Below are 144179 nucleotides of genomic sequence, written 5' to 3'. Positions count from 1 at the left end.
CAAGTTTTAATTTATGCTTGAGATACAGGTGCAATCATTGCATTTTTGCATATATGGTTAATCTTGAATGTTGAAAATACAGAAATGTTGAATGCATGGATGGGTTGAAAGTGATAGATACGATGAATCTTGACTTAGTTTGCGTAATCGAACAATGAATTAGTGATAGTACTGAGGATGATATCGATGTTGATGACTATACTATGTCCATGAGAGAGGATAAAGATAATGATGACATGAGACAAATAATGGTAGGTGAAAGTGATTCACGAATGACATTTGAGAAGTTGAAGCCTTGGTATGTTGTAGAAGTTATATGAACATCTATGGGACATAAAAATTGTTTTATATTTTTACACTAATGAGACATTGTTGAATAAGATATCATTTAGTGAATTCTCATACAATGAAAAATAATTAAAAATCATTAAAACAAAGACATATCATTTATATGAGCAATTACGTAACGAACCACTAAATGATTGTGAAATATTTTAGTAGCTAACAACAATCTTAAACAATTGAGAAATTGCTATTGGCAAATGCTTAATAATCTTTAGCATTATTATGAGTTTATGAAAGATCATGTCATCAAAAATAACTATAAAACAATTTTTTTGAAGAGTTGCAATGGCACTTATTGTCGTATGCATGAGACCGAACCCCAGACTATAATTGTTTGCTCATGGAAGATACATTACACAAAGGTGCGTGGAGTAAGGTTCTTTCAAGTGAAGAAGTATCAAAGCGAGTATACATGTGATGGATCATTGGGCAACCTTTTGGTGAAAAAATTGTCTTCCAAGTGGATTTCAATTGTTATTTATAAATATATGCATGATAACCTGAAGATAATTTCAAGAGAAATCATAGTCACGAAGAAGGAGTGGTCACTTACAAACAAGCATGACGTAGACTCGAGCGGACTAAGAGGGCACTTGTGGTTCATTCAAAGAGTCCTTCAAGATAATTTCTGTCTATTTGGATCAATTGATGAAGGCTAACCTAGGATCACTAGGGTATATTTAGACCGTTAAGAAAGATCAATCTCAATACATGTTCTTATCCTTCAGTACATGTTCTTATCCTTCAGTCTAAGCATCAATGAGTTTTTAAAAGGATGCCCTCTAGTTTTTATGGTAGATGACACTTTTCTAAAAAGATGATACATTGGTATATTATTGTTGGCCTATGATGTTGATCATTGTGGTGAGATGTTTCTGGTAGCATTTGCAGTTATTGATAATGAGTCAAAAGATTCATAGAAGTGATTTTTGAAGCATTTAAAGGAAGAACTCATATGCTATGATGAATATAAAGAGAGACTAGAGCTTATAGTTATCTCTGTTAGGCATGAAGATCTAAAGCATGTTGTCTCCCACACATGGCCTACATGTCATGTTGGATATTACATGAAGCATTTAACAAAGAATTTTTTATAAAAAATTGGTTCACCACTCAGTGAACTTTGGTGGAGTGCAGCTCGAGCAACAATGAGACAATAGTGCACTTATTTTCTTTAAAAAATTAAAAACCGCATACAAATATGTTGCCACAGACGAGAAACTAAAACATTGGGTTAACAATCACTTTCCAACAAAAAAATATGGGTGTTTAATGTTTAATATAGAAGAGATCTTCAATGCATGTATTCTTTTCATACGTGACAATCCCCTAATTCTTCTTATTGAAAAGCTTTGTCTTATACTGACAATTTTTTTTTGAAAAGAAAGAATGTTGGACAATATATGACAGGCATTGTAGTGTCGAAGGTAAAAGAAAAACTATAGAAACTCTCGAGGAAGGCACAACAAGTTTATGTGCAAGTAGTGCATTGCCAGAAAAATTGGTACGAAGCATGCGTCTGATCTCATAATTACAATGTTGATCTTCAAAAGCACTTGTTCTCTTGTCAAGAGTGGCAGGTTAGAGGATTTCCATGCAAACATACAATCACATGCATTTTGTACGAGGAGAACCTACCAAAAGATTATTGCAGCAAGTTTTTTACAGTTGAATCATATCGAGCTACATATAATACATTTTTATTCTTTTTGATGATGAGAAATGTCCCACACACATCAGTCCATCGGCTCTTATACCTGTGTATCCACCAAAAGTGGTTCATAAAACAAGGCGACCTAAGGTCAAAAGACAAAAAACAAAACACAAGGATATTGTGCCATACAAGTGCAATGTTTGTGGTGAGGTGGGCCATAACAGGAGAAAGCATAAATAACATTATAGGATTTATTAAGAGTTGCTTAATGAATTGCTTAATTGTATTTATCTAGTGTTTTTTAATGAATTGCTCAAATGTCTTATGTCTTCTATTTATGTTAAGCAGAGAAAGAATGTTTCAACATATGAAACATGACAAAAAAAAACAAATCTTCTTCAAACTTATCTCGGAGCAAACAACCAATTATAGTGCCTCAGGTATAATCAATGTTCTGAGTCATGTATGTATATTTGTCCTACTATAGAGATATGTATTTATATACAATTTTAATTGGTGATGAGAATAGGGTAATGACGAAGGAGCAGTTATACTCATGAAAGAATATGATTTTGGTAAAAAAAACTCTATTGGCAAGTGACAGAAGTGTTATGTTTGCTCATTTCTATAATTGTTCATACATTTATATGCAAACTCATTTGAATATGACATAAATGTAACATTTTTTTACTATGTAGTATCTAACAAGATTTGTAGAAAGACTCCAAGTGGCTCACATCGAAGACATAAAAAAAGAATGAAACTATCGAAGACCCTTTTCTTACCTCGTATTTCCTTATGAGTTAAAAAAGTAAAGTTTTTGTTGTTTTTATGTTGACTAATACAAACAAACTGATAAACGATAATTCTTTCACAATAAATGATTGCAACTAAAGGGCAGAAAGATGGGGCAACTTCGTGCTTTGAGAGAAATGACTTGCTGTATCAATTCTTTTGATGCTGACAAGGTATTCATTGAACAACCTTGTATATTTATAAAACTTAATTTTTCATGTGCATGACCTTAAACTTGATTTATGTCGCAAGTCTTAATTCCTGTCATTTGGGGCAACTACCATTAGGTTCTTTAAGAAATGAACATGCAAGAGGTGTTCAAGTTGCAGAATTCTACAGCTCCACAAACTTTGCAGATAAGAACATTAAACAACTTGCACAATAACATTATTTATTTTTGCCTTTTGTTGCATAAGTTTGTTAACTCGCTTGTATGTTATGCATTTTTTTGTAGTTTAAATTTTTTATTACGTGGTTTGTTGTTACAGTGATTGGACAACTGAGGTCATAGAGTGTATTCCTCTACAGAAAAATGGATAATTTCTTTGCATATGTTTGTTAACTTTTATCTTGTGCTTTGTAGATATACATGTTCTGCATGACTTGATATATTACTTTTACATGTTTGGTTATGGTATATTTGTCCTCACATACATAAAGTACTTAGTCTGAAACTGAGAATTGAACTTCATGCATGCATATGTTTATATGTCATATTCTATTCACTTCTTTAGGATATAATCTACAGTTAGTTGTTTGCTAATAACCTTTTTTTTTCATAATACTGTCACAGTCTCGCCGACATATGATAAGAATTCTATGAACACTAAAAGAAGAAGGCTTTGGAGAGTGCTAAAGAGAAGGTTCAACCATAACAAAACGAAGATAGTACAAATAGTGAGGTGTCAGTTGGCGAGGTCGCGATAGCTACACTGTGAACACTTGTGAGTCATTTATTTTGAATTGTCAATGTAAAACTGTAATTTGTATGAATTCATTGTTAAAACACAATATGTAAATTCATAGTTGATTTTGCATGAATTTGAATTATGAACGTAAATTAACAGTTGAACTACAAGTTTGAATTTATAATATATATTCACAATTTCATATGATCTGTAAATTCACAATTGATTTTGTATGAACTAAGCATGTTTTGAACTACAAGTTTGAATTTATTATATATATTCACAGTTTGATATGATTTGTAAATAATATGTTCTATATGAATGTAAATTTGTTAAATATTTTGTAAATTCATAGTTGATTTTATAAATAATTATGTAATTTTCAATCGAGCAGGTTTTGATTCTTTAAATAATATGTTGTGAGTGGGTTTTGATTCTGAAAAAAAGTCCAAAATAAATATATACAAAAAATAAGGTATGAATGAATATATGCAAAAAAATAAAGTTCACAACAAATATATGCAAAAATAGAAATTCTACATCAAATATATGCAAAAACACGAAGTTCATAACATAATTTATGCAAAAATAGGAAGTCTACAACAAAATATATGCAAAAAACCAAAGTCCGCAACAAATATTTGTTGCAAACTTTATTTTTTTCATATATTTTATTGTGTGGACTTCGTTTTATTCACATATATTTGTTTGCAGACTTCTTGTTTTCACATATATTTATTGCAAACTTTCTGTTTTTGCATATATTTGTTGTGGAATTTGTGTTTTCTCAAATATTTGTTATAAACTTTAGTTTTTTGCATTGTGTGCTTTATTTTTTTGCATATATTTGTTGCATACTTTATTCTTTTAGAATAAAAACTTGCTCAAAATATAGCATTTATAGAATCAAAACTTGTTTAATTGAAAATTACAAAATTAACTATCAACGCACAACATGTAACTTTGGGCATAAAAATATTGATGCGACCTGCAAATATGTATACACTAACTGTATTTAATGGATTAAGAAGAAAGTTATACAGGTTATGAATTGCAACATAGAAGGAAGTATGCAAATCGAGAATATGCACAAATACCATATTGTATGGGAGGGTGAAAAGCATCCAAAAAGGCAAGAAGCACATGTTACGTACAATGTCGACAACAAAACAATTGAATGTATATGAAAAATGTATTAATTCAAAGGTATTTTATGTTATCATGCATTAAATGCACTTAATTAAGAAAAGATATAAGAAATACCTGAGTAATATTTAATGCGAAGATGAACGAGATAAGCAAAGATTTAACTGATGGATACAAATAATGTCAGTTCATCTGGTGTTAATGAGAAGTACCACATAGCCTCTCGTTACCAACAACAATATAGGTCACTTATGCATATTGTGGATTTGACATCGAAAAGTGAAGAAATCTATGTATGCATAAGAAAAGTGTCAAGGAAGTTACTTAAAAATGTACAGCTAATTCATCATCAGTCTGTTGCAGCTCATGAAGACCAGTCTAAGAAAATGGGAGCGAACAACAAAGGTGAAAATCATGCTTCTCCTGACCCACATGAAAAGTTGCGCCTAAGTGTAAACATCACCATCAACAAGTCAGAAGTCAACGTTGTAGATTATGATGAAAAAATTTACCTACCGAAGGGTATCAAAAGAAAACTTGTCTTTTATCGTAGTCGTCGGAGAACAAATGGTGCATTAGAATTAGTTGGCAAAAAAAGGTCTAAGAAACAACCAACCCCTAAGCAAAAGCAACCAAGCCCTTCGCATGAATAGGTGTGTAATACATTATATTCCTTTCCATGTAAATTGCATTACGTGCAGCTTATCAATATCTAACTTGTATAATTTTCAACATGCAGCAATACCCTACAGACGTGCACTACAATATTGAAATCTTCAATCCTTCCGACCAGTTTGAGTGGAACAATGACATCAGTTTTCAAGTCTTTTGGTATATAATCAATGTTGGGAGGATGTTTGCATTTCTTGCTAAACTTAATGTAGTGTCTTATATTATCCTGTTTCATGACATGCTCAGTTCAATTCAAAAGTGAGCAATGAAACACAAAAATCGTGTGTGAATTCTTTAGCTACATAATTATATTTGATTATATTAACATGATCGATCGTTGTAATATGTATCCTTCACATGTATAAATTGTTGTCTCATCTAGCCTACAAAGCTATAGTTTTGATACCATTGGTAAATACCATAGGTAAATCGCCGTTGTTCAGTGCTTATACCATTAGTAAAAATCTTTGTCTCATATAGCCTTCACATGTACAAATCGTTGTAGATACAAAACACTTTTTTCTTTTTAGTGCGGTTTTTATTTATGAATGTTAAACGTGTGATCATGATTTCTATAAGGGGTGTTAACTAATACAACATTTACCAACTTTCCTCATTTGGTAAATCACTAGTATTAAATCGCTATCTATAAAGCCCTCAAAATTTTAACCCTAATTATTGTTCAAAATTTGAAATTTTGAGACCAATTTTTTTTGATAAGTATAAGTAAATCAGATCTTATAGTGCGGAAACGATTTTAAAAAATAGTTAAGACTTTGGGCAAGGTTACACTAAAGATAACAATCAAATCAAAATGTATGACATATACACATTTCAAACCACGTAAAATATAAGACAAAAATATGAAGAGTTTTAATTTCATTTCAAATCAGAGTATAAAAACAATGCTTCAATCTCTACATTATCAAGTACATAAAACAAAAAGATCATGAATACCAAAATCGCAAGGAAATAATGGACCCTCAAGGATGCAACTCGACTAGCCCTTTGTTCAAACTACTTATTATACTTTACCTGCATTATCTGTCCTCCATAAAATGGGGTCAGACTCGCTAAAGTCTGGTAAAAAAACCCAAACTTAAACTTAAAGAAAGCATATCAAACATTTAAAGGTAAAGACATGATATATTATTCATCAATCATGAGGTGATAGACAAAAAACATCTTATGAGTCATTCATTTCAAGCATTGGAACATAATACATTTCATCGCTTAATATTCTATTCATCATTAACTCACACAAGAAAGCATAATATGTATGCATTCAAGTCATACAAGTCATCACATAAATATATATCTAAGATATTGAGATCATTGCATCATTTTCAAATGTATTCATAATTCTTGTAAACAATAAGTCAAATCACATTTGACCATTCAAGCATGAAACACACGCACATACATTCTAAGTAATTTAGTTAGATATTCATTATGCACATCAATCATGATACATAGGTGTGATATATTCACTCAGACAATCATAATACAATAATTTGCAATGAAACTATATAGGCATGATGTATCATTTGCGTAATAAGTCAAAACTTGTCATTTATATGCATGTCACCCATACGCTAACATAAGAGTCACAATTATAACCTCATATCAAGATCTAAAATCAATAAAGATATGATTCTGGCATATGAATTCAGCATAAAAAAATGCTATAATAGAAAAGCCAAATCTATTGATTCATAACTGGCTATTTCAATCAAGTTAGAAGATCACCATAATTCATCATAATATTTTGTTTAATCATAATAAAGATTTACACGATCCATGCCAGATCACCTGATCTGGGAAATGTATAATCTCACAAGGAGTTACCGCCCTAGACAGATGGTCTATCTAGTCTTGGACAATGCACTTCCTCACAAGAATATACCGTCTTCGCTGGCTACCCGCTCTTTGACAATGCATTTTCTCACAGAGACTTAGCGCTCTAGCTGGATTACCTGATCTGGTCATGCACACCTTCACAGAGAATCCTTTGGGAATAATTTTTCAACGGGTACCATATCCAATGAAAACTATTGTGATACATGCATCAATACAAATGACCACTCTCAGGGTCGATAGTCACCAACATGATACAAGCATGTATACAATCAATATGCATCACATCATACATCACTTTATATGGCACTTAAATCATAAAATCACATATTTAACTAATATGGTTCTATAAACCATAGTTCACTATTGAACTTAAACATTTATCACATGCCTTCATAATTTTATATCACATAGCATTTAAATCATATCATATACAAGCATATTATCGTACGCACCATATAATCGCCACAAGAAATATTGTATTTCATAAATTGAACCTCGAAGCATGAGTAAACAAAACATAAGTTCTACGCCTGCATATGTGAACATGCACATTTTATAATACGAAGCAACTAAACCTCAACATACATAACTCCTACATAGTTTAAGATTTGTACACACGATAAAAGTCATTTACATTTTTCACCACATGAATTGATATATCACCTTAGATATAATTGTATAAAGGTAGGTCAAAATCTCATTGATCATTCCACCGTACATCATACACATATATTTCTCAAGCAAGCAAGACATATAAGTTTAAAACAATTTATAACATTCGCAGTATGCATCGAATACGACTTTCACATATTCATAGTAGTTATATGTGCACCATGTATCAAATTCATACAAACACACAAAGCAACATAGTATGTGTAAACCAAAGTATGATGGCACACATTGTATACATATTATACATTCATAAGTACATGAGCATTCAAACCCACACACAGGTGTACCTACAGCAAACATACTCCATATTCTGCTAACTACAATCATAATAAGCATGATCTTTGAACTACAATCACAAGAGTCCTAGATATTCACAACTAGTTGAAGTGTGTGAACATAACTTGTATTTGCAATTCATTTAGATATTCAATACAACAACATCATGCTTACACAATTAGTGCCTAAACATGCTCTCTATAAGTTTAGTTAAGGTATCTTACTTTAATAATGTGAAGAATAATCAATCGATACCCAAAAGACCGAGGGGTTTCAAAGTCTGCAAAGATTGTTACCCTAGCAATACAACGAACCCTTCGTGTGCGATTGTAAATGCCAAAAACTCAAAAAACTATCAATTATAACAAGATTAGCTAAAAATAGTAAATTACCCTATAAACCATTACCAAGAGCCATATAACACACAAATACACTCTAATAATTTATAAAGTCTATAAAAAATATATTTAAATATATATATAGTGATTTATAGTCCAAAATAGTTTTTAAATACAAATTATGCCTTGATTGGCTTGAATAAATAAATGAACATGTAATATATCAATAAATAAAATTCAAAATCTAGAAACATATTTCAAATTTAGAGATAAAAAAATGAGTTCTTTATTTATTAATAATTCTTAAAAATTATGAATTTTACATCCTACCTCCCTTAAAAGAAATTTCATCCTCAAAAATTATATAATTATTCAAATAGGTGAGAGTATTCATCAGGTCATTGACCCTTTTTATACAAATCATCTAGCGAAAAAATGATTACAGACTAAATATGAGTCTTAGGTATATTTTTAAGTTAACATCAATAACATTTTAAACATTACACATTATACTAGTCTTTCACATTTAATACTGACACATTTCATATAGATTTAGAAATGGATACCTTACCTGCAACGATCATCTTACTCACATCTCGTGGTCACTGTTATCAAACTGCCTTGATACCATTTTGTAATGCACCAAAATTTTAACCTTAATTATTGTTCAAATTTTGAAATTTTGGGGCCAAATATTTTTTTGATAAGTATAAGTAAATCAGATCTTATAATGCGAAAACAATTTTAAAAAATGGTTAAGACTTTGAGCGAGATTAAACTAAAGATAAAAATCAAATCAAAATGTATGGGATATACTCATTTAAACCACACACAATATAAGATTGAAATATGAAGACTTTTAATTTAATTTCAATTCAGAGTATCAAAACAACTCTTCAGTCTCTACATTATCAAGTACTTAAAATAAAAAGATCATAAATACCAAGATTGCAAGGTAAGAGTAGACCCTCGAGGATGCAGCTCGACCAACCCTTTGCTCCAACTACTCATTATACTTTACCTGCATTACCTGTCCCCCATAAAACGGGGTCAGACTCGCTAAAGTCTGGTAAAGTAACTCAAACTCAAACTTAAAGAAAATATATCAAGCATCTAAGGGTACAGCCATAATATATTATTCATCAAGCATCAGGTGATAAACAAAGGAACAATGTCCTATGAGTCATTCATTTCAAGCATTCGAACATAAAACATTTCATCACTTAATATTCTCTTCATCATTAACTCACGTAATAAAGCATAATCTATATGCATTCAAGTCATACAAGTCATCACATAAATAAATAAATAAATATATATATATATATAAGACATTCATATTATTGCATCATTTTCATATGCATTCATAATTCTTATAAACAATAAGTTAAATCACATTTGACCATTCCAGCAAGAAACACACGTATATACATTCTAAGTAATTTAGTTAGATATTCATTATACACATCAATCATGATACATAGGTGTGATATATTCACTTAAACAATTATAATACAATCATTTGCAATGAAACTATGTGGGTGTGACGTATCAATCACCTAATAAGTCAAAACTAGTAATTTGTAGGTGTGTCACATACACCCTAATATAAACATCACAATCATAACCACATATCAAGATCTAAAATCAATAAAGATCTGATTTTGACATCTGAGTTCAACATATAATTATGCTATAACAGAAAAGCCAAATCCATAGATTCATAACTGGCTATCTCAATTAACTTAGAAAATCACCATAATTCATTATAATATTTTGTTTAATTACAATAAAGATTTATAAGATCCATGCCGAATCACCTGGTATAGAAAATGTACAACCTCATAAGGAGTTACCATCCTAGACGGATGGTTTGCCTAGTCTTAAATAATGCACTTTCTCACAGGAATATACCATCTTCGTGGGCTACCCGCTCTTGGAGAATGCATTTTCTCATAAAGATTTACCGTTTTAGCTGAATTACCTGATCTGGTCATGCACACCCTCATAGAGAATCCTTTGGGAACAATTTCTCAACTGGTACCATATCCAAGAAAAACTATTATGATACAAGCATGTATACAATCAATACAATTAACCACTCTAAGGGTCGATAGCCACCAACACGGCACAAGCATGTATACAATCAATATGCATCATATGATACATCACTTCATATAACACTTAAATCATAAAATCACACATTTAAACAATAAGGTTTCATGAACCATAGTTTACGATTGAACTTAAATATTTATCGCATGCCTTCATAACTTTATAACACATGACATTTAAATCATATCATACATAAGCATATTATTCAACACACCATATAATTGCTACAAGAAACATTGCATTTCGTAAATTGAACCTCGAAGCATGCGTAAATAAAATATGAGTTCTATGCATGCATATGTGAACATGCACATTTTATAATACAAAACAACTAAACCTCAATATACATAACTCCTACATAGTTCAAGATTTGTACACACGATAAAAGTCATTTGCATTTTTCACCACATGAATCAATATATCACCTTAGATATAATTGTATAAGGGTAGGTCAAAATCTCATTGACCATCCCACCGTACATCATATGCATATATTTCTCAAGCAAACAAGACATACAAGTTTAAAACAATTTATAACATTCGTAGTATGCATCGAACAACTCCGCCTGTGTATAACTGTTTAGTTATACACTGCCAGTCCGAAGCCCAGATAAAGGAGGAGGGTTGCGGTAGGCTTGTGACAGCCAGCATAAAAACTTAGTCATACCCTATGAATATGAACCAATATGAGAATTTCGTTGGGGCGTTCCCTACTTAGCGACACGCTGTACTCTATAGGCCCGGAGGCAGTGATAAATGGGCAAGGGTTGCTAGGTTGTCTCCCGGAAGCGACGCGTCACACCGGCGCCCGGGTGTGGTGTCAAATAGTCAAGGGTTCCCTCACTTTGTTGGACGGGTGGGGGTAAAGAAGTTAGTCCAAGCCCATAAAATTAGGTTAGCCACTTGGAACATAGGATCTTTAACGGGTAAGTTGGTAGAGTTAGTAGATGTTATGTGTAGGAAAAATATTGATATTTTATGTCTACAAGAAACCAAATGGGTAGGTGAGAAAGCAAAAGTGATAGAACCTTGGGGATATAAGATTTGGTATACAGGAATAAATAGGAATAGGAATGGAGTAAGGATTGTTATGAGTCGTGAGTTTATAGATAATGTAGTTGAGGTCCGTAGGAAGGGTGATAGGATTTTACTTATTAAATTAGTATTAGGTACGAATATTATTAATATTATTAGTGTTTATGCACCTCAAGTAGGTTTAGATGATTCCATTAAGCGTCAATTTTGGGAAGAGTTAGATAGAGTAGTACAAGGGATATCTTATGGAGAAAGGCTTTTCATCGGCGGTGACCTTAATGGGCATGTAGGCATTAGTAGGGATGGATTTGAGAGTATCCATGGAGGCTATGGTATAGGAGAAAGAAACGAAAGTGGAGAAAGGATTTTAGATTTTGGTTTGTCCTATGATATGATCTTAGCAAACACTTGGTTTAGGAAGAGGGAGTCTCACCTAGTAACATTTAAAAGTGGGGCTAATACGAGTCAGATAGATTTTTTCCTACTTAGAAAGAGAGATCGGGGTTGTTGCATCGATTATAAGGTTATACCGAGAGAAAGTGTAGCTACACAACATAGAGTCTTAATTTTAGATCTTAGAATTAGACAATACCGCAAAAGGGATAGACATATGATAGATCCTAGAATTAAGTGGTGGGCACTGAAAGAAGCTAAACAAGGAATGTTTGTAGAGCGGGTAGTTAAGGAAGTTGATTGGTGTCTCGAGGAGGATTCAAAATCTATGTGGAATAAGATAGCGGGTGGCATGAGAAAGGTGGCTAAGGAGGTATTGGATGAGTCTAAAGGCGGTGCACCGCTAGGTAAGGATACATCGTGGTGGAACGAGGATGTCAAATTAGCTATTAAGGTTAAAAGAGAGTGTTATAGAAATCTAAGTAAAAATCGTGATAATGAGAATTTGGACAAGTATATGATAGCAAAGAAGGAAGCTAAAAAAGTAGTTCAGAACGCGAGGGATAAGGTATATAAGGAGGTTTATGACAAGTTGGATACCAATGAGGGTGAGAAGGATATTTATAGGCTTGCAAAGATGAGAGATAGGAAATCGAGGGATCTGGGTATGGTTAGATATATCAAAGATGAAACACAAAGGGTTTTAGTCAAAGATGAGGAGATTAAGGAGAGATGAAAAGATTATTTTGATAAGCTATTTAATGAAAGTCATGCTCAGGATCTTAGAGACTTTTCAATTCCTTTTCATAAGATGAATCGTGACTTCATGCGCAAGATTCAAAAGAAAGAAATTGCAGAGGCTTTGAAGAAAATGAAATCAAGAAGGGCAGTTGGCCCAGATGGTATACCTATCAAGGCTTGGAAATGCTTGGGAGAGAAAGGTTTAGAATGGTTGACAAATCTTTTTAACAAGATTTGGCGGACAAATAAGATGCCTAATGAGTGGAGGAAGAGTACTTTGGTGCCTCTATATAAGAATAAGGGTAATATACAAGATTGCACAAACTATTGTGGTATAAAACTCATGAGTCATACTATGAAACTTTGGGAGAGGGTGATTGAGTCTAGGTTGAGGAAGATTGTCATGATATCGGAGAATCAATTTGGTTTTATGCCTGGAAGATCAACTATAGAAGCTATACATCTTCTTAGACAACTTATTGAGAGTAATAGAGAGAGGAACAAAGATTTGCATATGGTTTTTATTGATTTGGAGAAGGCTTACGATAGAGTACCTAGGGACGTTCTCTGGTGGACAATGATGAAGAAAGGTGTTTCTCTCAAGTACATTAGTATAATTAAAGATATGTATGAAGGAGTAGTAACCAATGTCCGCACTTGTGGACGGGTGACAACCAATTTTCCTATAACGGTTGGGTTACATCAAGGATCTGCTTTAAGCCCTTTCCTATTTGCTATAGTGATGGATGAGCTTACACGATCAATTCAAGAAAATGTGTTGTGGTGTATGTTGTTTGTTGATGATATTGTTTTGATTGATGAGTCTAGAGCTGGGGTTAATGCTAAGTTAGAATTATGGAGATAGACATTGGAAGCAAGAGGTTTTAAGTTGAGTAAGAGTAAGACATAATACATGGAATGTCGATTTAGTAAGCAACGAAGTAGTGATGGGAGTGTAGTGAAGCTTGGTGAGCACGAAATACCGGTAGATGATTCTTTCAAATATTTGGGATCTATCATTCAAAAGTATGGAGAAATTGATGGAGATGTAAATCATAGGATAAAGGTTGGGTGGATGAAATGGAAGAGTGCAACTAGAGTGTTGTGCGATCGTAGAATGCCATTGCGGTTGAAGGGAAAGTTTTATAGGATGACTATTAGGCCCGCTTTACTATATAGTACGGAATGTTGGGCTGCCAAGAGACATCATATTCAAAAAATGAGTGTAGCTGAGATGCGTATGCTGAGATGGATGTGTGGAAATACAATAAAAGATAAGATTCAGAACGAGGAGATACCTAAGAAGGTAGGTGTTGCACCCATTGAAAATAAGATGAGAGAGAATCATTTACGGTGGTTTGAACATATTCGACGAAGGCCTAATGATGCTCCAGTTAGAAGGATGGAGAAATGGGAAAATATATTAGTTAAAAGAGGTCGGGGTAGGCCTAGAAAGACATGGATGGAGGTGATAAGAAAGGATATGAATGCTTTGAACCTCACCGAGGACATGTCATTGGATAGAAATGAATGGAGGAGAAGGATTCATGTGAAGACCCATAATGATTTTCTTTGTTGGTTCATATCGCCGACCCCAATTGTTTTGGGATGAAGGCGTAGTTGTTGTAGTAGGCATCGAACATGACTTACATACATTCATAATAGCGTACATATTATGCATTCATTGCGTACAAACACATAAAGCAATATAGTATGCACAAACCAAAATATGATGGCAAACATTGCGTACATATTATGCATTCATAAGTGAATGAGCATTCAAACCCACACACAAGTCTACCTACAGCAAACATAATCCATATTTTGCTAACTACAATCATAACAAGCATGATCTCCAAACTACAATCACAAGAGTCCTAGATATCCACAACTAATTGAAGTGTGTGAACATAACTTGTATTTGCAATTCATTTAGATATTGAGTGCAACAACATCATGCTTACACAATTAGTGCCTAAACATGTTCTCTATAAGTTCAATTAAGATATCTTAACTTCATAATGTGAAAATAATTAATCGATACCTAAAAGACCGAGGGGTTTACAAGTCCACAAAGACCGCTACTCTAGCAATACAATGAACCCTTTGTGCGTGATCTCAAATTTCAAAATTTTAAAAAATGCCAATTATAACAAGATTAGTCAAAAATAGCAAATTACCTAATAAACCATTACCAAGAGCCACATAATGCACAAATCCACTCCAATAATTTATAAATTGTATAAAAAATATATTTAAATATAATATATATATAAATAGTGATTTATAGTCCAAAATAGTTTTATAAATGCAAATTATGCCCTGATTGGCTTGAATAAACAAATGAATAAAATTCAAAAGCTAGAAATACATTTCTAATTTAGAGATAAAAAAATAAGTTATTTATTTATTAGCAATTCTTAAAAATTAAAGGTTTTACATCCTACCAACCTTAAAAAAAATTTTGCCCTCAAAATTTATATAATCATTTAAATAGGTGAGAGTATTCATCAGGTCATTGACCCTTCTTACCCAAACCATCTAGAGAAGAAAAGATCATATAATAAATATGAGTCTTAGGCATATTTCTAAATTAACATCAATAGTATTTTAAATATCACATATCATACAAGTCTTTCACATTTAATATTGACACATTTCATATAAATTTAGAAATGGATACCTTACATGCGACGGTCGTCTTACTCGCATCTCGTGACCACTAATACTAAACTGCTTTGATACCATTTTGTAATACCCTCAAAATTTTAACCTTAATTATTGTTCAAATTTTGAAATTTTGAGGCCATTTTTTTCATAAGTAAATCAGATCTTATAATGCGAAAATAATTTTAAAAAATGGCTAAGACTTTGGGCGAGGTTACACTAAAGATAACAATCAAATCAAAATGTACGAGATATACATATTTTAAACCACGTACAATATAAGACTGAAATATGAAGAGTTTTAATTTTATTTCAAATCAGAGTATAAAAAGAACACTTTAGTCTCTACATTATCAAGTACTTAAAATGAAAAGATCATGAATACCAAGATCGCAAGGTAAGAGTGGACCCTCAAGGATGCAACTCGACTAACCCTTTGCTCTAACTACTCATTATACTTTACCTGTATTACCTGTCCTTGGCCTCACTAAAGTTTGGTAAAGTAACCTAAACTCAAACTTAAAGAAAATATATCAGACATTTAAGAGTAAAGACATGATATATTATTCATCAATCGTCATGTGATAGGCAAAAAAATAATGTCCTATGAGTCATTTATTTCAAGCATTCGAACATAAAGCATTTCATCACTTAATATTCTATTCATCATTAACTCACATAATAAAGCATAATCTATATGCATTCAAGTCATACAAGTAATCGCATAAAATATACATATATATACATATATATAAGACATTCAGATCATTGCATCATTTTTATATGCATTCATAATTCTTACAAACAATAAGTCAAATCACATTTGACCATTTCATCATGAAACACACACATACATTCTTAGTAATTTAGTTTGATATTTATTATATGCATCAGTCATGATATATAGTTGTGATATATTCACTCAGACAATCATAATATAATTATTTGCAATGAAACTATGTAGGCGTGATGTATCATTCACCTAATAAGTCAAAAACTAGTGATTTGTAGGTGTGTCACCTATACGCTAACATAAGCATTACAATCATAACCTCATATCAAGATCTAAAATCAATAAAGATCTGATTCTGACATATGAGTTCATCATATAATCATGCTATAACAGAAAAACTAAATCTTTAGATTCATAATTGACTATCTCAATCAACTTATAAGATCATCATAATATTTTTTTTAATCATAATAAAAATTTACAAGATGCACGTCGGATCACCTGGTCTGAGAAATATACAACCTCACAAGGAGTTATTGCCTAGTGTTGGACAATGCACTTCCTTATAAGAATATACCGTCTTCGCGGGCTACCCGCTCTTGAATAATGCATTTCCTCACAGAGACTTACCGTTCTAGCTAGATTACTTGATCTGGTCATGCACACCCTCATAGAGAATCCTTTGAGAACAGTTTTTCAACGAGTACCATATCCAATGAGAAATATTATGATACACGCATCAATACAATTAATCACTCTCAGGGTCAATAGCCACCAACATGGTACAAACATGTATATAATCAATATGCATCACTTCATATGACACTTAAATCATAAAATCACACATTTAACCAATAAGGTTTCATGAACCATAGTTTACTATTGAACTTAAACATTTATCGCATGCCTTCATAATTTTATATCACATGGCATTTAAATCATATCATCCATAAACATATTATCCTACGCACCATATAATCGCCACAAGAAATATTGCATTTCATAAATTGAACCTCGAAGCATGCGTAAACAAAATATGAGTTATATGCATGCATACGTGAATATGCATATTTCATAATACGAATCAACTAAACCTCAACATACATAATTCCTACATAGTTCAAGATTTGCACACACGATAAAAGTCATATGCATTTTTTACCACATGAATCGATATATCACCATAGATATAATTGTATAAGGGTAGGTCAAAATCCCATTGACCATCCCACCGTACATCATACACATATTTCTCAAGCAAATAAGACATACAAGTTTAAAACAATTTATAACTTTTGCACTATGCATCGAACATGACTTACCCACATTCATAGTAATTATATGTGAACCATGTATCAAATTCATAAAACATATAAAACAACATAGTATGCACAAATCAAAGTATGATAGCACACATTGCGTACATATTATACATTCATAAGTGCACGAGCATTCAAATCCACACACAGGTGTACTTGTAGTAAACGTACTCTATATTTCACTAACTACAATCATGACATGCATGATCTCTGAATTACAATCACAAGAGTCCTAGATATCCATAATTAAGTGAAGCGTGTGAGCATAACTTGTATTTGCAATTCATTTAGATATTCAGTGCAACAACATCATGCTTACACAATTAGTGCCCAAAAATGCTCTTTATAAGTTCAGTTAAGGTATCTTATCTTAATAATGTGAAGAATAATTAATCGATACCCAAAAGACTGAGGGGTTTCGAAGTTCGTAAAGACCGCTACCCAAGCAATATAATGAACCCTTCATGTACGATTACAAATATCAAAAACTCAAAAAAATGACAATTATAACAAGATTAGATAAAAATAGCAAATTAATAGTTTTATAAATGCAAATTATGCCCTAATTGGCTTGAATAAACAAATGATCATGTAATATATCAATAAATAAAATTCAAAAGCTAGAAACACATTTCAAATTTAGAGATAAAAAAATGATTTTTTTATTTATTAATAATCCTTAAAAATTATGGGTTTTACACTATCGCTGACATGCTTGTGGTTGTACACATACTGTACTTAAATCATTGTGTAACAAGTTGTTATGTAAATAAATTGTATTAAAAGTAAAAATTGATGTCTAATCTAGCCTTCACATATACAAATCATTATACATATACTGTATTTGAATCATTGCACAAAATGTTGTTCTATAAATAAATTGTATTAAAAGTAAAAAATGTTGTCTCATCTTGCCTTCACATATACAAATCATTGTATATATACTGCAGTTGAATCGTTGCACAAAAAGTTATTCTGTGAATAAACTGTATTAAAAGTAAAAATTGTTGTCTCATCTAGCCTTCATATATACAAATCATTATATATATATATATATATTATATAGTTGAATCGTTGCGCAAAAAGTTATTCTGTGAATAAACTGTATTAAAAGTAAAAATTATTATCTCATCTAGCCTTCACATATATAAATCGTTGTACATATACTATATTTGAATCATTGCGCAAAAAATTATTCTATAAATAAATTGTATTAAAAGTAAAAATTGGTGTCTCATCTAGCCTTCACATATTCAAATTGTTGTACATATATTATAGTTGAATTATTATGCAAAAAGTTATTTTGTGAATAAATTATTTTAAAAGTAAAAATTACTGTCTCATCTAGTCTTCACATATATAAATCATTGTACATATAGTGTATTTGAATCATTATACCATATAGTGTCCAATAGCATTTTACACAATGATGTCTATGTCGAAGATAACGATTTGCCTTTGCTATAAATAATAGTCTAACTTATTGACGTGTTTAGTAAAAGCGATTTATAATGTAGCCCATTGGTGCGATTTACAACCACATCAATTTATATAGTGTCCTATGTTAAAGGATGAAAAACACAGATCTTTTTATTCTGGAAGTATATATCAACATTCCTCTTGATATCAACATTTATCAGTATTTATCAACATTCCTCTTAAAATCAGAGTAATTGTTGAATTTTTATTTCAACCTAGAGAGATTTACATAATTTGTATACACAGTCTTATAAAATTTGCATACAGCCTTAAAAAATTTGTATACATAGTGTATAAAATCTGTTATAAATCTCTGTATATCATATTACTCCTGAGGGATCGCATCGTTCGTTGCCTTCTAGGTATTCTTTTCGTCTAAGTTTTTTTCTCTTCCGTAATTAGAAACTCTATCATTTTTTTGCATAGTTTTGTGCAAAATCTAGGTATATCATCCTGCAACAAAAAGGTAATTTGAGACCAATATAGAAATTGAGTCCCCAATAATATAGGATAATAAAACATGTTTAAGTATAGAGCATACAATGTTGAAATAAGGTTCTTGTCTATTGTATATTGCTTCAATATACTTTATTACAGATATGTCACAATCGATGCCATTATTTTGTAGAGGATCATCGAGTGCGCAATGCAACCTCCACTCGCCAATGTCGACACCCAAGACATCTTTGAGGAATTCCACCTATGGTTATTGCAAAAGCAAGTAAATTTTGGGCCATCGTACAAGATGCGATATACTTAGAGATAAAAACTTACCAAATGCATAATATCACATTCTATACCAGTATGAAAGTCTAATGAGTTGTAACACTATAGTTGTTGTTTTTATAAATTCATCACGTATAAGACCCAATGCTCAGACGATCGCCATAATGTAGGAATTAATATCTGCAAATCGATGATAAAATATCTTATAAATCGATATCAAAATTCTTATTGATAGCTTAGAAATCAATATTAAGAATCACCATACAAATCGATATTAAGAATCAAAACAATATCTTAAATCGACATAATATCTTACAAATCAATAGTAGAAATCATGTTAGGACTGTTATGCCTCACAAACCTTGGACACCAGGTTTCTTCACTTACCTTTTTACATGACCAAAAGTCTCCACAGTGATCATCGTTACTCCAGCATTGTAGTCCATCTTAAAATCCAGTGGCATATGACAGTCGACGGACGAAACTCTGTTGAACTAAACAGTGATAATAGTAAGGTTAAAACATGAAGCCACATGAGTAAATCAAAAAGAAAATAAACATATAAGAGAAATGATATACCATAAAATAAGGGCTAACAACGCATCTTGTATTGCTTGTTGCATTGCTTTGAATATACACAATGAAATCATATATAGTCTATTTGCAACAAATATAAACGTGTTAATATATATACTCATGGAATACAAAAATGTATAACTGATAGTGGTTTCATACATACAAAATTACTGATAGTGTTTCCTTCTGTAAATTCATCTCGCAGCCGATTGGTGTTCTCTTGTAGCTCTTAATTTGCTGAGTTTTCAGGCACTTTTTTTGTGGATGTTCCACTGACATTAGCAAAATATTCAATAAACAATCTGTCATATTATATTGCAATTCCTTTCTACAGTACATAAAACAAATCAAATATACGACAAAAAAGAGACAAATCAAATATACGATCTGTCACGTTTATAAAATATATGTCTGATTCACCGTCGTTGGCCATGTAGCTATCATCGTCTCCTTCCTCACCATTGATACCTCCTTTGCGGCGAAGCAAATTATATGTTCAGCCCCTGAATACGTTATTTATAAAGATAACGTTGATTTGTCTGTTCCTTACTCATAAAGCAAAGCAAAGCAACACCCTCCTAAACTTATGCAACGTGTCACTCATTTATAAAGGAAATGTCATTTCACATCCCGTTTATTTTAAAAAATTATGCATAAAGTATATAATAAATAAATAAATTATATTACACATAAATTAAAAAATGTCATTTTATTTGCAAATCGCTATAGAAAATAAAGTATTGATATAAGATCTTCATAATATAAATTGTTTCATGGCCAAACCATTGGTCATGATGTATTATAACTAAATACAAATATTGTTTGTAAATGAATGTGGTTGTAAATTATATTGATTTGTATTTATGAAGTTACCGCGATAACAATATGTCTTTGTGAAAGATATCGATATATAATATCGTGATTTACTCATATCAATTTACAACTGATACTAAAATATTATTTTAGGATAAAACTTAAATCAGTATCAAATTATAAATCGATGTGTATTTATGAAGTTACCTCAATTTGTATCATTGAAGTTACCTCAATTTGTACTTTACTAAGTCTAAACATTATGTCGATTTGTTTATTGTTTTCTTTTCTGCCTTTTATGAATCAGTCTTTGTGTAAATCGTTTCATGGCCAAACCATTGGTCATAATGTATTGTAACTAAATACTCATATTTTTTGTAAATAAATGTAGTTGTAAATCATATCGATTTGTATTTATGAAGTTACCGCGACAACGATATGTCTTTGTTTATCTTTGTGAACGTTATCAATATGTAATATCATGATTTACACATATCAATTTGCAACTATTACTAAAATATTATTTTAGTATAAAACTTAAATTGGTATCAAGTTATAAATCGATTTATATTTATGAAGTTACCTTGATTTATACTTTACTAAGTCTAAACATCATATCAATTTGTTTATTGTTTTTCTTTTCTGCCTTTTATGAATCAGTCATTATGTAAATCATGATAGGACATATCATTCATATAGACAAAGCTCGTAAAGGTAAATTGCGATAGGACAAATCATTTTTTTTATGTTTGTGGTTGTACAAATACCGTGATTGGTCAAATGGATTTGGTGGGATAGGATATATTCAATTGAGAGGATGGGTTTAGGTGGGGGAGTGATTGGATTGGGTTGGTTGTGAAACTCATTTAGCTCTCATCAAATCTAAACCCAATCTAAACTATTATATATATATATATAGAGAGAGAGAGACATTTATATATATATATATATATATAGAGAGAGAGAGAGAGAGAGATAAATTATATATATATAGAGGGAGAGAGAGATACCCATTTATCTATATATTTTAATTAAATTTATTTGGGTCTCAAATGAACCTAAATTCTATTTATTTAAGTAAGATCCATTTAAAATTTAGATAGATTCAAAACTTATTATATTCTAGTGAAATTCATAGTACACTGAAAAGATTCTTTTAGATCGTAAGTGAATCCAAATCTTGTTTTCTTAAGTAGGATCTATTTGGGTCTCCAATTGAATTCAGATCCAAACAAATTCATTTTACCTTCATGAGATCCATTTAGGTCTCAAATAGATCCAAAAGCTCTATTTACTTATTGGAATTCAATTAGATCTCCAAATGGGTGCAAATGTTAATTTACATAATGGGATCTAATTGAGTCTTTAAGTAGATTCAATATCTTATTTTCTTAGTAGGATCCAATTTGGTATCTAAATGGATCTAAAATACTTTTAACATTTGAGGAGATCTATTTGGGTCTTAAATGGATTCAAATTTCTTATAGGTCTGATCCAAACCCTGATCTGAGTCTAAACTCTTTCTATATCCATTTAGGTTGACCGAAATATTCTCCAAAGATCTCATAATTTTTTAAATTAAACATTAAATAACTTGAATAAATATTGAAATATTATCGATAATGAATTTACTAATTAGTCAACCGATAAGTTTTCAGAAAAAAAATGATATTTAACTATAATAATTCACAAAAAATTCTTTATGTAAAAGCAAATCACAATAGGATAAATTGTTTCTGCTTTATGTTAGTGGCTTAACAAATCATGATAGAACACTTCCTCTATAAAAAATAAATTGTGATCTGTTATAGAAAGAATTATATAATTATAAAATGTTACGTTACAATAAAGAATTATAATTGGTTGTAAGTCAATCAGTATCAAGCAAATTGTGATAGCATGTAGCCTTCATACGTACAAATCGTTTCAGCCTTTTATCAATCATTGTATAAATCATGACATAAAGACAACTCATAAAAGAAAATCATAATTTTCACAGTACACAACACTAAACGTTTTTTCGATTTTTATTTATGAAGGTCGAACATTACAACGATTTGTTCAGTGGCACTTGTATGTTACACTTATTAAAAAAAATATATACAATTATAAAATGTCATGTTACAAAAAAGAATTATAGAATTACAATAAATAATTATCGAGATACAAACATCATATATTGAGTGGCACTTGACGACTCAAATAGACTATGACATACAAATCGTTTATTTCTTTTCCTTGGTGAACTCTCTTTCCTTGGTGGCCTCTTAGTTTCCTCGATCTTATTAAAACTATTGGTAATCATCGCTACTAATGTACCATATTGTGACCGCATTTGTCTTCCCAAATTTTACATCTGCTTTTGTAACTCCTTATTCTCCCTTTCCCATATCTCTAACCTTGTGACGAAGACTACCTTCTTCTTTGTGAGTTGTATTGGCTCCTCATCGTGTACTGTAACTGAGAGAATCGTAGTTGTAGTCGAAGGGACACGATGGACATTATTTCTATGCTGGAAGACGACATACTTGGGGACATGAGGGACCTTACTTCCATGTTGCTTTTTCTCAATCTCCAGATTTTGATGCATGGGTTTTCAATATTTTTTAAAATAGTTGGGGTCATATTATTGTTCTTTATAATCATATGATATGGCACAAACACCTTCATGTTACAGCTATCCAATTATTTCCTAAAGTGTTCATGTCAATTCACATTCCTGGCCCCACCACTATGCATCTTCCTTGTCACTACCACAGGTTGCTTTGGGGTCGACTGTCCCAGGCCAGCTTGTAGGAGAACTCAACTACCATGCTGCAACTCGACTTCAGATTTGCTAAATAGCTAAATATCGTAGCCAAACAGTCTCGCAGTCTCAACAACAACCTCTTGGTCCTCGTCTTCTCCATCTCTATACAATCTCAACACAACTTGTACATTGGATATTGTGGTTTAGGTATAGACATAAATATTCATGCTAATGAATACTAAATATTAAAATAATTTATAATAATGAGTGCTAAATATATTATAATGATTATTACTAATGAATACTTTGTATTAAAATGATTTACACTAATAAATGTTAAATATTACAATGATTTACAACAATAAATGCTAAAGTGATCACGATTTGTACTAAGAAATACAAAATCCGGCAACGATTATTACTTAAGAATGTTAAACATTAGAACGATTTATACTAATAAATGCTAAATGCTAATGTGATAACGATTTGTACTAATGAAAAAATCCTACAGAGATGATTTCTTAAGAATATTAAATATTACAATAATTTATACTAATGAAAGTTAAATGCTAAAGCGATAATGATTTGTACTAAGGAATACAAAATCTTGCAACGATCATTACTTAAGAATATTAAACATTAGAACGATTTATACCAATGAATGCTAAATATTAATGCAATAACGATTTGTACTAATAAAGACAAAATCATACAGCGATGGTTACTTAAGAATGATAAACATTTCAACGATTTATACTAATGAAAGTTAAATGCTAAAGCGATAATAATTTATACTAAGGAATACAAAATCTTGCAATGATCATTACTTAAAAATGTTAAACATTAGAATGATTTGTACTAATGAATCCTAAATGCTAATGCAAGAACGATTTATACTAACGAAGACAAAATCCTGCAGCGATGGTTACTTAAGAATGCTAAACATTTCAACGATTTATACTAATAAATGATAAATACTAAAATTATTTTAAATGATTTTAAACCATTTACCTCATTTAATTGCAGACCATCTAAAATGAACTTAGAATTATCCTCCTTGACATTTCTTATAGCCCACCGATCGATCTTGGGAAAACCATAAATTGTAAGGCCACACTGAAGATGCAAGACGACAATATGCTCCCACGTCTAGGCTTACAAAAATAATATACTAGTACGAGTATAACCTTCAACGATCTTAGTCTACAACTAGTAAATATGTAATAAACAATTACCTGGACAAATGACCAAAATTCTCTGACGGTTTTTGTACCCTTACTTGCACGGTAAAGTTGATTGTACAAGTGTATGAGCATAGCAACACTCCATGCATAGTTGTCAACTTCATCTAAGTCTTCCAAGAACTGCAGCCACATGTAACTTAACATCGAAGCAAATAAATCCGAAAATAAAATAAGTCCAAAAAAATAAAGAAGAAAGCCATGCAATTCTTGGTCAGCTCTTTCAAATGCATATGTAGCAGACTGGCCTTCCCATTTATTATGGAAAGAAAAAACTTTCATCGATGTAGAATTGCTTCCACCAGAAATACATTGACCTCAGTCCTCCATCAACATTCCTAAAAGGGTCGTGCATTTGTCTCTTACGTTATAGTTTGGATCCTGTACTTGGACAACACTTCCATGGCACTTAAGACCCATAATCTGTGCTACAACTTTTGGGGTCATGGTGATCTCAAAACCATTAAACTGGAATGTGTTAGTCTTATGATTCCACTTATTGACCAGGTGGGTCATGGTGCTCTAGCACATTTCAAAATAATGTTGGTCTAGAAGGTCGTCAAAGTGCATATTTCGTAATTGATCCTTTTGATATTCACTCAGCTATCCTACTACGACTGAACTATAGGCCACTGACATCACCCTTTGAGCTTTTCATCTGGTGCTCTACTTCTCTTATGACCTCCCTGTAACACAAAATAGCATATTATCGTATCAAATCATAATTAGTCTCATTTGTACTTCTACATATCACTGCACATAGTAATCGCTATATATAATAATTGGTATATACTCGCTATCACTGTAATCATATACATAATAATTAATATCAAAGTAATCGTTATACATATTAATCGCTATACATAGGTCATAGTAATCGCTATACATAGTAATCGCTATCACAGTAATCACTATACATAATAATACCTATCATAGTAAATTGTTATACATACTAATCGCTATTACGGTAATCACTATACATAGTTCACAGTAATCGCTATACATAGTAATCACTATCAAAGTAATCTTTATACATAGTAATTGTTATACATAATAATACCTATCATAGTAAATTATTATGTAATCGTGATAGTGGTTTACATTATTACAGTAATCGCTATACATAGGTCACAATAATCGTTATAAATAGTAATTGCTATCACAATAATCGCCATATATAGTAATCGTTATTACAGTAATCACTATACATAGTAATCACTATACATAATAATACCTATCACAATAAATCGTGACAGATAGGAGCGATTTATGTACCTTTATCACACTTTTCTCTTCTTTATCCCCTCCCTCCCTCCTCTGTCTTTCTTGTTTCTCCATCATTTGCTCCTCCTCCTCCCTCCTCTGCCTTTTTTGTTCTTCATTCATTCTCTCCTCCTCCTCTGCCTTTCTTGTTGCTCCTTCGCTCTGCCGCTTCCCTCCTCAGCTTTTCTACTTTTTCCTCCCTTCGCTCCTTCGCCTCCCTCTTTTACTTTTCTATTTCTTCCTTCCTTTCCCTTTCCTTCTCTTCTTGCTCCTGCTTTTTCTTTTTCATTTCCTTCTTTTCCTCCTCCTGCTTCTTCCTTTCCCTTTCCTTATCTTCCTCATCCTCATCCTTAATTTGCCTTTCCTTCTCTTCTTCGTCATCTTTCTCCTTCCTTTGCCTTTCATTCTCTTCCCCGTCCTCCTTCTCTTTCCTTTGTTTTTTCTTTTCTTCCTCGTACTCATTCTTCTTTCTTTGTCTTTCCTTCTCTTCCTTATCCTGATGTTTCTTTCTTTGCCTTTTCTCTTCCATCTTTATCATTTGACTTTCCTTCTCTTCTTTCTTCTCCTTCTTTTTCTTTAATTACCTTTCCTTCTCTTTCTCCTTCTCCTTATTCTTCCTTTGCCTTTTTATCTCCTCCTCCTTCTTTTTTTCCTTCTTCTTTAATTGCCTTTCCTTCTCTTCTTCCTCCTCCTTATTCTTCATTTGCCTTTCCATCTCCTCGTTCTCCTCCTTTTTCATTTGCCTTTTCTTCCTTTGCTTTTCATTATCCTCTTCCTTTTTCTTTTGCTTTTTCTTCTTTTCGTCATCCTTCTTCATCATCTTTAGTTCTTTTTCATTCATCTTTCTTTGCTCTTTATCTTCAATATTTGATGGATCAGGCTTCACATTATAAAATTCTAACTCTTTATTCTTGTCTTTATCATTCTCAATCTTCATTATATTTTGGTACATTTCACAACGCTCATATATATCAAACTGGCAGATAATTTCTCCAGTAGTCATTCCCTTGAACGACAGGGGCTTTCTTGTCTTACAAATTTTAGTCATTGCTAACTTGTACAACACATAAATTTAACTGCATCATTATATGTTACAACCACCTCCCAAAGTATATATTATTATAAATTATCACATTCGTTACACAGTCACCAACATTACAAATCATCATAATATTTGGCTTCATAAGTAAACATTGTTGTAAGATTTAACAGATTTAAGTACAAATCAAGGTAACTTTATAAATACACAATGCTACTGCATCAAACGCATAAATCGTTGCTACTTCAAACATACAAATCGCTACTGATTTAAATATATAAATTATTCATGCTTCAAACGTATAAATCGTTATAAAAATTGCACCCTTCATAAGTACATATTGTTGTAATGTTTGGGCTTTATAAGTAAACATCGGTGTATGATTTAGCAAACTTAAGTACAAATCGTGGTAACTTCATAAATCATAAATACACATCGCTATTGCCTCAAACGTATAAATTATTGTTATATCGAACATACATATCGCTACTGCATTAAATGTATAAATCATTACTGTAATCTAACATATAAATTGTTGTAGAAATTTAGCCTTCAAAAGTATATATCATTGTAATGTTTGACCTTCTTAAGAACAAATCATGCTAATTGCTTTTCGACGCCCACAAGGTATATAGGTATAAATTGATTTGTTTCAGTATGAAAATAGGTGTTATTTAGCATGAATAGTATAATTAGTTATAAGATTTAGCATTCAGATTTACAAATCAAAATTTTTCCATAACAAAACCTTATAAGAAACTCACCAGAACGACAGGAGTTTTGGTGATCTGGCAATAGAGGAGAAACACTCAGAAGGTAGATGCAATCGATGGTGGTAACGATGCTCTCACTGCGTAGACAACAACAAAAGGTGCTCTGGTGGTAGCAGACGATGGCAAAGGTTGCTCTGACGATAATAGACGATGGCAAAGGGTGCTCCAGCGACATCAGACGACAACAAAGGGTGCATCGTCAAAGGGAGCTCCTGCTACAGTAGATGGTGCATCATTTACTACTTAGGGCAAAAATGAAATGTTTGGACTTTGAAGAGTTAAGATCATCCTCCCTTTTCTGGATGGAGGACATTTTTGTCCTTTTCTCAAACCATCGTTTCATGACAGGAATGGCGAAAAAGAATACTTAAGTCTTTGCAACCACACTAAACTCTGATGCTAAGTGATGCCGATACACACGGGGATACGAGCCCCACATGCTTATATATATGGCACTCATTCGGACCTCTGAACATGCACCTGTGTGTTCTGGGGAGGAATATATAACCTGCTTTGGTGACAGAACTAAGAGTGTCAACGGGTTGAGTTTGGTTTTGACCTAGATGGAACTAAACCTGATCTCCAATTTTTTGGTATAGTATTGGGTTTGAACCCAAGTCTAATCGAATCCACCATGAAAAAATTCATACCAAAACTCGATAAGAACTACATAAACCATACTCGGGACATACCCTGTAAAATAATATTTTTTATGATCATTTTTACATTGAAAAATTGCAAGTCCTAATCAAAACTCGGGTCAGACCCAAGTCTGGTATAAAATTTCACAAACTATACCCAGATTCATATATTAAATGGACCTTTGGGGTCAGACCTAGGTCATAATCAGGTCTTATTTATCACGACCCTATAGGGTTTGGTATGGGTTGAGTCCAGGTAAACCTGACCTTGACACCTACAAGGAACACACTTTCTGGTTATAAAACTCGTGACATATCTTCAATGTGAAATGTACAAGCTGACCAAGGAACACACTCCTATAGGAGGATGATAGTGGACCGGTGTAGGGGCGAGGAACAAGGTCTCCACCTCCGCCCCGTCTCAAAATTCCACCCTCCATCCCCGCCTCCACCCCACTGGTTTTGATTTTAACCATCATCACTGGTCCAAATGGGGTGAGGTGGGGCGAGGCTCTGTTTCTCCCCAGTCCATTGCCATCCCTAAAGACATTTTAGTTATTTTACTAACAGGGATCAAGGACGGGGTGGGGGAAAGTGTAAGTTCATCCCCCCATCGGGTTTTGATTTTAACCTTCATCCTCACCTGTATCCTCATTTTATGTCTTCCATCCCCGGGCAAGGTGGGCGAGGCCTCATTTTTTCCAGGTTCACTGTCATCCTTACACCCCCTAGGTTATTATTTTTTTTATGACAAGAAACCCTGGCCGAGAACCATGCAATTTACGGAACCACCCTCAGATAGGCATACCCCGGATGGCGCCTCCAACCTGCTTTTACGTGGCCCGCCTTTGAAAGCTACGGTCAACACATACATCTGTAGGTTATCTAGCTCATGACATCTTGAATAATTGATGAGTCTGCTTAACCTCAGCTTGCCTTTGGAGTAAAACGAATGACGTGACCTAAGTTAAAGACAGACACCTGTCTTATTTCTAAGCAGGAGATGTTCAAAGAAAACATGCTTGACTTGCACTAGATTCAAAACAGGAAAGCGTCAAATGAGGAAGGAGAGGGCCATGACAATTGTGGGGTCCCTCAAAGTTTCCTTGTCACCCAAGTGATGGGACCTTCAAGGCAGCATCCCTGGACCAAAGGTTACACAAACGCTTCTCCCCCAAGCAACAGACTTGGTGTCCTTTGTATAAATAACCAGATGTTTGGTTCACGACAAGCTCACAACACAGTTTTCATTGAGCATGGGATTCTTCACCAACATCTTCAGCTGCTTTGGCCACTCACCGCGAGTCATATGTGATGAACAATCATGCACCATAGTCAAGGGTGGCTATGTGAAGAGGCATAAGAGACAGGACAAGAAGGTGAAGCCTAAAGGAGAAGGGGCTCCCATCCCTCTCTCCTACTTCCCTGTAGGAAGCCAACTCTCTCGCTTGTAGGATGTTGGATATTCATATCCTCTATCTAAAAGTAAGGAATTCAATTAGATTCTATTCATTTTTGGCTTTGGAACTTGGCAGCCTCCTTGTCTCAGAGATCAAGAAGTTTTGAAGGACTTGATGTTCATTCATTGTTCTTCACTATTTCCAGTTAAAAGGGTGATTTTATTGGCATGAGTTTTTGCTGGATGCTTAATATCAGCTCAATGCAGCGAATGTACAAAGCTATGCCTTGTTTTATGTAACCAATTAGCTTGGGTATGCTGTATTATATTGGACTTATATTAATGAACCAGTACAGTTTTGGATAATCTTTTCTCGTTATTGTTTTGGTCTTTAAATCTTGATGAATATTTTCTTTTTGTTGACTAGAAAAGTGAACATAGAGCTATATTTTTTTACTAGGCTAACTGAATAAGACGCATGCATCACCGATTGTACATTGGCTGGCCTCTTGTTAGTAAAAGCTTTGAGGTCCACCTTGCTGCTGGGCAGTTCATCTAGCTTCAACCTTACAGCAAGGGATACCCTTACATGATCATCACATGTAAGATGATAAACCGCGATTGCCCCTAGCCAAGAAGGTGGCCCTTATGAAAGTTATGAATGAAAAAGCAACAGGAAAATCATGAAAGTGCAACCACCTTGGATCGGAGTTCTGGCCTGATCTGTCATGGTCATAGTCGTTGTTCATGTCACCAAACTGCTGCTGTTCTTACAGATGGTAACATTGATAAGATTATATCTTGACTAATTACCTATTCAAATGGATTAATTGAAGACTTTCTTTGTTATGATTATATCATTTTATCACCACCACCACCATCATCATCATCATCTTGCTTTCAAAAGAAAAAAAATGAAAGCATTAAGCAATAATTCACACATGCAAAAGAGTTTTTATTTCAGTGAGAGAATCATGTTTATATTAACGACTCATCTTGATGACACCCAAAACTAAGTTGAAAACCAGGCAACAAAAAAATAAGAAAAAGATCACAGAAACTGGAGCACAACTTAAAGATTGATATTCAATCAATATGCATATATAGTATGGACTTTTCATCCAGAATAACCAGACTTGAAGTTTACGGTGCAAAACTGAATTGTTGTGTGCATAGAATTTGAGGAAAATGGCACAGGAGATTAAGATGGAGGCGCTTATTGAGCTCTTGATGTTACTGCTAAGACGTCACGGTTGATGACTTGCTATCATTGTAGAATGCATCCTTGAGAGCCACGGCTAACTTCTTTTTTGTCTTGTCTTGCACCTGAGAGCCACGAGGAAGAGGACCAAGACTTTCCCTTCCTTTTCTTTTTATTTTATTGTGATTGTGATGAAGACATTGTTCCTAAGGGGTGTCAACTGGTCGGGTTTGGTTGGGACCCAGGTGAAACCAGACAGTGTTCAGTTCGACTCATTCAGGGAAGCAGATATCAGGTCATGCTGAACATGAGCATTTTTTCTCATGCCGACATCGTGGCCATCCGATTTGTATTTTAAAAAGCTAAAAAAATCAACAAAACCACGTGGCATTCATCCAAAATGCAAACAGACGGCCACGATGTCAGCATGAGAAAAAACGCATGACCTGATCTCCTTCCATTCAGGGATGAGCCAAGCATGAGCTCGACTCGACTAAACATAAACACGAGCCATCATGAGGGCTTGGTCCATTGGTAAAAGAGACCAGCCAGAACATGTCTTGTTCAGTTCTTTGAGTCCCTCACATCCTGCTAACGTGGTTTCCCCGTCATAAAAAAAAAAAAAAAATTACGACAACAGTCGTTACCCATGTGGTCAGCAGGGTCTTGTTTCAAGCTGAAGACCCAGGATCCAATCCTGCTGCGGTTGAGTCATATGGTCATCATCATTGTTTTTATTTTTTATTTTTTATTTTTGCTCCAAGATGCTCATCAAATGCCCTTTTTATGCATGTGAATTGCCTTGACTATCTCCAATCTTATAGGAAGACTTTATAATTTGAGTCCCTTGCTAATTTATTGTTGTACTTATCCATCAAGACCCACCTAAAACACGCTTTTACCATGACCACTTCTAAAATTCCTCTATTTGTATGGAACCAACAGGAATGTGCAAGGTGACACAATTAGGGGTGTAACCGGGTGGGGTCCAAGTCAGGTCTTATCAGACCCAATACTGATTTGGGTTTAAAAGTTAGACCCAAACTTGACCCGATCAAATTCGGGTATGACTGAAAATTATGGACCCATATAGATTAGCAGATTGGAGTATGTATCAGGACGCCTATAAACAGGTTGGGTTTTCAATAGACTCGTTTTTTAATTGGGTATAAGAATCAGATTCAGGCTCGACCCATTTTGATTGGGGTTTCGGGTTTGAGTTTGGGTATGCCTGAAAAATGTGATATGGTTTAACGGGTTCAGGTTTTAATGGGTTTAGAATTCAGTTCGGGTCTTGATATCATTGGTAATTTGGTCTTAATTATCCACCAAGAAAAGAATATGTAAATTAATGGAGAATCAGCTGTTCATTAAATATATTATATGCTAACAAATGCGAAGTTTATCAACTATTCTAAATAATGTCAAAATCTATATATAAAAAGAATATCTCAATACCAACCAATCATTTCAAGTTGAAATAAAAAGACATCAATGATATATCATATTAAAAAATGTATGGAGTATATATATATTGGGGTGGTTCACGTATGAAACTGGTTTAGGTACATAATCGGTTTGGATTCGGTCGGTATGAGCCACGTTCGGATTTGGGTTGGTTCATGAATAAAAAGGTTTGGGTACATAATTGGGTTGGGTTCAGGTCAGTCGGGTTTTACATTATGAGGATCCATTTAGGTCGGGTATAAAAAATGGGTCATATCCAAAGGGGTTTGGGTCTTCATTTATAATACCCAAGACTTGACCCTTTTTCATTATGGGTCTATATTTTGGACCCGATCTAAACCCATGGGTGCACTATAATTGAGTCGGGTATAATCCGTTCGGGACGCAGGGTAGGGTATATCGGCCCAGTTACATCCCTAGACAATAATATTGCATCATTCTGACCCAGCAATTTATCACTTATAATGTTTTCAATTTAAAATTAAATATGAGACATTTAATTAAATCTAATTCAAAAGTTCAGTTGATGTCGCAGATGCTCCATATAGAATCTATTATACAAATGGATTGCGTTCAATCAAAGATTTGACAAAGCTTCCACTTGAACCTGATGCATTGTTGGTTATACAAATGAATTGCATATGTTATTCAAGGATGTAGATCTTGCAATAAAATCCGAATGTACATTTGGATTGGTTTGCACTTAACCCCCATTGAACTTTTTTGGGCACGGACACAAATTTGGGCCAGCTCCCTTCTGATGCACCTACATCGTGACCCGTCTCTACTTTGGCCCATTTGTTGCTGCACCTTTTACATGTAAGACCCTTGTCTTCAACGTCTCCTTTATTAGATTCATCTTGCATTTCAAAATTTGGATCCAGATTCTGTTCTACAACATTGGATCTAGCTCAAATCTGCATTCAAATTTGGGACACTATTTCCAACTCGCTTGCAGAGAGAGAGAGAGAGAGAGAGAGAGAGAGAGAGAGAGAGAGAGAGAGAGAGAGAGAGATTCTAATGTTGCCAATGGATTTGATAGACCAACGTCAACCTATTCATATTTTAAGAAGGTATTCATTTGCGGTAGGCCAGTGACAGCCAACGTAAAAACTTAGTCACACCCTATGAATATGAACCAATATGTGAATTTTGTTGGGGCGTTCCCTACTAAGCGACGCTCTGTACTCTATAGGACCGGAGGCAGTGATAAGTGGGCAAGGGTAGCTAGGACTTTGCCCAGAAGCGATGCATCAAACCGGTGCCCGGGGGTGGGGTCAAATAGGCAAGGGTTCCCGCACTTTGTTGGACGGGTGAGGGTAAAAAAAGATAATTCAAGACCATACAATTAGGTTAGCCACTTGGAACATAGGGTCTTTAACTAGTAAGTTGGTAGAGTTAGTAGATGTTATGTGTAGGAGAAAGATTGATATTTTATGTTTACAAGAGACTAAATGGGTAGGTGAGAAAGCAAAAGTGATACAACCTTGGGGATATAAGATTTGGTATACAGGAATACATAGGAATAGAAATGGAGTTGAGATTGTTATTAGTCATGAGTTTATAGATAATGTAGTTGAGGTTTATAGGAAGGGGGATAGGATTATACTTATTAGATTAGTAGTAGGTACGAATATTATTAATTTTATTAGTTTTTATGCACCTCAAATCGGTTTAGACGATTTCATTAAACGTCAATTTTGGAAAGATTTAGACAAAGTAGTACAAATGATATCTCATGGAGAAAAGATTTTCATCGGCGGAGACCTTAATGGATATGTAGGCATTAGTAGGGATGGATTTGATAGTATCCATGGAGGCTATGGTATAAGAGAAAGAAACGAAATTGGAGAAAGGATTTTAGATTTTGGTTTATTCTATGATTTGATCTTAGCCAACACGTGGTTTAGGAAGAGAGAGCCTCACCTAGTAACATTTAAAAGTGGGGTTAATAAGAGTCAGATAGATTTTTTCCTACTCAGAAAGAGAGATAGGGGTTGTTGCATCGATTGTAAGGTTATACCGGGAGAAAGTGTAGCTACAAAGCATAGAGTCTTAATTTTAGATTTTAAAATTAGAAAATGCCACAAAAAGGATAGACATAGGATAGATCCTAGAATTAAGTGGTGGGCACTGAAAGGAGCTAAACAAGGAATGTTTGTAGAACAGGTAGCTAAGGAAGCTAGTTGGTGTCTCGAGGAGGATGCAAAATCAATGTGGTATAAGATAGAGGGTTGCATGAGAAAGGTGGCGAAGGAGGTTTTGGGTGAGTCTAAAGGCGGTGCACCGCTAGGTAAGGATACATCATGGTGGAACGAAGATGTCAAATTAGCTATTAAGGTTAAAAAAGAGTGTTATAGAAATCTCAGTAAGAGTCGTGATAATGAGAATTTGGAAAAATATACGGTAGCAAAGAAGGAAGCTAAAAAAGTAGTTCGAAACGCAAGGGATAAGGTATATAAGGAGGTCTATGATAAGTTGGATACCAAGGAGGGCGAAAAAGGATATTTATAAGCTTGCAAAGATGAGAGATATGAAATCGAGGGATCTGGGTATGGTTAGATGTATCAAAGATGAAACACAAAGGGTTTTAGTTAAAGATGAGGAGATTAAGGAGAGATGGAAAGATTATTTTGATAAGTTGTTTAATGGAAGGCATGCCCAGGATCTTGGCGACTTCTTCATTCCTTTACATGAAATAAATCGTGACTTCATGTGCAAGATTCAAAAGAAAGAAATTACAGAGGCTTTGAAGAAAATGCAATCCAGGAAAGCAGTTGGCCCGGATGGTATACCTATTGAGGCTTGAAAATGCTTGGGGGAGAAAGGTTTAGTATGGTTGGCAAATCTTTTTAACAAGATTTGGCAGACAAATAAGATGCCTAATGAGTGGAGGAAGAGTACTTTGGTGCCTCTCTATAAGAATAAAGGTGATATACAAGATTGCGCAAACTATCGTGGTATAAAACTCATGAGTCATACTATGAAACTTTGGGAGAGGGTGATTGAGTATAGGTTGAGGAAGGTTGTCATGATATCGGAGAATCAATTTGGTTTTATGCCTGGAAGATCAACTATGGAGGCTATACATCTTCTTAGACAACTTATTGAGAGATATAGAAAGGGGAACAAAGATTTGCATATGGTTTTTATTGATTTGGAAAAGGCATACGATAGAGTACCTAAGGATGTTCTCTGGTGGACAATGATGAAGAAAGGTATCTCTCTCAAGTACATTAGTATAATTAAAAATATGTACGAAGGAGTAGTAACCAATGTCTGCACTTGTGGAGGGGTGACAACCAACTTTCCTATAACGGTTGGGTTACATCAAGGATCTGCATTAAGCCCTTTTCTTTTTGCTATAGTGATAGATGAACTTACGAGATCAATTCAAGAAAATGTGCCGTGGTGTATGTTGTTTGACGATGATATTGTTTTGATTGATGAGTCTAGACCTGGGGTTAATGCTAAGTTAGAATTATGGAGACAGACTTTGGAAGCAAGAGGTTTTACGTTGAGTAAGAGTAAGACAGAATATATGGAATGCCGATTTAGTAAGCAACGAAGTAGTGATGAGAGTGTAGTGAAGCTTGGTGAGCAACAAATAGCGGTGGATGAATGTTTCAAATATTTGGGATCTATCATTCAAAAGAATGGAGAAATTGATGGTGATGTAAATCATAGGATTAAGGTTGGGTGGATGAAATAGAAAAGTGCAACTGGAGTGTTGCCAAGAGACATCATTTGCAAAAAATGAGTGTAACTGAGATGTGTATGCTTCAATGGATGTGTGGAAATACACTAAAAGATAAGATTCAGAACGAGAAAATATGTAAGAAGGTAGGTGTTGCATTCATTGAAAATAAGATGAGCGAGAATCGTTTACGATGGTTTGGGCATATTCGGCGAAGGCCTAATGATGCTCCGGTTATAAGGATGGAGAAATGGAAAAATCTATTAGCTAAAAGAGGTCGGGGTAGGCCTAAGAAGACTTGGATGGAGATGATAAGAAAGGATATGAATGCTTTGAACCTCACCGAGGACATGACATTGGATAGAAATGATTGGAGGAGAAGGATTCATCTGGAGGACCCAAAATGATTTTCTTTTTGGTTCATATCGCCGACCCCAATTGTTTGGGATGAAGGCGTTGTTGTTGTTGTTGTATTCATTTCCAATAGAACAAGCCATTTTTTTTAAAGAAAGAAAATTCTATAGAAAACAATAATAAAAAAGGTAATAATATGCTTCTGTTTTTTTTCATATTTACATGGAGAAACTACTCTCAGGATCAGACACCTAATCGCACTGGCTTTGTTTTGCTTGCTGTAATTACGGACGCTGTTTTGACAGCATAAAACTCTATGGGTTTACCCCTTGCTTCCAAAGAGTCGCCAGCTTGCTCAAGGAGTGACGTCCATAGGATTTGAACCTGCACCACCTGCCTAGCAGCCTAGGTCCCAATCTCACTACGCCAAACTCCTTTGAGGCTAATAATATGCTTCTTTACCAAATTCAATTAAATAATGACAGGCTTGTTCAGTTTCTGTGAGCTAATTTCTCATGTAACCATAGTTCCTGAAATAAAAAGTATTTAAATCGTTTTTGTTTGTAACGGAGTGATAATATGCATGACAAAGACCACACACGTATGAGAGAGAGAGAGAGAGAGAGAGAGAGAGAGAGAGTCATTATTGGTGAAACAGGAAAAAGTAGTGTGATTGGCAACGAAAGGGATTTGAATCTGTTCTTACCAAAGAAACTCCATAAAACTTTACTGTGCAGGCAAGGAATATTACATACAATTTTGTAGACTTTCCCCATGAAGCTATAATTGAACATGGCATAAGTGAGGATCATCGTTACTTCTCTTTGTCAACATTTTACTGCATGATACCAGCATATATTTTTTTCCTTTGAAGAAAAAAAATACCAATATATATGTGTGTGATTATTATTTGGTGCTATTGAAGGCACATAGCTTTTGAGCTGAAAATCATATATAGGTTCATCCTTTATCAACTCAATCTGGCCAGAGATGTGTTCAGCAGGGTTTGTTTGCTAAGGATCAAAATTTAGATCATGTTATTTTGATCTAAAAGCATAATTTTTTGAGTCATAAAATTTTGTGCATTGTATCCCATTGATTTTTGAAGCCCTTAAAAGCCTAGTTATATGTCACAGTGACATAATTCAAAACCTATTTTCTACTAAACAAACCTTGTGGATCACACCAAAAGGTCCGATTTATAAAAAAAAATCTATAAAATAAGAAAGCAGGTGATTTATACTCTATCGGTTCTGTGCCTTCAATAGCATCTATATATATTTATATATATGATTACTATTTGGTGCTACTGAAGGCAGGGAGCTATTGAGCTGAAAATCATAGGTTCATCCTTTATCACATAGATGTGTTCAGGATGGTTTGTTTGCTAAGGATCAAACTTTGAATCATGTTATTTTAATCTAAAAGCATAATTTTTGAGTTATGAAATTTTGTGCATTGTATCCCATTGATTTTTAAAGCTCTTAAAAATCTACTTATATGTCACAATGACATGATTCAAAACTTATTTTATACTAAACCAACCTTGTAGATCACACCACAAGGTCCGATTTATAAAAAAATCTAAAAAATATGAGTAGGTAATTTATACTTTGCTGTTATATGCCTTCAATAACACACACACAACACACACACACACACACACACACACACATATATATATATATATATATATATATATATATATATATATATATATAAAGCATTAGATTCCGACACATGGGTGAGTTTTTATAAGGTTCAAAAAATGAACGGTCCAAAATCTTAGTACTCAAAATACCATTTTTTTCATCGAAAACACATGATCCAGGTGTGGATTTTTCGTAAATCGTCCATGCTCAACACATTTATGGAGTCTGAACTGAAAAAAAGACACTGGAAGGGCAGAAAAAACTATTTAGCATGTATCATTTTGCACCTAACATGTGATCAGCTACCAATTTCCCTCTCTCTCTCTCTCTCTCTCTCTCTCTCTATATATATATATATATATATATATATATATATATATATATATATATATATATTGTCCATGCAGAATCTAAATGATGTACTAGTTTTACCAGCTATGTGACTGATAAACTTGTAAGTGCCTTTAATTTTGCATTGGCAATGTGAAGATTGAAAAAAAAACTTTTCCCTCCTTCCTCCTTCCCACCCTAAAGAAAAGAAAAACTTCAAGGGCATAAATCACATAAAATTTCAAGAGAATCTCAGAGGTTATATGCATGAAAACAAGCTTCACCAGTTAAGACACGCTAGAAGGCCAACTGTTTATTTTGTGGTTAATAAGCATCATGAACCTTACTCTTCATATATAGGGAACCCATGAAGTACATTAACTAATATTAGCATACTTGTCTACAAAGATCGGGAGCTCTTTTTATTGGACAACTGCGCACTATTTTCATATACTGTAGAAAAATACTTACTAGCAGTAGGGATGGTACCGCCGAAGAACGTTGTATGGAATAGTCTGCCATATTGTATATTGTCACCATGTGGACGTTGATCCTTATCTGTTTCACTGTTCCACATTTGTTAACTTGCTTTAAAGTTTGAGATATTATAGGTGATTTGCACCAGGTTTATGGTAACTCCTTTGTTACCATGTTATTCATTTTTTATCCTTTCAGTTGAGATTGAGTCTATCTCCAGCAAGTTGTTGCTTGTTTGAATTAGCTGGAGTTACCTATTTATAACAGAAAAATGTAACCATCAGTGTGTGAGTGAATAATAATCGTGAGAGCATGTTTTTCCTTCCCTGGATGTAGGCATCCATTGTCGAACCACGTAAATATGTGTAATTATCTTATGTGTGCTTTTGTATGAGTTTCATAACATAGTATGAGAGCATGACTTTTTGAGGTGATTGTCGGTCATTGAACCTTATGGAAGAGGATAGAGAAACGATGGCCGACAACAACAACAACTCCTCGAGAAGTTTGGTCGATAATAAGGTTGGTTGTTCTGATCAAAACAATTTACTTAAAAACACAAACACGTTATTCTCAGGGATTGACTACCTGAGTTGGGCAAAAACCATTAAGTTGTTTCTCAGTGGTAGATCCAAATTAAGATATATCACTGGAGAAAATACAGAGCCAGAAATCTCAGATCCTGCCTACGAGAAATGGGAATATGAGAATGACATAGTCATGAGCTGGTGGTTAAACTCTATGAAACCGGCCATTGACAGAAGTTTTTTGTTTATAAACACCACAAAGGAAATTGGGGATGCTGTTAAAGAAATCTATGATGAACAATTCAATCTTGCAAGGGTATATGAACTTCAACTGGAAATTTTTAAATATACCCGTGATGACAAGCCCTTTAGTGTTTACATAGGTACACTTAGAGGAATGTGGGATGAATTTCTCCAATACCGATCCCCAACTGGCGACATTCTTGAGAACAAGAAAAGATTTGAGGAAGATAAGGTTTTCAAAGTCCTTGCAGGTCTCGGCCCTGACTATGAAAATCTTTGAAGCCAGATCTTGATGACAACCCCTTTGCCATCATACAATGTTGTATGTTACATGATCCAGCATGAAAAAACTCGATGAAAGGTTATGAATCCGAGCCACAAAGGTAAAGAGGAAAAACCAGAAAAAATGGCATTTCAAGTTGGCTTCAAGAAAAAAAAGTCATCAAGCAAGTCACCAAACGGCCCCACTCAAGATCGATCCAAGACCAAAACTTAAGTGTTCCTATTGTAAAAATTGGAGCATTCTAAAGATCGATGTTGGGATCTTGTGGGTCATCCTAACCATGACAAGGAGACCAATACAAAGCAAGATACAACAAATTTTGTCACCAAAGATTATCTCACTTGATTCTTTCAATAGATGGCTAAGACAAACTTAGCATCTACCTCTCCCATCAGTGATGCGTCTGCCGTCCAGCAAGGTAAAACTCATGCTCTCCTTTCATGCTTTTTAAACGAGTGGATTATTGATTTAGGAGCCTCGAACCACATGACAAACTGTGATGACAGTTTGATTAATTCAAAAAAATTGGTATACACTGTCGATGGATCCATCATGATGGTCACTGGTATAAAATCAAGACATTGATTTTAAAGTGCTCGTAGTTCCTAAACTTGCTACTAATCTCATGTCTATGAGTAAAATCATGAAAACTTTTTATTGTTTGGTTGTTTTCTTTTCAAAGGATGTAGTGTTTCAGGATAATAGAACGAAAAGGATGATTGGTAGAGGCGTAGAATGTGATGGGTTATACATCTTCAGTAAACTAAAATAGGCTTTTTTAAGTTGTGCTCAATCAAGGAATATGTACCATCTTTGACACTCTCGTCTTGGACATGCTTATGCTAGAATCATAAAATCGTTGATACCAAAGTTAAATAATGATAATTTATCATGTGATGCATGTGAGTTTGCTAAGGCCTCTAGGCATTCATTTCAAAACTCCACTAGAAGTAATATTTTTTTTGAATTGGTACACTCTGATGTGTAGGGTCCAGCCCCCGTAGACTCTATGTTTGGTTTTAAATATTATGTTACTTTCATTGAAGACAAGTCTCGAGTTACTTGAGTGTATTTTCTGAAACATAAAAATGAAGTGGACAAAGTTTTTAAAAACTTTTACAATCTTGTGCTTACTCAATATGATCACAAGATCAAAATCTTGAGGTCTGATAATGGAGGAGAATACATTAATGAAGTTCTTGATGATTTTCTGAAGCAACAAGGGATAATGCCCTAAAATTTGTGTGCCAAGATGCCTCAACAAAATGGGGTTGCTGAAAGAAAAAATCACCATTTACTCAATATTGCTCGATCTCTCATGTTTCATATGAACATCCCTCAACAATATTGGATCGATGCCATAGCTACAGCCTGTTATATCATAAAGTGTGTCCCAAGTTCTAGTTTGAAAAATAAAATTCCTATGAAAAGGTTGAGAAATCGAATAATTTCCATCAAATATCTGAAAGTTTTTTGCTATAAGTGTTTTTTTCATCTTCAAGAAAAATTTTAAAACAAGCTTGAAAAAAGAGTCGTCAAATGTGTTTTCGCTGGATATTCTTTATCAAAGAAGGGTTTCAAATGCTTTGATTCTATCTCAAAAAAACTTTATGTGTTAAGAGACGTGAGGTTTTTTAGAATGAACCCTACTTCCAATATCCCAACGAGGGGGAGAATCAGTCAGATATGATGAGTTTCATACCTGATCCAATTTTGTGGATTTCTGAACACTTTGTTGTCTCCATTCCTAACCCTAGTAGCCTTAACGATCAGTGTGACTTACCTGTTCAAGATTTTGATACCTCTCTTGAGCCTGATCCAAATCTCCCTTCTACGGATCCTATTACTATTTCCAACCCAAGTCAGTCCATGTCCAATCATGTTCAAGAAATTGGTAACATTAGGAAGTCATCTCGGCCCTCCAGACCACCTATTAGACTGAGAGACTACTACTCCTATTGTGCTACTGAATCCTCGAAAGTATATTCTATAGAACATCAATTGGATCTCTCAAAATTATCCATGTCTTACCAAACCTACCTGGCCAAGACCTATGCTCATCATGAACCAACAAGTTTCAAGGAAGCAATTAAAGACCCTCAATGGAAATCGACTATGGATGATGAATTAAAGGTGTTACTCAAAAACAATACTTGGACACTAGTTGAGCTACCTCAAGGGAAGAAAACAATGGGATGTTATAGAATATATAAAATCAAATATAATAGTGATGGCTCTGTGAAAAGGTACAAATTAAGATTGATCGCAAAGGGATATACTCAGAAAAAGGGTATTGACTTCACTGTAACTTTTGCACTTGTTGCAAAAATGAGTTCTATTTGTATTCTCCTTTTTGTTGCTACTAATAAGCAGTGGGGCATCTTTCAATTAGATGTGAAGACTGCCTTCCTTCATGGTGAGTTGGAAGAAGAAGTGTTATATGGATCTTTCGCCTGGATATAATTGTGATCTTGGGAAAGTGTGCAAACTACAAAAATCTATTTATGACCTCAAAAAATCTCCTCGAGCCTGGTTTGCCAAACTCAGTGAGGTTCTTATTAATATCGGATTCAAACATAGTACTGGTGATTGTACCATGTTTTGCATTATTCATCCCAGGGCAATGTTATTCTTCTAGTATATGTTGATGATATAATTTTGACACGAGACAATAAAGTTATGATACAGAAAACCAAAGAAATCTTGCATGTCAAATTTGAGATCAAAGATCTTGACAAACTAAGGTATTTTTTTGGCATCGAAGTTGCACATTCGAACCAAAGAATTTTCTTGTGTCAGCGAAAGTACACTCTAGTTCTTCTTAAAGATACTGGAGTAATTGAAGCAAAAGATGCTGAAATGCCCCTTGAAGCTAACTGCAAGCTAAAGAAAATGAAGGAAATGTTATTGCCACCTTCAAAATCTTTCAAAGACTTGTGGAAAAGTTAATATATCTGACTATTACTAGCCCAGATATTACTTATGTTGTTAGCGTAATCAGTCAATTCATGCATTAGCCACAATCCATTCATGTTCAAGCTGCTCATAGAATTCTTTGATACCTTAAAGGGAGCCCAGGCAAGGAGATCTTTATGAAGAAGAATAAAAACCTTGATATTGTAGGGTTTACTGATGCTGACTGGAGGGAGACCCTAATGATAGAAGGTCAACAACAGGTTTATGTTCCTTCGTTGGTAGTAATCTTGTCACTTGGAAGAGCAAGAAACAATCAACTACAATTGCTAGATCCAGTGTTGAAGCTGAATACTGTGCCATAACTGCGTGTAGATGCGAGCTCATTTGGATTAAGGCTCCCATGTTTGATATGAGTATAAAAATGACTCAACCGATGGAACTCAAGTGTAACAACATGGTTGCTATATACATTAGAGCTAATCTGGTCTTCCATGAGAGAACCAAACATATTGAAGTCGACTGCTACTTTGTGTGAGAGAAAATTCAAGCTAAAGAAGTGTACACATCATATGTTGGCAGCAAAGATGAGTTGGCCGACGTTTTCACTAAATCCCTAAGTCGTGAACCCCATCTCAAGCTGAGTTGCAAGTTAGGTTTGATGGATATCTCTGCACCAACTTGAGGGGGAGAATGTCACCGTGTGGGCATTGATCCTTATCTGTTTCATCGTTCCACATTTGTTAACTTGCTTTAGCAAGTTTGAGATATTATAGGTGATTTGCACTAGGTTTATGGTAACTCCTTTGTTACCGTGTTATTCAGTGTTATCTTCTCGGTTGAGATTGTGTCGATCTCCAGCAAGTTGTTGCTTGTTTGAATTAGCTGGAGTTACTTATTTATAACAGAAAAATGTAACCATTAGTGTGTGAGTGAATAATAATCGTGAGTGCCTATTTTTTCCTTCCGCAGATGTAGGCATCCATTGCTGAATCACGTAAATATGTGTAATCGTCTTATGTGCTTTTGTATGAGTTTCATAACATATATGACAAAATTAGCTGTTATACTCCATCACTATGGAATGTCGCACTTGATGAATATGTGTGTGATCGCCACTCTTACATATCCCTAGTGAGATGCACAGTTCCCAAGAGAAATTTGCAGTGGAGTTGAATAAAGACTGTAATTGCTCTTGGTAAACAATGGTGAGTCAATGAGATAAGCCAGTGAGGAGGAAACTGTATATAAGTGTAAAACAATGTGGTTAATATGTACTTACGAAGTAAAATTGGCTTTTAAAAAAAACAAAACAAGAGATAGAATAGGGTCCGGATCTAACCGAATTGGATCCAGTCGGGTTGTTTCTGAAGACAGGTATTGCATTTCGTAATAGGACCTTTAGTGTGGTAATGATAATATTATTATACTTCTTGGTAACCTCCCTCATGATTTGTGTGGGAAGGCTTGCAATTCTACAGTACATTCATGACACAAAGCCTAGCAATGCCTTTAGTTTGAGGGAAACTCATTGCTTCAAATTAACCAAGAAGGTTAAAATATGAGTATAAATTGGAGAAAGGGTATTTAAAGTCAGCCGTATGTGGAGTTCACGGTAGGAAAACGTACAATCGGTCTTCTTAGAAGGTACTTTTTGTTCTCCTTCAATTTAACGTTCAGCCAAAGAATGTGCATCGGATTGTGAAGGTGGTCCCTCTATTCTATTTGTATATATATATATTATATAGGGAAATTGAGATATGTTTACCAACCAAATACGTTTGCTTTTATGAATTAAGATTTTTATATGTTTTTTGGCAAATCTAATCCTGCAGGCGTGGTCCATTTGCTAGTAATCAATATAACCACAGAGTGTTTTGAATGCATTTACACCCACCTAATAATTTTTCATAATCTTCGAGCTTTCATCTATAGTTTCTTATCAAACCCTGCAGATATGATCCATATATATACATTAGTAGAAAATAAGTTTGGATCATGTTATTGTGACGTGCAATTAGGTTTTTCAAGATCTACAAAGATGAATGATACATAATGTACCAATTTTTCATGACTTGAAATTAAATCTGTATTTTTTAGGTCTAGAAAACATGATGCAAAATGTGTTGTGTTTCTTATCAAACAAACAATGAGAATACGCCATGTATATATATATATATATATATATATATATATATATATATATATATATATATATATATATATATATATATATATATATATATATAAAGGTAATGCATCTGTGATAAATGAAATATGCTACATGAGTTTTTTGGTGTTTTTTTTATGGTTCTAACCCCATAAATGTGTTGGACATGATCAATTTACTAAGAATCCACACTTCAATAATGTGTTTTCATGAAAAAAATGATATTTGGAGCCTCAAAATTCTACAAAGATTTTGGACTGTCAATTTTTTAACCTTGTAAAAACTCACCCATGTGTTAGAATTCTATGCTTCAAGTGTTGTATCCCTATAAAATCAAGTATATAGATCACATCTATAAGGTCAGAATTTAAAAAATAAAACAAAAAAAATCCTGGAAAACTCATTCAGCATGAATGTATATATATAACAGTTTAATCAAAGGAAGGTCGAAAATTTATAATTGATCATAATCGATGATGTTCCTTATCTAACAATCGAGTTTTTCATCGACCAGACTTTACATATTGGATTTTTATCATTCATTTAGTGGGAAACATGTTTTGGATTATGAATTTTTGATGTTTAAATGTATTTTTAAAAGTTCAAAAAATCAACAGCCCACAATACTTTGTATTATAAAGTTTTAAATACATTTGTGAGCCATTGATTTTTCATGTTTCAAAAAACATGTCTATATGTTGTAAAGCAATCATGTAAAGCATATTTTTTACTAAATAAATTATAAAGAAAATATATATAAGGTCCAATGGATGTGATGCTCAAGCATTGGAGAAGGGGAGCTATCTGATCATCATTGGTTGTAGATTTTAGACCTTTTTTTGGTTGGACCGTCCCCCTTTATATATATATATATATATATATGCTAAATAGGTTTTTTTTGGCTTTTTGGTGTTTTGTGATTCAGCCCTATAAATGTACACATGATGGATTTACATGTTAGATCCTCCAGTGTGGCCATAGGATCTCACACAAGAACCCCAAGAGCCACAAGATTGGTGAGCTCATTATGAAACATAATTATATGGTTTATGAAAAAGTTATAGAGGGGTTACTGGATTTTATGGGGCACTATCTCTAATTAGTAGTGGATTAAATCCAATCCTTAGTAATGCTTATAAATGAAGACTATGACAGTTTACTAAAGGCAGAGTGTTCTATGCTTTGGGAGAGAATTGTGGAGAGTCCCACGGTTAGAGATGGGCTGAAATAGCTCAATGGATAGAGCATGTGTTATTCACATAGATGAAGGCTTGAGTCCTGATTTCGGAACCACCGGGTTCCAACAGAATCTACACACAGATCCTGTGTTTTTAATGAAAAAAATGATGTGTACCTCGTGTCTAACCATTATAAGTTGTGGTAGTACACGCCTGATTTATACAGATCTATTCTTTGAAATGTAAAAGCATGCTCGCATAACTATTTTCACGATAAAGTTGATTCTGGCATGATCTTTTGGACTATGTTTACACGTAATCTTCTTAAAGTTTGAGTGGATGATTTTTCATTGCCTTGAAAAGGGAATCTTATGGAGTATTGGAGATGATTAAACCTACTAATATACTAAATAGACGATGATAAACATATCTGTATTGTTATAACCAATATTTAGTTAATAAATCCATGAAAACCCATAGTATGCCACCTCATCATGGTTTCAACGGGGGGGGCCGCTGATCTATTAACAGTGTGCACTCATCATTTTGAGCGAGGCCTGCATTCTGTTGCTGTGGGACTCTTGTCGGAGCATTAATAGGACGAGTAAAAAGATCGTGTATTTGGGTTGTCATGGTCTAGAACCAAAATACTCTCTAGAGAGTGAGAACTCTAAACCATGAAAACCCAAGTCACTATGAATCTCTTAACTCACGTCCCATATGTAACTGCCTCTCTCTCTCTCTCTCTCTCTCTCTCTATATATATATATATATATATATATATATATATATATATATATAGAGAGAGAGAGAGAGAGAGAGAGAGAGAGAGAAAATAGAATATGTTAGGTCACATTTCCTGCCCCATAGGTTTTAAGTGTTTTATGATAGATCTGAACAGTTAGATGTGTTGAGCATGTTCGGTTTAGTGAGAATTGACTCTTGAATTATGTTTTTTCAACAAAAAAACATATTTTTCTGAGCTGGAAAAAGCTAGTACCTTCATAGCCATTGATTTTCGATCACCCAATACAGGTCAGATTCCAGCTGTTCCTACTAAACAAAACCTATAGATCACATCTGCATTGTTAGACGGAAGAAAAAATGCTTAAAACTATGATTTTTGAAAGAGTCTAACAAGAAAGAAGGCTGAAAGAACGCATTATATATATATATATATCAAACCCTAGAGAGAGAGAGAGAGATTCTGCATTTATGTAAAAGATTTTGCAGGCAATTCAAAGGTAAAGTGCCAACATCGCCTTGAGGCAATGGAGGTTAGAAGAATGCCTTGCATTAATTTTGATGGACATGTTTGCATGCATTGACGAATTCGTATTTTGTGAAATACTAAAGGAGAGGTACCAACAAAACATTACGAAGAGATTGATAGGAGAAATAAACGAATAATTAAACTTTCTGAACCTGCGGTTGTTGCTTCCATAAATTTATACCGACATGAGAAATATTGATCACAAGTCATAAATGCAAACGCAGAAGCTAGTAAAACTCAGCACCAACATTTTCAAAATTTTCCTATCCCACATCAAATTATCAATTCTGAAGGCAATAAATTCTAAAATAAATTTCACATGACCAGATCAGATACGTTTTACCTATAATCACCAATCTTGTCCTCGGGAAATTGTCGGCGATGGAAAAACTCGTGATATATTTTCAAAATGTAAGTTTTTCTAGGGGAAATCTTGGGAAAATATTGGTTTATAGAGATATATCGAATATATAAAAATCAAATAAAAAATAAGCAAAATATGTTTTTATCATGCTAGTGTCGAGTTAAAACCCGAAATAAACACTCCTTGAAAATATCGCAATATTTTCAAAAAAACTGGTGATATTTATGACTATCGTTTTACCTACCAAGGTTCGTATTTTATGTCATTTTTTATAATTTTATTCAACAAAAAAGCATATCTCTAGCAGGAGGATTGAAGAGGGATAATGATCATGCTGAATAGAACAAAAGAAACAGAATAATTGGGATCTTATACTTTTTCGATTAAAAACATAGGGAAAACATTAAACAATCACCAAACAGGAGATGAAATGGAAAGAAAGAAAGAAAATAACTGCAATTTTTTGTATATAGAAGATCAGAAACTATATTCTTGACTTTATCTAAATCAACCGACAGAAAAGAGATAGAAGAAGAGAAAAGAAGAGAAAACATGATAAGTGACCCGGTTCTAGGCGAGGGTTCTCATTAAATAAAAAAAACGAAAAAAGAAATAAAGAGAGGAGGGAGCATGGAGCAATACCTGAACTCGGAAGGAGGTGCAGCGGCGTGAGGTGTAGCAGGAGATATTGACGCGGCTCAATCCGATTACAGAGCCATGAACCTGATAGCCATATCATCAGATTGAGGCACGTCAATACCTCCTCCTAAAGCAAATTATTCAACCAAACCAAGCTCCTCACTAGATTCCAGCAGCCCCTCTAGACCAATATTGAGTCTTCGAAGATGAAATCAGCCAGGTCTTCGATCTAGGTGCGGTTTCTCCGTCTAATAATTACATGGAAAAAAGAACGGATAATCCGCGACAGCAGTGATGAAAAACACTGTCACTCATGCGTTTTCTTTGATCACTCGCCCCCTCAAAAGGATTCTCTTTCAGAGAGAGTTTTGGTGGGGGGGTTGATCTTTCATCACCACTTACATAAGCAAAGAAGAATATATAGACACGCATAGGTCAGGGAGTGGTTGCAATTGGCAATTATAGTTGCACCACAAAGAAGAGTTTGAGTAGTTGTGACTCTTGTGAGTGCCTTTTGGGTGAAGGGTCTTCTAAAACAGCTTGGCTCATCTTTTTCTGCTTCGGTTCTCAAGCAACACATGACCTTGAAATTCCAAGGGTTTATATAGCAACTATGGGCAGGACAAAATCATGCAAATAACCTCTAAAAGTTAGCTATTGTGTAATTATCATGGGACACCTCATGCCTTTTCACTTGCTGCAGTAAATGTCAAGCACTAGGTTAATCGAATTAATGCTTGTGGGAGCTCGTTGCCAAGCAACCAGGAATATACGACACCGACACAGCAGGCTTGATGTTACTTGGTTACCATCAAACAAAATTGTTGAAGGAAAGGATATACAAAGCCTAAAAATGCAGATGGAAGTTATTTAATCTGAATTTTGATTGGTAATTATCAGAAGCAGTGATTATGGTTGTATGATAGTGAACTTTTATTACATTGTAAATTTATAATTAATGTAGCTGTAGCAACAGGGGTAATTCGTTATCACTTTTCTCTAAGCGGGACGGCAAGAGTTCGATACCCAGGGTGTACATACAAGGACGATGCAGCAGGCTTTCTAGTGGGCAAGGGAGGCGTCATCGGGGTTTTATAACATTAGTTGTACCATAAATTGGCTGGTTTTAAAATTTTGGCAGATCCCCTCTATTGGCATCGGTCTTATGAAATTAATGAAGGCTGGTTTAAAAAAAGAAACCATTAACAGGCATGTGGTTGATCAACTATTTCTGCTGTTGACATCATGTGGTTGTGGTTGATTTGGAAGCAGATCAGGTCATGCTAAACATGAGCGTTTTTGCTCATGCCGACATCATGGCCATCCGATTTGCAATTTAAAAAACTCAAAAATCAACAAAACCACGTGGCATTCATCCAAAATGCAAACAGACGGCCACGATGTTGGCATGAGGCAAAAACGCTCATGTTCAGCATGACCTGATCTGCTTCCGGTTGATTTGGGGGTGTTGGGTGGTTGGTAGTATAAATAAATAAATAAGTATATATATAATTTTTGGTTTTTCTATGTTTCTGGTGTACTTTAGAGATAAAGAACCACCAGCTCATGTTACACTAGAACATGATGATAGAAAAACAAGTTCTTTTTTCTTTAAAGAAAAAGGATTCAAGTTCGTCATTAAATCAATTTGATTCAAAGCATATACTTTAACAAGTAATAAACAATGATGAACACATCCATAGGCCCTGATTACGCGAAAAACTCTAGACTATTGAAATGCACGGGCCAAATGAAAATAATCTCCATATATATATATATATATATATATATATATATATATATATATATATATATATATATATATATATATATATATATATATATATATATATATATAGAGAGAGAGAGAGAGAGAGAGAGAGAGGGGGGGGGGTGAATGTCAATCAAGAGAAGAATATTGTCCATTCAGAATAAAACCGGAAACAAACTCGTGCATCGAAAAATAAACACCTTCTATCTGGTTTTTTACAATGACAAGACTACAAACTAATTGAAGTTGAATTGGTCCTCACAAGACGAGAGAAAAACTAAAAGCTTCTAAAATAGTGCCTGTTATGGTGCTAGGCATACGAACATAGAGCATAAGTGTACACAATAAACCTCACGATACATAACCAAACATAAAGACCATAGACCATAGATGCTGGGCTTTTAATTTGAAGTTCAGTAAGGTGGTCGGTGGTAGCAGCAGTTGGGTTGTTACTGGCCACAGTAAAGACCATAGATGCTGGGCTTTTAATTTGAAAGTTCAAATTTTACTGTCGTCGTGTTAGCAGAGATTCCAAGGGACAATGGGGATTGCAGAACAGGTCATATCTTGGTGTCTAGGTGAAATGTAAAAGGTGTAAAATTTGAAGAGCATGTGTTGTGGTGGTGACTTTAATTTGTCACTGAGTGGTATTGAGTACAATCATGCAGCTGTCAGGGAGGGGAATCAGACGGGTGAGAAATAAATGAGAAAATTAATTTGGCATACCTAAGTCTAAGGAGCAGAAACAATAGCTATAATGACAGTAATGGCGAGGGCCCAATTCAAGGAATGGGCCATTAATTAATGGAATCTGGCGTGGCACGAGGTCCCTTTGAGTTAGAGTAGTTGCCTTGAGACAACCGTCACCACCATCCACCGCCACTATACAATATATATATATATATATATATATATATATATATATATATATATATATATATATATATATATATATATATATATAAAAGGTGGTTTTGTATCGTGATATCATACCGTTGAGTTTTGTGCCATGATATCATGGGTGATACACACTGTTTTGTATGGATCTAAGTCACTAATATGGTTTATTTAATATATAAAATGATACGTAGCTGCACAATTATTGCAAAAATAGTTTTACTGGCACACTAAAAGTGTGCGCCAGTAAAGATAAAAGTTCATTTATTTACAAAAATGTATTACCCTTAAGGGTGGAGCAGCTACCACTTATATATATATATATATATATATATAGGTTCAGGTATTCTGGTCCTCGTTCACCATTCCTGTTTACTCTACAATCCTTCATGCAACCTCTAATATTCTAGTTTATTATCTAATACTCTTATATATATAAAGTCAAGAGAAAACCCTGTTTTCATCTGCTGCAATGAGGACAATTCAGTTTCAATCATACCTTATATCATCCCTATTTCCGTACCCTTCCTAGGGATTTCATCGATATAAGTTATTTTGATCAAATTAGACTCCACAAATGTAATCTATATCATTCATTTAGTGAACATCAGCATTTAAATGGCCGAAATCCCACTTTTGTCCAAGATTTTTTGGCGATACAAAACACAAAATCAACCCTTTTGAATCCATTTATAGGGTCAGATTTGATAAAAACAACTTGCATCAAAAGACTTAAGAGGGGTATGAGGTTGGGGGATGACATAGGGAATGAGCGGTACCGCAATGAGTGTGAACCCAATAGGCACTAATGTAGGCTTCCAATGACAAAATCCCTGAGGTTCACCATGCCCTCTGGTAGTGCTATCATCTCGACCCCACAGTAAAGGACACACTCCGAGTATGAAACTCCCGGCGTCCTTCAACTTGGACACTTACCTGATTAACCAGATGTATAGATCCCTTGGGGCTACCATTCATAATATTTGATATTAAGGAGAAGAAAACCAGAAAGAACAGCGAATTGGGTACAGATTCAAGAGTTGGTGTGTTTGTGTCCGCAGTGTGTATTAGGTGAAACGCATATTCTGGACACTGTGAAAGGTACAATAAAATAACATCAAGCGTGATAAAGATGCTTAACAATATCAACAAATGCAAGATGAAGCCGTGTCCGCTAGGGGTGTTAACGGGTTTGGTTTACCCGGACCCGACCCAGACCAAACCATATAGGGTCCGGGTATGGTGATAAATAAGAAGACCCTATTAAGATCTGGGTCCGGACCTGAAGATCTGATTAATACATAGATCCGGGTATAGTTTGTGAAATTTTATACCAAACCTGGGCCCGACCCGAGTTCTGATTAAGACATGCAATTTTTCAATATAAAAATGATAAAAAATATTATTTTACTGGGTATGGTCTGGGTCTGAGGTCTTATCGGGTACGGCTATGGTTTCTCTTATAGTAGACCTGGGTCCATACCCGATACATACCCAATAAATGGTTCCAAGTTTGGTTCTACCTGGGTGTAAACCAAACCTGACCCATTGACACCCCTGGTTAGGGGTGGGGATCCAGACGGCCTGACCTGCTAATAGACAGAGCCGATAGGGCCATTGACCGGCCCTGTCCGGTCAATGGCCCGGCCCATTTACTAACGGGCTGAGTTTGGGTACAGTTCTTAGCGGGCTCGGGTTTGAAGAGAAGCCCATGGCCCAATGGGCCAATCTGAAGTGGTCCAGGTCCGGCCCATCCCAAACCCACTCATTTCCCTTTATTTTCATGATACTACACGAAAACCTAATTCTTAATTAGTGCAACTAATTAGGTAAATAGTAATAATTCTCCAAGTTACTATGTAGTAGTTAATTTTTAAAAAATTTATATTGCTAAAAAATTAATAAATAAATCAGGCCTAGGCCGGTCCACGGTCCACGTATGTAATGGGCTGGGTTTCAGCCCGGTACCTAATGGGCCTGGGCCTAAAGTCATGGCTCAAACCCGACCCATGGTGGGCTGGGTCGGCTTTGCCTATGGGTCTGACCAGCCCGTTGCCAACCCCTACCCCTAGTGTCCTCGTCCACAAGAATCCCTGTAGTGTGAGAATGCCAGCAAGAATAAGTTTCAAACAGAATGGGTTGGAAGTTAGATAAAGATGATATTAACTTCTACTTATTGCTTCAATAAATGTCCATCTAGCAACACATTATACTCCAAGGTCAAGATGCACTCTCTCTCATATATATATATATATATATATATATATATATATATATATATATATATATATATATATATATATATATAGAGAGAGAGAGAGAGAGAGAGAGAGAGAGAGAGCATAAGAACTCATTGTGAACTACTATTTTCATTGATTTTTTGTCCTTTTCTCTTGAATCTAACCATTTAGATGTGATCTACGTGCTTGGATTTATAAGAACATGCTCTTGAATCATCCAATTTTGTTGAAAAAACATGATTTTTTAAGGTTTTCAAATCAATGGCTCATAATCTTCATAAATATTCAAACATTCAAAAATCACATTTTTCATCAAAAAATACATAATCCAATGGTTGATTCCTAGCAAATTCACCATGCCAAGCACATCCACATGGTTGGATTTGCAAACTGAGTGTTGAAAATGCCTATATTTCTAGATATAGTTCTTATATTCTAAGTTACTTTATATATATATATATATATATATATATATATATATATAAAGGAGGACCCTCTGACCAAAGGTACAAACCATCCAAACAACTTTCAAAAATCAATTTTAGATGTGTTTTTTGGCAAATATAACCGTAAAGATGTGATCTCCATGGACCAAACAAAAGAACGGGCTCTTGCAATGAATTTTTTCCATGTGTACGTATGATTTTGTAATGTGCTGAAAATCAACTTTTTGAAAATTTTGAATTTTTTTTAGATTATAAAAATTCAATCTATGCATAAATCTCACTAAGAGTCAGTGCTTAGGCTTTTTTTTACCATGAAGATCACATCTATGTAGTAGGATTTGCCAAAAAATGCTTTGAAATATGAATTTTAAAAGTAGTTTGGATGGTCTGTAGGTGGTAGCTGTTAACCACCAGCTAATTGGGTTTTTGAAGGGTTTTTTTCATGTTCTTAAATATGTTCACGACACTTAGATCATGTTTTTTCAATAAAAAAAAGTAAACTTTAAATGCTTATGAAAATCTTAGACGGTCAATTTTTAAACCTTACAAAACCTATCTACGTATTAGAATCAAATGATCAAGAGAGGATTCCTATAAAATCAAGCATGTAGAACACAATTGTATGGTAGAATTAAGGAAAACATGAAAAAAATACCATTAAAAGCGTGGTTAGTTGATAGTTAGCTAGAAAAGTGGTTAGGTATATATAAATGGATTGGGGCTGGTGTGCAGACAGCCTGACCAAATGCATGCCCTTATATGTGGGTAGGGTACTCTGCCGACTGGGCCAGCCCGGTCAACCGCCCTGCCCATTTACTAATGGGCCGGGTTTTGTCCCAGTTCTTAATGAGGTCGGGTTTGAATAGAAGCCCATAGCCTGGCTCATTGCAGGTTGGGTTGGGTCTGGCCTGGCCCAATCTTAAAATGCATAAATGATTGACTGAAATTATGGGTTAATAAGAGAATAACAAGTTCCCATGCAACTAATTCCTAATTAGTGCAACTAATTAGGTAAATAGTAATAATTAACAAATAGCATGTTTCAATGCAACCAATTAGGTAAATAATAATAGTTATCAAAGTTACTATGTAATAGTTATTTTTTAAAATTTTATATTATTAAAAAAGTATTAAATAACTCAAGCCCATCAGGTCCGGTAGCCCACGAGCTATTCCGAGCCCGGCCCACGTATATAACAGGCTGGGTTTCAGCCTTGTACCTAATGGGCCCGGGCCTAAAATCATGCCCCAAAACTGACCCATGACAGGCCGGGTCGGCTTGGCCCATCGGGCTGCTGTAATGTGTATATTTATGGTGCATACAAATTAGTTATTTACAGTACTTTAGTTGTGAATCTGACCCAACAAATGTGTTCAGTATGGTCTATTTGCTTGGAATTGACACCTAGATCATGTTTTTTTTACAACAAAAAAGATTTTTGAAGCTTGAATATTTACAAAAAATTTTAAGCATTGATATTTTAAAACCTTATAAAAATATATCCATAGGTCATAATATGGCAAAAGTAAGAGGTAATTAATATAAAATCAAGCATGTAGAACACATACTTAATCATATTTAAAAAAGAAAAGAAAAGCCTCTGAAATTTTTAGTTTGTGTAGGACCATAGATGATTCAGACATTAAGGATCTCGTTACCTATGTATAGGTATTGGTTAGGGTGTGATGCCGGGTGCAAGCATGAAGTGTGTACAAAAAGGGTCTTTAGCAACGGTAAGATCGCTACTAAAGGCCTTTCAGGCAGATGCGTTGTGCAACTGCACATCTGCCCATTCAATGCCCCTTTAGCATCCAGTGTTACACCTTGTCCTCTCTCTCTCTCTCTCTCTCTCTCTCTCTCTCTCTCTCTATATATATATATATATATATATATATATATATATAGAGAGAGAGAGAGAGAGAGAGAAATGTGTTCCTTAGGACCCTTTTTCATTGGGTCTCATTAGGCTCCTTTAAAAATCATAGTTTTAAGTATTTTTTCTCACATCTAACACCATAGATGTGATCTATAGGTTTGTTTAGTGAGAACCAGCTTTTGGATCACCCCTGTATCTAACTTGTATACAGGTTTTTTCGGTGATCCAAAATCAATGGTTATGAAGGTACCCATTTTTTTGGCTAAGAAAAACATGTTTTTTGTCTAAAAAACATGATCCAAGAGTCGATTCCCACTAAATCGAGCATGCTAAACACATCTAACAGTTTAGATCTATCATAAAACACTTAAAATTTGTGGGGCAGAATGAGAAATGGGGGTCAATATGTTCAATTCACACACACACACACACACACAATTGGGTGTAATAATGGATGTCAATCGTCAGATGCTCGCTTGCATCCGATTTCACATAAAAATCATGAAAAATAATGATTTAGCAACTATCGGCTGTCTTGACCGCCGCTAAAGTGCTAGGTGGAATATATATAAGACATAAATGTATCTATATATAAAAACGTGTTGACAATAAATGGTATTTAAATTGGACAAAAAAAATATTTTTCCGACTACCATATTGGTCATCACTAAAGCTAAGACACAACTTAGATGTATTGCATGTTAAGAATAACATATGTGACAATATCTTATATGCATTGCTTGATCTGAAGGAGAAAACAAAGGACAACGAAATTGCATGAAAAAATTTAAGACTCAGAAAGATACGTCGTAACCTATACTTAGAGAGAAGAAGTGCAACACTGAAGAAACCACATGCATAGTACACATTTTTTAGTACACATAAAGAGTTTCTTGATTGGTTGAAGGATGTGAAGTTTTTTTATGGCTACACATTTAACATTGGGTGATCTTTAAACATAAACGATGCTAAATTTGCAGGAATGAAGAGTCAAGATAGCCACATCTTCTTTCAGCACCTACTTTCTATTGCAAATCATGGATATCTAAAGAATATGATTAGCATTCCTTTAATTCGTTTGAGCGATATATTTAGATGGATGTATGCAAGGACGTTGAGAAGAGATGATTTAACAAAGATGAAAGAAAATATTTCAATAATTTTATGCGCTTTGGATAAGATATTTTCACCCATATTTTTTACCATCATGGTGCACCTAGTCATTCATCTACTATGTGAAGTTGGACTTGTTGGACCTGTACAATATCATTAGATGTATCCAATCGAGAGATTCTTTGGTAGATTAAAGCGAACTTGAGGAACAAAACATGAGCGAAAGCTTTCGTTGCTGAGGCATATATTTCAACAAAATGTATGACTTTTTGCTTAATGTATCTTAGTGGTATTGATACTAGATTTAACCATCGAGACTGGCATGATGATAGACTCAACATGGCAAGGACACCCCATTTGTCTATATTTTCACATGACATTCACATGAAAGCTAGAGGCGATTTATCACTTATACTTCCATATTTGGAACGTACAAGAGCTCATCAGTATGTACTCAACAACTACATTGAATCTGAGTCGTATCTAAGAGAACACAGATAAATAATCCATAACTTGTACAATAATGATCAGAAAACTACAATACGACATGGCCAGAAGTTTGCAAGTTGGTTTCTACATAATCACGAGGATGCTTCTCTAAAATTATGATTTATCGTAAGAGGACTTGAGCGTGAATCACAGTCCTATCGAACTTGTAATGTAAATAGAATCAAGTTTCATGCACAGTCTCACGGTGAAAATCGTGGTTCTTAGAATAGTGGGATAATGGTTACTTGGGAAGGCGATATAGGGATGCCTGATATAGACTGTTACAATGTTCTAAAAGATATTATCAAATTTAAATATATAGGACGAAATTGGGTGTATACGTTTAGATGTGATTTGTTTGATAATAGGCATATATGTAAGAACAAATACTTTACATATGTCAACAAGTCTCACTCAACATACTAAGAGGATACTTTTAATTTTAGCCTCTCAAGCTATGCAAGTATTTTATATTAGAGATCCCACAAAGAGCAGAATGTATATAGTGCAAAAGATAATACTAGCAAAAATGCACATGATTCTACCATCTTCATCTGAATGAAAAGAAGAACAAGACAATGATGTGTATTAGGAGGATAATTGTGGAGTGATTAATTTATTACATTATCGACGAAGATCCATTGTCATTACACCAAGATGATTCAAATGATAAATTATAAATATTATGACGCATAATTTCATGAAATATAAAGGTTGCGACTGAATCCAAATATCATCACTACAACTAGACTGACTTTCGTGCATCAGAAGCAAATCAAGCAATGAAAGGCTTTAATAACTATCAAGTCTAGTACGTCTTTGTACCTCCAGAGCTATCATACGAGGGTAAGTTTCTTATTTCTTAAGTTTTTTTTGTATAGTATAATGTTAAATATGTTTGATCTAATAGATTCTTTATTTATTGTTTGCATACTGAAATAAATGCACATGAACCGACGATGAGTGTGTTATATAAAATAGTAGATCATCTTCAAACATGCAGAAGTATCATAAGAGGGTAAGTTTCTTACTCCCTAAGTTTATTTTTTTTATAAGAGAAGTTTGAAATATATATTTATATTTGAATGAATGTATGTTTGAAGATGTTTGAAGTGTACATTTGAATAGATGCATGTCTGAGGATGTTTGACCTGTATTAATTTTTACTATAATAAAATTGATTATATATATATATATATAAACTGATTTTAAATATACATAAACTGAGATATATATATATATATATATATATTGAATTAAAGTTGATATCCTCTTGAATATGACAAATTATTTTATTAATATTATATTTATATTTTTTCAGATTCTCATGAAAGTGCAAAAAAAATTGAAGGCATTATCGAGCCTTCAATTGTAATGTGATTAAAATATATGTAAGTTATTAGACTAAATTCTCATATTGCTATGATCATCATTAACATTATCATAATTGTTTATTTTTAGGACTTTTTTTGAATTGTCAGAAGTGTGTTTGTTTCAGGTTTGGAGAGGATGTAAGGAAGGGGTTAGAGATGATGTATGTTTATTTTTTGAAGTGCATTTGTTGGAAGTTTAGAGAGGATATAGGGGAAGAGGTTGGAGATGATGTGTGTTTATTTTTTGAAGTGCATGTTTATATTTGAATATATGTTTGAAGTTGAATGTTTGAGGGGGGGTGGAGAGGATGAATGTTTGAGGAGGTTGAAGAAGTGTATTTATTTTTTGAAGTGTATATTTATATTTGAATGTATTTTTGAAGTTGAATGTTTGAGGGGGTTGGAAAAGATGAAGTGTATGCTTATATTTGAGTATATGTTTAAAGTTGAATATTTGAGGGGGTTGGAGAATATGAAGTATATGTTTATATTTGAATGTATGTTTGAAGTTGAATATTTAAGAAGGATGGAGAAGATGAATATTTGAATGTATTTTTGAAATATATATTTATATTTGAATGTATGTTTGAAGTTGAATGTTTGAGGAGGTTGAAGAAGTGTATGTTTATATTTGAATGGATGTATGTTTGAGGATGATTTAAGTGTATATTTGAATTGTATTTTTCATTTTGTTTAATCTAATATAAAAAAATTAGCTAATATAAAATTTTATTTTTGCAGGCTTAAGACCTATAACAGTGACATTTTTGTGTTGTTGTTATAGGCCTTAATATTATGTTGCCATTACAACCTATAACGACAATATAATTGTCGGTGTCATAGCTTAAAACAATGACTTACTTCTCGTCATTGTGGACTATAATGGCGAGTTAATTTTTTCCGTTTTAGGCTATAACGGCAACACAAAAATATCACAGTTATAGATAAGTCGTTGTTATAGGGTGGGTCGCTACTAGTGGTGTTCCTAGTTCTGGCGAGATTCGTCACCATTGTTGGGTCACACATTAATGATGACCTATAAATGTCATCATTATTACTCATAGCAGTCATTATTTGTAGTTGTTATAGACCTATAGCAGCGATAAATAAGCCAATAGTAACGAGAAACAATATTGCTATTGACCCTCATTTTTGTAGTGATATAACCATGAAACATGATCATGCACTTGCTTTATATCTAGTTCATTGTAATCATTGTAAGCAAATCTATGTCAATTTAATGTTACCCTCAACTAAAGTTTCATAAACATGTTGATTTTTTTTATAAAGTTAAAAGTTTAGCGTTTACATATGAATGACGCACTTATGAGAACTAGAGTGAACAACTCCTTGTTTTCATGTGCAAAATGTTTGTGGTATAGAGGATGTATAAATAAAAAAATAAAAGGCCAAGTACGCATTTGGCAACACCAATTAATTATGATTTCTTTTATGTTTTCCACCAAACCAAAATTGTTCTATTTCCCACCACACACACATACATTTTGATGCAGGTGTGGAGCATGCAATCAGGGTCATGTGATCCAGTTCACATTTGGATTTTTATTTTAAATTTCCTAGCTTGTATTTGGATGTCAGATATATATTGAATCCACTTCTAATTAGAGAACTTATTAAGATGGGAAACTTAATTTAGGGTTATCGGATTAGCTGTTTCTATTTTGATAGGATTAGAATTATCATCTAATTATAGATGAGAGGGATGAGAGTCAAATCATAGTTGAGTTAGATTGCGAATGTTAATTTTCTTTATTTCAGTTATTTTCCATTAAATCAATCACTTTTCTATTTTTTGTTAATTTTCTATAATTTTTAATTATTTCTTATGTAGGAGTAGTTGATAGGTAGATTTTCTTGTAACCTTGGATCGAGGTTACATCACATTTCTATTATTTTGTAACTCAGTTGCTTGTATGTTTTTCGTCTTTTGAAATTTAGTTCCATTATTTTGTAACTCATTTACTTGTGTGTTTTTTGTTTTTTGTGCATTTGTATGTGAGAATGAATTTTTCGCTTTGCCTTGATACAAATTGATCTCTATGCTACATTAACTTTAATTAAATATGTTTAAACACTAATTAATGTTTTATTACGTGAGGATTGTCTTTTATGACAGATTTGAATTTATATCTAAAGAGATTTTTTAAAAAGTAGTGGACATTAGAAGAAATTGCTAGATAACAATCATGTTTGTTTTCGATAGCTAAAAATCATGTTAACAAAAGGTGTACGTGAAAAAGGTGAAATATTTGCATTCATAAAGCAACAACACTTAGGATACCACTTAAGGTATGTTTGGTTGCATCTCATGTGATTTGAAAATATATGAGATTTAAAAAGTGAATCTCATTTGAATTATCCAAAAGCAACCAAACATTACACTTTTCAAAAGCAAACCTCGTAAAAAGTGAATTGACACAGACTCCAAAAGTGAGGTTTAGAAAGTGAATTTCATTTGTTTAAGATTCACTTTATCATGAGGTCTCATAAGATTTGAAATCTCGTAAGATTTTGAAAGTGATCAGTATTCTCACTTTTCAAAAATACAACCGAACATACCCTTAGGCTCTGATTGCATGTGGCTATGGTTCCGAAGGGAGGATCAAGAGCAATGTGATTGCACACTTTTGGCATGTTGTTGTACCTGATCACCCACCATCTTTGGGGTTCAGCCTGTCATTTGTGCATCCTAACAGCAGATGGTCAGCATACTTAAAGTGTACAATCACATTTCACATAATCTCAATTCCTTGTTCTGTACCCATCATGTAGAACTCCCTAAGTATTACATCCTTGCTAATCAGGGATAATTTCTCGTTGGCATTGGCTATAGTGCAGCCATTAAAATATGCCCATCTTAAGTATCAAGCTCTTGATGCCCTTCAACTTGAATGCTTTAAGCCAACCCACCTTAGTAAGTGTGTGGAGCCCCCATGGGCTGCAGGGTTGCCACTTGTGATATGCTTATTGGTACCACAATAGTATGACATTAAAACAAAAAACACAAGGTTATCTCTTGAGTAACTTGAAGGCTACACATTAGTTGAACAATTATTATCATGTCTTGAAAAGAACACACAAGGCACACATGATTTACATGGTTCAATATGTATGGATCTATGTTCATGGTAATTCTTCTCTCACTCTCACTTGTCACCATGAGAAAGGTGTATTGTATTTATAATTAATCATTTACAAAGGTTGAAAAGTCCTTTGCTTTCTCCTCAAGGTAACAAAACTCATCTTTATCAAGATACCTTCTCGTAGAAGGATTCAATATTTTAGAATCCTTTCGAAAATCCAATACATTGTTTGCTGGACAACTCATTGTTCTCTAGATCCTTCTCATCAGTTGGAGTCTTCACACGACCTGTGGTTTCACTAGGCAATCTGGTCCCACTGGATCTGGATCCTTGATCCTTAACAACCTCCCTTAAGCAAAAGGTTTGGTAAGTGACATTGAGCTTAGATCTGATTAAATTATACTGAGCAATTAGTGAAGGCTTAGTCAAGATGTTTGCTATCTGATCTCGTAAGGTAAGCTTTTTAATTTTAACTCTTCTTTGCTATCTTGTCTCGAACAAAATACACATCAATTTCATTAAGCTTGCTTTGATTGTCAAAAGTAGGATGAGCAGCAAGATAGGTTGTGTTAATATTATTACACCAAACAATGGCTGGATGGATGAAATTCATACTGAGTTCTTGGAAGAGATATTGCACCCATGTGATTTCGGGTGCAGTATTTGCAATTGCCCTGTACTCAGCTTCCATGCTGGATCTAAACACTACATGTTCCTTGGAACTCCAGAATATTAAATTTGGTCCCAAAAAAACAGCATATCCTGAAGTAAACTTTCGATTGTCAGGATAACCTGCCCTATCAGCATATCATCTTAGACATGGGTGATTTTATTAACAATCCATACTAACTTGGATGGTTTTATTAATAATCCATACTGAATAGAGAACTTTAAGTATCTCATAATATATTTCATTGTGGCCCAGTGTTCAGTGTTAGGTTTGTGCATGTACTTGCATATATGATTAATATTGTAGGCTAGATCTAGATGTGTCATTGTCACATATTGTAGTGCATCCACAATACTCCTATCGTGAATTGGGTCATCAAAAGCAGTTCATTTAGATGTTGAGAGATTGCTTGACGTTGTCATAAGAGTAGAGTAGGTTTGGCATCCAACATATTTGTTCACATAAAAAGATAAAAAATATACTTTCTCTGTGATAAAAAAAACTTGCGCTTCTATAACCCAAAAATAATATAGCAGCCCAAGTTTTTAAGATCCAACTGTTTACCAATAGACTCAATCAAACTATAAATAAAAGAACTTGAATTTTGAGTAAAATATCATTAACATACACCAAGACATATGTTTGAGTTTCTCCTTTATTTAAGACAAGTAAAAAAGAATCTAATTTAGAAGAAGCAAAGCTACATTTTACTAGAGCATTGCTAAGCTCCTTGACCAGACTCGAAGAGCCTGTTTAAGACCATAGAGAGCTTGTTTGCAAATATAGTTATATAACATGGGGTTGAGCCATAAAAACATTTTTTTCAAGAGTGTCATTCAGAAAAGTATTATCCACATCAAGTTGTCGGAGCTAAGAGTCACAACATTGCAAATAGTGATTGGTTTAACCACTGGGCTAAAAGTCTCAAAGAAGTCCACCCCTTTTAACCAAAAGATGTGCCTTGTAATGTTTCAAGGATCCATATGATTCTCATTTTATCTTATGTATCAAATTGTATCCAACAAGCTTACAAGAACCCAAGTATCATTCTTTTGTAGAGCAAAAAATTCTTCATTCACTGCTTGTTGTTGACTCTGGTTCTAAGTTATCACAGAATTTGCACTACAAGAAATATGTGTATTAGCGACGGACGCTATCCGCCGCTAATCCGTCACTAAATATGTTAGCGACGGCCTTTGTGAGGGATTAGCGACGGATAGCGTCCATCGTATAACCCTAGTCGCTAAACTGCGGCAGAATTTATCTGTCGCTAGGTAGCGTCGGATTGACGGTAGATCATGCCCGTTGTTAATCTATCGCTAAATAGAAACTGAATTTGGTTATGTGATGGAATTTAATTCGTCGCTCTGCTACTATTTAACGAGAGATACGTATCCTCCACTAATGGTCGTCGCCAAATTAGCGACGGCCATTAGCGATGGCTTAAATTTTGTCGCAAACCGACAACTGCCTCAAATTGGCGACGGAGTAGCGGCGGATAATATCCATCGTCAATCTGTTGCTAATTTTTAAAAAAAAAAATTAAGAAAAAATAAAAATTTTCTGAAACTCGAGAAAAATTTCTCGTTATACAATTCATATAACTTGCTTATAAAAAAGAAAACACACATAAAAAATACATAACAAATTTAACACAAGTTCTAAATTAGGCAAACTTTAACAATTAAATACAATCCTTGCCAAGTTATAATTAGTTACAAGTATGTCAAAGAAATTAAACAAATGAATCTAATCCTCATCAAGATTCTGGGCATCATCCTCTTCATTTTATCGATTTGTGCTTCCTTCCATGCCTCCATCAATTCCTCTATGTTGATCATCTCCAGCATCCTACAAGAGAAAAAATTTGTTAGTATTTATAAACAAAATTTAATGAAATAAATTATATGTAATGCACCTAATCTAATGCAACAAAGTAAATGGCTGAATTGCACAGAGAATAGCAATAAACTGAAGGACATTAACAGAATTCAAATATGTGTTCTAAGAATGAAAAAAAAATGTATAGTGACTCAATCATGCAGATATATGTTTTAAGTTTGTCAAAGAATTTCATAATGATTCATGCATGCATATATAGTATATAAGGCTGCCAAATAAATGTGTTATGTATCACAATCATGCATATATGTGTTGCAAGATAGTAAAAAAACTTCCATAGTGATGAAATCATGCTTATATGTGTTCTAAGGCAGTCAAGAAACTTTATATGTGATTCGATCATGCCTATCATGTTCTAAAGTAGACAAAAAAATTTATAGTTATTCAATCATGCATATATGTGTTATAAGGCATTAAAAAACTTTCATATATGCTAATATCAGGCTCATATGTGTTATAAGGAATTAAAAAACTTTCATATATGCTAATATCAGGCTCATATGTGTTCTAAGGTTGTCATAGTGATGAAAGCATGCTTGTATATGTTCTAAGGTTTTTCAAAAACTTTTATAGTGATTAAATAATGCATATATGTGTTATAAGGTTGTAAAAAAACTTTCATAGTGATTCAATCATGCGTATATGTGTTATAAGGGTGTCAAAATTTTTTTATAGTGAATCAATCATGCATATGTGTTATAAGATGTCAAAAAAATTCATAGTGAGACAATCATGCATATATGTATTCAATCATGCATATACTAGCTTGAAATCTAACAACATGAAACAAATGACATGAATCTTTATACCTGACGGGCACCGAAGCTCATGTTGAATGCAGATGAAGTTTTCCTGTCCTGAAAAAAGTTGTACAACTCATTACGGACAATGTTGGTAATGGTTTCATTTAAAAAGTTTTGCATCTTTTCTTCAAGACGCTGATAGACACCATCCCAAGACATAGTAGGGTCATTCAGACATTTAGAGTTGATGTTGGCGTAAGAACTCTGAGAGTCATGGTTGCACTCTGAGAGTCGTGGCTGCAAGAAGCAACGACTGGTGTAGTGTTCATGTTACTCCCAAACCCGAACACACGACCCTTTTTGGGTTCACCAGTTGCAGTCACCCATGTTGCAGGATCAAAAGGTGGATGCTGAGTGGAGTCATTGCTATATCGTTGTACCATTTGCTTCTCGTATGACTCCTATAAAGTAATGATTAGAATCTAAATTAATAATTTAGAATTACAATGTTTATGATAACGTAATTCAAAGTAACTTGTATATTACAATGTTTATTAATACAATAAATACATACTGATGTCGCTCTCGCCTTCTCTGATACAAAATCTCTCGTGCTCTTACGTTTATGTGTTTCAACAAACACATCCTTATAGGGTATAATGTCTCCTTTTTCTGCTTTCTGCAATGTTAAATGATAAAAAAATCGATTAATAAGTATGCTGAAATATTTATAAACTTGACAATATATATATTCATGAGTTACCATTCTCTTGCGGTGGCTCCCAAAAGTCCTAGATTCACCTGTGTATAGATGAGTATCGGGCATCTTCACTCGGTTTTGTGCAGCCTTTGCTGAGCAGTTTCGAAATTCATTGCTTGCCCACTTGTCTCACATGTCCTCCCAATAATCTCTCTTGATAGTAGAAGACCCATGGTCCTTCCACTGCAGTGGATCATCTATCCCACCAGCTGTTTTTTTTGTTGTAGTCTTCATATTGTGCAGCATGTTGGCAAATCGATTGGCAGCCACCTTCTGCCACACTACCCTCGCGTCTTTCTCCTCGTTTGCAGTCGGGAAGCGATAGAAAGCCTACAAATACTTTTAGAAAATTAGCACACATAAATATGAAACACTTCTTGTTATGATAAATGATTACATACCATGAATAAGGACATTAAACTGTCCAACACCTCTCTCGGGTACTCTTTTCATTGCGCTATCGGTCCTGAAAGATGATGCAGTAATGACTTCATAATTTCTCTTATTACTTCTTGCTGTTCAAACCTCGCACTACACATGAATTGATATACATTAACAATCGAATGTCGATATACACTTTTTATAAGTTAAGTATTGGACAAGTGACAATGAAATACTTACGGTCGACTATCGTTATGCACTATTTGAATTACTCATCGTGTGTCACACTGAGAAGACGCTGCATCCGGCATAGGTGGGTCATGTGTAGGCGAAACAACACCTACAAAACAATGAGTTAGAAATTCACACAATGCACATTTAAACTAATCAAGTATATAATTATTTAAATGATATACCTGTCGAAGCAACTCGTGAAGATGAAGGCTCAAACTGGCTACCAATGGGTGCTCGATGACTATGACCTCCATGAACTATATTCTAACAAATAAAAAATGTCATGCAATACATTCAAACATTTCAATACATTTTGATACATTGGATCAGTTACATAACTTTATATCTTTATGAATACATAATCAAATTGAAAAAAAACTTCATGCAAGACATTCAAATATTTGCTATTTCATTCAAATCATTCTAACACGTTACAATACATTCAATTCATAACTCTATACCTATTGAAGAGTTATAATACATTCAAAACATTGCAATACCTTCAAAATATTTAAATCATTACAATACATTCAAATCAATCTAATCATTCAGATCAAATACAGGTATGTATTACAAGATGTATTTCACTAGCTCGAGAATGATTCCTCATCACTTGTTCGACTTTTATACTCTTCTTCTTCCTCCTCCTTGTCTTTGTCATCTTCTTCTTCTTCTTCTTCTTCATTTAGTGCTCATCCACTTGGTATATCATTTGGATCACATTCTTACATGCATGTGCCATCGGACAATGGTGATATGACATGCATACGATGTGTGACATCGTGACCATAAGAGAAGTCATATATATCATCTGATTGATAGTAATCACCCTCTTCAGCAATCTTGTCTTCCTGTAATTGATCATACTCGAGGTATAGTTTAGACTTCACCTTACAAACTGCCCACCATTCATTTCTATCTGATTTCCTTGTAGTCGGATATGAAGTATAGTAAACTTGTTAAGCTTGCGAGGCTAATATGAAAGGTTCATATGTTTCAAACCTTGATTTATGATTCACATCTACAATGTCTAAGGCTTTGTCGACTCTTGTTATTGTGGGATCAAACCAATGACACTTGAATAAAGTTAAGCTATTATTTGTGCCTAAGTAAGTCAACTCCATTATTTCTTCTATAACATCGTAGTAGTCATGTTCATTTTCACCGTAGCTACTACCCTTGATTCACATGCCACTATTCATCGTTAACTTATTGACACTGTAGTCTTTTGTATGAAATCAATAACCATTTCTGATGTACCCGTTGTAACATTGCACAACTTTGGATGGACCATTTTGTAAATCACATATTCCTTGATCTTTAACATCACCACGGTGAACCTACAAGCATAAACAATAACTATGATCACGACCAATTAAATATCTTATTGTTGTTTGTAGGAAAAGAATGTATACAATCATCCTTACCAACTTTTTCAACCATGTCACAAACTTATTTTCACGTTCTTTCTGTACTTCTGCATCAGTGAGATGTGAAAGTTTTCTTCGCAACTCCAGATCAAATCGCCTGCACTTAACAGAAACTTATTTTACCTAACCATGTACGCACGTATAGAACTTAGTGTTACATACTAAGTATACTTACTCGATGTATGGGTCGATTGCTGAGCAATTATAAAGGATATAGATTTGTGTTGCGTCTTGCTTTCGATCTTCCAAGAGTTTTGATCGGCAACTGCCAAATGCATGCCCAAGTGATTGAAATATAGACAATTTGTCAGTTATAGTTAATTGTTCTCTATCATTATTACGAGGTGGGCATGTGGCGTGTTGGAATATGAGCTTCAAAGTACATAAATGAGAAATTTGAAATCTCTTCTAAAGTGTATGCCTCACAAATAGAGCCCTCTACTCTTGCTTTATTCCAAACCTTTTTTTTAAGGTCAAACATGCATCTGTCAACAATATACATCTTGAATTACAATAAATTTCTCAATAGCATTAAAAAGAAAAATTTGAAAAAATATATACCTTTCAAATGGGTACATCCACCGATATTGCACAGGTCCACCAACTCTAAGTTCATATGGCAAATGTATGATCACATGTTCCATAACGTCAAAAATTATTGGTAGAAAAATCTTCTTTAGTTGACAAATAGCAGTTATGACAGATTCATCGAGATTCTTTACCTCAGATACTATGACTTTTGATGCGCATAATGTTCTAAAAAATCTACTCAACTCGAACAATACCCCCCATATAGGTTTGTCTAACATATTATGGAATGCTAGGGGTATCAACCGTTGCATAATGGCATGACAATTATGGTTCTTCAACCCATATAATAGCCTCTCGTCTATCTTCACAGCCGGAGCAATGTTAGAGACGTATCCATCTGGAAATGTCAATTGTCTCAACCATTGACATATCTGTTTTACTTGATCTGGCCCAAGCACATACCTTACCTTTGGTTTTAGTACTTTGTCATTGTACTCTTTCAATTCTAATTCTACTCTTTTACATATTACTTTTAAATCCATACGAGCCTTCAAATTATCCTTCATTTTTCCTTTCACATTCATTACCATATTGAACATATTATCAAAGATATTTTTCTCCAAATGCATGACATTCAAATTATGTCGTATCAATAAGGTCGGCCAATATGGTAGTTCCCAAAATATAGATTTCTTTGTCCAATTGTGATCCTTCTCAAATCCAATAAAGGGCCTCGCACTACGGGCATCTGTCAGTCCATATGGAAAGTATCATAATCTTCTTAAAATCTCTATGTCAGACAACCTTGTGGGTGAACCTTCCATTTCAGTTGTACCTGCTCGAAACACGTTCTTTTATCGTCGGAACGAATGATCACTGGGTAGAAATCGACGATGACAATCAAACTAGCATGACTTCCTTCCATGCGTCAAACGATTTTGTATCATTCATGCAATACGGACATGCCAACCTCCCATGTGTGCTCCAACCAGATAACATACCATATGCAGGGAAGTCACTGATTGTCCATATAACAACAGCCTTCATATTGAAGTTTTGTTTTTTGTGGGCATCGTACGTGAGAACATCGTCGTCCCACAGTATTTTCAATTCATCAATCAATGGCCTTAAATATGCATCAAGATTTTGGCCTAGAGATGTCGGACCAGGGATCAATAGAGACAAGAAAAGATGTTGACGCTTTATACACAAGCTTGGAGGAAGGTTGTATGGGGTGACAAATATCGACCAACAATAGTATGGGGTTGATCTACCCCCAAATAGATTAAATATATCTGTACATAAACTTAGCCTAACATTTCTCACTTCCAAAGCGAAGTTCTAATGAGTACGATCAAAGTGCCTTCAAGCTTCTGCGTCTACAGGATGTGTGATCTTGTCTTCGTCGTGTCGAATTTTATTTTCATGCCATATCATTTGTTTAGCTATCCTCGAAGACATATAAAGTCGTTGTAATCTAGGGGTGAGAGGGAAATAGTGGAGTGACTTATATGACACTTCTTTTGACCTTGTGCTACCATTTCCCTTTGTCTTTGGCTTGAACCAAGGATGTCCACATGATGGATATGATTTACTATTTTCTTGATCTTTAAAACACAACATGCAGTGATTGAGACAAGCATCTATCTTTTGATACCCTACACCTAGAGCATTGACCATAACCTTCACACGGTAGAGATTTTGTGGCAATTTCTCATCTTTGGGCAACATACTCTTCACAATAGAGCATAGACGGTCAAAACATGATTGACTTAAATTATACTTTGACTTTAAATTCAGTAGTTGAAGAACTGCAGACAAGATAGTGTGACTCTCACAACCATTCCACAGTGGCTCATCAGCATCTCTAAGTAAGTCATAAAATATACTAGCTGCATCGTTTGTTGCTTCTTCCTCTACCCCGGTTGGTGCATCACTATGTCCCATAGCAGAACCTATTTTTGGTCCTACGACATCAAATATCAAATTCATATATGGATTATTGTGCACCACATTTACCCGTGCATCAAAATTATTCCAAAATTCTTCACCATGAAGCGTCCAATTCTGATAACCACTAACAAAACCCTTCCTATATAGGTGATGTCTAACGCCATGAGGTTCTACAAATCAATTGTTCTTATACATCGTACAAGGGCATCTGATTCAACCGGTGGGATCCACTGTGCTGATACTTGCCGTTGCGAATTCAATAAAATTGTCAACACCATCTATATATTCATTCGACACCTCATTATCAACTATCCTACGGTACATCCATTCACGGTTTGTAGTCATTTTGTCCTATAATATTACAGATATTATCATCACCAGTTAAAAGAGAATCTTAATAATGCTATGATGAAACAAATATCTAATTTATCTATTAATTCTTGTTTGGTGATTGTTTGTGAGCAATTTTTTGTTTAAAGTAATACATAGATTTTCATGTGTAACACCATCACATCATATTTATACACATCACGAGGATATTTAGAAATTTGAAATCACATTACATAAAACGATACATTCATTTGAACAAAAAATTCATGATATAATTTCACATGGTATACATAATCAAATGGAAAATAAGTTTATGCAAGCATGGATACAAACACATCAAACATTGCAATACATTCAAATAATTCATATTAAAACAATATCAAACATGTACCTGCAACAAACACACTCCAATATCTCTCTAACTATTATCATGCCTAGCATAGAATCCGTACTCAAAAACATAAGAATACTTATATTCTCATACATTAAAATCATGCTCAGCATGATCTCCAAACTCCATCAAAGCAGTCATAGATATCCACAACTAAGTGAGTGTGTGAACAAAAAAGTGTTGCATCTAATAAATTAAATAACATGTGATACATTTGCATCACTTACCACAGGTATTTACTCGTAGGATTTGGCTTAGATAAAATCGATGCATTCAGTTTGGAGACAAGTATAGTGAAAATAGGTGAAGTTGTAGAAGGCACCAGTTCTTTTTCTTCGGATTTTAAAGGAAAGAGATGTTCATCAAAAGTAACATCTCCTGGACACCACTATTTAAAAAAACAAGTTCAAGGCATAGAGATTTGTGGCAACTATTGTTATGACTTGAGAACACATGCAACTTGGACGTGAAGTCAAACTTATTGGCTTGATAGGGTTTGAGGTTCAAGTAGCAGGCACACCCAAAGGTTTTCAAAAACAAGTAATTGGGTTCTTTTCTAAATAGTACTTTAAAAGGACTTTTATATTTTAGATTTGGAGTAGAAAGTTTGTTTATCAAATATACAATTGTGCAAGAAGCATACATCCAGTAGTTTTTAGGAACACTAGCACGTGACATCAATCAACAATGTGTATGCACTTTCTTTCTGATATGCCATTTTGTTCATCTGTGAATGATACAAAGTGGCCAATACCTATGATTTAAAAATGGATCTAGAGCTTTATATTTACCTCTAGGGAAACTTTAATGTTTTTGCCATTGAGATTTACAACAAGAACTAAATTTTTAAAATTAAGAAAAACCCAAGACTACTATGAGTAAGCATTAACAAAAACAACATAGTATTTTGATCCTTTAACACTCAAAACTGGGCAGGGCCCCAAACATAAAAAAACACAATATGAAGAGGCCCAAGTGTATTATATGCAATTTTAGAGAATGGTAGGTTATGTTGCTTTTCAATCTAACATGCAAATGAAATAAATAACTCAATATTTTCATAAGGCAATCCAAAATGTTAAATGGTTTTCTGAACAACCTTTAAATTAGTATGACCATGTCTATTATGTCAACTATCAAGACTAGTTCTTTCACCAATAAAAGTAGATTTATTTTGAATTTTACTCAAATAATCAATAAAACAAAGTTCATATCTTGCTTTCTCATGTAGTAGTTCCTTCTTGGTTCGACCATCTTTAACTTTGCACTCTATCAGGTGAAACTTGAACACTACTTTGTTTTCTTTGGTGAATCTTTGCACAAAAAACAACTTTTAGTCATGTTAGAAACATCTAACACATCATTCATGATAAAATTTAAATTTCTCAAATAAAGAACATAATTACTAATACAAGTGATTTCCAAACATGTGCAATTATAGATCTTGATCGAATCTATCGCCTGATAGTCTGAATGAAATGACAAAGCATTAAGATCATCTGAGATGTGATGAGTGGTGCCTGAGTCATGATACCATGCATATATTAAAATATATATATATATATATATATATAGGGGAATGAAAACCCTCCCAAACCTCCCCAATGATATTTTATTGATTTTTTGGCATTTTTTGTCAAAATTTTTACCAGACAATTGTGATATATATGCTTGTTTTTATAGGAATCAGTTCTTAAAGTATTTGATTCGGATGCATGGATAGTTTTTTATAAGTTTCAAAATCAATGGCATACAATTTTCATAAAATTTTTAGTCTTCAAATACCATTTTTTCTCAAAATTCATGATCCAAGTGTTGATTTATAATAAATTGATCATGTTGAACACATCTGTATGGTCATAATTTTGAAAAAAACACTAAAATTTTTCTATTGGGGAGATTTGGGAGGGTTTTCATTATATATATATATATATATATATATATATATATATATATATATTGTCTTCCCTTTCTAATAGGCTATTCTCATTAAGGATAGAATGATAATTTTGTACATGTTATAGATTTTTCCCTTTAGGGGCAAAACTGACCACATTTTTTATCTTTTATACTTTTATAAAGGGTAGTTTTGTCTTTTAATTAATATAGACAACTATATAAAGTTTTGTCTTTTAGTGAATATAACTATTAGAAATCTCCAGCAACTATATTTCAAGAAACTAGCACCGACCTTGCTCGGCAAGACCACTAAAAGTAATATCCTAGGCATCTAAGAAGCAAACCATCATGACTCAATTCACTATGGAGGTTGAGCTTGTAGCACTAGCATCTGCTAGTATGGAAGCTTAATGGTTGACAAATTTCTTGATGGGGATTCCATTGGCTAGCAAACCCTTGCCTCCTGTAGCAATTCACTATGATAGCCAAATTGGTATATATAAAGCATGAAGCAATATATACAATGAAAAATCTAGATATATCAGTCTAAAGCATAATATTATAAATAATTTACTCATTCAAGGAGTAATTTCAATAAAATATATAAAATCTTGCCAAAATTTGACAGATCCACTTATGAAAGGTCTTTCACAAAAAAATCATTAAAAATATATCTGAATGAATGAAATTAAAATCTATTAAAGAAATTACCCATGATGGAAACTCAACCAAGTGACTCAGGTCGACTGAGTTCTTGTTTTAATGGGAAAAACAAGTCATTGAAGTAATTAGATAAACATTAAAAAATATATGAAGATAGAGAGTATCTTCAAGTCCTATTATGATATAAGTGCTCAAAAACTTGTGATATGAGGATGAGTCTCATTACTCTTAATGAGATTTATAGGTCAGATTGAATAAAGTGGTTTAAACAAGTTTTCACTTTTGATAGACTCATCTATATGAGTGTGAAGACATGAGTTGCATTCTATGACATTAATGTTGTCTCTAGAGCACTCATGAAGTGAGATACTACATACGACCCTAAATATATTCAGTTTTTATATATTGATAACACATATGGTTACCTGAAAAGAATATGGGTGTGAATAGGCTAAAAAAGTACACAATAGGAACTAAGTTTAAAGCTTCGCTACTTTGTTTCTGAGACTGTTTGAATCTTGCTCATATTAAGTGAAGGTTCAAACCCAAAAGGTACCTTCATTTGTGCATATGACTTTCACAAACAACTTCATGTTTTTTTTTATAGTTTTAATTTTGACCCATGTGGGGTATTGATATTATTTGGCTCAAAAGTATACTATTTTTTAACCAATATCTTTGGCAATTTTTTTTTTGCCTAGTTTTTTAGAATGCATTTTGGAGGAAAAATCCTACTTTATGAAAAGTGTTTATCCCACTTTTAACATCTTTGAAACACTTTGTTTAAAATGTGGATAGTTGGCTTAGAGGACAAGGCTCTCAAGAGGCTTGTCAATTAAACTTTAGACCTTGAACTTTGGACTTTAGACTTGGATTCATCTTTGGACTTGAAAGTAGATTTAGATTTGGATTTGAATTTGGCCCGACTCAACTCGATTTGGTCGTAGTCTTGGTCATGGTTTGACTTTGACCAAATTTTGTATTACTTATTTTGGATAAATTTATACCTCATAAAACCACTTAAGAAGCTTTATTTTTCTTAAAACATTTTGATGGTTGACCAAGGTAGTCAAAGGTCATTTGCAACCTAACTACGGGGTAACACCTAGCCCCAATGGCTAGCCTTAATGTGTTCAAGGGCGTTGGGATGTTAGTGGGCACATGAAGCTCATTGAGGGTGACTATTTGGGCCTTTATGGGTTCAAGCTACTCGTTTGGATCTTAATGGGTGCATACTTCTCGTTTAGACCTTAATGGGCATTATGGATCCATGTGAATGGTCGTCTGAACCATTCTGATGGTGTCTATATAAATGTCAGTGCCACAGGTCAGACCATCTATAAGTTTTCTTCTTGTGCTCTCTCTTTCTCACTTTTACTTTCCCTCTCTCTCTCTAATTTCCTGGAAAGTTGTTTAGGGTAGTTGTGTCATGATGACTAGCCTACTCAGTGTCAGGAGTGGCTAGTACTACACATGAGGTGTAAAGTTGGTTGTATATCCAAAGCGAGGTTGTCTTCAGCCCTTCTGCACTGGGGTTTAGCCTCAATAGGGAAACTATCGCTTTTAAGAAAATGCCATTATTGCGTACCTCCAAACTTTGGTCCTACTGTTCAAAGCAGAAAAGTTCAAAAATTCAATATATGCTTTTATGTTTTTGTCCCTCACAACTCAAGGAAAGATTGTTTCCTTGATGAAGGATTGTAAATTTGATCTTGTAGACATGATGTACATGGTCTATTTTTTGATGATCAACCTTTGGATCGTCAGATTCCATCATGTGAGTGGGTTTTCTTGGCTATTAAAAAATCAACAACAATTTATCACTTTAAAATTCTTTAATCTTAAAAAACATTTTCTATCAAAAAAGCAAGATTCAAGGATTGATTCCTAACAATCGATTGTGTTGAACACATCTACGATAGGGGTGTCAACAGGTTGGGTTTGACCTGGACCCGACCCATACCAAACCCTATAGGGTCAAGTTTTGGTAACAAATAAGAAGGCCCAATTAGAATCTGGGTCTGATTAATATATGGAGTCAGGTATGGTTTGTGAAATTTCATGCAAGACTCGGGCCCGACCCAAGTTCCAATTAAGATATGTAATTTTTTAATGTAAAATTGATAAAAAAATATTGTTTTACCTTGTATAGTCTAGGATTGGTTCATGTAATCTTTATAGAATCCAATATGTTTTTCTTATAGTGGGTTCGATTAGAATCAAGTATGAACATGTTACCATCACCTTAAAATAGGTTTATGTCTGGTTCCACCTGGATCTGAACCAACTCGATGCGTTGACACCCTTAATCTACGATGTCAAATTAAGTCAAAGCAATTTGTTTTGTGCGATGACCCAAGAAGTTTGACATAGTGGGATGGGGCCAAGACCATTTGACGTGCAATCTAGGTTCAAATCCCATGGACATCACCTCTCTGCATAAGCTGAAGCTTGGTGACTCACTGGGGTCGAGGGGTAAGCCCTTAGAGTTTTACGTTGGCATGGACAAAGACCATAATTATGGTAGGTTGAGCTAGGGAGGCTAGGTCTCTGTGCTTGGAGTGGTTTCTCTGAGTAAAAAAATTTGTTTCATGAGATCCCAATTAAATTGTACACACAAATACTTGCAACAAAGCTCAGTACCTTTGATAGTACCAAATATGTACCCAGTGAAGGATGTCTCCATTGTTGCCATAAAATTTTTGAGATGCAGTGACTCATAAAACCAAAAGGCCATCATTAATTCTGCCAGTTGTCATTGCAATTGCAACTACAACAGTAACAAAAATACAATCTTTTTCTCAGATGGTGAGATGAAGAACATGACCAGCCCTATTAAGCAATGTAATCTTAGAATATTGAATGAGAATACCTCTAATGCAGATTTATAAAAAAGAATAAATAGGTTACAACTTATGAATGATTCCCTTGATTGTAGGGATCCAAAAAGATAACAAATATATAACAACTACAATATTTTCTTATCCTAGATTTAAGGAACTGAATCATGTTGAGGTGGCTTCCCATATCCGTAATCCTTATCCTTGTAACAGTAAATCAGATATGATGTGAGCTATTCATTTGGATCATCTTGTTGTTCATTTGGATTATCTTCAACACTCCCCCTCAAGATGGATTTTGAGGATTGATTATACCCATCTTGCCACTTAATTGCATGAACTGGTCACACCCCACTACTTTTGTGATGATGTCAGCCCTTTGACTTTTACTAGGGATGAATTTGGTGCATATGATTCCTTGTTGCAAATTTTCTCTCACAAAGTGGCAATCTAGTTCTATATGTTTCATTTGTTTATGAAAAATGGGATTAGCTGCTATGTGCAAAGCTAATTGATTGTCACACAATATTTGAGGAGGTTCCTTTTGTGTAATTTCTCGATCATGGAGTAAATACCTTAGCCATGTGATATCGCAGGTGCCAGCTACCAAGGCCCGATTTTCAGTGAATGCGCATGAGATTGTAGTTTGTTTCTTGGATTTTCAGGAAATAGGAGATTTTCCAAGAAAAGTGTAATATCCCGTGATTGATCTTATAGTGAAAGGATAACTTGCCCAATCTGAGTCCACATAACAAGATATATTCGAATTGCTCTCAGATTCAAGTAGGATTCCTTGGCCTAGTGTGAATTTTAAGTATCTTACAAGTTTCATGGCTGCCTTCCAGTGTGGTTGTCTTGATTCTTGCATAAATTGACTCAAAATGTAAATTGCATATGCAATGTCTAGTCGTGTTATAGTGAGATATATGAGCCTTCCCACAAGTCTTCGATAAATTATAGGATCTTTGATAACCTAGCCACTATGATCCAATTTATGATTTCGTTCTATAGGTATTTCACCAACATCCTTCAACAATAAAAGGGTGTACTTCCTTTAATTCAGGAAGATCCCTTTCTTTGATCGAGCTACCTCTATTCTAACAAATAACTTCAATTTTTCAAGATCATTGATATGAAAACATCTATTCAAGTTTTTAAATTTTTGCATCATTTCATCATCATTTCCAATGATAACATCATCGACATAGACAAGAATGAATGCCAATTTGTCACCAGATATAAACAAAAAAAGAGAATAATAAACTAATCATTGTTTAAAATTAGCTTTCTTCAAGGCATTTGAAAATTTTGTGAATAATTGTCTTAATGCTTATTTTAATCTGTATATGGATTTATTCAATCAACATACTTGTGTCTCCTTCTCGTGCATGAAACCGGACGGCAATTTCATGTAAATTTTTTCATCGAGAACGAAGGAAGGCATTGTTAGCATCTAATTGATGTAATGACCAATTGAATTTTGTTGCTACTGATAAAAAGTATCGCATGATAACAAGTTTAGCAACGGGAGCAAATGTGTCATGATAATCGAGCCCTTCTTGTTGAGTATATTCTTTGGCCATGAGTCAGGTCTTATATCATTCAATAGTTCCATCAGATTTGAACTTGGTTTTAAATACCCATTTAAACCAGATAGGTTTCTTTCTCAGTGGCAAATTCACAAGTATCCTAGTTTTATTCTACTTGAGAGCTTGAATCTCAACTGACATAGCTGCTCTCCACTTCTCATCTCTTAGGAATGGATTATCCACCCCAAATATCAAAGTGCACCAAATCAAAAGAATAATTAGATTAGATCTCATTAGTGGGAAAAGGTAATCTAGTGTATTTGGCTAATTGACAAATTTCACATAAACACTGATTAAAAGAAATTGAATCACAAGTTTGAGACAAAAGTTTTAAACTATCAAAGGAGATGTGTCTCAAACGCCAATGTAATAAATCAAATTTATTAGACCTATTGGTGAAGACAATTGCCACCTTATTCTCCTCCAAATCAAGATAATAAAGTACTCCATGTACTCTAACCAATCCAATTGTCTCCATCGATTGAGAGTCCTAGATATGATTATAAGAGGGGTAAAAGGTCACAATACAATTCAATGAATTAATGAGTTTATAAATGGATATCGAATTGAACTTGAATGAAGGAATACAGCTGACTTTATCAAGTTTTATTTTTGATGTTATATGGACTTTTCTAATGTGAGTGACTAAACTATATATTCCATATAGAAGCTTGACAGGTTTTAATAATGAGTGAGTGTCAAAAAAAGAAAACATAGAAGGGAAGCAACACATATAATTGGTTGCTCCTGTATCAAGAATCCAAATTTGTGATTAAATGAGAGCAAAATTGACAAGGGGATTACCTGCCACATTAGCCATTGGAGACGGTTTACCTGTTGGCACAAGAGAGAGGAGTTGTATATATTGCTCCATGGTCAGTTGTGGCACGGTATTAGACGTCGAGCCTTCTCCTCTTTGAGTAGCATAGACTTTGGTAGGGTACTCATGCAGTTCATAACATTTGTCCTTTGTGTAACCAAGTTTTTTGCAATGGTCACATGCATTTTAGATGTTTCTTGAAGTTCTTGCATTTTTCTTGACCTTCCCTCATAAATCAGTTCACACTAGCAACATGTTCACATCTTTCATGGATGGGTTCACATGCCCATCAATAACAGTAGTCATGTTTACTTCAAGATTTGGAGCAATTTGAAATTCTCTTTGACATTTTTTTTAAAGAAGCAGATTGTAAGCCTTGCTTACGCAGAGGATTCATGATTAAGAATTGGCTTCAAACTGTTGCATAGGATTCATTCAACCCCATCAACAATTGTATCAACTTTTCTTGTTGATATAATTTTGAAAGTGCTTTGGAAGCACCATATTTGCAGGCAAGCAAGACAATGGCACTCTTGATCTAGAAGATCTGACATTGGATTGTGAAAATCGCTCCTTCATATCATTCCAAACATCTGTTGCTGTTTTGTCAAAGATTATACTTTCAGATAAAGAGTTTAATAACCAATGAAAGGACCATGTTGTTACACTTAGTTCATGTAACAAACTTGGGTGATGATGCATCTGGTTTGATCACATATCCATCTATGAAGCCCATTTTGTTCTGGACTGATAATGCCACTATGACAACTCAATTCCAAGAAGGGTAATTATCTTCAGTCAGAGTGCTCAAGATAAGAATCTGGCCTGGGTTATCAGAATGATGAAGAAAGTAGAAATTATCACTTTGTTCTCCATTGCTAGAACTGTTGAGAGTGGTATTCATATTTTCATTGGACATGGTGATCGTCTAGAATGAAAGTGGGGAAGCGTAGAATCAGACGAGAGGAGGGAAAAGAGATGAAACTCTTAAGGATTTTCACTGCTCTGATACTGTATTAAGGAATGCAATCTTAAAATATTGAATGAGAATACCTCTATTGCATATTTACAAAGAAGAATAAATAGGTTACAACGTATGAATGATTCCCTTGATTGTAGGGATAAAAAAAATAACAAACTGAATCGAGGTGGCTTCTCATATCTGGAATCCTTATCCTTGTAACTGGGGGTGTCAACTGGTCGGGTTTGGTTTGGACTTAGGTGAAATCACACTTGGACCCGATTTTTGGGTATGGTATCAGGTCTGTATCCAGGTCTAATCAGATCCACTGTAAGAGAAACCATACCCGAACCCGATAAGAACTACATGAACCAGACCTGGACCATACCTCACAAAATAATATTTTTTATCATTTTTACATTGAAAATTTGCAGGTCTTAATCAAAACTCGGATTGGGCCCGCGTATGGTATAAAATTTCACAAACTATACCGGATCCATGTATTAATCGGACCTTTGGGTCTGGACCTAGGTCAGTCGGGTCTTCTTATTTATCACCATACCCGGACCTTATAGGGTTTGCTCCACTTCGGGTCTGGGTAAACCCAACCCGTTGATACCCTACTTGTAACAGTAGATCAGATCCGATGTCATTTGGATTATCTTCAACAGGCACAGGCGCCCTCTCACCTACTTTCACTGCCCAACCCCCCACCCCCCCCCCCCCCCCCCTCTGCCCGCCAACTGTTTGTACAAATTTACTCAGAAAGGCTAAAAAGTAAAAGCTAACTGTCCAGTCCCCACTAGAAATGGTTTGCAGATGCGTGTCTTGGCTTCTTAGACAGACTCTATCATGAGAAATCTGAGGTGGGTACCTGAGAAATGGCTCTGAAAGCATTCAACACGCTTGTGTTTCAGCATTGCGGCCGGTTGGAAAAGCGGGATTTGGAGCATTGGCGTTGTGGGTATGGCCTGAAGCACAACAATAAGAGGGCGGAAGGACAGGGCCCTGCATTCGGTGGGTGGTGCGTCTGTGTTCGCCGGGCGGCTCTGGTGAACGATGATGAAGCGCCGTCGTCGGTGGAACTGCGGCGGGTGGATGGTAAACCGAGGAAGGAGTTGATACCTTTGCCAAGTATGGTTTGCTTGCTTCCTTTTCATTCATTTTTGGTTTACTTTTCGTGAATTCGCTAGTGCCGAGCATGTTCCTTTTTTGAGTTTAGTTTTCATGAATTTGCGGGTTCCAAGAATGTTTCTTGTTTCCTTCTCATGCTGGTTTTCTTGAGTTTGGTTTTATGAGTTTCTCTCTCTCGATTGTTAGCTCTCATCTTGTATGGTACAATACGTGTGTAAATGACTTATATTAGCCATAGGAAAGTAAAATTTAGATCTATTTTGTGGAATTGAGCAACTTGTGGGGGCAGGTGTCATGGGTTGTCAGTTTGTGAGTGTTCTACTGAAGTATGTTTTTTTTCAGATCAATGGTGTCACACTGAAATTTACAAGGCCTTTGGATATCTATGCGTTTACATTTTATTGGATAATCGCCAATCGGCTAATAATTTTAAGTAGCTTTTGAGTTTATAATATTTTAAGATGTTTGTTTCTGATGGCTATTGCAAAGTTATGGGGTTGGTATGTTTATGAATTTTCTTTGAAATTAAAAGATTGTGGACTGTGCTTTTGTGCGTTCTCCTACATCATGGGCAGTCAGATTAACAGAACCGTCTTGGGCTTGAATAATACCGGGGCTATCTCACAGCTTGGCTAAGATAAAAGAAAATCTTAATTCAGCTCTTAACATGTGTACCTTTCATTATGTGAAAGCAGTTTGCTCTGTTCCATGTTTGGGTTATTTGTTTACTTCCAATGCCCCCATTGTTGCTTGGTTCTGGGCATTCGAGTGTAAGTTATGACTGGAAATATTCAGAACGCATTGATGGACTTTGCTATTTAAATTCCATTGTTCTGTTTAAGAATACAGATGGAACTAGAGTTTAATGTTGCAACTGAATCTTGTCATCTCTTGCCAATGATCGATGAACCTTATTCTTATTGTAGAACCGTTATCTGTTACTGATCTTGCTGCTTATCCTAGCCATGGTTCTCAAGTTCGCGTGGCTTATCAGGTTAGTTGGCTTGTTTACAGATTAATGTAAGAAACTCCCACTGTGATTCTCATTTATATGAGATTATTTCGGTTTTAGTTTCATTTCTAGGGGCTTTGACTACTTCCAGTTTGTTTACATTCTTACTTTGGTTTCATGAAGTAATTTTTATAGGGAGTACCTGGTGCATACAGTGAGGCAGCTGCCCTTAAAGCATACCCTCAATGTCAAGCTGTTCCTTGTGAAGAATTTGAAGCTGCCTTTAAGGTTTCACTAGATTCTTGCCCTGAAACTAATTACCTCCTTGATGGTGTTAACTTGTGACTTCCTGCAGGCAGTTGAACTGTGGCTTGTGGATAAAGCTGTTCTTCCCATTGAAAATTCAGTAGGTGGAAGCATTCACCGCAACTATGACTTGTTGCTTCGTCATAGGTTGCATATTGTTGGCGAGGTGCAGATGGCTGTCAACCACTGTCTTTTAGGGCTTCCAGGTGTTGCAAAGGAGGAGTTAAAACGTGTCTTGAGTCATCCTCAGGTTCTGGTTTTCTCTGCTATTTGTTTTCTTCTTGTTCTTACAAAGCTTAACAGCTACTTTTAATGTATTTGATTTAGATTTCTCTGATGAAAGTTTCTTCATTTCAGGCCCTAGCTCAGTGTGAGCTCGCACTAAGTGAACTGGGAGTTATTCGTGAGAGTGTTAATGATACTGCTGGTGCTGCTCAGGTTGGTATCTTTAATAGTTCTCTTGCAATTTGTAAAGACCTATTTCCACTTGTTATGTGTTGATGCTTATAATTTATTTTATTATAAATTCAAAGTTTTTATGGGTCAGATTGTTGCTGCTAAGGGGCTCAGAGATACAGGAGCAGTTGCAAGCGCACGAGCTGCAGAAATGTATGGACTTGATGTTCTTGCAGAAAGAATACAGGCAAGATTCTCACTGTTTTACATTGACTCTATTTCTTCTCACTTCTGCCAATTAATGTGCAATATTTTGATTTTTCCTCACAATAAAGGCATGCATTTATATGTTATTAATACCTGCAAAGTTAGTATAAGAGTTTAAATCTTAAGTGTATTATCAAAATTTTGTGCAGGATGATTTGGATAACATCACCCGATTTTTAATACTTGCTCGTGAACCCATAATTCCTAGAACGGACAGACCTTTTAAGGTAAATATGCACAGTTTTGTTATCTATCAATCATCCTTTTGTCATGATTTTTCTAGTTCCTGATTATTTTTTCATTTTCCGTGGTAGACAAGTATTGTCTTTACTTTAGAAGAAGGTCCAGGAGTTATTTTCAAAGCATTGGCTGTGTTTGCTTTAAGGGGCATTAATTTGACAAAGGTATCACTGATAACAATGTTCAGAAGTGCTGTAGAACATTTTATGTTAAACTGTGAACTTAGCTTGATTAATTTAATGTTTTGGTTATGTAGATAGAGAGCAGGCCTCAAAGAAAACGGCCCTTGAGGGTTGTCGATGACTCCAACAATGGAAGTGCCAAGTGAGGGTGCCATCTTTTTTTTTTCACATTGAAGTTTTTTCTTCTTGGTGGTTTGGCAAGCTGGGGCATAACCCTGTAGGATTTGAACCTGAGACCACTAGGTTATGATGGTGCAACCTGCCCATCTCATTTGACCTATTACATTTAATTTTCTTGAAGTCTGAATGTTATGTGTGACTTCATACAGGATAAAATCTATACAAGTTAATCAGAATATACTCCTTTTGGTTGCAGGTATTTTGACTATCTTTTCTACATTGATTTTGAAGCATCTATGGCTGAGCAACGTGCTCAAAATGCCTTAGGACATCTGCAGGTAATTTGACATGTTATGTAAACTGCAATTCTCAACAAGTATATTCAGTTCTATGTTGTGATTGCTCAAATAATCTAATACTCATTGAACATTTGGCCTGTAGTGTTGATTGCACACTATCTTGTTTTAGTGACTGTTTAGTATGAGTAACTATAAATGATTAAAAATAGCGGTTAATGATTTTCAGTGAGAAAAACCTAATGCCTAAATGTAATCAAATAAAGGAATCTTACTAGGACATACTAACAGGAAAATACTGCATTTATCGGGCTTGAAATGCAGATCTGTTAGGAAAGAATCTAAACGACTAGATTGGGGTTTTGTTGGCTAGAATTTAGCTATCTAACCACCAAAGCATATATTTTCAGTTATGTCCTACATGGTGGTTGACTTTGCAACTGAGGTTCTCTTAACATTGTGAACCCTAGTGTGACCATCCAAGTAGTCTCACAAACATGTTATAATCAACTATCAGATATTGGTCATAGATAATTGGAACTCTGAACTATATATATATATATACTACATTTCTTGATATATCTTAATGTAATTTAGTTTGCCCATCAAGAGCATTTTCGTCATTTCATACAGGGGTATTTTTTTCATTTAGAATCTGTATTTTCTTTTTTTTAATCGGTTATTGTTGTCATTGCACCCATTATAGATGTTGGGGCATGTCCCAACGGTCATAAATATGACCGTTGGGAGTTCCCCAACGTCTATAATGGGAGCTCCCTTGGTCTCTCATTTGTATATAAATAAGGCTCAATGAACTTTGTATTCTCAAGCTTTTCTTAAAGCTATTCATTAATAAAATTATATTTTTTATGTGTGTTCTTGTTTCTTTTGAAGCTATTTAGCACTTATGTGCTTGTGTTGTGCCATAGTGCATTATTTTCTTGCTTGGTGATTGTGTGTTCTCGTTGGATCATTCTCTTTTGTGGCTCCCGTACACTTCATTACATGGTATAAGAGCCATAGTGCTTCTCGATCATTTGGAGGTAGCTTTCTTTTTGCCATGAAAGAAGGATTCTCAAAGTGTTTCTGACTCTTGTGAAGACTCAAATAGTGTGTCTCTTCTTCTCTTGAATCTCTTGTTTCTTAGGATGGAGCATGAATCTAATATAAGATCTTTTATTTAAGCTTAATGGAACAAATTACATGATGTGGGCTTCCGCCATGGAGAACAATCTTAAAGAAAATAAGTTGTAGGGATATATGATGGACACCATTTCGAAACCATAACTGAAGCTCACAAAGCTTTAGGGTGGTGTGGAAAAATCCCTTAAAGGAGATGCTCGAGCCAAGGCTATTCATGAGCATCAAAGTAAGGTAGAAGATTGGGAAAGTAACTATGCAAAAATTCTTGCATGGTTCATGAATAATGTTGACATTAAAATATGTGCCAACATTGCAAAATTTAGAAAAGCATATGAAGCATGGTCTTTTTTGAAAGACATGTACAATAAAAAAACCTTGCTAGGCAATATTTTTTATAAGAAAAAATTAGAACTACCAAACAAAGAGATATGAGTGTATGAGATTATTTTAGTGTTTTATCTCCTCTATGGGATGAGTTAGTGATTCTTGAACCTAAATGGGTTGTTATTAAAGACATGGAACTTAGAAGACAACAAATGGAAAAGGAACATTTTTTCAATTTCTTTATTGTCTTCGTCCTGAGTATGTGCAAGTTCGATCATCTCTCATTCATAGATCGACTCATCTTTCTCTAGAAGATGTCATAGTTGAGATATGCCAAGAAGAAACTCACCTCAGGATGACAAGAGGAGACAAAGTATTAGCTGTTTCTAGGCCCGATAACAATGTTAGGGCCTATAGACCTCTGCACTTTGGAAAACAAAACATCAATAATGGAAGAAGAAAAGTTATTTGTCATTATTGTAATGAACTCAACGCATCAAACTGGTTTGTCCTAAGTTAAAAGGTAAAGTTGCTTTTGTTGGTGAAACTGCTACAAAGAAGGAAGAAACAACAAAGAATGGAGATCTTTGAGACGCCCTATCTCAATTAACGGAGGCACTTCATCAAATCCTCAAGACTTCATCTACATCGGGTGCCGCCATTACTGTCCTCCAGATATGTGTTCCTGGATTCTTGATTTCGAAGCATCCTTTCATATAACTCCTCATGAGAACTCTCTTTCCAATTTATGCACCAATTTAAACTTAAACTATGTTTCTACTGCGGATATAACTTCTTTAAAAATTAAAAGTATTAAAAATTTGGATTCAAAAGCACCTCAAAAAATTTTTGTTCCAAAATTAGGGTTCTTAAACTCAACTTAAATATTTTTTCGGTTTCTCAAATCTCCGATCATGGTTGTGAAATATCTTTCTCATCAAAAGATTGTACTGTGCAGGAAAGAAGATCCATACTACGTGTATTTTTTGTCTATTTTTTGTAAGTCATTTTGTAATTATACTCAAGAAAAGGATATTGTCACTTGGCATAAAAGACTTGGGCATCCTAGTTTTTCAAAGATGTATATATTTTCTTTTGCTGAAAATAGTTGGAATGAAATACATTATTTGTAAAGATTGTGTTCTTGATAAAATGAAATCCATCCCGGGACCTTCTTCAGTCATATCTAAAGGAGGATACTCATATTATGTGTTTTTTATTGATGATTTCTCTAGATATGCATGGGTTTAATTTCTTAATCTTAAATCCGATATGTTTTATTCTTTAAAGAATTTCATATGATGATCAAAAATCAATTTCAAAATGATATATCTATTCTTATATCTGATTCTGAAGGTGAATATATGCCAAATGACTTTTCAACAATATTTGAAACAAAATGGTATTTGTCATCAAAAATCTTGCCCAAGAACCCCCCCTCCCCCCAACAAAATAGTTTAGCAGAAAGAAAACATAGAAGCATTATGGAAACCACTAAAACATTGCTTGTTTCTAAAGACATTCCCAAAAAGTTTTGGGTCAAAGTTGTTATTACCTCAACTTATTTAATAAATCGAATGCCATCTTCTTCACTAAAAAAATGTTTCACCTTTTGAAATAATTTTTAAAATAACACCTGATTTCAAAATATTGTGTATCTTTGGTAGTAAATGCTTTGTGTTATCTTACAAAAGTGATAAAGTATTCCCAAAAGTCATTGAATGTGTTTTCATGGGGTATGGTGAAAATAAAAAAGGCTATGGATGTTTTGATCCTAAAAATAATAAACTTTATGTTTCTAAAGATGTGACCTTAGAAAACGAAAATGGATTTAATAATGTAATTAATAAAGATGTTGACTACACTTTTTTGTTTGATATCTTGCCAAGACAAGCAAATATGTCTTGTGAATTTGATGATTGTGAGATAAATAATAGTGTAGTGAGCATGCTTTAGATGATAATGATGTTTATGAAAATAGTGACAATGGAATTATCGAGTTACATTGTAATAATGATGAGAGTTCCTCTCAAAACTTGCAAGTCTATAGCCGATGTGATCAAAGAGATCAACCTAGTGCTTATGAAAAATATTCTTAAGATATCACTTTAGGTGAATGCTCTAAATTTCTAATAAAAACTCAACTACAGAAAATACCAACCTTAGAAGGTCTGATAGAGTTTCAAGTGTACCCAATAGGTTTGTATCGTATGAATCATTTTCTCCCAATTATAAAGCATGTTTTCTAACTCTACATTTCTATCATGAACCTACACATTATCATGAAGTTAAGAATTGCCCACATTGGGTAGAAGCTATGAATATGGAATTAGAAGCTCTTCATAAAGCTAATACTTGGGAAATAGTAGATTTACAACTAAGAAAGAAACCTATAGGATGTAGGTGATGTTAGAAAACAACATATATATGTATATACTTGAATATATATATATAATATATATATATTCTTGTAATACTTTTTATTTATTTATTTCTGTATTTTTTATTTCCTTCTTTTTATTATTCTATTTGTCTTTTTCAGCAAACAGTCATTGTTGACTGTCAAGGTCTATCAAACAGTCAGAATGTTGACTGTTTGACCAAGAGTTGTTGGGCTACTCCTAACAGCTCTAATTAGAGCCGTTGGGAGTAGCCCAATGGCTATTCCAACAACTCTTTTCATGTACATGTTAAGACAAGGAAGCTATATACGATAATTTAAGTACGATATTTTGATGATGAACAACTGAAACAACTGGATTTCAGCTATGGCAATAAAGAAAGAAGAAAATAATTGAAGAAGTTTACAAGTTCTACATTGAAGAATTGATTGAAGATTTCGTGTAAGTATAAATCTCTTTAAATTCTTAGATTCTTGTAAGAGCCTTACTTTGATTGCATATCTTACTTGCATTACACCTAAAAATTCTTAAGAAAACTCTGTGAGAAATCACACCATAAGGTGTTTACGCAGAAGAGAGAGAGGAATCATTATGGGGGAGGCGCTGACTGAAGGTTTCTCTGTATTATGTATCGGGCCCTATATTCTGAATATATACATAACATATGGGTTGGGTCGAGTATGTTATATCAGACCCAAATACAATAAACGACCCAAACCTATCAATAACATACACATATGGATCAGGTCCCAGACCCGAACGGGAATAATGCATCAATTTCAATACCCTCCCTCAAGTTGTGCATGGTGTTGTACCATGGACATGGTGTTGTACCATGGACAACTTGTTCTTTAAAAACCAAAATTTTACACTTGTAAGTCCCTTGGTGAACAAGTCAGCGACTTGATCTGCTCTCAGAATGTAAGCTGGTTCAACTTCCTTGTCTTCAATTTTCTGTCGAACAAAGTGTTGATCAATCTCTATATGTTTCGTGCGACTGTGATGGATGTGATTGAACGCGATCTGTATAGCACTCTGGTTGTCACACAAGAGGGTAGTGGGAAAAACATTTTCTCCTATTTCAGTTAAGAGATGTCTCAACCATGTAGCTTTTGTTGTGGCCGCTGCCATAGATCGATATTCAGTCTCAATGCTGGATCGCGCAACAACTCGTTGTTTCTTGCTGCTCCAGGTGATAAGATTCCCATCAATAAAAACACAGTACCCTGACACCGAGCTCATGTCATCCGGGTCTCCAGCCCAGTCTGCATCTGTATATACAACTAGTTGGTGTCGTTCACCTTTAGTTTTAGCTTGGTGATAAACTAGACCATCCCCAAGGGTTCCTTTCAAGTATCGAAGAATCCGCTTAACGGCATTCATATGCTCTATGTGTGGCTCATGCATGAACTGCGGAACTTGATTTATTGCATATACAATGTCTGGTCTAGTAAATGTGAGATATTGAAGCATACCTACAAGACACCGATATTGTGTGGGATCTCCATATACTTTCCCATCCTGGGAACTGAGCTTATGATTAAGCACACTAGGAGTACCGAGAGCTTTACAATCTTTCATGTCTGCCTTATCCAATAAGTCCAAGGTGTACTTATGTTGGGTTAGTAAGAGACATTCACCCTGTCTATCAATTTCAACTCCCAAGAAATATCACAAATTCCCCAAAACTTTCATCTTGAACTTCCTACTTAATAGAACCTTTGTGAGTTCTATGTGGTCATTTGAGTTCCCAGTGATGATAATGTCATCCACATATATAAGTAGGAGAGTGGTTACCTGATGATCTCGAAAGACAGAGAGAGAGTGATCCAAATGAGACCGAATGAATCCATGCTTTTGAATTTCAAGAGAGAAACTATCAAACCATGAGCGAGATGCCTGCTTTAACCCATAAATGGACCTTCGTAGTTGGCAAACATGTGTGCTGGAACTATGTTCTACATAACCGGGAGGCTGCTTCATGTACACTTCTTCTTTCAGATTGCCATGCAGAAAGGCATTTTTGACATCTAATTGACTGAGAGGCCAACCATAATTGACAGACAAAGACAAGATTAACCGAATGGTTCACATCTTGATCACTGGGCTAAAAGTTTCTTCGTAGTCTTCCATATTCTTGTGTGAATCCCTTGGCTACTAGCCTCGCCTTATAACGTTCGATAGATCCATCAGGTTTGTACTTTATTTTATAAACCCATTTAGACTCGACAACATTTTTATCTAAAGGTCTAGGGATAACATTCCAAGTCCCGCACTCATGTAAGGCCTCCATCTCCTTATTCATAGTCTCCACCCACTTGACTGAGTTGGATGCTTGTGAAAAGTTGATAGGTTCATCCTGCTTTTCAATTTGAGACATGAATAATTGTAATTCCGTGGAGAAATTATCATAACTAACCCACCTTTCAATGGGATGACGCACCCTCTCAGTCTTCCTAGGTAACACATCAAGTCTCTGAGCATTATTCATGTTTCGCTGCATATAGACAATCCCTTGAAATTTTGTGATATCTGGGACAGATCTAGTAATGATTTGTTTGTCTCGCGGCTCTTCCCTTTGTGCTTGTACATCAGCCTCATTCTGCTCAATAGGTTGTATAAGACTCGGCAAAGTACCTTGTGTTTCTGTATGGTCAAATAGCTCAGCAGCAAGCCATGACTGGTGTCCTTTAATATTTTTGTTGGGTCCACCTATACTCATTAAGACCTCAGTATTAGTCTCATCAAACACAACATTCCTCAAGACCCTGATGCGGTTAGTGATGGGATCATAGCAATGATATCCTTTGTAATGATTAGCATATCCCACAAATTTACATTTGCACGCTTTATCCTGAAACTTGTTACGCTGGGAGTTGTCAATATGAACATAACACACACAGCCAAACACCCGTAATTCATTGTAATCAGGGTAAACTTCAAATAATGCAAAATAGGGAGATTGATTTTCTAGTAGTTTCACAGACAAACAATTTATGATATATACGGCAGAATGAAAGGCTTTTGTCCACAAGCTGAGAGGAATACTGCTATCATGTATCATGCTCAATGCACTTTCCACAATATGACGATGTTTTCTTTTCGCTACACCATTTTGTTGTGGTGTATGTGTGAAATTGTCTATGACAAGACAATACACATACGAGCACAAATACTTTAGAAAGGGTGTGCACGAAGGCACTCTCACAACACTTGAACAAAGTACGCAAAAAGCGTAAAAATAGCAAACATGCAATAATGCATGTATTTCATAAAAGAGCAAATGCTTGAGACTCTCAAGCTTGAGAAATACAAGGGGGGAACACCCCTATTTATACAAATGCAAGAGAGTGCAAAGAAGGGGCTCCCAAAGGAGTCGTTGGGAGCCCCCAACGGTCACATTTGTGACCGTTGGGGGCCCCCAACGACTCTATTGGGGGACCCCAATGCACATTAAAAAATGTCAAAAAATAAAAAGAAAAAAAAAGAATTACAAAAAATAAAAAAGAAAGTTACAACATATTCCAAAAGGGAATATGCGCAAAACAGTAAATGACAAAAATATCCTTTCAGGTAAATATATATAAATATATATATTTATATATATAGAGATATATGTACATATAATATATTATATGTAAATATATCTCTATGTATATAAATATATATATTTATGTTTACAATAATGATTTTTAGGAGATACATTTTAACACCTCCTCTCAAACTTACGGTGTGATAACCGCAAGTTTGTCAAGAAGAAAATGAAATCTGGGCGAACATAGAGCTTTTGTGAAGAAGTCGGCAAGTTGATACTCAGATGTCACATATGGTAGATCAATGACCTTCTTCAAGTATTCTTCTCGGACATAATGACAATCCATCTCTATATGCTTTGTTCGCTCGTGAAAGGTGTGGTTCTTGGCAATGTAGATTGCACTTTTATTGTCACAGCATAGCTTTGTTGGTTCTTTGACAACTACTCTCATATCTTCCAAAAGACGTTGAATCCATACAATTTCCATGGTGGTAGATGCCATGGCTCTATATTCGGCTTCAGTGGATGATAAGGAAACCTTCTGTTGCTTTTTACATCGCCACGAGATCAAAGATTCTCCTAAGAAAATACAAAAGCCAGTGGTGGAGTGACGGTTACTAGGGTCACCTCCCCAATCCGAGTCAGTATAAGCAAGCAATTTTAATTCAGAGGAAGAAGATAAAAAAACTCGTTCATGGTTCCTTTCAAATATCTGATAATGCGAAGGACAACACTCATATGAACGGTTGTAGGAGTATGCTGAAACTGACTGGCGATGTGAATAGCATGCGACAAGTTGGGTCGAGTAATGCTAAGGTACATTAGAGAGCCTACCAACTGCCTGTAAGGAGTAGGATCTGTTAGGGGAACACCATCGTCAATCTTCATTTTTGATCCCACGACTTCAGGAGTTTCACATACTTTGTCATCAGAAATTCCTGATCTGTCAATAATCTCACAAGCAAGCTTAGACTGAGATAGAAAATAACCACGTTGCGAATAGGCAACCTCAATACCAAGAAAATATGTCAGAAAACCCAAGTTCGACATCTCAAATTTTGAAGTCAAGACGGACTTAATACCCTTAACTCCTTGAACATCATCACCTGTAATTAGCATGTCATCAACATAGAGTAATAGAATCACAATTCCTGCATTAGATCTTCTAGTAAATAGAGCAGTGTCAGTATAACATGAGGAAAAACCATTTTCTAACATTACACTAGTAAATCTATCATATCAGGCTTTGGGGGCCTGTTTCAAACCATAGAGGGCTTTACGAAGACGAAGAACTTTATCTTTAGGAATCCTCATGCCTGGTGGAGCATCCATATATACTTTTTCGTTAAGATCACCATTTAAAAAAGCATTTTTCACATCCATTTGAAAGATGTTCCAATTTTTAATAGATGCAATAGTAATAAGACATCTAACTGTAACCATTCGGGCTACAGGGGTAAAAGTTTCCTCATAGTCAATCACATACTCTTGTTCATACTCTTTAGCAACTAAACGAGCTTTATACCTTTCCAAGGATCCATCGCTTTTAGTTTTAACCTTAAAAACCCATCGACAACCTATAGTTTTCTTTCCTATGGGTAGAGTTTGGAAATACCAAGTCTCTGCCTTCTTTAGAGCATTAAGTTCACTTTGCATGGCTTTTTGCCATTCTATACATTTTTTAGCTTCTTCAAAATTTCTTGGTTCAAAATAAGAGTGAATGGCACTAAGACAGGCCCTATATCGGGGTGAAAAAGAATCAAAAGAGACAAAACGAGTTGGAGGTCTCCTATTCCTTTCAGATCTTCTATGGTCCAGAATAGGGGTAAGCTCACTATATTGATCAATTGCACTTCTAAAGGTGTCTTGGTTTCTACGAGAATAGGTTATTGGCTCATTTGGAACTCTACTTTCTTGTTCATTGAGTGGGTTATGTTCACCAATATCACCATCATTTTCCTCATCATGGTTTGATGACACATCATCATCACTAGATATATCATCATTACTAGACAATAAGTCGAACAAGAAGGAATAATCAAAATTTTCTTGTGGAGAGACATTCTTTTCAAAACCGCTCTCATTTTCCAAAAAAGTTACATTTCTAGAGACATATAGCTTATCATCTCGAAGGTCATAACAACGAAAACCTTTTTGGGTTTCGGAATATCCAAGAAATGCACAAGAAATAGCCTTGGGAGAGAGTTTATCGTTCTTATCCGTAAGTATGAAACACTTACATCCAAATACTCTTAACCTATTATAATCAGGTTCAAGCTTATGTAATACCTCAAAGGGAGATATTTTCCCTAAAATCCTAGATGGTAATCGATTTATCAAATAAACAGAAGCAAGAGCTGCTTCAGCCCAAAAGTTTTTAGGAATATTTTGAGATATGAGAAGGGTCCTAGTGGTCTCAATGATGTGCCTATGTTTTTTTTCAGCCAACCCATTATGTTGAGGGGTTTTAGGACAAGACCTTTGGTGGACAATGCCATGATCCTCAAGGTATACCTTAAATTGATTGGAGAGGTATTCTCTTCCGGAATCACTTCTAAAAATCTTTATGTTACTGTTGAATTGATTCTTAATCATTGAATGAAAATTTTTAAAATACGAAAACACTTCAATGTTTTAACTCAAGAAAATATATCCACGAATATCTGGAAAAATCATCCACAAAGATTACGTAATAAGAAAAACCTCCTTTTGAAACAACAGATGCGGGTCCCCAAACATCTGAATGCACAATTTCGAAAGTTTTAGAAGAGAACATAGTTCTTTGCTCAAAAGGTAGACTTCGCATTTTTCCAAGAATACAGTCATTACAAGAAAATGAGCTTTTGCATAGGTCTTTTGCAAAATGTAAATATGATAACTTGGTGATATTAGGATGACCAAGTCTTTTGTGCCACACATTTATATTTTTATGTCGGGCAACATTACACAAAATTTTGGGAACTTGAAAAGATTCCATATAGTATAAATCTCCTCTTTTAAAGCCTTCCCCAATCAATTTCCCGGACTGGCGATCCTGTATTAAACATTTATCACAAGAGAATTTAATATCACAGCCATGGTCCGTGAGTTGAGAAACAGAGAGGAGATTTAAGTTTAGTTTAGGTATAAATCTGATTTTTGGAATAAAAAACTCTTGAGTTTCAAAATTACCTATTCCTTTAATTTCAAGAGAGGTTCCATCCGCAGTAGAAACATAAGATGGAGAAACATTTTTTGAGTAATCGGAAAGTGAAAAAATGTTTGGGGACATATGAAAGGATGCACCAGAGTCCAAAAGCCAAGAGATTTTACCTGGAGAGGAAGAGGAGGATACGACCGCACCGGAAGTAGATCCCTTGAGGAGAGCTTGAAGGGCTTCCACTATTTGATTCATGGGGAGGGACCCACTCGAAGATGCCTCTTCCTTCTGTGGTACACCAATGGTAGCCATGGCAAGGAGCTTTTTCCATTTAGGGCATACGGGTTTGATATGCCCCGGTTCTTTACAAAAATGACAAATAGTCTTGCTATAGTCCCTTTTTCCTCTTTGACCACCATATTTACTTTGATTTTGAACTTTAAAGTGAGGAGGACGATAGGTTCTAACATTGTTTCTGGGTCTTGATACGACATTGACCTCACTATTTTCTTCAATATTACAAGGGACCGCAAGAACATTTGGTCCTTGTTTACATAAATTCATACGAGTCTCTTCACCACTTAATTTGGTGAGAACATCTTCAAGAGAAGGAGGAGAAAAAGAGGAAAGAAGAGATGACCTTATTTGTTCAAATTCGGGCCTTAGCCCATTCAAAAAGTTGAAGAACCGATCTTCTTCAAGTTGCTTGTGACAGAGCTCAATTGCCTCTCCACTCCATTTTGGTTCAAGCATTGCAAGCTCATCCCAAATAGATGAAAGATCGGCAAAGTATTCCCTAATCGTCATTTCACCTTGAGTAAGGGAGATAGCTTTCTTTTGAAGATAATACTTATGAGATAGGTCCCTTGATGTGTACATTTTTTCAAGATAATGCCAAGCTTCGGATGCCTTCTTGAATTTAATAATGTTTGTGAAAATCTCTACAAAAAGAGATTGTGTGTAACACCACAATACAAGAAATACAAAGAGTGCACAAAGGCACAAAGGAGAACACTCACAAGTGCACGAAGGCACGGATACACATGCACAACAGCATGAAACAAAATGAACTTCAATTCATAAGTTCCCAAGAGGGGCTTTACAATATTGCATATGCACTCACAAAAAAGAATATGTTTACAAGGGCCACTAAGGCCTATTTATAATGCAAAAAGAAGCCACAGGTGCAGCTCAATATGACTGTTGGAGCTGCACCCAACGGTCACATTTGTGACTGTTGGGGCAGCTCCAACAGCTATATGGAGCTGTCCCTTTCACAACAGTCAAAAAGAAAAAAAAGTGTAAAAAGCAAAAGTAAATAAAAAAAGAAAAAGTAAAAATGTTAGCTCATTAGGGTGGCTGACACCTATTGAGTAAAAGGACTGAAATACCCCTGATGGGTATTTCAGTTTACAGTTAAAAGAGACATAATATTTTAACAATGTTGGCATTAATTTTGGTTTCCACGGATGAGAAAAACCATGAAAGAATCTTGAAATTCTTCATTTTCCATTCATCGTGCTTCTTGGAGTATTCTTCAAGGGCTTTGGTTCTTTCTTCTCCCTCAAGAATCTTGATTTCGCTCTCATTTACCACGGTAATCTTGGGTTCCGGTTCCGGAATTGTGCCAAGTACATGTCCCCATAACCCCTTCCCTTTTATATGAGCCTCCATATTTTCGGCCCAAACATGATAGTTGGACCCATTTAATTTGAAACCAAGAGCAAAATGAGACTCTTTTTCGCCCATTAGAGAGTAAAGGAGGGAGAAAAGCGTACCAACACAATATTTCCAAAACCAACTTGCACAAGATTCTTCTAAAATATTTAAGAAGATTCACCACTTCAAACTTTAAGGATTGGAGGGCACGTTTTTCGAGGCACTCGAAAAAAAGAGAATCCCACGATCTTCAATAATCAACCAAGCTCTGATACCATGTGAAATTGTCTATGACAAGACAATACGCATACGAGCACAAATACTTTAGAAAGGGTGTGCACGAAGGCACTCTCACAACACTTGAACAAAGTACGCAAAAAGCGTAAAAATAGCAAACATGCAATAATGCATGTATTTCATAAAAGAACAAATGCTTGAGACTCTCAAGCTTGAGAAATACAAGGGGGGAACACCCCTATTTATACAAATGCAAGAGAGTGCAAAGAAGGGGCTCCCAAAGGAGTCGTTGGGAGCCCCCAACGACTCTATTGGGGGACCCCAATGCACATTAAAAATTGTCAAAAAATAAAAAGAAAAAAAAAGAATTACAAAAAATAAAAAAGAAAGTTACAACATATTCAAAAAGGGAATATGCGCAAAATAGGAAATGACAAAAATACCCTTTCGGGTAAATATATATAAATATATATATTTATATATATAGAGATATATGTACATATAATATATTATATGTAAATATATCTCTATGTGTATAAATATATATATATATATATATTTATGTTTACAATAATGATTTTTAGGAGATACATTTTAACAGTATGTGGACAAGATATGCGACGATTGATTCTATTATCTTGAAAAAATTCAGTAAATTCCTTTGATAAATACTCTCTCCCACCATCACATTGGAAATGTTGTATTTTAGACGAAAATTGATTATGAACTAGAGCATAGAACGAGCGAAAGAGCTTAAAAAACACTTCAGATTTATACTTCATAAAATAAATCCAGGTATAGCTGAAATAGCTATCAATGAAGGTAACATAATAACGACTTCCAGATAAAGAAGCTTGAGGAGCAGGTCCCAATACATCAGAATAAATAATTTCAAAAGGAATAGAAGCTCTTTGATTTATTGAATTAAAATGGATAACATGACTCTTACACAATTGATAGCTAGAACAAAGTAAATCATCTAACTCAAGATTCAAACTGGACTACAGAACAAGCCCTCTTGACACAAGTTTTTGAATAAAGGAACGATTGCAATGGGCTAAAACTGAGTTCTTTGCAGGCTTGAGAAATTATCACGAACAGAAGAGGCTTCCTTGAGGATATACATGTTTCCCTGTCGTTCTCCTTCAACGAGCGTCCTCTTCGTGAGAAGGTCCTTGACACATACAAAAGGAGTAAATTCGAGAGAAGAATTAGTATCGTCAACAAGTTTAGAAACAGGAAGAATATTTTTGACAATGCAGGGAGAATGATAAACATCAGATAAAAGTAGGGAAGAATTAGGTAATGAAAGAATAACATTTCCAGCATGAGAGATCGGGTGGAGGGCACCATCTCCAGTTTTAAACCAGTGATAAGGAATAGGTTTTGAAATCTTACCAACGTCTCCTGTGACATGGGTGGCAACCCCAGAGTCAATATACCAAGTCCCTTGCTCACTCTGTTTTAAGCTTAATCCTGAAAGTGCAAATATGAGGAGATTCTTCACATTTTCTTTTTCATCATCCTTAGATCCGTCTCCTGGCTTTCCTCGAGCAGAAGACCCAGCACCATTGAATCTACTTTTATTCTGTGGATTGAACCAACAATTCGCTTTAATATGCCCCCTTTTGTTGTATTGAAAACAAGTTGGTACATTCATGGAGTTTTGGTTCCCTGTAAAAGAATTAGGCTGCATGTTAGGGGTAGGCAGTAATCCACGCCCCCTTGACCAATCCTTCCCTGTCCACGTCCTCCCCGAAAACCTCCCCGTCCCCTGCCTGACATCATCCCTGTGACTAGTACTTCATGGTTGTTTGAATTTAAAGCCATCTCCTCGCCTCTGATAGAAACTTTATATTGTAGCAACTTTGCACGAAGATCTTCAAAACTAGGAAATGAAGGTAGACACAAGCGAGATGTGACTAACATGTGATAATCATGGCCAAGTCTATTTAGTGCCTGTTGAACCTTATCTTTGTCGAAAATTTCGCAACCCACCATGGTTAGCTGATCCGTATAATGGTCTTGACTTTATTCATATACTCTGTGACAGATAGAGAATCCTTTCGCAAAAGTTGAAATTCTCTTTTCAAATATAAAATTCTAGCCTCTGAGATCTGAGAATACGTTTGTGCCAATGTCTGCCAAAGCTCCATGGCCGAACACTCATTTGGAATGGCCACCAATACCTCCTGAGACAAAGCAGAAGTAATGTAGGCCACAACTACTTTATCTTTTCTCCTCCACGTCGTAGAATATGGATTTTGAACTAATTTACTGGAAACTTCCCCTTTGTCATCTCGCTCCTCTTGCAAAACAAATTTTGGTGGGACATGAACTGTCCCATCAAGGTGTCCGGAGAGATCCAAGCTTCTAATGAAAGGCAAAATTTGCCTCTTCCAGGTTAAGTAATTTGAATTATTGAGTTTTTCAGAGATGAGTTGGCTAAGAAAGCTCGATGGAAGAGAAGGGGAATCCATAAAGAAAGAAATTTGGAGAAGGCCGATGCAACAAGCAGTCTGACACAACAGCAGTAGACTATCTGTCACCTTTTTTTTTAAGGCGTCAATGTAAAATGCTACTCAGACGTTACATGAGAGGCGTCCAACAATGAATCCTCAAATGTAAAGTGCTGCTCAGACGTTACGTGAGAGGCGTCCAGCAATGAACCCTTTCTTGTATTGAAAAAGACTATGCAAATGATTGCTTTGATTTGCTCCGACAATGATTAGACTTGAGATCAATTCCAAAGGTGTAACAGAAACAAATTTAAAATTTAATGTGGATAAGCGTGACAGAGAAAGGGCCAAAGATGTATCAGATTTGAGAGAGAGAGAAATGCACAATGGCTGGGGCGGCACTCAATCGCACGACCTCCAAAACCCTAAACATTATAAAGTAAAAGGTATACAATGATATTACAAATATGCCATTAATGAGGTTATATGAGCATGTGTTTTTTTTAACATGCGTATGGATCTGGATCTAGATCCATACGCAAACTGTATTTTAACACCCTCTCTCAAGTTGTACGTGATTTTGGAGCATGTACAACTTGTTCTTCAATAGCCAAAATTGACGTCCTGTTAATCCCTTGGTAAACAGGTCTGTCACTTGATCTTCTCTTCGAACATGACGTAGTTCTATCTCCTTCATCTCGACTTTTTGCCATATAAAATGTTGATCAATCTCAATGTGCTTTGTTCTGCTATGCTGGATAGGATTACAAGCAATGTTTATTGCGCTTTGATTGTCACATAAAAGAAATGATCGAATAATTGTCTCCCCAAGATCACTCAATAAGTGTCTAATCCATGTGGCTTCTGTCGTGCCTGCAGCCATCGATCTGTATTTAGCCTCTGTACTCGATCGTGCCACTGCCTTTTGTTTTCTGCTGCTCCAGGACACTAAATTGTGCCCAATATATACACAATATCCAGAGACAGATTGTCTCTCATCTGGATCCCCTGCCCAATCTGCGTCCGTATAGGTGATGAGTTCATGTCCTTTATGCTGATTATCGTTCTTACGATAAACAAGTCCGTCTCCTATAGTTCCTTTTAAATAGCGTAGAATGCGCTTCACAGCTTCCATATGACCCTCCGTTGGAGCATGCATAAACTGGGATACCTGATTGACAGCATAAACTATATCAGGTCTGGTAAAGGTCAAGTACTGTAACATCCTCACGAGACTTCTATACGTTGTAGGGTTGACACAAAGATGACCATCTTCAGAGCTCAGCCTTTGATGTAATACACTAGGAGTGCTGACTGGTTTGCAATTCGTCATCCCAGCTTTTTCCAGAAGGTCAAGAGTGTATTTTTGTTGCATGAGTGTCAATGTGTCTTGTTGTCTGTCAACTTCCACACCAAGAAAGTACCGCAACTCCCCTAAATCTTTCATCTTGAAAGTTTTCATTAAAAACGGTTTCACGTCTTGCACATGATTATCTGAGCTCCTAGTGATCACAATGTCGTCAACATATATAAGAAGAAGTATAACAATGTCTGTCTTTTGATAAATAAAGAGTGAGTGATCCAGAGAGCATCTTCTAAAACCATAACTCTGAATTTGCATAGAGAAACTTTCAAACCAGGAACGGGACGCCTGTTTCAACCCATACAGAGATTTCCTTAGTTTGCACACCCAGGTAGTAGGATTCTTCTCGGCATAACCAGGTGGTTGCTCCATATACACTTCTTCCTTTAAAGTTTCATGCAAAAATGCATTTTTAACATCCATCTGGCTAAGGCTCCAACCTTGATCGACTGCTAGGGATATGATGATACGAATAGTACCCATTTTGACTACCGGACTAAAAGTTTCATCGTAGTCTTCACCATATTGTTGTGTGAATCCTCGAGCAACAAGTCGCGCCTTATATCTGTCAATACTTCCTTCAGACTTATACTTTATTTTATAAACCCATTTTGAGCCAACTACATTCTTTCCTTCTGGTCGAGGGACTATTTCCCAAGTCTGGCATTCATGAAGAGCTTCCATTTCTTCATTCATAGCTTCAGTTCAATGACGAGATTGAAGAGCTTGATTAAAACAAGTGGGTTCATCCTGTTTTGTGAGCTGAGACATAAACAATTGAAAATCAAGGGAGAAGGTCTCATAACTCACCCATCGTTGAATAGGATGCTTAATGCGTGACGACCTTTGAGTCGAATCATTGGCGATGCTTTCCACATTCCTCGACCCTGTATCTTTGTCCCGTCTAGTGTATATCTGTCCAGAGAAACGTTCTACTGGGGGTGGCTCAACTGGAGATAATTCAACATGCATCTGTGAGTCATTCAACTCCCTACTCAAGCCGAAGGAAGGACAATTTGTTTGACTTGTTTCTCCTGTATTAGCAAAGAGATCTGCGCTCATCCATGGATCATATACTTCTAATTCTCGAGGTGGCAACGCTGCAGAGTCATTGGCCTGAAAATTTTGTTCATCAAAAACAACATTTCTGGAGGTCCTAATACGTTTTGTAGTAGGGTCATAGCATCGATAACCTTTGTATTCATCTGCATACCCAACAAATCTGCACTTGACAGCCTTGTCCTGAAACTTATTTCGCAGAGATGAATCAATATGTACATAACATACACAACCAAAAACACGCAGCTCATCGTAAGAGGGATGTTGCCCAAATAAAGTATAATAGGGAGATTTCCGATCCAAAAGTGTCATAGGAAGACGATTTATGATATGAACAGATGTGTGAAAAACTTCTGTCCAGAGAATAACGGGTACATTGCTATCATGTAACATGCTCATCGCGCTTTCGACAATATGCCTGTGTTTCCTCTCCGCAACCCCATTTTGTTGAAGAGTATGAGGGCAAGAAACTTGTCGACTTATTCCTTTATCCCGAAGAAAGGCAATAAACTCGTTCGATGAATACTCTCCTCCACCATCACATTGTAAATGCACAATATTACAAGCAAACTTTGTTTTGACCATCGAATGGAATTCCCGAAATATTTGAAAAACTTCATGCTTGTGTTTTAAGAAATATATCCAAGTATATAACGGGAATAAGAATCAATAAAGACAACATAGTAACGATTGCCAGAAAGAGAAGGAATAGGTGCGGGTCCCCAAACGTCAGAACAAATAATCTCAAATGGCTTTGAAGCCCTTTTATTTATGATATGAAAATGAAGAACATGGCTTTTGCAGAGTTCGCATGAAGAACATTTATTATTATTATAAAAAAAAATGAACATAAACTAGACTCTGGAAGGAGACCATCAGATACAAGATTTTCAACAAAACCTCGACTACAATGACCCAAATGACTATCCCAAATATCTGGCTTATTACAATGAGATGAATTAAAAACTTCCAATGAAGGAAAAAACAAAGACTCTGAAGGCGAAGACACTGAAGAATGCTTGGACGACTTCAACTAGAGGACTGGGACTGAGGGCGAAGACACTGAAGGAATCTCCTTGAAGACGTACATGTTTCCTTGTCGCTCCCCCTTAGCGAACGTCTCCTTCGTTCGTAGATCCTTAACATAAACAGAAGATGGAGTAAATTCGACGGAAGAATTCATATCGTCAACAAGTTTAGCTACAGAAACAATGTTCTTTTTTAATATCAGGAGCAAGAAGGACATTGGACAAGTGAAGTGAGGATTTTGACATAGGGATATGTGCATTGCCAGTATGACTAATGGAGTGATAAGTTTCATCTCCCGTAACTATACTACCTTTTTCAAAATAAGGCAATAAGTGAGATAACTTACCCGCATTACCCGTAACATGTGTGGCGGCACCTGAATCAACATACCATTCGCCTTGTTCATTTTGCTTGATCGTCATCTGTGACAATGCTGATAACAAAAGTTGTTGCAGATCTGTGGATGGCACTTTTGTATCCATTTTGTTTATTTTTCCTCTATTCTGTAGATTGAACCAACAATCAGCATTCACATGTCCTCTTTTGTATTATCTAAAATACCCGATAGGGGTATTTTAGTCATTTCACCAGTACCCGATAGGGGTACTTGTTATTCTTTTCTTTATTTTTGCAAATTCTTTTTTTCTTTTACTTTTTATTTTTTGTATTTTTGCCCACCTAAAAGGGGCCCCACCATGGAGTCGATGGGGCCCCCAACGGTCACATTTGTGACCGTTGGGGGCTCCCAACGACTCCATGGGAGCCCCTAGGTGGCTCTTCTTTTAAGGCCATTCTTCCTCTCCTTCTTTTGTGTATAAATAGGGGTGAACCCCTCTTGTATTCTTCACTCTTGAGAGCTCTCTCTCTTTTCAATAAGAGACATTTATATTTTTATGTTGTGTTGTCTCTTGTGGGTTTGGGTGTTTGTCCTTTTGTTTGTTCATTAGTGGATGTTGTAAGTGCTTAATGCACTCTTTGCTTTTCCGCATATTTCATTACATGGTATCAGAGCCTTGTGTATTCTCTTCTTCTTAATATAGCTAGTTGTGTAGCTATATTTTTTTCTTGTTGTAGCTCTCTTCATTTATCCTCTTGTGAGTGATTAAAATGGAAGGAGAACAAAAGATTGATCTCTCTTTCAAGCTCAATGGCTCCAACTACATGATGTGGGCCGCCGCCATGGAGAACAACCTCAAAGGTAAAAAACTTTGGGGATACGTTATGGGCACCATTCCGGAACCACAACTCCAACTAACTAAGATGGATGGTGATCAAAAAAAAGCTCTTGAAGGAAATGCCCGCATGAAGGCCATTGAAGATCACCAATCTAAAGTGGAAGATTGGGAAAGTAAGCATGCCAAGATTCTTGCTTGGTTCATGAACAATGTGGAGCTCAAGATTTGCGCCAACATTGCCAAGTTTCGGATGGCTAATGAAGCATGGTTCTTTATGAAAGGTATGTTTACTCAAAAAGACCTTGCTTGTCAATTCTTTCTTCAAGAAAAAATCCAGACTATCAAGCAAGGAGAAATGAGTGTAAGAGATATTCCCATGGATAACAAAGTTCATTTGTTTGATGAGGGGTCAAAACCTGTTGATAGCAAGAGCTATCGCTCATTGGTAGGAAAGTTATTATATGTGACAGTGACTAGACCTGATATTGCTTTGGTTGTAAGCAAGGTTAGTCAATTCATGGACAAACCGATTGAGGTACACTGAAATGCTATAATGATGATACTTAGGTACTTAAAATCTTCTTCTGGAAAAGGGTTGTTATTCAAGAAAGGAGGCACTCTGGAGGTAGTTGCTTATTCTGATGCTGATTATGTTGGGTCTGTAAAGGATAGGAAATCTACCACAGGATTCTGTGTATTTGTGAGAGGTAACTTAATCTCTTGGAGAAGCAAGAAGCAAACTGTGGTTGCTAGGTCAAGTGTTGAATCAGAATATAGAGCTATGGCCCAAACAACAGTTGAATTAATGTGGGTTTGAACAGTGCTGACTGATCTTCAAGTGAAGGTTTTATCTCCTATGGTGATGATGTGTGATAACAAGGCAGCCACATATATAGCCAATAATCAGGTATTTTATGAGAGGACAAAACATATTGAAGTTGACTGTCACTACGTACGAGATAGGACATATCTCCACCAAGCATGTAATCTCTGAGGATCAAGTTGCAGATATTTTTACAAAGCCTCTTGCTAGGCCCAGTTTCTCAAAATGTTGCGGCAAGCTGAGCATGATTGATATCCATGCTCCAGCTTGAGGGGGAGTGCTAATATAAGTCGACTAATTAGAGTTTTATCCATGCTTAAGGTTGTTTCTTATATTTTATAAATAATAAAGGACCTAACTGTAATTTTATTCTTTTGGCTAATCTCTACTTAAACAGGAGATTAGACCTAATTTGATAATGAGAACGACTCTTTCTCTCTCTCTCTCTTTTCTCTCTCTTGGTTCTCTACTGTACCAATCTACACTCACCAAGATTCAACTTTTTACTTGACAAACTTTCGGTGATTTCACCATAAGTTTGAGAGAGACTGTTAGAAAATAACATATATATGTATATACTTGAATATATATTTATATATATATATATGCATACTCTTCATAATACAAGAGTGTGTGTGTGTATATATATATATATATAACTATTTATTTATTTCTGTATTTTTATTTCCTTTTTTTTATTATTCTGTTTGTCTTTTTTAGCAAACAGTCATTGTTGACTGTCAAGATCTGTCAAACAGTCAGAATGTTGACTGTTTGACTAAGATCTGTTGGGCTACTCCCAACAGCTCTAATTAGAGCCGTTGGGAGTAGCCCAACAGCTCTTTTCATGTACAGACCTCTATAAATAAGGGCATGCTGCCCATTGTAAAGACATTGAATATAGAGGGTTTCTCCTCTCACATATATTAAATTTATAGTGCATTTGATGCACTTTTTTTTCAGTTGTGTCGTGAAGTGTTTGCTATTTTAGTATTTGTATTTGAATGCTATTTTGGTCTAGCATATGTTGTGAATGTTTGATTTATCAAGTTATTTGGAAACTTGATTATTTGTGTCTCTTCACAGGTGAGTGTATAAAGTTAAAATTAAATGTGATGGATCTTTAGAAATATCTAAAGTTAGGTTAGTTGTTAAAGGTTAAGATTCAAGAATGAATGTTATTTGAGTAGAGAACCTTACATATTTAGGAACATCTCACTCAAATGATTGCAATTCCAAAAACTCATTTTGCATATCAAATACAAAGGTGGTCAAAACCATAAGCACTTAGTATGTAGATTAAATGCCAAAAAATCAATTTGATTTTAAAATATGCATATTAATGATATTATTCACTTGTATCTTTAAAAGACAAAATATGAATGAAATTTCATAAATTTCAACAATAGTTCATCCACTATAAGCAACTACCTCATTAGTCCTCCAAAACCCACAAATCAAGTGTATAAGCTACCAGATCAAGAACATAAATATAATGTCATTAAAGGCCAAAGACACACACAAAGGTGTGTAAAAGAACCTCTTGTCTACATGCAATAATATTTGAAATGAGTGCATCAACGACAAGAACAAGAGAATACACGCTAACATAGACCAAAAGCATCTCTTGTCTACGTAAAAATACACTCAAGATCAAGTATGTTCAGCTACTAGAACAAGAGTATCAAGCCAACCATGGGCTAAAACACAATACATCTCTTGTCTACATAAAATGACACTTGAAATGAGTGAAAGAAGTCAACCAGGAGCATACATCTCAGCGACTAGAACAATGACACAAATGCCAACATAGACTAAAATCACACACCATGGTGCGAATCAACGTGCCTTGTCTACATATAATAACACTCAAGACAAGTGTGTTCAGCTACTAGACCAAGAGAACAAAGCCAACAAAGGGCTACCGACACACAAAGGTGTAATAAAATTCTTGTCTATATATGATGACACTTAGATAAGAGTTATAAAAGGAAAAGACTTTTGAGGCAATAAGACTTATAATGACAAACATATAACAAATAAAACATTGATTTTAATATACCTTAAAACATTTAAGGTTCCAACAATCATATATCTATCACAAGTTCACATAATAAAGAACATCCATAAAAATAATGACCAAAAATGAGTGACACACATAATTAGAGATCACATAACAAGTCATTTTAGGGTCAAACTACAAGTTGACAACCTAAAACACTAGATGCCCATAACTCACCTCAACAAACATCTCTTAATATAACAATAACAAGGCCAAAAAAGATTGATGCATCATATCAAAAATAAATGCCATAAAAAGACAAAGAACACATAAGGAAATCATTTTCCAAATACGTGATTTTACAAAGCGGGCCGATTTGAAAAAAATCAAATCAAAGGTCCAATATAATCAATCACAACAATAATTTTGCATAAACCCGAATTATGCTTAATCATGATCAAATATTTAAAAAGAAGTCATTTATATCAAAAGGCTTATTTATGCCACAAACACAACATAGAATATTAAGCAACGTCATGTGCAAGAACCGATTTGAAATAATCCAAGAATCAAATCAAGCCTTTAACTATGATAGATATAAAGTGCAATTATATGCACATCAAATAATAATAGATGCATTTTTACGCAATACAAGATGTTGAATGACAATAATCTTAAAATGAGCAAATAACAAATTTAGGACAACATATAACAAGATATTGCGGGAGCACTTATAACGATAAAAGAAACAATCTCACAAGTCCACTAAGGGACAAAACAAACACAAGCCCTAAAGAAGACAATATAAACAACTCTTATTGAAAAAAGAGAGAGAGCACTCAAGCATTCATAAAGATGGTAATATTTAAAAAATCTCATAAAAACCAATATTGTCATTTAAAAAGAAGCTTATAACAATCATGAAATCTTCTCAAAGAGTATATACTCATAAGAAGATTCACAAGGATCAAAAGGCCTCTCAAAGAGAGATCCAACATAAAAACAAATCCCCAAAAGAGGGTACATACGAAAGGAAGAGGGAAAACTTCATTAAAGTGGAGAAAATCCCAACAAAAAAGAATAATAGGATTGCGTTATAGCATAAATCTATAAACAAAAATTTATAATATTATTAAAAACATATGACTTAATAGATTATAACCAACTCCTAATGTAATAAGTATGCAACAAACATTAATGAAGATCATAAATTTTATAATAAAACACATTCTTGAAATTGAATTGAAGAATGTAAAGAAAATAACCATATTTCATGAGATCATTTTTAAAACTTAATTCAACCGGTATTATAAAATGCCTTCTTAATCAAATATTGTTCTTATGAAAAGAACTCATTAGGTAGGAAAATAAAAAATTAATAAGGAATTTTTCATAGTTAATATATGTCAATCACATGATATTATGAAAAGCCTCATATAGGACATTTTAGTGGATAAACACATACCTTTAATATGAACCAACAATTATGATGAGAGTATGTGAGCAATGCTACATATCTCACAAACATTTTACTTTTAACATAACTTTCTTAAAAGACTTATTTTTCATATAAATGGTATTCTTACAACCAAAATTAGGTATAAATTCAAAAATTCCAATGGTCATAATTTTTTATCGACCCATTAGACCATGTTTTGAGCAATCACATATTTAATTATTCGAAAAACAAGTTCACCGGTTTTAGAATTTACCAATAAAAGACTTTCAAGAAAAGACATACGAAAAAGAATAATATACGAAAAAAGTTCAATGAAATGTTAAGAACCCAAACTCATAAAGACAAAGAGAACACATATGCAAAACATATCTAATTCTTTATAATGCACAATACTTAAAGAAATATAATGCATACCGAATAATTTTAAGAAACAAAAGAGAGAAATGAGGACTTCACCATTTTTCTTTAAAATTTTTTGAATAGCACGCTTCCCGATGCAACAAAGAGCAACTCGATCTCAACCTTGCTCTGATACCATGTAAGGAAACGACTTTGAATACATTAGGTTCAATAATGAACCAATATACATGCACATGAAGTGCGGATATACCCACCAAAGGGGAAAACACAAGCACATAATGTGTTAACACATAAACCCACTATAAGGCATAAGTTAATATTATTGAAGAGAAGAAGGGTGTAACACCCATTACAATGGAGCAAAAGCTCCTACAAGAAGTCATAAATACAAAGGGGAAAGCCCCTATTTATGCACAAAGAAGAGAGGAAAAGAAGTGGCCAAAAGGGGCTCCCCATAGAGACGTTGGGAGCCCCCAACGGTCACATTTGTGACCGTTGGAGGCCCCAACGAATCTATGTGGGGCCCCCACTTGCGTGAAATAAAAAACAAAAAAAATATAAAATATAAACTAATTCTAAAAATAAATAGTTGTTTTCTAAAAACAACTATATAGCAAATGCAAAAAGACAAAAATACCCCTATCGGGTATTGCACACACACACACACACACACACACACATATATATATATATATATATATATATATATATATATATACGAGTACACATATTTTAACATTATGTCCTACGTGGTGGTTGACTTTGCAACTGAGTTAGCTTTAACTTTGTGAACCCTGGTGTGACCATCCAATTAGTCTCATAAACATGCTATAATCAACTATCAGATACTGGTCATAGATAATTGGAACTATGAACCACATGTTTGTTAGCTAAAATCTTTCCAGAGAGTTAGTGTTTCCTAAAGAATGACAATGAATGCACTTCACCTTTGTCAACTGAGGTACACCATCCTACTTGAATCTTATAAGATTATACAACATACAATGATCAACCACTACTATCAGGTGTTTGAGATCCACATCACAGCCCTCTCATCTCCAACATGTAGAACACATTGTGCTATGAGCAGCTGCATGCAGTGCATCAACCTATTATTCCCATGTTCCCTATGTGGCACTTGAGCCGCAAGCCAAGAGCTATTATAAAACTGTAACCTAAATATACAAAGGCTCGTCTGCATATTTCTACATACATTCATTTCTGTATTGAAGTTTCAATAAATAAGAATAATAACACGTTGCAGTAACAGTGCAGAGTTGCATTGTATTCTATGCAAACAGTCCACTAAACACCTTCATGTGACCCTGAATTTCCCAAAGTTATTATGTCTGCATCTTCCAATTGATATTGAGGCCCCATGCATTTGCATTTCAAAATGATAAGGTCCTTTATATGGTACCCCTCACTACTAAGATGTAGCCCAATTACTTTACCTCAAATTGACTAATCAATATTGTACCTATGTGAGAATACTTTTAAATAGACAATAAAAGCCCATTCTAGAGCTTGAATCCAGTTGCAGCCTTCCATTGACTCCAACCTATCCCATTTCTGGATTTAGTGTTTTTAATGATATTCAAAATTCTACTTTTGGGTTTATCTGGAATTAACAGGACTGTGATGGACATGTTTCCAAACAGTCTTACACATTTAAACTTCATGCATGCATCAACTTCTAGGATCTTGTGAGGATATTGTAAGAATTGTTGTTCATACCTGCCAACCATGTCATTAAGGAACCTGGTTTAGTTTTGAAAAGTAGCCAAAGACATCTCTTATGTTCCTTCTTGGACTTTCACATCTTTTCTTGTGCCATGCGTGCAACTTGAACTTAACAACCCTTTATAAAGATACCCGTGACACAACCATCTGGCCATCATGTCCAACCTACTTTCCCTTCTCATAAATCTGGTACAGAGTTGTTTATCGATTGCCTAACACCCCACTGTAATCTGTTCTTGATATCAGGAATTGTGCATTAGTTTCAGACTCGTGACAAAGTAATACAACTAATGACTAGCAAGTATTTATCCAGTGACTGTCAGAGCTAGGCCATATTATAGGGATAGTTTGTGCATTCTTCCAAACTATAAAACTTTAATGAGAGCTGATAAAAGGTTTGAACATGCCAAAGATAAAATGTGTTGTAGGTTTCCAAAGATTTAAATGTGTTGTAGGTTTCTAAGAAACAATGCTAGCAAACATCTTTTGGCCATTATTTTTATCATGTTTTGATAACCAACACTTGAAAGAGCATCTGAGTTAACATTGCTGCCAAGCATTACCGATTGTTGTTTTTTGTTTTCATAATTGTAATTGATAACCAATTGAAAGAGCATCTGAATAATCTGGTGAACGAGAATATCCAGAAACATTCTCTTAAACCTGTTGTTTTTTGACAAGCATTTCTCTCTCGTATTCTACGTTCAATTGTTTCATCCATTGGACGAAATTTTTTGTCACTTGTTTGGTCTCTGTGATGTCTGTTAGCATATTTTGTAGGAGGTTTTTGCTCCAAGTCCTTGTTTTTTTATTAAAAAGCTCCTTCAGCACTTACTGAAGACCATTTTGTACAGGAATTTGCTACATTTCTTAGAGTTCTTGGGTCCTATCCCATGGATGTGCATACATAGACTCGATTTCCAGCAGACAGACCGTCTCCATTTGATGTTACATTTTGGTTCTTGGTGCTCGGAGGATACAAGATGAAGTTAGAAACTCCAAGTCAATGAAGTTCATCAAATTCTCTCTCTCTCTCTCGTTGTCAAGTGGGTGGATTTATTTTTTCAGGAGCATGCAGAGAAAACCGTGAACATAATAATGCTACAGTAGTTATAATACCCGTCTTGTGAATTGTGCTGAGGCCGCCATTCTCTCCAAGAGTCCTATTTACATAATTAAATTCTTTCATGTTGTTGAGATGTTCATTGTGTTTAATGCTTATTTGCCATCCACAGGAAAGAATCTATTTGTTTAGTGCAGCCAAAAATAATGGTCTTTTTGGCTCCATATGGCTGAACCGACCAAGTCCATATAGCATCTACTTAACATTATTGCATCTTTTTTCAACGCTGAATTGAATCTAGGATTAAAATCATCTCTCTCTCTCTCTCTTGAGGAGAAAGGAGCTAAGCTACCGGGACTGAGAGCATGCGGTGGCCCATGCAGCATGAGAAAGCCCAATACCTGGCAACATGAATCTACCTGACCAATGTTGTCAGTATCGGTATGATTTGGCCACCGAGAGAATCGGCCGATGCCAATACGCAAATGAATCATATCGGCCCAAAAATAGTGTCAATCATAACATGTGTTAAAACCATTAAAATAATTTTAAAATAATATTAAAAATTATTTTTGGCATTTTTTTACATTCATTAAAAATAGCCTATTCAGGCTTGCAGTTGTATCGATTTTGATTTTCTAAAGGCCGATATGCACCGATACCGATAACATTGTGCCTGACCTGTTGCTGGGTTGCCAACTTTCCCTTGGGCTCAAATCTTTTTAGATTTAGATCCAATTAACGATACCAGTATTTGTTGGATGTTCATATTGTACGTTGATAATCTTAGCCACACATGTGTACATGCATTGTGCGCGGACACACACATAATTGCAGCCACAATAGATGTCAGTTTTCCTCAGGATCAGAAGATGCTTAAGTCCATATGCAAGTACATAAAGTATTGAAGACACCAAACAAAGCTAGAGAACCCAATGTTAACTCCAATACTACTAGACATTTTACTTGCGCATAATGACACCCAAGAAGGAGGAAAGCATACGTTGTCTTGGATGCTAGCAGCCCTTTATTCTAGACAGCATTAACTAGGCCAACAACCAGAAATAGGCAGAGCGAGAAACAGATATCCTTCATGTAATCATTCTTCTTTGGGAAGCTCCTTTAGGAAATCCGAATGGTCCACGAAAACCTGAAACATATAATTACAGGATAATCACAGGTGAAACTTTGTGGTGTTAATAAACTACAGATAGCAGTAAACATATAAAACACCCCATAATAAACATATGGTTTTGCTTTAATATATATACCAAGAATAACAGGTCCATAGCATAATTTACAGACTACAAATTAATTAAAGACATTGGTATAATAATTCATCACATCACCGTTATCTGATATATCATACAAGTGTCTCACAGTGGTATTGGAACACAAGCAAGAAAATTTAACAATATTGTCACTAAATCCAATAATAAAATTCGAATAACCTAGGAAAAATGACATTATAATACAGGATCGGTATCCGACTGCTTGGTGTGTAGAATCATGCATGCGCCAATACTAAATAAAGTCACCTCTTTCACACCTTGATAAGACAAAGATCATCCGTAGATCATGAATTGACTCGAAAGGAAGATCCTGATCCTCCTCAAAATGAAAGGCTAGACCTAAGCTAAACCTATTAATCTCTTCTAAGTTCTCCATTGAGCTAGTACTCAGCTGCTTGGTGTGTAGAACCATGCATGCGCCAATACTAAATAAGTCGCCTCTTTCACACCTTGATAAGACAAAGATCATCCGTAGATCATGAATTAACTCGAAAGGAAGATCCTGATCCTCCTCAAAATGAAAGGCTAGACCTAAGCTAAACCTATTAATCTCTTCTAAGTTCTCCATTGAGCTAGTACTCGGCCATTAATCTCACATCTGATGGCATTGCTTACAGTGCAGAAGATCCTATATGTCCAAATTTAGGTATCTTGAACCCGAAGCCATAATCACCACACCTAAGTGGCCCAAGAAAGCAAAACACAGACATAAGGCGAATACATTTACACAGTTTTCTGTCTCTCTAGATCCTCAAGGTCTGTTACAGGATAAGAGAGTGACTTCCCAGTCACTAAATGAATTGATAAGCCTAGGCAACTGAGAGTATTCTTGTAAATATGTCAAATAGCGTAGCCACACTCCCTGCAGCTTTGAATGGGAAACTCAAAGATCATCTAAATTTGAAAAGTAGCCAGCCAGTCAGGAAGCCAGGGAACATGGCTAACATATTCGTCAATCTGACAGGAGTCATCCAATCTCCAATGAAAGACAGTCAATCTCCAAGTCTGACAAGACAACAGGCATTTCATTAACTCTCACATATTTAATATTCAAATTCAGGTAATCTCTCAGAATTGCAAGTCTCATGTTCTGGCAAGATAATGTTGGGCTACTAGGTTCAAATATATTTTTAAACAAAAAACTCATTTATTGCTTTCCATCTATTTAATTGATTGATGCAGCTAGGGAAGTCTTTGATTAACCAAACCCGAATTGCATTCAACTCTATCCAATGACCCATGGAAACAAATTCGAATGTGGAAAATCTTGTGCAACTAAGAAGCTCCAATGCTCATTCCAATCTGATGTACAGGTTTAGACGTACCTTTTTGCTGTTTAATTACATTATCAACATCCTCAATATTTAACATATGGATGAAATTTTATGCATTTGGTTAGTGATAACTGATGCCTATTTGACAAAGAAAAGTGCATCTCAGCTATCCTTCCATTGAGGCTGATAGAAAAGACAGAATTATCTGTCTAAAAGAGCAAACTTCCTAATGGTTAATACAAATATACGGTCCACTTCAAATGCATGAACCAACTTCAGGGAAATTAGCTGAATAGGTATAGGAAACAGAAAAGTTTAAAATGGATATACATATACTACTTACATAGGGTGATGCTTTCAATGAAACATTTTCTCATGATATTGCTCATATAAAATTCATTAGCATTAATTAACAGAGACATACATTTAAAAGTTATAAAAAAATATGTTGAACTAGATCAGAGAATACATCAAAGGCACTATAGGTTGTACATGTCATTCGTCTGGCTTTTGCTCAGAACTTCTGAGCAGCCATCAATTGAGGTTTGGACAAACTTTGAATAAACTCTTAGTGGATGCAATGCAACCTTACAATGTAGGCAAATTGAACTATGTTTTTTCGCACCTTTTACTAATGACAAAAAATAGAGATTCAACAACAACAACAACAACAACAACTACGCCTTCATCCCAAAACAATTGGGGTCAGCGATATGAACCAAAAAAGAAATTCATTTTGGGTCTTCCACATGAATCCTTTTCCTCCAATCATTTCTATCCAACGCCATGTCCTCGGTGAGGTTCAAAGCATTCATATCCTTTCCTATCATCTCCATCCAAGTCTTCCTAGGCCTACCCCGACCTCTTTTAACTAATATATTTTCCCATTTCTCCAACCTTCTAACTGGAGCATCATTAGGCCTTCGCCGAATATGTCCAAACCACCGTAAACGATTCTCTCGCATCTTATTTTCAATGGGTGCAACACCTACCTTCTTACGTATCTCTTCGTTCCGAATCTTATCTTTTATTGTATTTCCACACATCCATCTAAGCATCCGCATCTCAGCTACACTCATTTTTTGAATATGATGTCTCTTGGCAGCCCAACATTCCGTACCATATAGTAAAGCGGGTCTAATAGTCGTCCTATAAAACTTTCCCTTCAACCGCAATGGCATTCTACGATCGCACAGCACTCCAGTAGCACTTTTCCATTTCATCCACCCAACCTTTATCCTATGATTTACATCTCCATCAATTTCTCCATACTTTTGAATGATGGATCCCAAATATTTGAAATAATCATTCACCGGTATATCTTGCTCACCAAGCTTCACTACACTCCCATCACTACTTCGTTGCTTACTAAACCGACATTCCATATATTCAGTCTTACTCTTACTCAACTTAAAACCTCTAGCTTCCAATGTCTGTCTCCATAATTCTAACTTAGCATTAACCCCAGTTCTAGACTCATCAATCAAAACAATATCATCAGCAAACAACATACACCACGGTACATTTTCTTGAATTGATCTCGTAAGCTCATCCATCACTATCGCAAATAGGAAAGGGCTTAAAGCAGATCCTTGATGTAACCCAACCGTTATCGGAAAATTGGTTGTCACCCCTCCACAAGTGCGGACATTGGTTACTACTCCTTCATACATATCTTTAATTATACTAATGTACTTGAGAGAAACACCTTTCTTCATCATTGTCCACCAGAGAACGTCCCTAGGTACTCTATCGTATGCCTTCTCTAAATCAATAAAAACCATATGCAAATCTTTGTTCCTCTCTCTATATCTTTCAATAAGTTGTCTAAGAAGATGTATAGCTTCCATAGTTGATCTTCCAAGCATAAAACCAAATTGATTCTCCGATATCATGACAACCTTCCTCAACCTAGACTCAATCACCCTCTCCCAAAGTTTCATAGTATGACTCATGAGTTTTATACCACGATAGTTTGTGCAATCTTGTATATCACCCTTATTCTTATATAAAGGCACCAAAGTACTCTTCCTCCACTCATTAGGCATCTTATTTGTTCGCCAAATCAAGTTAAAAAGATTTGTCAACCATTCTAAACCTTTCTCTCCCAAGCATTTCCAAGCCTCGATAGGTATACCATCTGGGCCAACTGCCCTTCTTGATTTCATTTTCTTCAAAGCCTCTGCAATTTCTTTCTTTTGAATCTTGCGCATGAAGTCACGATTTATCTCATGAAAAGGAATGGAGAAGTCTCCAAGATCTTGAGCATGACTATCATTAAATAGCTTATCAAAATAATCTTTTCATCTCTCCTTAATCTCCTCATCTTTGACTAAAACCCTTTGCGTTTCATCTTTGATACATCTAACCATACCCAAATCCTTCGATTTTCTATCTCTCATCTTTGCAAGCCTATAAATATCCTTCTCGCCTTCTTTGGTATCCAACTTGTCATAAACCTCCTTATATACCTTAGCCCTCGCGTTTCGAACAACTTTTTTAGCTTCCTTCTTTGCTATCATATACTTCTCCAAATTCTCATTATCACGACTCTTACTTAGATTTCTATAACACTCTCTTTTAACCTTAATAGCTAATTTGACATCCTCGTTCCACCATGATGTATCCTTACCTAGTGGTGCACCGCCTTTAGACTCACCCAATACCTCCTTAGCTACTTTTCTCATACCACCCGCTATCTTATTCCACATTGATTCTGAATCCTCCTCGAGACACCAATCAACTTCCTTAACTACCTGCTCTACAAACATTCCTTGTTTAGCTCCTTTCAGTGCCCACCACTTAATTCTAGGATCTATCCTATGTCTATCCCTTTTGCGGCATTGTCTAATTCTAAGATCTAAAATTAAGACTCTATGTTGTGTAGCTACACTTTCTCCTGGTATAACCTTACAATCGATGCAACAACCCCTATCTCTCTTTCTAAGTAGGAAAAAATCTATCTGACTCGTATTAACCCCACTTTTAAATGTTACTAGGTGAGACTCCCTCTTCCTAAACCAAGTGTTTGTTAAGATCATATCATAGGACAAACAAAAATCTAAAATCCTTTCTCCACTTTCATTTCTTTCTCCTATACCATAGCCTCCATGGATATTCTCAAATCCATCCCTACTAATGCCTACATGTCCATTAAGGTCACCGCCGATGAAAAGCTTTTCTCCATAAGATGTCTCTTGTACTACTCCATCTAAATCTTCCCAAAATTGATGCTTAATGGAATCATCTAAACCTACTTGAGGTGCATAAACACTAATAATATTAATAATATCCGTACCTAATACTAATTTAATAAGTAAAATTCTATCACCCTTCCTACGGACCTCAACTACATTATCTATAAACTGACGACTCATAACAATCCCTACTCCATTCCTATTCCTATTTATTCCTGTATACCAAATCTTATATCCCCAAGGTTCTATCACTTTAGCTTTCTCACCTACCCATTTGGTCTCTTGAAGACATAAAATATCAATCTTTCTCCTACACATAACATCTACTAACTCTACCAACTTACCAGTTAAAGACCCTATGTTCCAAGTGGCTAACCTAATTTTACGGTCTTGGACTAACTTCTTTACCCCCACCCGTCCAACAAAGTGAGAGAACCCTTGCCTATTTGACACCACACCCGGGCGCCGGTGTGACGCGTCGCTTCTGGGCGACGACCTAGCAACCCTTGCACATTTATCACTGCCTCCGGGCCTAGAGAGTACAGCGCGTCGCTCAGTAGGGAACGCCCCAACGAAATTCTCATATTGGTTCATTTTCATAGGATATGACAGTTTTTATGCTGGCTGTCACAGGCCTACCGCAACCCTCCTCCTTTATCCGGGCTTGGGACCGGCAGTGTATAACTACACAGGCGGATATGTGCTGAGGTGCTTATCCCCTTTTACTAATGACAAAAAATAGAGATTCACATGGATTTAAAATAGAGACACATGAATTTAAAATCTTACCTTGCATTCATGACAAAATGCAGATATGTGCTGAGGTGCTTATCCCCTTGCCCTTTTATTACATGAATAATATTAATGATCAAACCTTAGCCTAAAGGCCCCAGCCTACTGAGGTGCTTATCCGCTGTTCTTTTCCATACATAAATAATATTCTGACATATTTCATGCACATATCTGTCCCTCAAATCACAATTAGTTTGTGACCAGTTTTGCTTCCAATTGTAATGCATATTCGTGGATGCAATGCAACCTCACAATGTAGGCAAATTGAACTATGGTTTTTCTCACCTTTTACTAATGACAGAAAATAGAGATTCACATGGATTTAAAATAGAGATACACATGAATTTAAAATCTTACCTTGCATTCATGACGAAATGCAGATATGTGCTGAAGTGCTTATCCCCCCCCCTGCCCTTTTATTACATGAATAATATTAATTATCAAACCTTAGCCTAAAGGCCCCAGCCTACTGAGGTGCTTATCCGCTGCTCTTTTTTATACATAAATAATATTCTGACATATTGCATGCACATATCTGTCCCTCAATTCACAATTAGTTTGTGACCAGTTTTGCTTCCAAATGTAGAAAACCAGATCAAAGTGATGTAATCAACCAGACTTATGTGTATTCTTGATAAATCAGATGCTGTCAAGTCATGACTCAAAGTAGATAACAAACTAGCAGACTGGATTTATGCACACTAACCCAAAGTGCCTGATGATTTATAAAGCAACATCATGATAGTTAAAGAGTACAAACTTACCACTTTCCAGCCATCAGGATCAAGGAAAGAGGTGATTTTAGTATTGATTCCTGGAATAGGACCTGGCTCCCGGGTTATTTTCCCACCTAGCTCTTGTGTAGCCCGACGAACAACCTCAGCAGTTTTATAAACATCTTCAGTACTGAGAGCAACCTAGATCAAATGACCAAAGTGCTTACAAATTTGCACTGCATCAACAGAATAAACAATTGCGAAATTGAAAGTTGCTAACTGGATCATTCCTGACCTGTGCATATGCATTGCCTTTGGTGTACTCGGTCACCCCGTAATTGTATGTCAGCTCCAAGACTGTTGTCTTCTCTTCTTCAGCATATCCAAGCATTGCTACAGTATACTGATATTTCGATAAACAACTGTTAACTTAGCCATGAATCCGCATATTCAGGTGGCAAGGAACCTCAGCCAGAATAAGAATAGATAACTATTTAAGGTCAATGTCAAATATAAGATGAACAAATTTACCTTGTACTCAGGCCTGTCAGTTTTCTTCACCAACTTCATTCCACATGCCTGCAGAACATGGCACCAATTAGCATAGGATTGAAATTTGAACAGAAAAACTAGGTAGTTGACACAGGTAAATGATTCTAGAAAGGGTCAAAATTACATGCCACAATTGACAGCTATGCAACAAATGTGCTCCATTATCACTTCTGTACTTACGTTATCATCGCAATGTTCAGGCTTTCATTTGACATTATATAACTAGGCCATTCAAAACCATATTTTATGAAAGAAAGATCACTAACATGCATTTGGATTTTTGAGTAATAAAAGATGGGTAATTTAGGGATCAGATAAGGACACCTATGGGACAAAATTCAAATCTACACCACCAGTACACTCTATTTCCACACTGACACACAACACAATACTCAAAACTTCATTGGGTATCACAACAATTAGGCCATTGGAAATGACATTTTAAGCATGAAATTTATTAATGTTACAATTGTGAGATTTTTCATTGTACCAGAAAAGTTCTGCAGCAAAGAGAGAGAGAGAGAGAGAGAGATGTTGGGGCTGTGAAGCTGCATGATTCCCAATGAGGGAGATTGTGCCCTATTTTCTTTATATATTAGAAACAACAAAAATTACATGACAATAATGCCCTTACTAATATACAAGAGAACCTTGAACATTAAAGTTATTATTAGAGGTTGCAGAATCAAAATGATTCTTGCCTACGTATCCAAATGGTAATCAAACCTCCCGTAGTTCTGTCCGAAATAAATCATCTGAAAATTTGACAGCATATGCCTATTTCGGATTATACGAACTAGAAATCAAATAAGGTATACAGGAGTATACATTCACTTTATCACGCATTCACGTATGTGTTTAAAATTAGTTAAACACTAATAATCAACACAAAACTAACATTTATATCAACTATCATATTATATGTTTTCAATCATTCAATCACAAATGGATCTCTAAATAGTTCCAGAATCCTAGGTTAGCTCTCATGGTTCAACCACAATCTTACCTATGTATGTTGATCTTAGCATACAAACTACATACAAGTCTCATAAAATTATTTAATTAAATTAGGGTTCTGAACTATTGTTTTCTTTACAAAAATATAATTGAAGAGGTTTGAAAATGTGGTGGTATTTTTCCAATATTATCAACTACATTAAAATATCGGAATTTCCTAAGATATTTTCAGAATATTGCCAATATCAGTGACTATTTTTGTAAGTAACCACAGATAATTGTCCATGATCAAATATTATACTAAAACCAAAAGTAAAAAAAATAAAAAAATAGAAAAATATGAACTTAAAATATATAAAAATAAGATTCTTTAAAAGAATATAGTAAAAGTATCATGGTAATTTCATTTTAGCGATATTTTGAAAATATCACAAGATTTTCCTGATATTATCTGCAGCCTTAAAATATCAAAATTTCTTGCGATATTTTCAAAATATTACTGATAACAATGCCTATCACTGTAAGTAAGAACAGCCAATTCTCCATGATCAAATATTATACTGCTAACACCAAAAGTCAAATTCTTGATCAGAAATTGTTCTTTTTCAAAGGTTTGTGTGCCAAACCCGTATCACGATACGAGTGTGTATCATATTGTTAAGGCAAAAAGTAACGGACAACCTTGGTTTTATGTTTATTTGGTTATTTAGGTGACAGTTTCTTCATGTCTTACATGAACAAAATGATGATTTTGTCATCTGAGTGTTGTTTTTTAATGTTTATTTTGGTGGATCTATGATTTCTTCCTCGATTTCATGTTTAAAAAATCTAAATTTATTTGTTATCTTGGCTAAGTGTATTTTATAAAAAGTTGCTTAGCATTTGCAATTTTGCATTATTGCATTATTGCACATAAACCCATGCTTTTACATTTTACATTCCAATTGAATGTTGTTGAGCTTTAATAGAGGTTCTCTAAATCATGATTAGAGTCTAAGACTCTAAGTGCTATAACTCAGGTGTCTTGACTATTTATGGCATGTTAAAATCTTGGTTTGTAACTTTATAGAATGTAGGCATATATGTTAAAATCTTGGCTTGTTAACATACATTTATTTTGGCATGATTCTATGCACAAACTGTTATATATAGTCTTTAGAGTTTAGACTGATGCATGTACTTTTGTGATGCAAGATTATTTGCTTGTTCTTTGCTTCAAAATTATGCTTTTATATTAGTACTTAAATGTGTAATTTTTTATTTTCTATCTTGCAGAGATCACAACATCAAATAACAAGTCATTTGATTCTTTTCTTGAAAAAGTTATGCTTCTTAATCAATTTTCTTAGTTTTTTTAATGTATTATTTATTAAATGTTTGCATACATTTGTTAAATGGTTGCAACAGGAATATGAATTATGATTTTTTCTTGATGTATTATTTATTAAATGCTAGAAAGTTGCAACAGGATGCATTTGTTTAATAGTTGCAACATGATGCATTTATTTAATAGTTGCAACAAGAATATGAATTATGGATCTTTTTGATGTATTATTTATTAACTGCAACATGATGTATTGGTTAAATGGTTGCTACATGAATAATGAATTGTGAATTTTACTTGATATATTATTTATTAAATGCTTGCAACATATGTATTTGTTAAATGGTTACACTTTGCATATATGATTTAGTTTTTAGATACTCATGTTTTATTTTGTCAATGATAACACAAATCTTATATTTTGGTATATTAAAAAAAACATAATTACATTTTTGCTCCCCTTTCGATTTCTATTCACTTCCCTTTTGCTTCTCACTTAAATCCTAGATTGCTTCTTTCTTCATCCTCCTTCAAATCCTAAGTCGCTTCCATCTTCGTCCCCCCTTTGAATCCTGATTCGCTTTCAGTTTGCTTCCCTTTTTGCTTCCAAAATGATTCCTAGTTCGCTTCTAAGTCATCCTACGCTTTCCGCTTTCTAAAATTTTAGAAGTGTCTCGCTTCCCGAATAGCTTCTCGCTTCCCGAATCGCTTCTCGCTCCCGCTTCCTCAACTGGAAACTTCGGTACCGACTAGTCCGCCTAATCTTCGACTAGTCATTTAGAGGTCTACTGACTAGGCAACACCTAGCGCTTTTGACTACATAGACATGAACCACTTTTCACTTCAGAGTTTACTAAGAGTACCAAAGTAATTGCTAAATAATTGCTCCATAGGAGCTATATCTATCCATATGAGGAAGAAATCATGTCAAAAGGGGATTCTTTTTTGTCCTCGTGATACTTTGGTCTTGGAATGAGCATGAACAACTTAATAATAATTCACAATCAACCACTGCTAGAACACTGAATTGAATGATCAAGAAAATGTGATGCATATGCTGATTTTAGGACAGATATTACACTTGCAATTCATCCATCACAATTAGGCTGATAGTACTTGTATTTGATGAGTTAGCTCCTCTTCACTGCAACACAAGGCAGTGTTTTATGCAGTATACAACAACAACAACAACAACAACTACGCCTTCATCCCAAAACAATTGGGGTCGGCGATATGAACCAAAAAAGAAAATCATTATGGGTCTTCCACATGAATCCTTCTCCTCCAATCATTTCTGTCCAATGCCATGTCCTCGGTGAGGTTCAAAGCATTCATATCCTTTCCTATCACCTCCATCCATGTCTTCCTAGGCCTACCCCGACCTCTTTTAACTAATATATTTTCCCATTTCTCCATCATTCTAATTGGAGCATCATTAGGCCTTCGCCGAATATGTCCAAACCACCGTAAACGATTCTCTCTCATCTTATTTTCAATGGGTGCAACGCCTACCTTCTTACGTATCTCCTCGTTCCGAATCTTATCTTTTATTGTATTTCCACACATCCATCTCAGCATACGCATCTCAGCTACACTCATTTTTTGAATATGATGTCTCTTGGCAGCCCAACATTCCGTACCATATAGTAAAGCGGGCCTAATAGTCGTCCTATAAAACTTTCCCTTCAACCGCAATGGCATTCTACGATCGCACAATACTCCAGTTGCACTTTTCCATTTCATCCACCCAACCTTTATCCTATGATTTACATCTCCATCAATTTCTCCATACTTTTGAATGATAGATCCCAAATATTTGAAACAATCATCCACCGATATTTCTTGCTCACTAAGCTTCACTACACTCCCATCACTACTTCGTTGCTTACTAAACCGACATTCCATGTATTCTGTCTTACTCTTACTCAACTTAAAACCTCTTGCTTCCAATGTCTGTCTCCATAATTCTAACTTAGCATTAACCCCAGCTCTAGACTCATCAATCAAAACAATATCATCAGCAAACAACATACACCACGGCAATGTTTTATGCAGTATAAGAGACCATAATGTATGGAGGAAATGATGTTCTAAAAATATCCCATTAGCTTCCAGCAGGGGGTTGCAAGTAACCCTCTCATGAGAAGGATGTGGAGAAACAAAAACAACTGCTTCCATTCTGTATCACTAGGAATGGCATGATTCAGATACCTAACCTATTAACCAGTTATGAGGTCAAAGGATCATTTTTCTATAAGTTGACTAACTAAGCATGTCGGTTTTCATTATGCCCATAATCTATAATTTGAGAAGGATCGTCTCTCTCTCTAGAACTACTGCATAAAATAGTCTATAAAACCACCCACCACATTGAAAAACATACAAATACTGTTTACATAGCATTGCATGCAATCATGCATCATTATCCTATGATCCTTAGAACAAAAGATTTGAACATTAGGTTCAAGATGAACAAGAGCTTATTCTACCTTTTCATAGAACTTGATGGATCGTTCCAGATCTCCAACACGAAGCATAACTTGACACAATGGCTCAGGTGTGGGCCCTCTCTGAATGAGCTCAAAAACATAACCATCAGGATCCTCCACAAATGCTATTACCGAAGTCCCTCCTTTAACAGGACCTGGCTCACGTTTGATTTTGCCACCCTTTGCCCGGATGTCTTCAACCAGTTTGTATACCTGGAAACCCATTTGACCCCATCATGAAAAACAGGGAGCTAGAGCATATCATCAATCCATTAAAGTATTCAACTTGCAACATGATACATACATCTTCGCTTGCAATTGCAAAATGCCCAAAGCCAGTGCCAATATCATATTTATCAACTCCATAATCTGTGAACAAGCATAAAAATATGAGAATCTTTCAGTAAGTATATCCAGGAAATGGTTCTGCAACAGAAAAAGAAAAGAAAAGAAAAGCAAAAGACCAAACAAGAAATTTCCAGTTTGTAGTAGTATAAAATGACTGCTGGATGATCAGTTCAAGCCACCTGAGCCTCCATAAAGTTAGACACAGAGATAAAGAATATAGACAAGATTGGATTTTCAGGGCAGCATGAGTACGTACTATAGGTTAACTCCACGACAAAAGTAGACTCTTCAGGCCCAAATCCAAGAAAAACATTCGAGTATTTTTCTTCTGGAATATCCCTTTTCCTTAACAGCTTCATCCCAAAGCATTCAGTATAGAATCTGAGCACATCAGATTGCTCAAGTTAGATAAGAGCACTGATCCATATCTTATTTTGTAAAAATTGAACGCAAAACAGTGTATCATTTTTAAAAGAGAACATACTTTATGGTTCTGTCCAAATCTCCGACACGATAAACAGCATGCAAGAACCGGCGTTTGTCTTTCTGGGCCCATTCCAACACGTCATCAGGAGCAGCAACAGTTTCAGCTTCAGCTCTAGAGGCCATTGCTTCCAGCAATATCTAATCTGTCATTAACAATATCCCTAAACTCTAAGTTATGCACTCTTTTTTTTTTTTGCATGTACACAGATAAATCGAAAGATATGACTGATAACACTCAACACAGAGTAGAAAAAGCTAACTTCTTTTGATAAAGATGAAGTTAGATTTAGAATCTAAAAAGCTAGATTATTCCTCATATCATAGAAAATATGGAAATAAGTTTGAAATTGAACTAACGTTTGCTCAAGGTAACTCAGAGCAATCATACATAACTGACTCTTTTGCAACTCATGACCAATTATGTAGGACAGGTCGACAGAATGTCAGAAACTAGAATATAATCAGTGTCATAAAGCCAGATCATTTCAGACCAATTCACCTAATCCAGATTAAATATGGATCTGGATGCAACTCTTTGTATCCTTCCATCGAGAACTAAATGCTCAAGAGAAGTTGTCAAAGTTATTTGGCCGATCAACCATAGGACTAAGGCTGAGTCCAAGCTGGAATTTAAAATTCCCCAAAGAAAAAGAACTTAAAGCAAGACAGACAACAAATATCATTCTGAAATAATTGAAAAGTCAAAAGGTATTCTACTAAATGTGGCCGGCAGAGTCAAAACCCTTATTTGTTTCCAAGCCTTCAAGTTTCCTTTATGCATAATATAACACACTTGAACTAACTTCAGTAGCAATTGAGAACTCATGGAATTTTAGAACAAGGATCAAGTGACAGGAACTTCACTAGACCCAAAACAAATAATTAAGCACACATTAGAAGCAATTACTCGCAAATCAAATGCCAATTCATGAATATCACTTGTTCGATGCAACTCAAGTTCAACCAAAGCGATAAAACTGTTTATGAAACAACACAATTCATCACTTATACGAAGTGTCCCGGTCAGTAGAAGAAGTTCCATTACCTGATATAAATAACGAAGTTCAACAAACATCAAAGTTCTTATAGTAACTAACAACAATACATTCTTGAAACTGGGTGATGATATCACAATAAAATCAAACACAAAATCTTTTTACATGAGTAAACATTTCCCATCCATTATATACCAGTACAAAAGGAGGAACCTTATGAACAGCAGAGTAGAAAATTAAGAAAATATGAATACAAATCAGAGAACATTCAAAACATGAAGTTCAGAACAAAGAGAGAGAGAGAGAGAAAGAGAGAGTTTTACCACCAAAGTTTTAAAAGGCCATCCACTTCCATTGCAGCAAAAGTTTTGGCTAGAAATTTTCAAAAAAAATAGCATGCATTTCTACCACTCCAGCAAATATCATCACGCTTGAAAACCACCCAACCAACAAATAACAGAGATTTCCATATCACCAAGAAAACCAAATATTTTGCAGTCCTATACAAACAAATAAACGAACAGATAGCCAAAAAAGTTATCACCCAAACGCCCAATCCAAACTTGTTTGTAAAGAAAGGATATACAGTAAACCAATTATTCGTGCTAGCGAGTGAAAACAGAATCCCCAAAAAGAAGACTCAATAGTCTCATTTGAAAAGAACATCTTTTCCGACAAAAAGAAAAAAAAAAAGATGTGGGTAGTCTTTCTTTCAGCATACCTGAGATCCTATAGCCGGAAGAAGTGATGATCAGAATGGTGGTCGTTGAGTTTTTATAAGTGCAACCCTCCCTTCCCACCGCCTTACGAGAGCGCAAATGTGGGAAAGTGCCGTTTGATTCCCGAATATATCAATGTTGTGCCCCACGCTTTGTGCCAACCTCGTGCATCTCCTTCTCTCGGGAAAATCTCGTGATATTTTGAAATTCTCGTTTCTTCAGAAAAATATCACACAATAGTGGTTCCGTACCGTAGTATGATATCATACGGTGGTACACGCTGCGTCAAGTGATAAATCTATCCGTGCAGACGTGCTTATCGTAGTTTATTTAGTATTTTATAAGGTTTATCATGTTTCAGACACATAAGATTCTATTTTTTAGGCTGTAAAATCAATGGCTCAAAATTTAAGAAAATAAGGATGTTTTAAAAATGATATAAAACATTATATTAGGATCAACTTTAACATAAATAGTTTTAAAAATGATATAAATCATTATATTAGGATCAACTTTCACATAAATAGAATATGCTAAACATGATTCAATGGTCAGATTTTGCTTTTGGAGCTTACATATATGTAAATCAAGTGTATACCACCACAAGCAGTACCACTACTATGTATTAGAGTTGCAAATGGATCGCTGATCCCAAAACATTTTGGAAAGTCGGATAGGTTAGGACAGTCAAATTTTGCAAAATTTAGCTTCCTGAATCTAACCCATTTGTAACCCTAAACCGTATATAAAAATTATCAAATTTATTGCAAAATTGCTTCTATCACATTATTTTTTGTGCTTAAATCATGATATTTTGAAAACATCACATTTTTCAATATTAGCAGCCTTCAAATTATCTGCTACTTTTGTGACATAGCTTTGTGCATCCGCCAGCCCAAGTGGTGCTGACTCACTTTTGCCTTACTTTTATATACGACTGACTTGATCAACTTGAGATATTTTGGAGAACGGAGAGCCCTCTTAATGGTTTATGATAGCAAAGCTCCAATTAAAACACATTTTTTCAATAAAACTTTGAAAAATAAAAAAGCTCTTTTTCAAAATTTTGCTAAAAAAAAATTGTATTTGTAAAATATTTTTAAAAACTCATACATGAATCCAGCTGCAGTCAGGCGGAGATATACTCTTTCATTCAAAATATTTTTAGAGAGTGATGCCCTCGTTCTGCCCCGTTAGGCCCTTTTAAACATTGTAGTTTTTTGTATTTTTTCTCACATCTAACACCATAATGTGAGCTGTAAGTTTTGTTTAGTGGGAATTGGATTTTGGATCACCGGAATCCAGACTTGTATACAGGTTTTTCTGGTGATCCAAAATCAATGGCTATGAAAGCATCAATTTTTCATGGCTCATAAAAAATATATTTTTTATGGAAAAAACATGATCTAAGAATAGATTTTCACTTAATAGAGCATGCTAAACACATCTAACGGTTCAAATCTATTATAAAACACTTCAACCTATAAGGCCTAACAAAACAGAATGAGAAAATAGGACCTAATATGTTCAGTTCTTTTATATATATATATATATATATATATATATATATATTGTAGCGAGAATACTATGGTTAAACGAGATAGCCGGATGGTTAGGTTGCAGTATCTTAACCAAACGGTCTCGCGTTTGAAGTTCATGGGGTTATCTTTTCAGCTGGCTTATTAAAAAGAGAAAACCAAAGGTTTATTTTGTATGATGACACATTTAGATGGTTAGGTTGCACTAATATAAGAGAGAGAGTGTGTGTTTGTGTGTTCTTTTTATTTGATATGGATCTACGAATTTTAAGAGCATGGTCTTCCCCCACCTTTCCTTTGAATGGTGTTTATTTTATTTATGATCAAATTGGGTCAGTCAAAACCTTGATATAAAATCATTCTAAAAGCCAAAAAGAATTGTCAAAGGTAAAACTGAACCGAACAAAGCTGAGCCAAGCTGGGATGGATCAGGCCGAACCGAATCAAAACCAACTCTAAATTTAAAACTAAAATCCAAGGTCCAAAATTCAAAGTTCAATTGCCATGCTCTGAGTAAAAATTCCATAAAAGCAACTCTAACCGGTACAAACAAAAGTTGTTACTCTTCAATATGAGACTATAAAAAATAACATGAAAACTTATTTTCTAAAGCTAACTTAGGTAAATGTTGAAAAATAGGTGTTCAAACTTAACCCACAGAATTTTGAGACAAAACCCTAACATTTATGGGGCTGCCAATCAGGGGGCTCATTACACCGAAACTTGTAACAAGCTTAAAATTTCTGTTATTTATTTAAATTAATTTATCGTGGGTTGTAATTTTTTGAGTTTGAAGCTTAAACATCTTTTTTGGATCCAGGATCCATAGCTATTCAAGAAGGGTCTGTGTATAGAATACCACATATGCATAATGAATATATATATATATATATATATATATATATATATATATATATATATATATATATATATATATATATATATATATATATATATATATATATATGTGTGTGTGTGTGTGTGATGAATAATACAAATCTGTATTTGGACCTGTATGGGTCCAAACCGCAGACTCAAATGAGTAAAGGATCTGTGCATCTAGAATGCGTATGGACTGTGGGTCTCGGACCCAGTCCCAAGCCGCACCCCATGTTACAAATAAAAAAAAAACACAAAAACAAATAAAAGTCCGATACGGGCTGCCCGATAAAAGGGGCATGTTAGGTTTCAGAACCCTAATACATGCCAAAGCTTAATGGAAAGGTGTGTGTGTGTGGGGTGGGGTGGGGGGGGTGGAGATGCGCAGCCGCCGGGAGGAGGCTCCTCCCTTTTCGGGAACCCTTCTACAAAAGGGGTCCCCGAACCCCTTCCTCCCATTAAAGTAAGTAAACTGTTTGCATGTCTAAATAGTTAAATGAAAATACACCAAGTTTTACAATGGTTATATAGAAAGATTTGTTCATGTTCATTTGTTCTGCCATGTCCATGTGATACAGGTCTGTGGTGAGTGATTCAACACCAAATGAAAAAAAAATACTAAATAAATGTAAAATTGGTTCACCATTTATTTTTTTTAGGATTTGTTGTTCGGAAGGCATCACTTTTGATTCTGCATAGAAAAAAAACTTCAGCATTTCTGTTTTTCCACTAGTTTGTTTTCTTATACTTTGTACAGTGATTTCTATACATCTGGAACTGAGCATCATTGATGTAGATAATGTACTTTAACCATGTTTACCCAGCGTGTGTTGTCGAATGTAAACCTATAACTTAGTTGTGGTTTAGGTTGCATGTTACGTGAAAATCTAGTCTGTAAATTAGATTGAAGGAAATCTGGGATTTTCCTTTATAACATGACCAGATCCTGTGTAATTTGTTTAAAGCACATCTGTATGCTATTGTGTTTCACACAAGATGCTAAAATACTATTGTTTTTCGGGGGTCAAGAACTGTTTATGGTAGCACAAGTTCTGAATTTTTTTTTAGAACTCAAATTGTTGAATATAGAACGATAAGTAGGTTCTGAAAGTTGGACGATAGTAGTACTTGTTAATACTCATATGCTAAACCTTGTTCCATGTTTAAGTTTCCTCAAATTAAGAAATGCTAATGCTCAGGCTATACATGTTCTAATTAGACTCTATATCTGAATTGTTGTAAGTTCTAAAATGGTAATTGTAGCGGTTTATAGATATGTATTCCAACCATAAAACCAGTGTATTAGTACACTTGGATTTGAATTTAATTACAGTTATGTATTCAACATTGGGTCTGCATATACCAGTACGCTTGAAACTTTTAATAATCCATGGATAGGTATCCCAGTAATAGAATCTGGATATAGCAGCATTTTTTTTAAATTGTTCAGAGTTAGGTATTCTAGCAATGAACCGACACACGAGTAATGTTAAAGTCCAATTGGTTTAATAATATTGTGGTACCCTAAATGGGTAATTTATTAAGTTGGTTATTGTTGGGTCATCTTGTCTAATGGGGTTGAGTATCTGATGCGGGTACTTGGGTTGATAAAATTACACTGGTAAAGAAATTAAATGTTAAGTTTTGTTGGTCCGGCTGATTTAAAGGTACTAAGGCTTGCGTGCTTGACGGTTTAAAGGTATCAGAGCATTCTGAGTGGGTTTGTGCAATCAAATGAAACAAAATTGGTTTGTATACCCTTGTGCGATCACAAAGGGTTGGGATCTACTACTATGGTAGTAAATTTTGGGAAAACGTCCCTATATATTGATAAATTTAAATAAATAAAAAGATCAACCCACTCAGTTTTTTGGGTTACCTTGGAGAGAGTAGGTGGTACAAAACTTCAGGAACATGTGTTTATTGCTTCGAGCGACAATGACTCGTTGGTCCCCAGTCCTTAGAGTTAGTTGACCCGGACTACCAAATTTGTCCTAGGCGGTAGTTTCATGTTCTTCTGCAGAAGTTAATGATGCATTCTGTTTTAGTTTTGGGCCTTTGGAAGGTTCTCTTGGTCACTGACCGCTCTCTTAGGATTTACAGTTTCAGTTAGAATGTTCAGATTAATAAAACACCAATGAATAATGAACCCTCGAATATTTTCTACTGTTATGGTTGTCTTGGCCTGCGTGTACCCGCGAGATAATTAAAGAAAAATATTAACTTAGAACATCTTAGGTATCACATTTGAATAAATAGTAACATGTTTGCAATTTTATACATAAATAGTTACTTTTGAAATATAGTCATTTATTTTTAGCATGCAATGAAATATGTGGTTATGAGATGTTTAAATTCTGCTAATACTGTTACATGTTAGTTAATGTTCATAAATTGTTATTGTCATAGTGTGAATTATTTACTTGTTCTTGCATATACTGAAAATCACACACAACACCCACATCACATAGTTGTCACATGATATACTTACAAGAAAAATTATAGTATTTCCTACTTAGACAGTTGTAGTCTAATTCCAATCAATTTATTATTTTTTAGGTGAAGAGTAGAGTTTATGAGCGGCTACGGAATGAGGCTTTGATCGAGATTTTAGATTTACTATTTTTGGGATAATTTGATTTCCACTTGATTTATTAGTTTATGTCATTGAAATTCTGATGTCATTATTTATTTGATAATGAAATAAAATAAGTGATGTTGCTTGCTCTCTACTGTAATGTTTTAGAATGCTTAACCTCATAATATTAATTGTTTCCGGTGTTATAAAAAAAATATCTTAAAAATTTGGGTTAAATTTTGGGGCGTTACAAAACTGCTCAACATCTAGAGTTGTGATGTGAGCAAGATAGCACTAGCTCAGTGCTAAATTTAGGAATAAAATGAACCGAGCACCTGGGATACCATTAGGGGTGTCAACGGGTTGGACCCTCGTTAAAATGGGTAGGTCCAAAAAGATATCAGATTCGGATTTGGGTCTCATTAGATTTTTCATAAGAAAAACCATATCTGGATCTGATAAAAATTACATAAACCGGACTGGGTCCATACCTAATTAAATAACATTTTTAAAGCTTTTTACATTAAAAAGATACATCTTAATCGTAACTCGTGCAGACCCAGGTTTGGTATAAAAATTTCCTAAACCATACCTGACCCATTTGATAATCGGACCTCATGGGTACTACCCGGATAGTTAATCGAATCCCCTTCTTTGTAACCAAACCATGATCCTATAGGATTCGAAACGGGTTGGGATCGGGTCATACCCTATTCTTGATAACCATAGGTAGTATAAGAGCTTTTGAATAACCGCATTTGGAATCTGATATGGTGGGCCCCTTCCCTCCAAAATGTTGGATGAGAAGTCGAGCTAGATCTCTTCTAGAAATCTCAATCATTACTTTGCTGGTTTGGGGAATCAGTTGCAAGATCTTCAGCCAACTGTGCCATTCCCTATCTACAAGAGATGAACCCCCAAAAACCCTGCGAATAGAGAATCCTATCTTCCATTTCTGAATATACACACTGTACAAATTCACTTTCACCCAACCCAGTAAAGTGAATATGAAATTCTACAAACCTAGTTGCCATGCTTGACCACCATCAATGCGCCCTGTCTCTCTTTTCATGGCCCCACTAAACAGCTGCTCAGCCAACTGGGTCACCCCACTTGGTTAAAAAGAGTTCTTTTTTTGGATTGTACTGTGGGATCTACCACACTAGCCAAATAAAAAACTTGAACAAGTGCAGTGATTTTATTCATAGGAGGATAAATGATCTTAACGATGTCGCATTCTCAATTTTGCACCACCTAACGACCCCATAAGCCACTTATATTTAGGGGTGGCAAAACCTGACACGACCTGCCAACCCGACCCGCCTCTTAGGCGGGTTCGGGTTGGGCTTAAGCCAACCCGTTTAATAAACGGGTTGACCCGCGTAACCCATTTATTAAACAGGTCGGGTTCGGGTTGGGGGTATGCCAACCCGCCAACCCGGCTGACCCGTTTAATAAACGGGTTAGGTGGGTGGGTCAACCCGCCAACCCGTCAACCCGACTCGTTAACCTGACCCACGAACCTGAGAACCCGTTTACCCGACCCAACCCATTTATTAAATGGGTTGGCGGGTCGTGTCGGGTTACCCGTTTATTAAACGGGTTGGGTTCGTGTTTGCCACAGCCGACCCGTTTAATAAATGGGTTGGGTTCGGGTTGAGGTATACTGATCCGCCAACCCGTCGGGTCGACCCGCCGACCCGCCAACCCGACACGATTGCCACCCCTACTTATATTATAAGTTTTCTTATATCCTAAATCCTAGTCCTAAATATTATAAAAGCATAAGGGTAGTAGGTGTTAAAAATTAGATTCTTTATAACTTTTTCTTAATTGACATTGTTGCCATGTATTTTAAAAATACGATTTTGAATTTGTTTGGACATTCATGTGTTATTTTTTTCAATAAACAAAAGTGTCACATGGCAGTTTCACAAAGTGTCATCTTTGCAGCCAGGACACTCATGTTGAGAAGCTTAAACATTTTAGCTTGTGGCTTGCATCAAAATTTGTCTTCCTTTACACATGATATGCTTATGTTATGCTTTTACCCTTTAAGTTTTATTATTATGGTTATATAATTCTTGCATGTACTAAATTAAAAATATAGTAAGTTATATATGTAACGCCCCGAAATTTAACCCAAATTTGTAGGAATTTTTTTTTTTTTTTTTTTTTTTAAGCGGAAACCACTAAAAATTCTCGGGTTAAGCATTTCAGAACGATACAGGAAGGTAAAAGCAAACCACACCATTTATTTTCACTTTAATAATAATAAAGTCCAACATCAGAGTTTTCACATTTAGTCTCAAAACAAAAATCTCAATCTGAAGGTAAGCAGAACCGCCAGGGAACAAATGGATCAAGTCTCGGTCAGCGCCTCATCCCGCATCGCTCATAGAACTATTCTTCTCCTGAAAATAATAGAAATTATAGGAATTAGACTACCACGTCTAAGTAGGAAAACTGTAATTATTCTTGCAAGTAGATCATGTGTCAGGTGTGTGATGTGGGTGTCGTGGTTGAATTTCAGTCTAAATATAAACACATAAGTAATTCGATGTAACAGCAATAACAGACCTATATAAAAAGGTAAATTATGTAACAGCTATACTTAAGCACAAAAAGCATTTTAGGCATCTTCGCCAATGGAGCAAGTAAGGTATTAAGCAATTAAAGCAGAACTTACACTAACATGAACAACATCCATAATATGAAGTCAATTAACTAATAAATACACAAATTAGGATGTCGTTTCATCATAAGCACTAAATATAACACATGATGAAAGAGTAAGCAATGGTCTCTTTAATGACTCCCACACAGTGATACCTAACTATTCTAGTTAGTGTTCATCTTTTCTTATCCCGCGGGTACACACGGGCCAAGGCAACCATCACAGAAGAGAATGTCCGGGGGTATATTATTCAGGGTGGGTTTATTTACCCGAACATTCTAACTGTGACTGAAATCCCAAGGGAGCGGCCAGTGACCGAGAGAGACTCCCAAAGGCCAAAACCAAAACAGGATGCATCCCTCACTTCTGCAGAAGAACAAAAGAACTACCACCTAGGATAAATTGGTAGTCTGGGTCCCCCAACTCTGAGGACTGGGACCAACGAGTCGCTTTACGCTCGAAACCAAAACAAGTGTCCCCAGAGTTTTGTACCACTTACCCTCTCTAAGGTAAGCCCAAGAACTGGGTGGGTTAATCTTTTCATCTAGTTAATTCCCCGAAGTATGGGGCCTTTCCCCAACTTCTTTCTACTATCATAGTAGTAGGATTCTCAACCTTAGTCATTCTACCCAGGTGTATATACCAGTCTTAGTCATTTGTCATTTTAATTGCATAACCCACCCACAGTGCTCCGGTGCCTTTAAACCAATCAAGCACACAATTTATTATTTAATTTCCTTACCAATATACTAGAATCAGACCACCCACCTACATTAGGTACTCAGCCCGTATCGGGTGGTCCAATCTGTCTTGCCCATTAGGCAAGGTACAGGTCTAAAGATTTCAGTGTTCATCAAGTTATGTGTTGAATCAACATTTAATGTGTAACAACTTCTATGTATGTTCAGCATAATTTATTATCATGTAGGGTCTCAATATGAAAATTCCCCACAACCATGGTACTACCCATATCTTCAATAGTTAACATGATTTATCATAAGCATGCCATATATCCCAACATAATACATAGACAAAATAGGTTAACAGGAACTTACCTAGACAAATTCGGGTTTACATAATGAGAGTGTCAATCGGCCAGCACAAACATGCTGTAATTTTACAGGATGAAACCCTTAACATCTCTCCACATAAATTATGTTAGGTTTAACATAGGTTTAAATAATGATTTAGTCAACATAGGCTGATTGTAAACTATGCTACATTCAGCATAACTTTTAAAGAATAAAGTAATCAATATCAGTCAATCATAAACTATGATGGTTCAGCATAGAGTTACAGGATAACACATTCAACCTCAGCTAATCATAACTATGATAATTCAACATAGCTTTACAGACTAAACCATCAACATTGAGCAATAACAAAAATATCAAGTGGCTGGTCAGAATTAACATGGACAACTGATAATCATCAAGCAATAGCTGTGCTAATCGGCCAGCATAAGTATGCTGTATTTCACAGGATGAAACCATAGCATCTGTTCACCTACATTATATTATGTTTAGCTTAGGTTTTCACAATAATTTAATCAACATGGGCTGATTATAAACTATGCTAAGTTCAACATAACTTTACAGAATACAATAATCAACATCAGAAAATCATAAACTATGATATTTCAGCATAGCTTTACCGACTAAGCCATCAACATTGAGCAATAACCAGAATATCAAGTGGATGGTCAGAATTTAATATGGACAACTTGTAATCACAAAGCAATAGCTGTGCTAATCGGCCAGCATACATCAGTACAAGCATGATATAGGTTTCAGAATAAGAAAATATGATATGTTAAACAAGATCTTTCTAAGCCCAATTTGTAATACAGCATTACTAAAAAAAATTCAGCCTGCATCATCACAAATCTGGAAACAACCCCTCTAAATTTAGTTTTATCCCCTGCTACTTCAAAAATCATCTCTTTACAAAAACTGTGAAACACGAACAGTCCCCTTTTTATCTTTATCTATTTTATCATGATTATTATTATTTTATTGTATGTTATTTATTTATTTTTTTTTTTTTATAATCTGGACCCCACACACACACACACACACATGCTCGATCCCTAAAGACAAAAATCCGAAACCCCCAAACTTTTAATTTGGGGTTTTCGGTTTGGGGTGACAGACAACCCAACATTGGAGGATCCCCCCCCCTCTCTTTGCTAGTCGACCCAACTGGTTTTGGACAACCCACCCCCACCCAATCCATAATCGACCTGAAGAAAAAAAATTAGAGAAACCCTACCATTATCCGGCGAGGGTGTTGCGGCATCCACGAGAGGGGCAGTCGGTCCGGACAGCACCACCACCGAAAGGGGTCGGCTCTTCTCTTCAAGTTCTCGAGTTGCAGGCCTGCGATCGGAGGAAGAGAGGTAGAAGAGAGTGAGAGAGAAGAAAGAGGGTTCGGGGTCCCTCCTTTGTAGGTGAGTAGCCTCCCGAAAAGGAAGGAGCTCCTTCTCCCCACGGCGGCTGCGGTGTGCTCCCCCCACCTCCCATCTCTTTATGTGTTAGGGTTCGGCTGAACCCTAACACCCGTAATCTCAGGGGAGAGGGTTTCCCCTCTCCAAACTTTTATCGGGCAACCCATATCGGGTTGCCCCCCCCCCCCTATTAACCCCTCTTTATTTTCTTAACAGGGTGTGGGTCGGATCCGGGTCCGAACCACGACCCGCGATGCTGGATCCGATTGCGGTTTGGATCCGGGTTGTATGGCTAGCAGTGGATCCAAGGGTTGGATCCACTTGGGTCCAACAGTGGGTTTGAAGAAAAAAATATTATTATTATTTATTTATTTATATCATATTACTAAAATACTCAAATATGCACATTTTCCTTCTGGATCCGCTAACGGATCCCAGGCCCAATTCGCGTTAATTAACTAAATATATATATATTTATATATATATATAAATATAATTTCTTTATGCTGCATAAAGTTTGCGGTTATTACAATATAAACACAAAATATTTGATTTATTCCTTTTTATTTTTTTTTAATTGTCAGGCTGGGAATGAATCCCCTTTACAATCATTCAATAACCTTATTGAATGGTCGCACTTGCCAACCAATCAGGGGGGGTCTATCTCTCCACTGTTTATTTTCCTAGCCAACACTGATTTCAGATTATCAAGCAAGACAGGGAAAGCTAAACTAAGGTACTAGGGATGGCAGTGGACCGGGGCGGGGGACAAGGTCTTCACCCCTGTCCCATCTCAAAATCCGAACCTCCATCCCCGGACTAGGATGGATTTTAACCTCCACCCTCTCCTCCATCCCCGTTTCAAGTCTTCCATCCCCGATCCAAACGGGGGTGGGGCTCGTTTCTCCTTGGTCTATAGTCATCTCTTGAAGGATTGGGGACGAGGCGGGGCAAGGCGGGGATTGTGATGGAGATGGGGCGGGGCGGGGGAAAGCGTAAGTTCATCCCCATAGGGGGATAGATTTTAACTGTCATTCCCGTCTTCATCATCGTTTTGTGCCCTTCATCCTCGGTCCACTGCCATCCCTAGTGGTTACAAATGCACAGTAAAAAAATAATAATTTACTAATAAATTATACTAAAAATATATTAAAACCCAAAAAGTTATTATGAAGTTTACCTTTTACCCAAAGTTGGAGGCAGACCTATATATATATATATATATATATATATATATATATATATATATATATATATATATATATATATATATAGAGAGAGAGAGAGAGAGAGAGAGAGAGGACCTTGAATAAGGGTCCAATAAAGAGGTTGTTGCTAGTGGCCATTTGGCCTGCCAAAATGCAACGGACACAGAGAGCAAGAGAAAGAGAGAGAGTCAAAAGAAGATCAACATTACCACTCATGAAGATCAACAAAATGTTGAACCCATGAACCAAATAAGATAGAAAACAAAAATAAAATATAAAAAAATAAAAAGCTAAAGAAAAAGAAGCTACAAACATATAGCAACATACAACAAAACCAAGCTCAACCAGGATCCGCTGGATTAGAAGAAATCATCGATGAGTGAACATTGATCAGAGGGAAGGAGAGGTCTCTAAGATGCATACGTAGAATCACATATACATCAATCAGGATTTTATGAACAAGATTATTAAGGACGACCAGAATTTGACAAAAAATAACATTATTGCGTGCCATTCAAAAACACCACCAAGTAGTAAGCAACCACATCTTCCAGATCACTTTCCACTGCTTGCATCGTCTAATTCCAACAAGGCCCGGGAGCAGATCAAGCGCGAAAGACTCCTCTTTGAGAATTACATCCGGAGATCTCCACGTCCTATTAAATAGAGCAATAAAGATTGGGCAGGACCAGAATAAATGAGAGGTAGTTTCTTCAGCCACTTGACAAAATACACACTAGCTAGGAAACTGAAAACCTAACTTTTTTAAATAACTGTGAGTCTGAACTCTATCATGCAAAATTAACCAAGCCAAGACACAAGATCTTGAGGAAGAGCCCTTAGCCCATAACATACACTCAGGGAACCAATCTGCCCCCGGGAAAGCAACAATCTATACACTTTTAAAGTGTTGGGTGGGGAACTTAGAGACATTTCATAGGGTATCGATGAGCATTGCCACCTAGACTCGATGTTTCACAAGCTTCCTATCGAAGAAATTTTCAGGTCAAGGTGGCCACCCAAACATGGCTCTACATCTGAAGCCAGACACCACTATTTTGAAGAAATCCACCCTCAAAAACCTTTCTATGAAAGATTATTTAGAATCTTTGATTTATGAAGTGTTTAAGGCTCTGTTTGATATCAATTTCATGATTTATTGTAAATACAATGCCACTTCCCATCCCAAATGCATTAACTCTTATCTCAGCTACCAGTTTTCAAACCGCCACCAAGTAATAGTTTTACCAACTTTTTGCCAAATGCCTTAACCTCTAAATAAGAATCCATGATTAAAAGTGTATTTATCAATGTCATTCAGAAGTACAATTTCATATATAGAGAAGAGAGTTCCTTGTAGTGTTTACATTAAAGGTCGTCAACTGGTAGGGTTTGCTTGGAATCCAAGTAGAACCAGACTTAGACCAGATTTTTGAGTATGGTATCAGGTCTGAACTCGGGTCTAATCGGGTTCATTATAAGAAAAACCATACTCAAACCCAATAATAACTACACGAACCAAACCCAGACCATACCCAGTAAAATCATATTTTTTTATCATTTTTAGATTAAAAATTATGGGTCTTAATCAAAACTAGGGTTAGGTATGGGTCTGGTATAAAATTTCACAAACTATACTAGGGTCCATGTATTAATCAAACATTCAGGTCCGAATCCGGGTCATAATTGGGTCTTCTTATTTTTCACCATACCCAAATCCTATAGGGTTTGGTTAGAGTTGGATCCGGGTAAACCAGGACCATTGACACCCCTAGTTTACATTATATGCAGTACCGCTTCCAGACACCCATCTTAGCATTTCTTGAGATGGGTGGCTGTCAATGGTCGCAGCACTCCATAAAACAATACATTTCTTATAAAATTTTAAAAGCACGGAATGAACGAAGCCTGTTGTTGTGTTAGGTGACCTTTACATTTTCAAGTGGAGTTGAGAGGCAACCCCATAAGTAGGGTGTCAACGGGTCGGCTTTGGTTCGGACTTAGGTGGAACCGAATAGTCATGCAACGAGCCGGGCTTGAGACAAGCCTGACATGGCTCGACTTGCAAATAAAAATTGCTTGTTCAAGCTTGAACTCGATCTCGAGCAAAGCTTGAACAACTATAGCTCAGGGTCGGGTCGAGTTGATCTCGTTCACGGCTCAAGCTAAAAACCTTTATTTTAGAAATATTTTTAAACTTTAAAAAATTATATAATATATATATATATATATATATATATTTGAAAAAGAGAAAAACAGTAGGATTTGTACCCATGTCACTTCCGCGTATACCCAGTGACATCCATCAAGGTAAAACTTTTATTTGTATTAATATTATTAACAAAATGCATACATACATACATACATATATATATATATATATATATATATATATATATATATATATATATATATATATATATATATATATATATTTTTAGCTATCTGAGTCGATATTAATTGGCTCTTGACTGTCTGTTCAAACTCAACTAGTTTCTCGTTTATATGTACCGAGCCTGAACCCTTGTTCAAGCTCTACTCGTTTATTTTTTTTAATGTGTTTTAGCCTAGCTTAAGCGGGTTGAGCCCGAGCCAACTTAGCTCGTTGTGCATTCCTATAACCATACCCAAACCTGATTTGAGATTATGCTACCAAGAACGGGAGTTCAATCTGATCCACTGAAAGAGAAACCATACTCGGATCCAATAAATATGAGATGAACCAGACCCATACCATACCCGATAAAATAATATTTTTTATCTTTTATATTAAAAAATTATGAATCTTAGTCGAAACTCTTGTCGAGCCGAGTCTGGAATGAAATTTCACAAACCGTACTACGGTACTAGGCTCTATATATTAATCGAACCCTTCCAGTCCAACCCATATTCTAATCAGACCTTATTTATCACCAGAACCAACAAGGGTTTGTACGGTCGAGTTCGGGTTAAGTCCGATCCATTGACATCCCTATACGTGAGGACGGAGTATTCAAAGCACTTTTTAGTCATATTTTAAATAGTTAGGGTTTTTTCGGTCAATTTACTTTAAAATAATTCAACTCTGGCCCACTCATCACTAAAAGCTTGACAAGTGGCTCCCGCTGCGGTTGCCGCGAGATTCCTTTCCCCAATAAACATGTGCCACGTCATACTCTGACTATTTGGGGGAGAGGGAAAGCCCGTCCAGGTTCAATGTACTGAAACTCGTGGCCAGCTCACCGTTAGCGGGGTGGGAAAGAGCAATCTCAGGTGAAAACTCTTTCCCTCAATTCCTATTCTCTCTTTCTCTCATGGCGTCCCTCTCTGTAAGGCGGAACCTGGGTCCTCGCCGGATCGAATCAGAATTCATGCCGCCCGCCCTGAACAAATAGGAGATGTGGTGCTTTGTTTGGAATTTTTATATGCGCATAAACAGTTATATAAAAGCCAATGGTACTATTTAGGGGTCAATGGGTCAGACCTGGTTCGGAACCATTAAAGTCTGAACCCATATCGAACTTTGAGGTGCTAGACTTGGGTCCGATTGGGCTTGCTATAAGAAAAACCATACCTGCGTCCTACAAGGATTACATGAATCAGAACCGATTCATAACTAGTAAGATAAAAAAAAAATTAACTTTTTTACATTAAAAAAATCATGGGTCTTCATCAAAATATGGGTCAGACCTCAGTCTGGTATAAAATTATACAAATCATACTCAGATCTATATACTAACCAGGCATTTTGGGTTCAACCCAGTTTCTAATCGGACTTCTTTATCACCAAACCTTAATCCTAAAGAAATTTTACAAACTATGGTTAGATCTATCTTTTGGGTCCAACCCTGTTTTTAATTGGACCTCCTTCTTTGTCATCAAACCTTGACCCTATAGGATTTGGTACAGGTGGGTTCTGGGTCAAACCTGACCCATTGGCACCCTTAACTGAGATGTTCTTTTACTTTGCTTGGTTTGCTTGATGGACTTTTTTCTGTTGTATACCTATTCCTCCCGTTATCGCTTTCTCTTATACCTACCTTACAAAGCAATTTGGACTTTCAAAGGAAGTTTATGTTGGAGAAAAATAGGGATCATGGGAGTTTTCATGTGCATCAAAACCGTTCTAAAAGTTTATATATAGAGAGAAAAATTTGTAGCTGCTCAATTCATACATGCTCAAGATGAACACAATCGTGCTGACCGTCCATGCCACGCATGACTGATGGTCAGCACATAAAAAAAAAGCAAAAAATACTCTAAAATGCACAAAAACATGCAAAAAAGGCCTTTGCTAAAGGTCTTTTTTTCTGCTGGGACCTTTAGTAGCGCTCAAAACCGCAGCTAAAGGTTAATTGGGGGGATACATCCTATTTTTTAGATTGTTTTTAGCGGTGCTCCAAAAACAACATCACTAAAGTTTTTTTTGCAGTTTTCAGCAAATGTCAAGCGTCCATCATATGCGTGATAGACACTCAACAAGATTGAGTGATTGAGTTTTTCATTGAGTATGTGTGGATTGAGCAGCAATATATATATATATATAGAGAGAGAGAAATGGATCCGTACTAAATAAAATATGTTAAATGAAACGTAATAAACGAGTTTTTCAAGTTTTTTTATTCTATTTTCAAATTCTGTTCGTATAAATATGACCTATGTACTTGATTGTATAGGGATCAGCTCTTGAGGTGTTCAATTCCAACAAATTGGTGGGTTTTTATAACACTAAAAAAATATCTTTGTAAAATTTTGAGGCTTCAAATATCATTTTTTTCATCGAAAACAAATGATCCAGGTGTGAATTCCTCCTAAATCGATTATGCCCAACACATTTATGGGATCAGAGCTGAGAAAAAAATACCAAAAGAGCAAAAAACTCCATTTAACACGTTACATTTAGCACAAACCCATTTCTCTCTCTATATATATATATCTATATAGAGAGAGAGAACTGAACATATTAGGCCTCATTTCCTGTTGTCCCATTCCACCCCATAGGTTTTCAGTGTTTTATGATGGATTTGAACCGTTAGATGTATTTAGCATCCTCGATTTAGTGGAATAGACTCTTGGATCATATTTTTTTCAGCAAAAAATTATATTTTTATGAGCCAGAAAAAACTAGTACCTTCATAGCCATTAATTTTAGATCAACTAAAAAGCCTTCATACAAGTCAGATTTTGGCAATCGAAAAACTGATTCCTACTAAACAAAACCAATAGATCACATCTACAATGTTAGACATGAGAGAAAAATACTTAAAATTATAAATTTTAAGGGTCCTAACCAGATCTAATGAAAAAAGGGTATCTGCCAACCACTTTTTTAGCCTATTGTGAGAGACTAGATATTTTTAGGTTGTTTTTTTTCACAAATCTAACCATGCATGTGTTCAACATAATTGATTTGCTAGGAAACAACACTTGGATGATATTTTTTTCATAAGAAAATAATTTTTTAAGCCTTGAATGTTTATGAAAATTTTAAACCTTATAAAACCTACCTCTTCAAAAGTTGTTTCTTATAAAACTAAGCATGTCAATTATATCTACATGGCCAGAGTTAAGAAAGAGAGAAAAACTCTTCAAAAACTTGGTAGGATGGTGGTAGGCTACAAAAGTGAAAGGCAGCGATGCACTTATCTCTCTCTGCACCTACTACCGCTAACCGAAACTGACTTTTCCTTGCGCTTGACAGTGTGAACAAAACTCAAACTCTCTTTACGGTCTATGACACCTGTCGTGGGATCTAGTTACTACTAACCGCTAACCAAACGAAAGAAAGGAAGACTTTTGAAAATCCCAAAAGCAAGTAGAAAGAATGGCTTAATCTAAAACCAAGAATCGTAAGCTATATTGAATTCCAATGCCAATCCAAGCCCTAAACTACAAGTGAAGAAATTGGGTTCAACTAAGCCCTTAACCCACTTCCCTCCCCTCTACATTGATAGCTTTCACCCTAACAGGTCACTTCACTCTCTTTTGAGACGGATTAACTCCGTTTACTATTCTTTTCTTTTGATTGACGAAGTGTCCGTAGTATTATGCTATGCTTTTGTTCTAAGGATATAGAGGAGTTGGCTGAAAAAGATGGATTTAGATCCTCGATCACTACAGAGAGGGTGGTGTATGTTCCCCCAGATGATTCACTGAATCCCACGTCTGTGTTCGGGGCTTTGAATGAGCACCACGTATACAAGCACATGGGGCTCGTATTCCCGTGTATGTTGACATAACTTTGCATCAGACTCTGGTGTTGTTGCAAAGACTTAAGTACCCTTTCTTGCTATTCTTCTCATAAAGTGATGGTTTGAGAAAAT

General features: G+C 35.2%; 2 protein-coding genes across 2 annotated transcripts; one reads left to right on the top strand and one right to left on the bottom strand.

Annotated features, from left to right (window-relative positions):
* Positions 1-81198: 81198 nt before the first annotated feature.
* On the top strand, positions 81199-111550 carry LOC149822850 (arogenate dehydratase/prephenate dehydratase 1, chloroplastic-like). The gene is made up of 11 exons (XM_089980117.1): positions 81199-81677; positions 82604-82671; positions 82825-82917; positions 82985-83185; positions 83293-83373; positions 83483-83578; positions 83748-83825; positions 83913-84002; positions 84095-84162; positions 84397-84478; positions 111202-111550. The coding sequence occupies exons 1-11, from the start codon at positions 81425-81427 to the stop codon at positions 111256-111258; spliced, it is 1167 nt and encodes a 388-aa protein (XP_089836243.1). The 5' UTR covers positions 81199-81424; the 3' UTR covers positions 111259-111550.
* A 713-nt stretch (positions 111551-112263) lies between these two features.
* Positions 112264-126656, bottom strand: LOC149822849 (lactoylglutathione lyase GLX1-like). Its single transcript, XM_089980118.1, has 9 exons — positions 126554-126656; positions 124836-124980; positions 124608-124732; positions 124308-124372; positions 124004-124216; positions 119213-119260; positions 118977-119084; positions 118730-118882; positions 112264-112560 (listed from the first exon to the last, which is right to left on the bottom strand). The coding sequence occupies exons 2-9, from the start codon at positions 124958-124960 to the stop codon at positions 112510-112512; spliced, it is 888 nt and encodes a 295-aa protein (XP_089836244.1). The 5' UTR covers positions 124961-124980; positions 126554-126656; the 3' UTR covers positions 112264-112509.
* Between the last annotated feature and the right edge of the window lie 17523 nt (positions 126657-144179).

This window comes from Nuphar pumila, chromosome 11 (assembly GCF_984573655.1).
Source record: "Nuphar pumila chromosome 11, dmNupPumi1.hap1.1, whole genome shotgun sequence".
In the NCBI taxonomy this organism is placed as follows: domain Eukaryota; kingdom Viridiplantae; phylum Streptophyta; class Magnoliopsida; order Nymphaeales; family Nymphaeaceae; genus Nuphar; species Nuphar pumila.
Note: the sequence above shows the minus strand (reverse complement) of the source record. Positions and strands in the feature narration are given on the sequence as shown.

Excerpts from the sequence above, each read along its gene's own strand:
- LOC149822850 (XM_089980117.1), top strand. The coding sequence starts at position 81,425 with ATGGCTCTGAAAGCATTCAACACGCTTGTGTTTCAGCATTGCGGCCGG. Across the intron at positions 82,672-82,824 it reads AAGTTCGCGTGGCTTATCAG|GGAGTACCTGGTGCATACAG; the intron begins GTTAGTTGGCTT and ends TAATTTTTATAG. Across the intron at positions 82,918-82,984 it reads AATTTGAAGCTGCCTTTAAG|GCAGTTGAACTGTGGCTTGT; the intron begins GTTTCACTAGAT and ends GACTTCCTGCAG.
- LOC149822849 (XM_089980118.1), bottom strand. The coding sequence starts at position 124,960 with ATGGCCTCTAGAGCTGAAGCTGAAACTGTTGCTGCTCCTGATGACGTG. Across the intron at positions 124,733-124,835 it reads GATTTGGACAGAACCATAAA|ATTCTATACTGAATGCTTTG; the intron begins GTATGTTCTCTT and ends TGATGTGCTCAG. Across the intron at positions 118,883-118,976 it reads AAGGCAATGCATATGCACAG|GTTGCTCTCAGTACTGAAGA; the intron begins GTCAGGAATGAT and ends CATTTGATCTAG.